At 42.6% G+C, this 114,265-nt stretch overlaps 2 protein-coding genes across 2 annotated transcripts; one reads left to right on the top strand and one right to left on the bottom strand.

Annotated features, from left to right (window-relative positions):
• Positions 1 to 1,241: 1,241 nt before the first annotated feature.
• POLB (DNA polymerase beta) lies at positions 1,242 to 48,258 on the bottom strand. The gene is made up of 14 exons (XM_089670248.1): positions 48,050 to 48,258; positions 44,457 to 44,514; positions 42,236 to 42,302; positions 39,947 to 40,021; positions 34,359 to 34,417; positions 32,252 to 32,301; positions 20,374 to 20,425; positions 18,374 to 18,428; positions 16,531 to 16,603; positions 15,355 to 15,425; positions 9,844 to 9,930; positions 8,912 to 8,973; positions 5,710 to 5,849; positions 1,242 to 3,426 (listed from the first exon to the last, which is right to left on the bottom strand). The coding sequence occupies exons 1-14, from the start codon at positions 48,108 to 48,110 to the stop codon at positions 3,332 to 3,334; spliced, it is 1,005 nt and encodes a 334-aa protein (XP_089526374.1). The 5' UTR covers positions 48,111 to 48,258; the 3' UTR covers positions 1,242 to 3,331.
• A 12,371-nt stretch (positions 48,259 to 60,629) lies between these two features.
• On the top strand, positions 60,630 to 85,986 carry LOC149468367 (uncharacterized). Its single transcript, XM_089670247.1, has 5 exons — positions 60,630 to 60,674; positions 74,626 to 74,744; positions 77,063 to 77,162; positions 78,889 to 79,821; positions 83,342 to 85,986. Exons 2-5 carry the CDS (start codon positions 74,673 to 74,675, stop codon positions 84,958 to 84,960), a joined length of 2,724 nt encoding a protein of 907 aa, XP_089526373.1. The 5' UTR covers positions 60,630 to 60,674; positions 74,626 to 74,672; the 3' UTR covers positions 84,961 to 85,986.
• Positions 85,987 to 114,265: the final 28,279 nt, after the last annotated feature.

Raw genomic sequence — 114,265 nt, 5'->3', positions numbered from 1 at the left:
TTAGCGCTGCCTATCAGTGCTGCCTCATCAAAGCACATCAGTGAAGGAGAAAAATTACCTGTTTGAAAAATTTTATAATAGAAACAAAGAAACTTTTTTTTTTTCAAAATTTTTTGCACTTTTTGTTTATAGCGCAAAAAGTAAAGCGCCCAGCGGCGATTAAATACCACCAAAAGAAAGCTCTATTTGTGAGAAAAAATGATAAAAATTTCATATGGGTACAATCTTGCATGACCGCGCAATTGTCAAAGTGTGACAGCGCTGAAAGCTGAAAATTGGCCTGGTATAGAAGGGGGTATAAGTGCCCGATAGGCAAGTGGTTAAATAAGGGCGATAATTGCCACCTATTTTTCAAAGAATGAATGACCTCACTAATAGAACTCCACACTGCTATTATTTTGAACATGCCCCTTTCAATTAGTGATTCAATTACACAGAATCAGCAGCATGCATGTCATGACTGTTGGGTCTGTTGGATTTCTATTACTCTACTACACCTGCTAGTAAATTATTTGCCGTGTAGAAATATAATTTCTACCAAAAACAGTGATTGATCAGGTTACTGATGTCTGACTGCTATTATTTTGAACGCAACTGTATGTGTGTGTGTGTGTATATATATATATATATATACCTGCACTTAAGGATTGTGTTCCACTCTTTTCCAGCAAGGTGCACTCTACTAGATTTGTGAGGGCTTTTTTTGGCATCAAGCAACTACTTCCAAGATTTGCACTGCTGCCACCATGGTTTTCTGTTCACACGTTCTACCAGGTAGCCGGTTTGTCCTCATCTGATGCCAGGTTTGAGTGTAAAGTCCTTTAGACATCTCCATGAGCTACAGACAGTCCCTAGGCCTATTGTGTGTTTTTGTTTTTTCCCCTAGGTCCTGTTAGCACTTGTTTTCTGTGTTGCTCTGTACCCATCATGTAATTGGGATATGCAAACACAGACATCTTGAATTGCAGCCTATGAGATAACCTCAATTTGATCCAGTGGACTAAGTAAACATAGGCTCTCAGGTACAGAAGTCTGTTATTGACAGGATTACCTACTGAAAATGAGATAATTTAAACAATGCAGCCACTACATCCAGCTGGTATGCTGTAATATATTACATTTAGATATGTTTTAACATATCAAGAAAAAAATGAGACAGGCCTGCTGCTATGCAGTTGTGTTTGTATAACAGGACATATTTTCTTTAAAGACACATTGGCAGATCATTGAGTAACTACAGATTTTCTTTTTTTTTTTCACTAACGTTTATTGTATGTTTGGTGTCACGTAACATTCTAGACCTTCTTTAGAGGTATGCATTTAGCTGCATATAGTCCAGATATTTTACAACCACACAAGTAGTGTCAGGGTAGCCACATCATTATAAACATAATTTTATTTTCCTGTTCTCATGCTTGTTTCTGATGCTACAGTATAAAATATGCCTTGAAAAACACTGGAAGAACTGTACTCTATAGAACCCAATGGAAAGCATTCCCTTATGATATAACCTTTAAAAGAATTATGTAGGCTTCTATGCCTGACATCTTTCTGTAAATACTAGTTACCTGTCAAGTAACTAGCAGTTTCAGTAAAAGATTTGCCATGGAATACTAATTAAAAAAAAAAAAGTATAAATATTAAAAATGCATCACACAGGATGTTGATACTGACCTTTAAGGATTATCTCTATGTTAAAGCACAAAGCCAGCTACAGCTGGCTTGGTCTTCCTCCAGTCAACCCCCCTCCCCCAAGGAGGTTATTACACTGTTAACTCCTCCTGTTGCTAAATTGTCTTTCAGAGCTCATTCACACTTGTGCGACTTTGGGTTCCAAAGCCCATGTTTCCCAATGAGTGCCATTCATATCTGTGCGCCTTCAAGTAGTTCCTGCACTACTTTGGTCTAACTTTTATGTAACTTGAGGGCCATAAACTTCAATATAAACCCTCCAAAGTCACACGTGCGACTGTGTACGGCACAAACAAATATCCTTCGCCAAAGCCACACGCATATCGCAATGAAAATCGGATGATTTTGAAGTCCAAATTCAAGTGTGAATGGAGCCTTATTTACTCATTCTACCTTATAAAGTATCACCAAGGACACAATCACTTGGCTGAAGTTCTGGCACAGAATGGTAACTGAGGGGGATAAACATGCCTGTGGAGCTCCATAGATATAAGAACCAAATATGAGATTCAACTTTCCAGCAAACACACAACACTAATTTTGCGTAGAGCTGGACTTAAAGCAGAAGTCTAAGCACAGGTCTGCAGGATTGTGGCTTTATGCTTGAATTTGTATTTACACCAGGGACAGTACAGCTCTCGTTTTACATCCAGCCATTGTAGCTTTCATGCACAGAAGTGCTAGTGTTGCTTATATACACCTCTTCCCTTGGTAATTCACAAAGCGCTTTGAATAAAACAGCAATTTATCCATGGGATAGAGGCAACCAATGTTTACATATCCAAAAAAAAAAGCCTATGCCTCCAGTTCTGCTTTAACACCAATGCTCCTTATCCAAGTTTGGGTCAGTGGTGCTGTTACTCTGACCAACTTTGTATCATCTGCCACTCCAATAGCTGTGGTTTTTAAAATAAAAACAAAAAATGCAGCCAGCCATATCCTCTGGGAGCATGAACAAATGTACGGCAAGCAAGATGGCTCTGGTTGCTATGCACATTGCCATGAACACCTGAATGTTGCTGTCTGCATCCGAGATGTTCATCTTCAAGTAATTATTTTTTGTTTTCTAAAGCTAAAACTGCACCTATCCTTTAAAGAGACTCATTTTTGCTATACAAGCCCCAGATCCACTTACAAATTTCACACTTCTCCACCATAGCCACTGTAAATACCGAGTGCATCCAGGTATGAGAATGTGACTTCCTACTGTGATGCAGTGCTCAGGCCTAGCAGTCAATCACCAAAGACTGTGACATAGCAGTGATGGAGGAACAAATGCCAAGAAACACCCTAATGGGCAAGGTTAAAGAGTCTCCTAAAATGAAATCTTCCTTTGCCAAAAAATGTTTTCCCAGTTAAGACCAAAACACCCATGCTGAGAGATTTCAAAATAAAAATGACCTTTAAATATAATAATTCATATGTAAACAGTTTTTGCTACATCTTAATTATCAAAGTTTCTACTACATTACTATTTAACTAGAACACTCACAACCCACACACCAGTATGATCTCATTAACAAACACAACCGCACAAACTGTACACAGCATCTCTTATATTATGTAGATTATCCAGGAATGGTGATGTTCCCTTGGATGGATAACACTGGAGCTTGTAATAAAAACTGGCCATCCCTTTTCACTCACTCCTGTCTTTTGGCTCACGATATTTATACTGGATGTAGTCAAAGATGTCCTTCTCGCTGTCTATTGGGAGGGGTTCACCCGCAACTCCTGTGAGGAAAAATAAAAGGTTAGATGCACATCTATGTTCCTGCAACAAAAAGAATTTCCTATATCCAAGGCAACAGAGGCCACAACAAGAATCACTATATACCAAACATAATGCTAAGGGAAGAAAAAAAAAAAAAAAAAGCAGAGGCACTCCACAAAAGAATACTTACCTGAACTGTGAGGGACAACTCTGACCTTTTAGCTCTTGCAAAGCTATGGCAGGAGCTGGCATTCAACATGTCTGAGTGTCAAATGTCATGTCTCACTGCTGGGAACTGGTGCCACCTGACAGTAGTTACAGGACAAAGAATAGTCCAGTACCAGCTAAAGTTGGAATTCTTCAAGGTCCCATTTAAATTATGCGATTGAGTAATTTCTGCAAACTGAAATTCCACATTTAAAGCAGAACTCCGAGCAAAATTTGTTTCTCTGTACAGTGGGACTGAGCCTGCACTGCATGGGTTAACTGCTCATTTTGTTCTAGGGCAGGGGTGGGCAGCTGTGTCCCTCCAGCTGTTGATGAACTACAAGTCCCATCATGCCTCTGCCTTTGGGAGTCATGCTTGTAACTGTCAGTTTTGCAATGCCTCATGGGACTTGTAGTTCTACAACAGCTGGAGGGCCACAGTTGTCCAACCCTGTTCTAGGGGGAAAGGACAGCCCAGATATACTTACCTGACCCACCAATCCTCCCCGCACAAGACCAGTCCCTTTGGCTCCTGCCTCCCCCAATTCAGCTGTCTACAAAATGGACTTCCTGATGTCAGCGTGCTCCATAGATAGGAACAGTCCACCACTGGACCATGGGGGAGCACAGTTTTCTGGAGGATCGGTAGATCAGGAGATTGTGAACTTTGTGCAAACCCCCCCCTAAAAATGAGCAGTTGACCCAAAAAAGTAAAAAAAATTGTGCCCAGAGTTGAGCTTTACTTAAGCTCTGGAGGTGATTCCCTTGAAATCTGAACAGCCTATTTGCATTTAATAAATCAACACCAGTGTGTGTAGAGAACTGCCCATGGGAGGTCATGTACTGGCCAAGTCTAGGGGTTGAGATGGCAAAGACTTTAAACTTCTTCATGATAATAGGTATTTTTGTTCCTTTGAGTAAGCAATGATTCAAGTCACAAAGTATTACAACTTTTTTTTCCTTAGATGCTTACAAAGTGCTCAGGCAATGTAGAAGGTTCTCATTCTCTGTTGTACCTGTAGAGCTATCCACTGACAGGAGATGACAGCTGGCTCCATTCACACTGATCTGAGTGTTTTCAGGCGTTTGTTCAAGCATCTTTGAGCCTTTTTTAAGCAGATTTGCAATTATTATAGGCATTTTTTCAGGCCTTTTTCATTTAGGCGTTTTTGCTGTGGCCAATAGAAATAGCTGCTGTTTGAGCTGGAAACACCTGAAAAAAACTCTTGAAAAAAACAGCTCATTTCCACTGTTCAGGCAATTTCCATTCAAGTCTATGGGGACAAATTCCCAGATCTGCCTGAAAAGTAGTGCAAGTACTTCTTTGAGTGACAGGCGTTTTGCTATAGGTGACTAAACGCTCATATGTGAACAAGGGCCATAGAAATGTCTTGGATTTTGCTTGTTGAGCATTTCTGATCGTCAGGCGTCGAGTTGAACAACGACCTAGTGGGAATAGAGCCTTACAGCACAATAATCTCATTTCTATGAAATCCCTCACTGACCGTGAGACAAACAACTGAGCAGGTTGGAAAGTGTACTGTTACTCTCCTTGGTCTGCGGTCTTTCTTGCCTGGGGTGGTCAGTGCAACAAACTGACTTCTGCAGACTATGGAAAGCTCAGCAGACCTAGCAGAGACATTTGTGACAAATCAGCATTTAGGCTTGTTGAGATTTAATTTATTTTACTCCTTTCTTTTCACCATTATAATAGCTATTAGTCACTACTAGTAAACCTTTTTTCTTAAGTGCAACTAACCAGTATTCAGCATATAGACCAGGGGCGGACTGACAACTCATGGGGCCCCCGGGCAATAGGGGATCATGGGGCCTCGGTGTCCTTGCCCAAACTCAAAAAAGCCTATGAAAAAGGTACCAGGGGCATTTCATGGGGCCCCCTACTAACCCCAGGCCCTCAGGCAGTGCCTGAGTTTCCAAATGGTCAGTCCACCCCTGATATAGACTGAATCTAGTACAAGCTGATAGATTGGCCACTTTAGTAGCTTCTGCACTAAATATTTAGCACTGAAAATTAAATAAGGCTATGTATGTCATATGGTGAACAAGGGACATGTGAGCCAGAAAACGTGGCTGACCTGTGATTCCCAGAGGTCTCAGTGTGTACTCATTCAAGGTAAATCCTTTTTCCAAAGCATGGGCCCGCATGTTCTTATTGAAGATATCACTGCCAGTGAAGTACAGAACTCCGCAGTAATACTGGTCCTTGGGGATTAGCCTGGAGTGAGAAAGAGTTCAGAACTCAGAATAATCATGCATTAGATACGATACATTTAGGGGTTGATTTACTAAAATGTAAAATGCTAAATCTGGTGCAGCTGTGCACGGTAGCCAATCAGCTTCTAACATCAGCTTGTTCAATTAAGCTTTGACAAAAAAAAAAACCTGGAAGATGATTGGCTTCTATGCAGAGCTGCACCAGATTTTGCACTCTGCAGTTTTAGTAAATCAAACCCTTAGTCTTTTATCCCAACATGCAACTGTAGCCCTCTCAGGAAAACTCTAAGTAATTAAATGCCAGACATTCACAAGCCATTAAAAATGAAGCAGACCGTGTGTTACAATCTGGCTATATAACCTTCTTTAGATCCAAAGTGCTAGATTTTACCCTAGATTTTACACAGCATCCCACTTTTTTGGAACTGGGGTTGTAGTAGTTCGATAGATGCAAAAAATACCTGTTGATCATATCAACATCAAATCCAGAGCAGTGTGCTGTATGCTCACAGCAGGTAATTAGGAGTTGCCTGGTGTTGTGGCAGATCAGCAAGTGTATTTCTGTACTGGTAGGGTCTTTAACCCCTTGGTACCGAGCATACACATATATGCGGCCCCACTAGACTAGGCTTTTTTCCTTGGGGCTGAATATCCCAGCACAGAGACCTCCACAGAGGTCTCACAGGGAGCCCCGTACGAACAATCTGGACCCGGAAGTCCGGGTTCTGAGTCACCTGATTGCTGTAATAGCCTCTGATTGGCTATCACGGTGATCAGTCACTGTGAAGCCCACCCCTGTGTTTCTCTCTCTGTGAATGGAGAGGAAAGATACATTGTATTTCTCTCTCTCCTTGAAGAGAGAAAAATAAACCGTGCGTAAAATATATAAATTAAAGAAAGTAAAAATTAAAGAAAAAATATCTAGACCAAGGACAGATCTAGATCAGTGCCAGGGTTAGTGTTTGGGTCAAGAGGTCAGGATTAGTACATTTTTGGCAGAATTTTTTAAATTAGTATCAGTGTGTTTTAGGTAGGATTAAAGAAAAGCAAAATGCGCAATATTGTTTCTGGGCTGTACTACGGGTACATACAACAGATCATCGGGGGCAGGAAAATTTATTTTGGTTTGTTCTTTGGTGGTAGAAAATATGGAAGAAGTATACAGCTAAAGTTCACATATACTTCCTGCATAGCCCCCTGAACTAATTAACCCACCTTTCCCTGCCCTAGATGTATTCTTATCCGAATCTCACATGATCTGCCTGCCACAAACGTTATATCCTGTAAACCTTTGCACTACCCGAGCCTGCACAGCTGAACCCTACAGTATTCCACAGAGCCATCTCTTCAGGCATAAAACAACAGGATGTGAGAATTGCAGCCATGGGATTCAAGTAAGTATATATCTTGGGCAGCAGAGGTCAGATGGCACTAGGCAGCAACGATAAGTGAACTTTGTTAAAGGGCACTAATCCTTTAAATGGGTACAGTCATGGCCAAAAATATTGGCACCCCTGCATTTCTGTTAGATAATGCACCACTTAGCCCAGAAAATTGTTGCAATTACAAATATTTAGGCATTCTCATGTGTATTTCTTTTGTTTGTATTGGTATGACCGAAAAAAGTGGACAAACAAAAAGCCAAATCTGACACATTCCACACAAAACTCTAAAAATGGACTGGACAAAATTATTGGCACCTTCTCAAAATGGTAAGAAATAATTGGTTAAAATGGTGAAAAATTGACTCAACCTTCCTTTTGTGCATCTCTGTGTGCCACGTGGAGCTTGGAGAAGAGAAAGAGCAGCAAAGAATAATGATTTGAGAACAAACATTGTGGAAAAGCACAGACAATCTCAAGGCTACAAGTCCAACTCCAGAGATCTTAATGTTCCTGTGTCCACTGATTGTCAAGAAGTTTAGATCCCACGGCACTGTAGCTAATCTCCCTGGACGTGAACGAAAGAGAAAAATTGATTAAAGAGTGCAATGAAGGATTGTTTAAATAGTGGCTAAAGAAACTCGATCAACTTCCAGACAAATTCAAGCTGACCTTCAGGTACAGGGTACAACTGTGTCAACTCGCACTATATGTTGCCATCCGAATGAAAAGGGATGCTATGATAGGAAACCCAGGAGAACCTCACTACTGACACACAAACATAAAAAAGCCAGATTGGACTTGCCAAAAGAATTCTGGGGTGCGATGTAGGGACCAGTGTCAGAAAGTTGGGACTCTGCCAGAGGTCATGATGGTTACAACAGGACAATGACCCACAGCACGCATGAAAAAGCACCCAGAAATGGTTTCAGACAAAGTGCTGGATAGTACTGAACTGGCCAGCAATGAATTCAGATCTCAATCCCATAGAGCACCTGTGGAGATCTCAAAACAGCAGTTGGGAAAAAGAACCCTTCCAATCTGAGAGACCTGGAGCAGGAGAGAAAGAAGAGCAGTCCAAAATTCCAGTAGAGAGGTGTAAGAAACTCACTTATGGTTACAGGAAGCCATTGATTTCAGTTATTTCTTCCAAGGGGTGTGTTACCAAATATTAAATGTAGGGTGCCAATAATTTTGTCCAGTCCATTTTTGGATTTTGGAATGTGGAATGTGTCAGATTTAGTTTTTGTTTCTCCACTTTCGTGTCATACCAATACAAACAAAATAATTAAACCCGAGAATGCCTAAATATCTGTATTTGCAATAATTGGGTGAAATCGTGCATTATATGACAGAAATGCAGGGGTGCCAATATTTTTGGCCATGACTGTAGTTGTAAGGATGGTCAAGACTCCCAGTGAAGGCTGCCACTGTCCAGAGGTGGTGCCAGAACACTTTTCAGAATCAAGGAACAAGCAGGGATTCCAAGAATTGATCAGCAGCAACCTTCAGCACCCTGCCCCTTACAAAGTCCGGCTCATTCCTGTATTGGAGTGTCTGGTTTCTAAATTCTGTAGGAATCAGTCTGAAGACTTACATAATATACAAGATATATATGAGATTTAGAGGAAGGAAGCAGAACTCCCTAGTCAGGTTTATCACTGAATTTCCAACACATTACCTTATATCAATTCTCCGAAAGGGGAACTGTTTGCCTCCGTCAGATGGTAGCTGGCACACGCCCTGCGAAAGGACAGAACATGAGCTCCACAGCAAAAGTATACAGGCAAACAGAATTCTCTAGATAATGAAGGTGGGACACTAGCAGAAAATGAAAATTGGATGATTTTAAATCAACATGAACCTCTCAGATGAAAAAGGCAAATACAGCTATCACTACATAGGCACACATCTACGGTCAGCTGACTTCTGTTTGCACTCTGAATTGAGTCAGTATTCCCAGAGCCAATGATGCCCCCCCAGCCAGTGTAAGAGCCTCTGCTGGCTGCTCAGAAAAGGACTCTTCAAAGGCTTAGTCCACCATTGTTGCCATGTTTCAAGGTACACACTTACCTGAACTGTGGGGTGCATCTCCCTGCAGCCAGCTGATTTTTCAATTTAGTGTGACCATGCATGGCTCTGCTCCTACAACGGCATCATCCATTCACAGGTATCTGATACCGAGATGGAGAGACTCACAGATCCTAATTGAACACAACTGTGGTGACATCACTGCACCAATAATCCCGATTACTCCCCTCAGCCCCATCACGGTAGGTCCGTACCTTTGTATGGAGCTGGGATGTATAGCATGCAGAAACCTGTACATTGCATCCATGACACACTGATCATATTTCAATGCTCTGCAGGCTTCAATACAATTAGATGTAATTGATAAACATTTTTTACTTTAATTAATGGTGCTTTTATTACATTTTTGCAAAATGTGGACTATGCCTTTAAATAATAGGGCTCCCTGGGAATACAGGAAGGTATTAAGGATTAATAAAAATGCCCACAGCTAAAAAGGTGCCTCTCCTCTAGGTTTATTATTTGAAAAAAGGCTCTATACATCATAATTCAGAAAATATCCTTAGTGATCAGATATCTTACCATGAATTTAGTGTCTCCCTTCACTAGTGTGTCAGTGATAAATTTGCAGTCTTCCAGACACTGCACTACCTGATGTAAGAGGTGCGGCTGTGAATATAATCAGCACAAAACATAGTTAGAGGCCAATACTGACAAATCAGGAAACAGAAATGACAAGTACAACATGTATTAAAGAATCTCTGCTAACAATACTAAATAAATTCTCTGCTGAAAATGGATACTACAGTTTTTTATTCATCTTACTTCTTTCTATACAATCCTTGGCATAAGTAATTACTCCCTTGGATTTTGTAAGCTAGCATTACAACATGAAATCATTTTGGATAATGGATTTAATTGAAATTTACACAGCATACGTGCTACTTTAAAAGTGGAACTTTAGTCAGAACATAACGTCTTGCTAGATCACTTCAGGTTGGCTTCTTTTGCAGTTATTGCTATGTAAAACATTAAAAATAAATGCCTATACTGTTTAAAATCCAGTAATACACTATCTCACCCTACTCTGCACATGCTCAGTTGCTCTCCATTTTTAGGCACTGTGCCAAATTTGTAGAGGCCGATCTGCTGACAGTCTAAAGATTAAAGCAGAACTAAACTTATCAATTTAACAGTTTCGAAAAACAGTTACTTTCCCAGCATGCAAGGAATGCTAACTCACATTTGCTTGTGTTCTTAACCAAACAACTGGTGCTATAACTGGTCACATGTAAAGCACCATGGCAGTTGCAGATCAAACAGATGGAAGCTTCCTTGGCTGTAAAGGATAGGAGGGTTTAGTTCTGCTTTAACTGCTTCTCAGAGCTCTGGGCTTCAATAAAATGACAGCCTCCAGTAATAAGGAACAGGAACAATGCTGGAGGCAATTTACAGCACACACTAAATTTGGTATGAAATTAAGGTGGAATATATATTCCTTGCTAAAGAACATTATTTTTTATCAATTGTTATAGTAAAGTTCCAATTTAAGGACTTGGGTACACATGGATTGCTGTCAAACACAGGAGTTAAGTTTAAATGCAGCACAGCAGTTCAAGCCCTTGTATTTGTACACAAAAAGCTGCATCTGACCTGCTTTGTCTGTAATGCAAAAGCATCTGCAATAGAATATGCTGTGTTTAGAACAGGGGTGTCCATCCTTTTGACTTTTCTGGAAGAAGAGTAATGGTCTTTGTGAGCCACACATAAAATAAACTAATAAGGATAGCTGATGAGTAGCTTGTCCCATCTCAGTTGAAGATCTCTGCAGTTCATTCAGCTACCACTGCTTATTGCTGCTTCTCTGATTAACCCGTTCACTGCCACAGCAGTTTTTGCACACATTTAAACAATCATTTTAGGCCTGAAGATTACAAAAACCCCAAAACATGATATATTTTCTGAAAGTAGACACCTTAGAAAATAAAACAGTGGTACTTCCAATTTTTCTGAAATGTGGTATTACTGCAAAGGTCTAGAACGCAAAATTTCAGTAAAAAAAAAAAAAAAAAAACACACTAAAGTTAATTTTAAGCTACACAAACACAACAAATTACCCAATTGTTTTGTAAAATATAAAAGATGAGGTTGCACCGAGTAAATAGATAACCAACAAGTCAAACTTTAAATTTGTGTGCCCCTGTGAAATGGCAACAAACCTAAAAATATTTTCTATAGGCAATACTTTAAAAGCCCCCTGTAGGTCATCAGTTTAGCGGTACGGAGGAGGTCTAGTGCTAGAATTATTGCATGTGTAACGCAATCGACGTTTCCAAGTGTGGGCGTCCCAGTACGTGCTTTTACGTTTGTGGGTGCATATATATGTGGGGGGGGATTATATACTTGGCGTACGTGGCACTATGTAACATGTGTACTGCAATTGACATTTACATGCATAGTCACCCCTGATGTGTGCTTATGTTTGTACGCGCCTGAATGCTTCCACCTGACAGGCAGGAGTCTGTCTTGTCAGATTTACACACAATCCCGGTGGCTGCAGCCATTGGGAATGTGTGTAAAACCCCCGCTGTCAGGTCCGTATGAACCTGGCAGCAAAAGGGTTTAAGCACTCTTCATATAATCACTGAGTTTTGGTGAATGGCTTTCTTTTTGAGTAACAGCTATGGGGGTGCTCAGATTTTGGAATAAAATTTTTACATCTCAGACTTCTGATAGCTTGGATGTAAAAGATACATACTTTAACAAACCCTGGGGTCGTCAAGAAAAGGTGTATTTTGGGATTGTGTGAATTTAATGGCAGAAGAGGTGGTTAATATTTATGCACTCCAAGCGTCTACAACTTGCACCCCCCATTTTTCTGTTTCCCTCCCCCCCAACTTGCTGCAACCTGCTGAAGACACAACTTCTCTCACGCTCTTGCATATCTGGCACATTCCCCACCCTCAGTTCTCCTGTTTGAATATAACTGCACATTCTGATTTTTATGCCCCAAACTTGTGTAAATTGTGGGTTCTGTGCTGCCTGACACTATTTTCCTCCCTCACCCCCCCCCCCAATGTGTTTCTAGCAGCTTGGACATCCATGGACATCCTCCCAGAACTAGACAACCGCGCTGTAGCCAGCTTTTGGCTATAACACGGTAGGGAATCGGTTATATTCAATCAGCCAGGACACCTACAGCTGTCTGAATACCTAACAGTGATCACATCTGATGAGATGCAATCACTGACTGGCCAATAATTTTCCTCCCAGCTCCTTCAATTTGTGGCTTTTGTGGAGCTGGGTGGTACTAAGGCATGTATGGCAGGCTTTAGGTTAAGGCTACATTCACACTATAGTGTTTCCTGAATGCGTGTAAAATCGCTGTCTTTCTACATGCATAGAGTAGTCCATTCAATTCAATGGGCTGTCTTACATGCAACAAGGTAGCTCATGCACTTATTTGAGCTTCAAGTATTGCGCATTTTGTTGCGCATAAAGCACGGTTTAGAGTGTTTGGGGTGCAATTAGCAATAAATGTCAACACAAGCGTGACACGTATTTATGTACACTATAGTTTAAATGCAGCCAAATTGTTTCTGGTTAAAAATATAAACACAATGTAATTACACCTAAAATGCACTATTTGAAGTGCAATCTTGTCGTTTGCCCCAAGCGGCATATTTCCATTAACATCCCTATTCCAAATAACCATTTAAGGAAGGGAAAACGGATGGCATTCAGTATATGTATATACACACAGTATAAAGTGGCATATTTTTAAACCAGTCAAGTTGACATTCACTGCAGTTAATTCTTCCAGTTGCATATGTTTTAAAGTGACAGTGATTAATTCACCACCAGCGAATGTTTTATGGAAGAAAAAAAAAAAATCACATTCCCTGTTTCACAACTATACCCCGAATGTGGTTGATAATACTCGTGAGCCAAAATGTGATACTCCCCTTAACGTGATAAGTGAATAACTAGAATCATAAATAGTTAATGGTGCATCAGCACTTTACACAATACTCATAATCTGTGCCAAAACATAAACATAAAACATAGTATGTATCTACATATACGTGCCGCGCTCCATAATAAAGTGAACAACTCATATACTAGTGATAATTCAAGTAATAACGTGAACAAAATAAATGTGCTTCAAGCAAGTGCAACATATAGTGCATGTCAAAATAATGTTCATCCAATCTGTAAACCGGTAATATAAACAGTCCTCTTTATACTTCTATAATATTTCAGTGACAAGTGGGTGTATTGTGCCACACTCCCCGTGCTCTGTGGATAGGTGTGCGCTCACCTCCTTGTTAGCCAGACAAGCTGGCTAAACACACTTTTTTGTCCTCATATAATAATCTGCTCAGTAAAATGACAGCTCAGTCACAGAGCCCTACCATGTCCTCGATCCCCTACAGTCCGGCTTCCGTCCCCTACACTCCACCGAAACTGCCTTACTCAAACTCTCCAACGACCTGCTAACCGCCAAAGTTAATGGCCACTATTCAGTGCTCCTACTCCTTGACCTCTCTGCGGCCTTCGACACAGTCGACCACCCCCTCCTCCTCAAAAAACTACACTCCCTCGGCCTCAGAGATTCTGCTCTCTCCTGGCTCTCATCCTACCTATCACAACGCTCCTTCAGCGTTACCTATAATGCTACCACCTCCCCCTCACTCCCCCTCTCTGTTGGGGTCCCTCAAGGCTCTGTCATCGGGCCCCTTCTCTTCTCCATCTATACCTCCTCCCTTGGCCAACTCATACACTCTCACGGCTTCAACTACCACCTCTATGCCAACGACACACAAATCTATCTCTCAACCCCCCACCTCACCCCCTTGGTCTCAGCCCGAATCACACACCTACTGAGCGACATATCAGACTGGATGTCACTACACTTCCTTAAATTGAACCTCTCCAAAACCGAGTTTCTTGTCTTCCCCCCAGCCCGGACACCACCCCCCATTGATTTCTCCGTCACATCCAACAACGCTACCATCAAACCCGCCCTGCAGGCCAGAGTACTGGGTGTCATTCTGGACTCCAACCTATCCTTCCAGCCCCAAGTCCAATCTTTAACAAACTCGTGCAGACTCCACCTCCGCAACATCGCCAAAATCCACACGTTCCTAACCCCAGAAACCACTAAACAGCTCATCCACTCCCTCATCATATCACGACTCGACTACTGCAACTCCCTCCTCACTGTCCTGCCTCGCCGCTGGCTATCCCCGCTTCAGTCGATCCTGAATACGGCTGCCAGACTCATTCACCTTTCCAACCGCTCTGTCTCCGCCACCCCTCTCTGCCAATCCCTCCACTGGCTTCCGATTGCGCAACGGATCAAATTCAAAATCCTAACGCTGACGTACAAAGCTTTCCACCATACTGCCCCGTACTACATCTCTGACCTAATATCCAAGTACCGCCCAGCACGCACACTCCGCTCCTCACAAGACCTCCCTCTCTCTAGTTCCCTGGTCTCCTCCTCCCATGCCCGCCTCCAGGACTTCTCCAGGGTGTCACCCATCCTCTGGAACTCCCTGCCCCAACCCATCAGATTATCACCTACTCTCCTCTCCTTTAGGCGCACCCTGAAAACCCATCTCTTCAGGGAAGCCTACCCCACCCCCTGCTAACTTGCCGACCTCCTCCACTCTTCCTACCGCTCCATTCCCCACAGCCATCTCCTCCTGTGCCACCACCCCCTCCCTCCTAGATTGTAAGCTCGAAAGAGCAGGGCCCTTGATCCCCTCATGTTTTGCATTGTATTGGTATTGTTCTGTCACATGTTCTGTCCCCCTTTGTAATGTACAGCGCTGAGCGAACTATTGTCGCTTTATAAATACTGTATAATAATAATAATAATAATGTCCATTAAAATGAACAATGTAAACAACTAAAAGCAGGAAATTGATCAGCAGTATATATGCAGTCAGGATACTAATTAGATGTAAGTGTTGTAGTGGTATATTATTTGAATGTATTTGCAGTAAACAAGAATTAATCACACATAGATTACTTTGTGATTCACTGCTAAAAAAGCAACCCTAGTGTACTCACAGAATTACTCACCTGTTTTGGAGACTCTGAGGTGAAGTCAGGATGAGTGAGAAGAATATCCATATCCCCACTAGAGTCTGCACCTAAAGGAAACAAAATAAGCAAGTTTTCAGGAAATGTAAATTGAGATGAATACAAATGACAAGGTACCGGAAAGCTTCTTGGGCAAGCTTTAATCTACCAAGAAGTGCCAGGGTTTAAAAGATCAGAATGGCCTGGGATCTGGTCATAGCAGCATGGACTATAGGCTGCTGCCACTGCTGCCTACACTGGATACAATTAATAAAAATGTGGCTCACAGATCCGCATCAATGTAAACCTAGCCTCAGCGCTACTCTCAAGTGCCCTCAGTGCTGATGCCTTGACAGTAGGGTATTGGTCTGGAAGAGTCAGAATTTCAAGGCAGGCTGCTTTTGCATGCATGCATTTGAGAGACAATGTGCAGTGAAATCAGAGTAAGCAATATCAGGAGAGAAGAAGAGCCTGTACACTTAACTGTGCAAGACTGAAGTAGGGAGCCTGCAATGGGCAAGTTTAGGAATAGCTCTTATGTATTACAAACTGATAAGGAAAGAGCATTTCAAATTTGAAGGATGATCAAAAAGGGAACAGGTGACCTGGTTAACGGCAGTAAAGGAATATGTAAATCCAGTACTCTAGCTATGCTGGGAACTCAGCCTGTTTTCCTCCAATGATCAGACTTGTGCTGACACGTTTCCCCCCCCCCCTGCACATCCATTTATTGGGAAGATCAGTGTGTTGCAATTGCTCTTCCCCTAGCTTATATGCAGCTGAGAACAGAGGGTATGTGATCACTTATAAAGAAAGGGGGGGTATCTAAAATGTTTTTTTATATGTATACAAAAATGTTGTGCTTTCATTCCTATTTTAAACAGAATGGGTTGTTTTGGTGATGTTCAAATATACTTTAATAATTGAGGAAAAATTGAAGAACTTAGCTGCCATGTTACCTGTACATATTTTTTTTGATTCTGACTGGAGTGTGTCCTTAAAGCCATGAGCTGCACTGAGCTATGATAGTGCCTCAATATTGATTTGTTAATTGACTTCCACCAACATATAGCCCTGCTGTATGTATAACTGTTGTAAGGACATTAGACTGCATGCTCCATCAGGGGCAGGGACTGATCTATATGTCCAATGATAAAAAAAAAAATTGATGGATACCTCTTCTGAAGCTACCACATACTGTGGCGATGTACTCTGAATCCAGATTGTTTACTTTTTCAAGAACAATTTCCTAAAAAGAAAAAAATGTATATAATTTTTGTGACCATAAAGAGGACAGAAAATGGCACTTGATAAGGCCATATTGTGTACTGGATTAGCCTCTGTGGTAAGCAACTATGACAGGATGTCTGAGGATGCTATTCTCCTCTAAACCCACTACACGTTACAATCTCCTTTAGATCCACTAACTATGTAGTACGAAGGCTTCCCGATTGTATACAATTTCACTGTATAGTATAGGTAGATCCTCACATTACATAGTTACAATAAATTTAAATAAAGATTGTACAAAAACTGTACGGTCAGATTGTAATGTGTATGGTGCGCTTGGGGGAATCAATCCCATTGCCACTCCTAGAAATCAGCAGGAAAACCCCACTGTTACTCTTAACCTCTCTGGCGGTATTCCCAGTGTAGCTCGGGGTAGAGTTTCAGTACCAAAAGCGGTATACCCGAGCTACACTCGGGCTTACCATGCGGCGTTGCTCAGGGATTCCCTGCAGCGCTTACCTTGTCCTTCGCTCCTGCGATTACCTCCTGCAGCGTCCCCGGCCATCCCCTCTGGGCCGATGCCGGCATCCGGCTTCCGTGTTCTGGTCCCTGTGACGTCGGGACGTACGGGGGCCAGAACTGGCGGCAAATTTAAAAATTTTAAAAACTGTCATTTTTTTTGTAAACGAATATTACATAGCAAAACATTGCTGTTTCAAAGCATTTCACATACATTTTGTCCCTAGTGCTTTGTCCTGTGCCCTGCCTGCATTTTGACTGTTCTTTCTGCCTTCAAACTTAGAAAAGTCCATGGCGTCCAAAAAGCGTCCTTTTAGGTCAAAAGCGGTTTTAGACTGGCTAGAGAACAGCGATAGTAAATCAGAACCACTTGCAGAATTGAGTGATAATGATTCGTGGGGAAATTTGTCATCAGACACTGAAAAAGATTTTGCGACTTTTGTCAGTGATGTGCGAACTTGGCGCTATATTTCAAATTTCAGTGTTTTTGGTTTGATTATATTATTGAATTAAATTTATATTATTTTTTATGATTATTTATTAAATTATAATTTATGATTTTGTGTTTCAAGTTTTATCATACCCGGGATGTTTACTAGACTCTTGCTCGGACAGATTTCAGTGAGTTATTCCTAAAAATTACAGGCCTACAATATAAAAACGACATATTTCCATGCAAAGTAATGGTACCGCTTTCAGCACCAAAATTCTGAAATAATCATACCGCCAGGGAGGTTAAAGAAGAACCAAAGTCACCAATTTAACCATTTCACAAAAGAAAGCTCAAGTTAGAAATGTTGAATAAAGGTTATAAATCAGTAATCAAACATACCAATGTTACTTTCTGCATTTACATTCAGATGACCTGCACATGCACAGTGTATGCTACATAGAAAGCAAAGCAAGCAACAAAGCATGCCTCTCATGATAACTATCAGTTGCCAGTGTGCTTATGTCAGCTCTCAATAGATCTTTCAAGCTCAGAATTAGCTGGTGACATAGCTGGTCATGTGTGCAGCATCACGGCAACAGCAGATCTAAACAGGGGCCAAGATGGCACCTTCCTTGGTGGGTTAGAGTGTTTAGTTTTGTTTTAAATGATGGGTTACTTTCCTAACAGAGATCCCTTGTGTACGGGCATACCACAAAAAATCTTTTATTTGCTGGTGATTTTTGTCCGTATAAAGACCTAGTCAGGTCAAAAATGTGATGTGGTCATAAACAATGCTTGCACACATGTATTATATTCACTGAATGGACACGACATTACCTGCATCTTAAGAATTTCTTCTCTGGGAATCCGCATCTCAAAATCCTCAAAGTATCTGAACAAAAAGAAGAGGGAGCCTGAATTCTTCATCTATTCACGCAGACACAATTACTAATTGGTTGTAAAGGCTGGACGTTTTTTACCTTAATGCTTTGCCTTAACTGTGTCCTTTCTTGATCAAGTGCTATGCCCCTCTGCAGTAGCTCTCTCCCCTCTCTGCTCATAAAGGCAGCAGCAGAAATCATTGGCTTCTGCTGCTGTCGAATTCTGTGAGCAGAGAGCAGGGGGTGATTGGCCACAGCTATCACATTGTACAGGGTCACGGAAATTGGCCCTGTACCATGTGATCACTGTGACCAATCACATAGATCACAATAATAAACAATGCTATCATGAATGGATACCATTCATGACAGGTGTTTACTAATGGACGTGTTCGCTGTGATTGGTCACAGCGATCACATAGTACCTGGGCCAATGACAGCAGCCTGGTACTGACAACTGTTATCTGCTGTGTCTCGTGGACATCCTCCCGGAACTAGAGAGCACCCACCCAGTCATTTATGTACATTGACTGGGTGGGAAATGGTTAAAATGTATCTAAACCCAAAATCAAATGTGTAATATACTGACGTTTACTCTCTATTTCTTTTTATATGGGGTCGGCAATTGGTAGATTACAGAAGATAGTTTAGAAAGTGATGGGACACTGCATTTCTGGTAAGTTGAACAGGTTTTTTTTGCTGCACTGACTTGGCTTTAAAAAAAGAAAAGGAAACTAAGGCAGTCGGTTCAATATATTACAGGTTTGTTCTTGGGTTTAGGAATCGTTTAACTATTATATGATCATTATGCAACATCATCACTATTTATGAAGGTGGACAGCTTGACTACAGTGATTAATCATTGTATTTTCTATACTGAGGAAAAATGAAAAGAAGCTTGCTGGTCATCATTGCTATTTTATTTGGAAGTTTCTTTTCTACAGCTAAACAGGCCAGTTATATGTGTATTCCTCCTTCAGCATTGTAGACTTCAGCTGGCCTTCTGCCTCCATAATGTGCACACCAGCCTAGTCTTCAGCTGCACTACAAAACACCTAAAGCCAGGCCTCACTCAGTTTTACTGTACACAGTTTATGCTACTGCTACCATACTATATACTGCAGTCTGGCCTCCCATCTACCTAATGTAAACGTCCAGGATCTACCTCCTCCATGCTGTATTCTGCGGCCTGGCCACCGATACTATACAATGTGCCTTGTCTCACACCTCTGTACTTTACACTGACCCTAGTCTTCAACCTCTGTACTACACACTAAGCCTGGTCACATACCTCTATTTCATACAGAGAGCCTTGTCTCCTATTTCTATAGTATACACTGAACCTAGTCTCCAATCTCCATACTATACACTTGGCCTGGCCTACCACTTCAATCATATACAGCTGCTTTCCATCTCCATACTATATATTGAATCTTGTCTCCTACCTTCATACTATTGATTGAGCCTTGTCTCCTACCCTAGAACTATCCATTGAGCTTGTCCTCCGCCCTGTATACTGTACACTGAGCATGTCCTCCTGCCTTTATACTATACACTGAGCGTATCCCTCCACCTCTATACAGTACACTAAGCTGGGTCTCCATTCCATACACATTAAGCTTGGGCTCTCACCTCCATGCTATGCACTAAGCTTGGCCTATCACTTCCATAGTATAAACAACAGCCTGTCCTCCTATCTCCAATCTATACATTGTGCCTGGCCTTCTACTTCCACAGCATACACAATGGCCTGGCCTCCCATTCCCTTACTATATGGAGTCTGGTATCCCACGTTTATACTTTATATTGCATTTGGCCTCCCACTTTCCTAGTATGAACAGCAACATGTCCTCCTATCTCCATACATGAGATGCATTCTATACAACCATTATGTACAGTCCAGAGCATCATACCCAACTTTAGGGATCTACGACAATGTTATTCAATGTTACTCACTTTAAACCAATCCGTTGATGATGGTTTAATTTATTTTCATTGTTTCTTAGATCTGCAGAGATTTAAAAAAAAAAAAAAAAAGGTGATGCATTCCCTAGACAACCAGAACTTAAATACTGTATATGGACTTCAGGCAGGCCTGCACTAACTTCTAACTACTGTTAGGGCCTGCCTGGAAAGATAAATGCAGCGTGCTTTAACCACTTGCCTACAGGGCACTTATACCCCCTTCCTGGCAGGCCAGTTTTCAGCGTTGTCGCACTTTGAATGACAATTGCGCGGTCATGCAACACTGTACCCATATGAAATTTTTAGCATTTATTTTAGACAGAGCTTTCTTTTGGTGGCATTTAATCACCTCTGGGGTTTTTTTTTGCTAAACAAACCAAAAACAACTGAAAATTAAAAAACAAACAAAACACATTTTTTCTTAGTTTTTGTTATAAAATTTTGTAAATAAGTGATTTTTCTCCTTCACTGATGTGTGCTAATGAGGCTGCAGTGATGGGCACTGATAGGCTGCACTGATAGGTGGCAATGATGAGGCACTAGTAGGTGGCACTGATGGGCATTGACAGGCATCACTGATGGACACTGAAAGGTAGCACTCATATATGGCATTGACTGGCACTGATAGGCACTGTTAGGCGGCACTGACACGCACTGATAGGCGGCACTGAAAGGCAGCTCAGATGGGTACTGATATGTGGCAATGATGTGCACTGGTAGACATTGATATGTGGCATTGATGGGCACTGGAAGATGGCATTGATGAGCACTGACAGCTGGCATTGATGGGCACTGACAGGTGGCACTGCTGGGGTTACACTGATTATCAGGGCACACTGATCATCAGTGCCCTGATGATCAGTGTACATGTCCCCTCCGAGGAATGCCGATTACCGGCTCTCCTCTCAAGCTGTCAGCGCGACAGCTCGTGAGGAGAGAAATGCCGATAACCGGCATTTCCCTATTTACATGCGATCATCTGTGATTGGACACAGCTGATCACATGACCATGTTCCTCATGGTAGGATACCCTAGTATTGTAGAGGGACCTAAAAAATGCACAAAAGACTGAAGAGATCTCCGGAGTGGCAGTTACCACAACATCTGGAGGTCTCCGCAGCTCAGAAATGTAAGTCCGAGGATTCTGTGCCCTCACTATAGTAGTCAACAAATGACCCGTACTTTCCCTCTCCTCAAAGTATGGCTGCTGGAGAAAAAAAAATGCTTCTGTTCTGCCTTCTTGAGGGAAATAGAAGCATAATCCTGTTGCAATTGTTCTCAGTCGTGTAGGTTAACCATCGTGGGATCAGCGAGATATCTGGTCTCAGCCTGTAGAACTTGAGTATTTAGGTCACGTTCCCATTGCTTAGAATGCTGCTTCATACCAGCAATCTGTGCTATAAGGACACCTCTTAAATAAGCCTTCAATGAATCCCAATATGTTGAGGAGGATACAGACAATTTGTTAGCAACACTGTATTCCTGAAGATCAATCCGTATACTTCCGGGGGAGAGAAGAGTTAACTAATAAGGATTCACCTTCCAAAAGGTATGATTGGGACTTGACCTCAAAAACAATTTCAGGACTAAAAGGGGAATGGTCAGAGAGACCTCTAGCAGCATAGGCAATAAAAAAAAATGAAAGTTAATATACCAGTTGTTCCCAAGGCTAAATCTATTCTCGACAAGGATTTATGGGTACGTGAGAAGCATGAAAAGTGTCTCTCAGTAGGGTGTTGCATTCTCCAAATATCTACCAATCCAAGCTCCTGAATATATTTAGCAAAAGGCTGTGGTTTGTGAGGGCCCTGGTCCCGCGGTAGAGCTATACTTATCCAAGGATGGGTCACCATAATTATTAAAATCCCCCAACAACAACCACGGGACATCTGGCTTGTCTAAGGCAAACTTTATGAGGTCCCTAAGGACATCAGGTGAATAGGGAGGAGGAATATAAATATTAGCCACCAAGTATGGTTTCCTAAACAAGGTACAATACAGAAATATATATCTCCCTTTCACATCCCTTTGGACCTGGCTGCAGGAGAAGTCCACCACATTGGATATTAAGATAGAGAACCCTCTAGAGTAAGAGGTATAAGTAGAGTGATATTGAGTACTAAAAGTAGTGCGTTTTAAATATTTTAGAGTATCTAAGCGAAGGTGGGTCTCCTGCAAACAGATCACAGAAGAAGAATGACATTTCAGAGCAGCAAACACAGCCTGTCGCTTGCTAGGATCACAGAGTCCTCTCACATTCCAGGATATCAAAGTGTCAGTCAGAGTACCCATAATAGGCCAGCCAAAATAGAGTATAGCAAAATGTCCCGCTCCAACTAGCGGAGCCAAAAAAGAAAGAAGAAAAAAAAAAGGGGGGGGGGAGGTGCATTGGGGGCCTCACGGCATGGAGTAGAATGAGGGGCTTCAGGGCAAATAAAATCAGTACCTTGAAAAGACCAACTCTCACTGTGTTTGAGAACATCTGACATGCAGACCTCCGAAAATTGCACTGACCTCCGGCCCATATCATCAAATGTTCCACCCGATCAGGAAAAATCACAGGCCAAAAAAACCTCCAAAAAAAAAAAAAAGAAAATAACTGAAAACCATAAATAGAAAAATTACAAATGGACTATAAAGAAACTTGCTTCTCGCAGGAGCCACTACCTAGGGGGCCAGGTGACCAGGGAAAAAAAAAAAAAAACTTGTGCTGAATGCGCCTGTACTAGGCACTATAGAAAAAGGAACACTATTCGCAATGGGTCTATATATCTGCCTAAGCCGAGCTTCTCAAATCTTCCAAAATAAACAAACAAAAAAAATGTCTTTCTTCATCGGGGTTCAAGGTGGATTAAAAGAGCAATCGGGATGCTAATATGTATCCAACCACTGGGTAGCAGCAGCTGGGGTATCAAAAAAATAGGTAGTATTATGAGCAACCACCCGAAGCCTAGCCAGATATAGCGTGGAGTAATTGAGATCCAATTGGCGCAGCCTTCTCTTCGCATCAGAATATTTCACACGTTGGTGCTGAACTTCAGCTAAGAAATCAGGAAAGAAAATTTGTGAGCCATCTTCAGAAATGGACCCCTTCTGCCTTGCTTTCTGTAGAATAAATTCACGGCCTTGATAATTAAGCATTCGTATGAAGAAAGTTCTAGGAGGGGCTCCCAACGTTGACGGTCTAACCGGAACCCTATGTTTCCACTCCAAATGTAGCTATGAGCCAGCTTTCCACAAAGTCCACCAGATTCTTACCGTCCTACCATTCAGGGAGACCCACAATTCTGACATTATTACGGCGTAAGCAATTTTCCAAATCCTCCAAACGGTAGTCATGGCTAGCTAACTTCTGAGTAGTAGACTTAGTAGATTGTAGCATGGGGTGAACAGAGTCCTCCAGCGCACTAATTCTATCTTCCACAGCAGTAACCCTTTCTTTAAAGTTACGTAAATCATGTCTGATTAAAGAGATATCTTCCCGTAGGCACTCAAAACCCTGGGTTAAAGTAGCAAGAGTGCTATTACAGGAGGCAATTGCCGACATAATATCTTTCAATGTCGGTTCAGCATCGCTGACAGGGATGGAGTTAGGATCCGTATCAGGGTTACTCACTGCACCCTCAGGGGAAGGCCACGTGGCCGCGTCTTCCTCCCAGGTCGGGGAATGAGAGGCTGAGGAAGGAGCAGTCCCCGCCAGGGGTGCCGATGCACTGGGGCGGTGGCATCACAAAGCTTCTCCTTTATGGAGTGCTGTGGCTGGGGCCCGGCGCCATCTTGAGCAGAGCAGTTGGCCACCACTCCCTCCTCTCTGTTCTTCTTGGTCATGTGTCTGGAGTAGGAATGACTAGCCCCAAGCTTTCCGGGTGAGTCAGGACAAGGGTGAGTAGTCTAGCCCGACAAGACAGGATGAGTCCCAATGTAGAAGGAGAAAGTCAGGATGGGAATGGAGAGCTCTAGCCCGCATATACGCTCACATCGTTGGCCAAGCCACGCCCCCCTTTCATCATTTTTTTAAGATGATTCATATTAAACGTCAGCATTTAGATGCATCCTTTGGTTTATTTGTCAAATACAGAATAAGTGTTGCAGAACCTCTTTTGCTCAGGACTATACAGCAAATAAAGCTGTTTGTGAATGTAAGAGCCTGCCTTTCACATTCACCAACCTCTGTTCTCTTATGCAGAATTAATATTTATCTACGACAAGCTGCAGATTGCTCTCCCTTTCCTAAATATACATTTTGAAATGTGCAATTGACCGTAATAAAACTTAACTATTTTGTGACCAGCTCCTAGGTCACTTCAGGATGAAACCACAGCACATGGCAGGGTCGCACGCATCCGACATACACAGAAGGGTGTCAGATGTGAAAATTCTGCTGGTAGCATAGCTCTGCCTGTGCCATCACCAATATCAAAAGGTTCCACAAACTGCTGGTGCGACAGTGGGCTATAAAGTATCTTACTCTGCATTTTTTTTTCTTAGAAAGGTGTTAGTCACATGAAAGTGACTAAAGTTGAAAATCTCACCATAGGAAGGACACTGCAATATACTGCAGCTTACCAGTCCTTAGATGTGGTAGCTGCATTTGTTTGTGTTTTTCAAGGCTCCCTCCCCCCCCACATTATTTTGACCTGGTAATTCTGCTAGTAACACACCACCTTCCCTAGGGTGACAATGCTCACTCACTCTACTTTTTTTGCACTTATTGAACAGATCCTTTTGAATGGTATATTTAACAGACCAAGAGGGAGTAAGTTTACATCAGGGGTTTTCCAAACTTTCTAAACAAAAGGGCCAGTTTATTGTCCATCAGACTTTAGGGGGGACGGACCAGGTCCAGTGGGAGTAAATAATATGAAATATAAAAGATGCGGCGCAATATCACAAGTATTTAAGTGAAAAAACATCCAAGATATCAATATAGTGGTTTTAAGTGACTAATGTGATCCTAAACATTATGTCACAAGCAGAGTAACATGCAGTGCAAAAACAGTCTTTGTGATAATTTCTCTCCTTCAAAGTGCTGCTTCCATGCGGTGAACGTGAGAAGGATAAGGCTGTGCACTCACCAGATGCACAGTGTAACTGCGCATTTAGAGATAAGTTATCTCTACAAGATCCACTGATAGCTCTTAAAGGTCAGGTCAAGCCAGATATTCCTCCACCCGCTGGATGTTGCTGATAATCCACGGTCTCTCTCTTAGGTGGCTCTATAGGTGATATGTGACTCACCAAGGGCCATGTTTTAATTCACCTCATGGTCAGTGTTTGTTTGTTTATCCTCACCTATGTTATACTGCATAGAATAAAATCTTTTAAACGGTATCACGCTATTGGTCTCCTTTCTTTGTGGCCCTTGGTGAGTCACATATCACCTATAGAGCCACCTAAGAGAGAGACCGTGGATTATCAGCAACATCCAGCGGGTGGAGGAATATCTGGCTTGACCTGACCTTTAAGAGCTACCAGTGGATCTTGTAGAGATAACTTATCTCTAAATGCGCAGTTACACTGTGCATCTGGTGAGTGCACAGCCTTATCCTTCTCACGTTCACCGCATGGAAGCAGCACTTTGAAGGAGAGAAATTATCACAAAGACTGTTTTTGCACTGCATGTTACTCTGCATGTGACATAATGTTTAGGATCACATTAGTCACTTAAAACCACTATATTGATATCTTGGATGTTTTTTCACTTAAATACTTGTGATATAGCGCCGCATCTTTTATATTTCAGTTTTTGTAAGGTTTATTGGTATCCTTTTTGATGCTGTGGCTGCTTTATTTTTCATAGCGCTCACAACTTCTTTTATACTTGTTTAGGATCTATACCATTTATATTGTTGAGCAGCTTGAATTATTCTGTTTATCTCTAACCTATATTATGGCATATATCTTTGAGATTCGGTCTATGAGAAAAGACATACCTGATGATGTGTTTGTTATTGATCATGATACAGAAGACCTTAGGGGTCTGTTTATGCATTTACACAATTTAACGTCAGCAGAAATTAGGACACTTTGGGACATCTCTTTCCTTGAAAGATATATTAAGGAAGAGATGGTCCCACGTTCACTTAGATGGGAAGTGTCCCCAGAAACTGACGATATAAATGGTACCAATTTTTTAATTCAACTGGGTTGGATTTACTCAAATTTTTAATTTTAAGCAAAAAGAAAAAACTGACCCATCTTGATATAGAGATCAATAAAGTGCGAGAAAAATTGTTACCTTATAAAGATAAGGAGGAATATAAGACCGAATCTAATAAACTAAAAGTATTTATGGATAATTTAGATAAAGAACAAAAAATTAAGAAACGCAAAAAATATGCAAGGGATCATAAAGACTATTCTGAGAACCAAGTTTTCAAATGGCAAACTAGAAAAGAGGAAGTGTCTAATGCTTCACAATATAGCCACACTGCTCCTCCACAAACTCCAAAACCATATAGAACCAACCAATCTCTTCCACAACAGGGGCAACATAGAACACCTAAAAGGCCTTATAACAACCAAGGGTATAATATACTTATTGATAATAGATATACACCCCTTTACTCTCTGCCTGATGAGAATGTCGGGTATAGGGACTATGGGGGATACCCTAAACAAGGATATGGGAGTAGAAATCATAAGGGTTCTACTAAGTACACACGTGATTCTCAGAATAGACCATACCAGAATCACACAAACAACCATCATAGACCCAATACCCAGCATTTCCAACCAAGGAATAATGGTAGGACACCACAGAGATCCAATAATAACGGGAGGAACCCTGGTTATAGACCCCATGGTCAACAGTATGAAAATACCAACTACATGCAACCTCCCCCAAATGATCCCAACTACCATCATACTGGATGGAGAGATAACAACTATACACCAGTCCATTTTTTAGAAGAGGACAGGGTCCGCAAAAGAAGTATCCAACCAGAGGAAAGAGAGGAGGCAAGAGGGTCAACAAACCCAAAAAAACGGAAAATGTAAAAGGGAAAGGGATCTTTAATTTGAGTGATACTACATTATCACCCCAAGAATTGAATTTACTGGACAGGGGTTTGAAATTTGCACCTGAGAATAGACTTAATAAATTTCAAACCTATATCGATGTGTAAAAATTTGTGAGGCAGGTATCTCTTAAAAAATATTTTATGAATAATCCCGTAGAATGTAACTGTTCTAAGGGGACATTTAATTCAAATCTTAGGAATGCTTCATTATATAATCCCCCTCCACAGTCCCAAAATCATGTGAATATATTTAAAGATATGGTATTGAAGGATCTTGCTGCAATTAAAATTAAGGATAATTATAAATATGATAATACAAGAATGGCTATAAACTCCCTTTTGAAGAAAAAGGATTTAGTCATACGTCCGGCTGATAAGGGTGGAGGCGTAGTAGTATTGAACAAAAAGGATTATATACAAGAGGTATACAACATATTGGGTGATAATAATACATATCATCTGCTACAGAATGACCCTTTAAAACAGTATAAGAAATCTCTTAAATCTCTCATTAAACAGGGTTATGATGACCATATTTTGAATAAAAAAGAGAGATTTTCTATGCCCCACCAGTCCAAGATTGCCTATTATGTATATACTTCCCAAGATACATAAAAATCTTACTCATCCTCTGGGGAGACCAATCATTAGTGGGATAGGCTCTTTATGTTCAAAGGTAGGACAATATATAGACCATTTTTTACAGCCTTTAGTTATTAAAACTCCCTCCTACCTTAGGGACACTAAGCAGGTCCTCCAAGACATTAAGAATTTAACCACAGAACCTTCTACAATTTTGGTGACGGCGGATGTAGCATCATTATATACGAATATTAAACATGATGACGGTATGCAAGCGGTTGAATTTTATCTGAATGATCTTAACGAAATGCCTGCCTCACAGAAAGTTTTTATTTTGGATCTTTTACAATTCGCAATGACCAAAAATTACTTTTGGTTTGACGGTAAATTTTATCTGCAGACCACTGGTGTCGCGATGGGAGCGAAGTTCGCTCCCAGCCTGGCTAATCTGTTTATGGCCAGGTGGGAGGAGGACATTATTTATTCTCGTGACTGGCCTGAATTGTATTTTTATAAAAGGTATATCGATGACATTTTATTGATTTGGAAAGGGGACGAGCAGGCACTTATTAACTTTTTTATTACTTTAAACAATAACACACAAAATATCAAATTGACATATGAATACAGCACAGTGAGTATTAACTTTTTAGATCTAACATTAATAAATCATGAAGGGACCATTATTACTAAATCCTTTTTCAAGCAAACGGACCGTAACGGCTATATTCCGGTTAATAGCTGCCATCATCCGGCATGGCTTTCAAACATTCCTAAAGGCCAGTTCTTGAGGATCCGTCGCAATTGCACAAATCTTGAAACGTATTTTGCCCAAGCAGATATACTAAAGGAGAGATTCATTGAAAAAGGGTATGATGAATCCTCACTCACATGCACTTTAACATCGGTTGCTAATATGGATAGGGATTTGATGCTCAGTAACAATACGGGACAGAAATCTGCTAATATTTGTCCGTTTGTTACAACCTTTTCGTCCCAATATAAAAGTGTTACAAAGATTATTAGGAATAATTGGAAAATTCTTATGGCAGATCCAACGCTCACTAAAATTCTACCACATAGACCCGAAATCACATTTAGAAGAGCCATTCCTTTAAGAAATAGAATAGCGCCTAATGTAATTAACCCTCCTCCCAGGATTCAGTTTTTAATAGCTTAGTGGGTTTCTTTCCATGTAACAAATGCGTCATCTGTACTTGTAGTGACCATAAAAAAAGGAGAATTGATCAATTTGTCTCTACTTCTACCAATAAGCAATATGACATTAAGAGTTTTATATCATGTAATACTAGATATGTGGTATATCTACTCCAATGTCCGTGTTCTAAACAGTATATAGGCCGCACTACAAGGAGATTGCGAGACCGTTTAAGAGAACACATATACAATATAAAACGTGGATTTAAAGAACATTCTCTTTCAAAGCATTATAGGCTTTGTCATAACAGAGATCCATCATCACTTAAATTTACAGCTATAGATGTTGTACATCACCATTGGAGGGGCATTAATAAGAAAAAGGCTGTTTCTCAACTGGAGACAAAGTGGATATTTGAGATGGGATCTATGTATCCCAGAGGTTTAAACGTTGACATAGATATCAACTGCTTTATAGATAATAGTTGAAACTTCGAATTATGCTTTTTATCTCCGGTTTTATCTCCACTTTTTATTCCTTCTTATATGTAATTCATATGGACTTTACAGGCCTTTACGTTCCATCTGTGTACCTTTTATAATTCGTCCCTAGTTTTTTATACATATATATGTATTAATGCTTTTTGGTCATTGCAATTTTTAATATATCTTTTAATATATTTTAAAATAATAATTTAAAAAAAAAAAAAATAATAATTATAGAGTATTCTCATGATATTTGATATATTTTGGCTGCACCTTTTATTAAAGATTTATATCTAATATGTATATATTATGATATGTATTATGTATGAACATCTATTTTGATATGCGTTTTTATAGGCATCATTGATTTTATTTATATTCATATTTATAGCTGTTTTATTATTATGTGCATGTCATTGTTATCACCAGACTTATCATTAATGAGTTTATATTATAACTCCATGTTTTGATGAGGAGTTATTAGCGCTATATATATCTTAAATTGATCCCGCACATGCGCAGTGGTTTGTCTGCGACGATATTCATCAATTCCAATTCCAATTTATATTTATGGGTTTTATGGTTCATGGTGTCCTGGCACCGCTCATTTAGATTTTATGTAAATCTTCGGGGTCTTTCCTTTATATTCACATTGAGTTTCCCTGGTGATTCAGTGACACTCACCGATGATTGTAAAAATGGCGCCCGCGCATATGAGATTAAGTTGGTCTCCGACAAAATGGCGCCTGATATGGAGACATATCTCTCAAGAAAAATGGCGCGTTCGTAATGCGCATGCGCCATTTACGATTTTTAATGGACGCTGTCAGACACGGACGCTGAAGCTTATCCCCTTTGATGATGTGCGGTTAGCACGAAACGCGTCAGTGTAGGAGCTACAGCGTCATTATCTCTCTGCCGCCGGCACCATGGAGGTCCCGGCGGCCATCTTTTAATTCACCTCATAGTCAGTGTTTGTTTATCCTCACCTATGTTATACTGCATAGAATTAAATCTTTTAAAACGGTATCACGCTATTGGTCTCCTTTCTTTGTGGCCCTTGGTGAGTCACATATCACCTATAGAGCCACCTAAGAGAGAGACCGTGGATTATCAGCAACATCCAGCGGGTGGAGGAATATCTGGCTTGACCTGACCTTTAAGAGCTATCAGTGGATCTTGTAGAGATAACTTATCTCTAAATGCGCAGTTACACTGTGCATCTGGTGAGTGCACAGCCTTATCCTTCTCACGTTCACCGCATGGAAGCAGCACTTTGAAGGAGAGAAATTATCACAAAGACTGTTTTTGCACTGCATGTTACTCTGCTTGTGACATAATGTTTAGGATCACATTAGTCACTTAAAACCACTATATTGATATCTTGGATGTTTTTTCACTTAAATACTTGTGATACAGCACCGCATCTTTTTTATTTCATGTTTTTGTAAGGTTTATTGGTATCCTTTTTGATGCTGTGGCTGCTTTATTTTTCATAGCGCTCACAACTTCTTTTATACTTGTTTGGGAGTAAATAATACCCTATATTTGGTGTCAGTAGAGGAAGTTTCCCATCATTGTTGTCAATGGAAGGAATTGTGCCCCAAGGTTGGTGTCAGTAGGAGGAATTGTGTCCAATTGTTGGTGTTAGTGGATGGAACAGTACTCCAAGGGCCAGATAAAGGCAAGCAAAAGGCTGCATCCGGCCCACAGGCTGCAGTTTGAAGGCCGCTGGTTTACATAAAGTGTAAAAGGAGAGTTAGTGTTAAGGTTGCATAGAAGGTTGGTGTTTTTGTTAGGGAAGATTAACATAAAGGGGGGCCTTAAGGTAGGGCCCTGCCTGTTCTATGCCCCAGGAGCTTTAGCAAACTATTAGCAATGTCCCTGTGCAGGAAACCAATGTACCATCATTTAAGAGACTTTCACTTTTCCCATTCAGTGAAAAGAGATAGTGTGATTCTAATGATTTCCCCAACTAAAAATGTTACTAAACCCAGGACCTTGCATTCACTGTATCTAGTCTCCCATGGTACACAGAACATGGAAATGCAATTATTTTAGTAAATATAAACTGCTAAATACCTTTTCTCATCAGCAGTATATAGCAGTCTTGCAACTTCTATTAGTGTCCAGCCAAGCACTGGTTAAAGCTTGTAGGAGTTTTCATTCTGCTCTAGGATGATGCATGACCACTGACCTCTGAACAGTGCTGATAGGCCCTGTGCTCATCATGTGCACTCTCCCAAGAAAAAAAAAATCCTCTACACCAAACTGAGTATGTGCAGAGTGACTCCACATGATATATCTTATCAGGAGAAGAGAGGGAGGCACTAGAAGAAGGAGAGGATTAGAGAAGTCAGGATCAAACAGTATTTTTATCAGTGCCCATCAGCGCTGAATATCCGTGCCACCTCATCAGTGCCCATCAGTACTGCCCATCAGTGCAGCCTCATCAATGCACATCAGTGAAGGAGAAAAATTACCTGTGTGCGACAGCACTGAAAGCTGAACATTGGCCTGGGCAGGAAGGGGGTATAAGTGCCCGGTAGGCAAGTGGCTAAGCTGATGGTTGTTTACTTGTGTTAGTATTTAAAAAAAAAAAAAAACTCAACGAGACTCACCATCTAAAGTCTTTATTCCTTCTTCTACAAATTTGCGAGCAGCTGCTGGCCTGTAACAGAATTCATGCTAGGTCAAAGAAAACCATCTGTGACGACATTACATACGATTTGTTTGTACACAATGCTTTAGAGACCGCTTACAGCACAGGTGACACAGGTCCATGTATATTTGGACACAGGCACAATTTTCATACTTTTGGCTCTGTATGCCACCAGAATAAATTAAAATGAAACAATCCAAATGAATTTTCAGCTTTAATTCAAGAGTTTGAACATAAATATCAAGTACAAATTTTAGGAACTGCAACCATTTTTATACACAGTCCCTCCATTTTCAGGGGCTCAAAAGTAATTGGACAAATAAATATAATCATAAATAAAATGTTCATCTTTAATATTTTGTTGAGAATCCTTTACTGGCAATGACTGCCTGAAGTCTGGAACCCATGGACATTGTCAAAGACTGGGTGTCCTCCTTTCTGATGCTTTGCCAGGCTCTAACTGCAGCTGTCTTCAGTTGTTCTTTGTTTGTGGGTCTTTCTGCCTTTAGTTTTGCCATCAGCAAATTAAATGCATGTTCAATTGGATTGAGATCAGGTGACTAACTCGGCCATTGCAGAATATTCCACTTATTTTCCTTCAAAACCTCCTGGGTTGCTTTTGTAGTGTGTTTTGGATCATTGTTCCTATGTACTGTGAAGCACTGTCCAATCAACTTTTCTGCATTTGGCTGAATCTGGGCTGACAGTATATCTCTAAACACTGCGGAATTCATCTGGCTGCTTCTCTCTTCTGTCACATCATCAATAAACACCAATGACCCAGTGCCACTGGAAGCCATGCAGGCCATGCCATCACACTACCTCCACCATGTTTTACAGATGACTGTGTGCTTTGGATCATAAGCTGTTCCAAGCCTTCTCCACAATTTTTTCTTCCTGTCATTCTGGCACAGATGAATCTTAGTTTCATCCATCTAAAGAATGCTTTTCCAGAACTGGTCTGGCTTTTTTAGATGTTTTTTGGCAAAGTCTAATCTGGCATTTCTATTCTGCAGGCTTATGAATGGTTTGCACCTTGTGGTGAACCCTCTGTATTTGCTCTAGTGAAGTATACTCTTAATTGTAGACTTTAACAATGATACATCCACCTCCTGGAGAGTGTCCTTCACTTCTGGATGTTGTGAATGAGTCTGGATGTTGTGAATGAGTTTTTCTTTACCATAGCGGGGATCCTGCGATCATTCTTCACTGTTGTCTTCCATGGGAGTCCATGCCTTTTTATGTTGCTGAGCTCGCCAGTGCGTTCTTCTTTCCTCAGAATGTACCAAACTGTTGATTTGGCCACTCCTAATGTTATTGCCATCTCTCTGATGGATTTGTTTAGTTTTTGAAGCCTTACAATGGTCTATTTCACTTGCATGGACAGCTCCTTTGAACGCATGATGTAGGTTCATAGCAATAGATTCCAAATGCAAATACCACACTCAGAATCAACTCCAGACCTTTTACCTGCTTAATTGATGAAGAAATAACAAAGGAGTAGCCCACACCTGGCCATGAAACAGCTTTTGATTCAATTGTCCAATTACTTTTGGCCCCTTGAAAAAGGGGGGATGGCTACTCTTAAGAGCTATAATTCCAAAGCCTCTCCTCCAATTTGGATGTACATACCCTCAAATTAAACCTGAGAGTGTTCACTTTCAGCCCAAATCCAATATATAACTATAGCTTGAATATGTTTTGGTAAATACCTGAAAAAACTAAAATTGTGCATGTGTCCAAATATATATGGACCTAACTGTATCAGCCTGTACATGATCAGGAGGTATTGTGTGCCTTTAACTAAAATATTTGTGGTGTGTAGGTTTTAGGCTTTTTTTTTTTTTTTAATTTGACTGAAAGAAAGTACTTTGCACAGTAAAGCAAATGGGCTCTCTATGAAGAGGAATTGACCCCTTGTTTTTAGGACATGTATTAGAAGAGATAACATGCCAATATATTTCCTTTTAGGAAGGCATACTGTACTTCTGTTCCTTTGGCCCACTTTGCCAATGGCTGAATAAAAGCAAAACCATATTATGTTAGAAACTTTATAACAAACTCACCCGATTCCACTAACCCTTGTGAGGAAATTGATAGAAGAGCTTGTATCATCTTGTCGAATCTATGAAGCATTCACAGAACAATTTTAGTCCGGCACTTTAACTGTCATATTAAAAAATGATACACATGATTACAGTTGTTCAAAAAAAAGATACATGACTTAGGATTCTCTAGAACAGGGCATAAAGCAGCGGTTCTCAACCTGGGGGTCGCGACCCCTTTGGGGGTCGAACGGCCATTTCCCAGGGGTCGCCTAAGACCATCGGAAAACACATATTTCCGATGGTCTTAGGAACCGAGACACCGCTGCTCTGTCTCGCGATCTGTGGGCGGGATGATATGCTGCCCCTGTAACCTGGCCACACCTCCGGGATCACTCAACAGCTCCGCCTCCTCGCCGCTGATTGGCCACCGGAACTGTAGCTCAGGAGAGGCACACAGGCGGCCAATCACCGGCGAGGAGGTGGAGCTTGGAGAGGAGGAGCCGAGCGGCAGAGCGCGCAGATCGAAGAAGATCGAGGGAGCTGCAGGACCGAGTGAAGAGGAGAGAGGCCAGAGAAGGAAGACAGCTGACAGGTAAGTGGAAATTTTGCTTCTGCAGGCTGTAGATGGGAGAGGGAGAGAGCGAGCCCAGGCTGGAGCAGGGGTCAGCAAGGTAAGTATCATTGGTGTCAGTGGGAGGAATAGTGCCCCATCATTTGTGTCACTAATATCAACGATGGGGCACTATTCCTCCCCCCACTGACACCAACGATGGGGCACTATTCCTCCCCCCACTGACACCAACGATAGGGCACTATTCCTCCCCCCACTGACACCAACGATGGGGCACTATTCCTCCCACTGACACCAACGATGGGGCACTATTCCTCCCCCCACTGACACCAACGATGGGGCACTATTCCTCCCCCCACTGACACCAACGATGGGGCACTATTCCTCCCCCCACTGACACCAACGATGGGGCACTATTCCTCCCCCCACTGACACCAACGATGGGGCACTATTCCTCCCCCCACTGACACCAATGATAGGCACTATTCCTCCCCCCACTGACACCAACGATGGGGCACTATTCCTCCCACTGACACCAACGATGGGGCACTATTCCTCCCCCCACTGACACCAACGATGGGGCACTATTCCTCCCCCCACTGACACCAACGATGGGGCACTATTCCTCCCCCCACTGACACCAACGATGGGGCACTATTCCTCCCCCCTCTGACACCAACGATGGGGCACTATTCCTCCCCCCACTGACACCAACGATGGGGCACTATTCCTCCCCCCACTGACACCAACGATGGGGCACTATTCCTCCCCCCACTGACACCAACGATGGGGCACTATTCCTCCCCCCACTGACACCAATGATAGGCACTATTCCTCCCCCCACTGACACCAACGATGCGGCACTATTCCTCCCACTGACACCAACGATGGGGCACTATTCCTCCCACTGGCACCAATGATAGGCACTATTCCTCCCCCTACTGACACCAATGATAGGCACTATTCCTCCCCCCACTGACACCAACGATAGGCACTATTCCTCCCCCCACTGACACCAATGATGGGGCACTATTCCTCCCCCCACTGACACCAACGATGGGGCACTATTCCTCCCCCCACTGACACCAACGATGGGGCACTATTCCTCCCCCCACTGACACCAACGATGGGGCACTATTCCTCCCCCCACTGACACCAACGATGGGGCACTATTCCTCCCCCCACTGACACCAACGATGGGGCACTATTCCTCCCCCCACTGACACCAACGATGGGGCACTATTCCTCCCCCCACTGACACCAACGATGGGGCACTATTCCTCCCCCCACTGACACCAATGATAGGCACTATTCCTCCCCCCACTGACACCAACGATGGGGCACTATTCCTCCCCCCACTGACACCAATGATAGGCACTATTCCTCCCACTGACACCAATGATGGGGCACTATTCCTCCCACTGATACCAATGATGGGGCACTATTCCTCCCACTGACACCAATGATGGGGCACTATTCCTCCCACTGACACCAATGATGGGGCGCTATTCCTCCCACTGACACCAATGATGGGGCGCTATTCCTCCCACTGACACCAGTGATGGGGCGCTAGTCCTCCCACTGATACCAATGATGGGGCACTATTCCTCCCACTGATACCAATGATGGGGCACTATTCCTCCCACTGACACCAATGATGGGGCACTATTCCTCCCACTGACATCAGTGATGGGGCACTATTCCTCCCACTGACACCAATGATGGGGTGTTATTCCTCCCACTGACACCAATAATGGGGCACTATTCCTCCCACTGATACCAACGATGGGGCACTATTCCTCCCACTGACATCAGTGATGGGGCACTATTCCTCCCACTGACACCAACGATGGGACACTATTCCTCCCACTGACATCAGTGATGGGGCACTATTCCTCCCACTGACACCAACGATGGGACACTATTCCTCCCACTGACACCAACGATGGGACACTATTCCTCCCACTGATACCAATGATGGGGCACTATTCCTCCCACTGATACCAACGATGGGACACTATTCCTCCCCCCACTGACACCAACGATGGGACACTATTCCTCCCCCCACTGACACCAACGATGGGGCACTATTCCTCCCACTGACACCAACGATGGGGCACTATTCCTCCCCCCACTGACACCAACGATGGGGCACTATTCCTCCCCCCACTGACACCAACGATGGGGCACTATTCCTCCCCCCACTGACACCAACGATGGGGCACTATTCCTCCCACTGACACCAACGATGGGGCACTATTCCTCCCCCCACTGACACCAACGATGGGGCACTATTCCTCCCCCCACTGACACCAAAGATGGGGCACTATTCCTCCCCCCACTGACACCAACGATGGGGCACTATTCCTCCCCCCACTGACACCAATGATAGGCACTATTCCTCCCCCCACTGACACCAACGATGGGGCACTATTCCTCCCACTGACACCAACGATGGGGCACTATTCCTCCCCCCACTGACACCAACGATGGGGCACTATTCCTCCCCCCACTGACACCAACGATGGGGCACTATTCCTCCCCCCACTGACACCAACGATGGGGCACTATTCCTCCCCCCACTGACACCAACGATGGGGCACTATTCCTCCCCCCACTGACACCAACGATGGGGCACTATTCCTCCCCCCACTGACACCAACGATGGGGCACTATTCCTCCCCCCACTGACACCAACGATGGGGCACTATTCCTCCCCCCACTGACACCAACGATGGGGCACTATTCCTCCCCCCACTGACACCAACGATGGGGCACTATTCCTCCCCCCACTGACACCAACGATGGGGCACTATTCCTCCCCCCACTGACACCAACGATGGGGCACTATTCCTCCTCCCACTGACACCAATGATGGGGCACTATTCCTCCCACTGATACCAATGATGGGACACTATTCCTCCCACTGACACCAACGATGGGACACTATTCCTCCCACTGATACCAACGATGGGACACTATTCCTCCCACTGACATCAGTGATGGGGCACTATTCCTCCCACTGACACCAACGATGGGACACTATTCCTCCCACTGATACCAACGATGGGGCACTATTCCTCCCACTGATACCAATGATGGGACACTATTCCTCCCACTGATACCAATGATGGGGCACTATTCCTCCCACTGATACCAATGATGGGGCACTATTCCTCCCACTGATACCAACGATGGGACACTATTCCTCCCACTGACACCAACGATGGGACACTATTCCTCCCACTGATACCAACGATGGGACACTATTCCTCCCACTGATACCAATGATGGGACACTATTCCTCCCACTGACACCAACGATGGGACACTATTCTTCCCACTGATACCAACGATGGGACACTATTCCTCCCACTGATACCAATGATGGGGCACTATTCCTCCCACTGATACCAATGATGGGACACTATTCCTCCCACTGACACCAACGATGGGACACTATTCCTCCCACTGATACCAATGATGGGACACTATTCCTCCCACTGACACCAACGATGGGACACTATTCCTCCCACTGATACCAATGATGGGATACTATTCCTCCCACTGATACCAATGATGGGGCGCTAGTCCTCCCACTGATACCAATGATGGGGCACTATTCCTCCCACTGCAAAATTACAGTTCTGAAGTAGCAACGAAAATAATTTTATGGTTGGGGGTCACCACAACATGAGGAACTGTATTAAGGGGTCGCGGCGTTAGAAAGGTTGAGAACCACTGGCATAAAGGATGGTCACATAACTTCTGTACAGCTTTCCACAGTAGACAAAGCAAATAATTTAGTGTTGTTCCTTCCTTCAGCACATATGTGAATTAAGCAGAAGTCGGAATAAAGGAAAAAACTAAACAAAAACAAAAAACAGCCTCTGCTTTCTTCCTTCCAAGGGGCCCTCTCAGAGTGGGTTAAATGATACTGGCCACTGGGGAAATCTAGTAGGGGAAAAGAATTACTACAGGGCAAAGCTTTGGATAAAAAAGAAAATGAATGCAGAAAAACGCTCTTTTCTCTTTTTTTACTATTATTGGGCTACTCATTTTATGTATGTTTATGGCGTTCAACGTTAAAGGGTAAGTTCACCTTTCTGAAAATGTTACACACATATTTAAGGTATAATATGTTTAGCCTCAGACCCCTCTCTCTTACCCTTGTGGCAGTGAGCCAGGGATCTTCTCCCCATACTTGCTGCCACAATTCAAAGACAGTGCAGCTGTGCAGGACTCTGTCCACACGGCCACGTAATTGATTCACAGATCCCTGCAAATAAATGAACTACAAGTCCCGACAGCCTTTGCGGCTGTCGGCCTGTAGTTCTCAATGAACTACCACAGCACTGTTGAGTGCTGTGGTAGTTCAATCATTCTTCCTGTCTGTGTACAACCTTCTGCTCGCACGAGGTACAAGCAGACTGATTACACTGACCAGTCTGCAGGAGACTGATTACACTGACCAGTCTGCAGGAGACTGATTACACTGACAGTCTGCAGGAGACCGGCATAGCACCAGCGGTGCAATGCTTTATGGGCTCCTAAAACAAAAAGAAAAAAAAAAAAAGTAAATGCACATTTTTTTACCTGCAAAACAAAGTGCATTTATGATTTTTGTAAAAACGTGAACTTATCCTTTAAGGCTGAAGTTTAATCTACTTTGCATTTCCTGGTTCCTCCTTCCCTGCTTATCAAGATGCATATAACATTTTTAAATAAATAACAGGAGAGATGGATTGGTGGCATCACGATCTCCACATTGTCCCATTAGACCACTCCTTTAATTCAATGAAAAAAGATACAAAGCACTCTGTAAATTCTGGCCATGCTGTTTGAATGAACCCTTGTGTTCATTATGCAGAAGGGCAGCCGCTTGGTACAGGACCCGTAAGTCCACACTGACTGCTGTAGTAGCACTTCCACAGCATACATATACATATGGAATATGTATACTTACATTGCTCCAAGCTGTACCAATGTGACTATACAATAAAAAAAAAACCCTACCTGGATTCCAGGATTTTTACCTTTTCAAGTTTGCGCAATTTTCCTGTAGCCAAAAACTCATCTATCTTCTCTGCTATTTTGGCTCCGACACCATCCTTAAAAAGAATTCAAATAAAAATTATTGCATAAACTAGTCAATAAAACTGGAGACTGTCATGTCTACCGATATACACTGCTCAAAAAAATTAAATGAAACACTTATTAATCTGAGTATAGCATCAAGTCAATTTAATTCCTGGGACATTGGTCTGGTCAGTAAGGTAGCAGAGGGGGTTGTTAATCAATTTCAGCTGCTTTGGTGTTAGTGAAATTAACTACAGGTGCACTAGATGGGCAACAATGAGACGACCCCCAAAACAGGAATGGTTTTAAAAGGTGGAGGCCACTGGCATTTTTTTCCCTACTCATCTTTACTGACTGTTTTTCACTAGTTTTGCATTTAGCAAGGGTCAGTGTTACTACTGGTAAAATGAGGCAATACCTGGACCCTACAGAGGTTGCACAGGCAGTCCAACTCCTCCAGGATGGCACATCAATAAGTGCCATTGCCAGAAGGTTTGCTGTGTCTCACAGCAGTCTCAAGAGCATGGAGGAGGTTCCAGGAGACAGGCAGTTACTCTAGGAGAGCAGGACAGGGCCGTAGAAGGCAGCAGGACCAGCATCTGCATGAGCACTACCAGAGCCCTACAAAATGACCTCCAGAAGGCCATTTGTGTGAATGTCTCTGATCAAACAATCACAAAAAGACTTTATGAGGGTGGCCTGAGGGCCCGACGTCCTCTAGTGGGCTCTGTGGTCACTGCCCACCACCACAGAGCTTGATTGGCATTTGCCATTAAGCACCAGAATTGGCAGGTCCGCCACTGGTGCCCTGTGGTTTTCACAGATGAGAGAAGGTTCACCCTGAGCTCACGTGACAGCCGTGAAAAAGTCTGGAGAAGCCGGGGAGAACATAATGCTGCTTGTAACATCGTTCAGCATGACCGTTTTGGTGGTGGGTGAGTGATGGTCTGGGGAAGCATACCCATGGAGGGACGCACAGACCTCTACAGGCTAGAAAATGGCACCGTGACTGCTATTAGGTATCGGGATGAAATCCTTGGACCCATTGTCAGACCCTAAGTTGATTCTGGGTCGTGGGTTCCTCCTGGTGCACATCAATGCCCGGCCTCATGTGGCGAGAGTATGCAGGCAGTTCCTGGAGGAGAAAGGAATTGGTACCATTGAATAGCCCTCATGCTCGCCTGACCTACATCCAATAGAACACCTCTGGGATATCATGTTTCGGTCCATCCGATGCCGCCAGGTTGCAACTCAGACTTTCCAGGAGCTCAGTACTGTCCTGGTCCAGATCTGGGAGGAAATACCCCAGGGCACCATCCGTCGTCTCATTAGGAGCATGCCCCGATGTTGTCAGGCATGCATACAAGCACGTGCGGGCCACACAGACTACTACCATTTTGAGTTGCTGCAATGAAATTTCAGCAAAATTAACTAGCCTGCTGCATCATTTTTTCACTTTGATTTTCGGGGTGTCTTTGAATTCAGTCCTCAGTAGGTTGATAATTTTCATTACCATCAAACGATGGAGCATCCTTATGTTTCTAACACATTACCCATTCCATATCAGTATAGATATCCAGCATGATATTTTTCCCCATTGAGATCTGATGTGTTTTCAAATTGTTCCTTTAATTTTCTGCGCAGTGTATAAACAGACTGAGAAAAAAATCATTTCCAATATGAGCAAAGCTTTCCAAGACCCAACAGATATAAATACAACCATTTTCTTTTCATTGCTGTAAGCTCAACAGGAGGGGGAGGGGGAGGGGGAGGGGGCGGTCAAATATATTTTTGCATCTGTTAAGATGCTGTCCTTGAAAAGTTCCCTGAAATCACTGTGCTTAAGAAATGCTTAATCTTGACATGGACAGAAGTCACAACCCCATGGAGAGCTTGTGCTTAGGATTCAAGGATCTTCAAATGGATGTAGGGATCAATTTAATGACTAACACAGGTATTTTCCCTTAGAAAAGCCAGTACAGGTTCACTTTAATGCTGCACAACAGGCAAGCCACAAAATATACAGTTGCAATATGCACATATGAACAGCCCTACCGGATTAAAAATTTGTAAAGGATTTACCTCCCCCCCAGCCTACTGACATTTGACATTTTTTTTATTTTAATGTTTACATACACTTTGATTACTAAAATGGGTTTTCCTTTTTTAAATATCTACCTAAAGTGCAGTTTTAATGATCCACAATCTCCCTATGCAATTTACACACACACACACTTAGTGCTCACCAATTTTTTTGCTTCTGCTCCACTCTTGATTTTTGTGGGATACTTTGCAATCACCGAGGCGGCTTTCCTGCAAGGGTGAGGGTGAGGTTACAAAGTAGTTCTTGAATGGTATACAGCTCATTCCATTCTTGTAATAATATGGCAGCATACAAGAATATAATATGCTAAAATCATCACTTTTTCCATCAGACCTTTTAATAGGCCCCACATAGGATTGTCTGTGGTTTCTTTCAAGGTTCTAAATTATGGAGGTTGAAACACATGCCAAACAACTCTCTAGTACAAGCAATCTTTCAATGACTAAGGAAATCTACCCAACTAGTTGAGGACACTAGATGTGCTCCCCCCAAAACATCACTAAAGTATACAGGTTTGTATAGCACATATGGTCCTTCTGCCTTCTAGCATGTACACCCCCCCCTCTTCTCAATTGCCATTAGGCCTCATTCACATGGCTGATTACTTGCGTGCCCCATGCAGGGCCATTTTTTGCCTGCACGGGGATGCACAGGTATTGCGTGATCCCCGTGTCGGCAGTCCCACAGATGTCTACTGGGACACACAACAGCACAGAATCACTGTGTCAGTTTTGACCTGGCGGCCCCAAGGGATTTCCTTAAAGCAATAGTAAACTCTGGTTACATTACGCTGCAAGGTAATGTCATAATGTGCTAGCATACACTTATTTTAAACCGAAGTCCTCTAGCAGCGTGTTCTCAGCGATGCCAGGGCTTCCATCTTCACACAGGCTTCCTTCCAAGTTTGTAGGATCCGGCCATTTGAATGGTCGAGCCGCAATGATGTCATTCCTGTGCATGCACACGGGAGTCATGGTTGCTTCACAGCACTCTCAATGGACGGCACACTCGAATATGCTGTCTATTCAGAGTGCAGTGCGCATGCCCTGGTGACTTCAAGCTTCTAAAAAAGAATACCTGTAAGTAACATTAATATCTCCCAAACAAGAACTGTCTCCAGCCAGCCCACGGATGCACCAGAAGGTAGCTTGGCTCTCTCGGTGGAACATCCCATCCCACTGCATGTAACATCGATCAAGCAACTTGTTAGCCACGGCAATCATTGCTATGTGAAAGCTGACTGCTGGCTCTACCGGTTCAAACCCCAGAGAGACGTATCAGACGTCGCTGGGGCTGAAGTGGTTATAAAGGTAAAAGGTTTTTTTTCCCCACCTTAAAACTGCTATCCCCAGCATCACCTTGAACCCCTTTTTGAGTCTGATCTCAATCCAGTGCTGTGCCCGTCTCCACTTTAAGTAATGATAGTTACTGTCAAAAAAAGAGATCCATAGCAGAAATGCAAACACTGTTCTAGGCCACAGGCTGTGCACGTGTGAGAGGAGAAGTGATTAAAGGGTTAGTGCACCTTTTCAGAAAAAATGAAAATGGGAACCAACACCCTGACCACCCCCCCTGGTCCACTGTACTTACCTCTGTGGCTGATGAGCTATCAGTGCCTATGCAGCTGGTGTAGCAATCCAGGATTTAAAATCCCTGCTCTTCTTCCCTCTTTCTGTAGGGTTTCTGGGACGGATCAGAGTGATTCCAATTAGTCAAACGGGTTATATGCCAGAGCCGACCAATCAGAAGTTCTCTGATCTGTCCCAGAAGACCTACAGAAAAAAAGGGAAGAAAGAGCGAGTATTTCAAATCCCTGACTGCTGCAACAGCTGTGGGAGTACTGACAGCTCATCACCCACAGAAGTAAATGAAGCAGGACAATGGCATGGAGAGGGTGTAGGATGTTAAAGTCTCTTGCCTCTTCCTGCCTGCTTGTTGTCTTCTCCAGCGCTGTAAACTGAGCTACACATGCGCAACTCAGCTTACAGCACCAGGCTGATCTCTAAGTGCAGGTATGATGGCCTTCTCCAAGAGTGACATCATCCCCAATGGCCAATGAAGAGGCCTAAAGACCGGCACTCAGAAGAAGACACTAGTGCAGGAGCATTGGACAGGTAATATTATTAAGCCTTTAGGTCTGCTTTAACCTTTCCTTTTTTCTAAAAAAGGTGACCTTACAATTTAAGGAACAAGCTCTATTTCTACTCAGGTTTTCATCAGACAGGCCTTTAAATATCTGATTATGTGGCATCTAAGTTAAGAAAAGCATTCAGGTACTGGTAAACCTGGTCAGCAATCCCAGCTATATTAAACACACTTCAAAATAATTACCCAAACAGCAGGAGTTCAGTGAATGACCTTACCTGTAGGCATTGTATTTATGGATGGCTCTATTGACATTCCGTTCATAATTGGCAAGTTCTAAAATATAAACACAAGCATATGATAATTACATTTCTTGTCATTACTAAAAAGTTTGCAATAGTTCCAGCATAAACTGATATTACCAGATGTATCAATTTAGACCAACTTTATCTAAAAGAGTTATTTAAAGTGATACTAAAGTTTAATTAAAAACAAAAAAACAAAAACATGTCATACTTATCTGCTCTGTGCGATAGTTTTGCTGAGGTCCCCCAATGGCGCTCCTGGTTTCTCCTATTCGGCGAGTGCCCCCATAGAAAGCAGCTTTCTATGGGGGTACTCGTGCAGATTTGCTCCCGAGACACCTTGGCTGCATCTATTGGCACAGACATGGTGCCTAAGCCCCACCTCCTCATCAAAGGATTTGATTGGCGGGAGCCAATGGTTCCCACTACTCTCAATCTGCCCTGTGAGGAGGGAGAGAACAGAGAAAGACACTGCTCTCATCCACAGCGCTGGATTGAGAATGGGCTCAGGTAAGTATAAGGGGGGTGAGGGGGGATTCTGTGGCCTAGAAGGTTTTTTTACCTTAATGCACTAAGGTAAAAAAAAAAACGTTAGACTTTAGAACCACTTTAAAAGGTGGTTCTAATGGAGATCAGGCAATGTAATTATTTGAATCAATGAGTAAGTTTGATACATATCTATATAAATCACACATTTTTTTGTGTGTCTTATTGGTGACATCTCTCTTTAATTCTTTACACAAAACGAAGCACAAGCAATTCTACCCAAACTGAAGATCCTTATAGTAGCTGTTACCAGAACAGGTGGCCATTGAAAGAATTTAACTTTATTCCTGTTAAAGTAACAACTGTAAAAACTTTGAAAACTATTAGTGTGTTGCGTTGACAAAAAAAAAAAAAGACATAGGTCCCTTAACACTTGCATTTTGGTGCAATAAAATGAATGGGCTGCCTTACCAAAATGCATGTGAAAGCTGCAGTTACTATTATATTATTATACAGGATTTATATAGTGCCAACAGTTTGCTCAGCGCTGTACAATATAACGGGAGACAATACAGCAACAATACAGTTCAATACAAGAGGGAAAGGAGGGCCCTGCTCCTTGGAGCTTACAATCTGCAGTTTAACCCCTTGATGCTGACGTCACACAAATATGCGGCCTCGCAGAACTGGGCTTTTTTCCGTGGGCCTACATATTTGCGCACCTGTCTTTGTGCCGGGAGCGTGCCCCCAGCACAAAGACCAGGGTGTCACTGAGAGCCCCGGGTCCCGTTCTAACCATCAGGACCAGGGGCTCCCAATTCTGGGTCACGTGATCGCTGTGATAGCCTCTGATTGGCTATCACAGTGATCAGTCACTGTACTGCTCGGCCCACTTGTTTTTTTTTCCTCTCTATAAATGGAGGAGATATATATATATATATATATATATATATAGTATCTCTCTAACTCCTGGCATAGAGGGGGAAAAAAGTTTGTAAAAAAGAAAATATATATAAATAAATATTAAAAAATAATAGAAACAAAGAAAAAATACCTAGATCAAGGTTTAATCATGTTCAGTACCAGAGTAAGTGTTTGGGTCAAGGTCAGGATTTTTTTTTAAATTGGTATTAGTGTCAGTGTGTTTTAGGCAAAAAAAAAAAAAAAAGTGCACTATTCCTGGGCTGTACTACGGGTACAAACAACAAATAACATACACATATATGGTATCGCTGCGATCGTCAAGAGCTGGAACATTTATTTTGAGTTGTTTGGTGGTAGGTTATGGTAGTAACAAAAAACACACAACTAAATTTAAAAAAATGTGTTTTTTTTTTTTACTATTCTGGGACAGTTTTCTTTTGATAATAAAAAAAAAATCAAGAGCTATCCATTACCATTTACCACCAAATTAAAGCCCAATTTGTCCTGAAAAAAAAAACAGGTATGATTCACCAGGATGTACAAAGTAGTTGTGATGATATGTATAGTTTTACTAACACGTCAACATTGCAAAATTGTGCTTAGGTATTAAGATTTGTTTTACCCTTAGGCGTGAAGGGGTTAATCTGCTTGTATATTTTGCTTTCTCTGTTCCTCCCTCCCCCTCATCAACATGCTAATGATGTTTTTAAATCAAGCCTATTCTGATTATATACCTTATTTAGACCCAGTGATGTCATAACTAAGGCTCTGCGCTTCTCTATGCAATGCAGGCAAAGCATGGTTGGATTAAGGGGACCTGCTGGGTGCTGTACGTAACTTCCTGAAAACATCACAGCACCCTGCTTCAGTACTTCTCTCAAGAGCCCTCAGCTCTGATGTGGCAGTGGGCTGGCACTTTGGTGGAGTTATGCAAATATCAAAACGTCTTCATGGGCAGTGGCATGTATGGATTAGCAGACATTCCTAGGCAAACTATAAGATGAGCTGCGCATACACAGTCCAGTTTACATGCTACTGATAGCAAGCAGTCAGGTAGGTGCATTTTATCGCAGAAGGTGCAACGCATGTCTCTTCTGGATAGTACCTTGCCTGTTCGCAGCACGTCTGCTGTTTTCCACAGTGTACTGGATAGCACTGCATGTCAACACATTGCACTACTGTGCAGGGAAGTAAAAGTGGACCTTCACTTATGAACACAACTATTTACATCTGGCTCCATCCCTCTCCCACAATTAGAGAACATTGAAAGTGCAAGAGTTTGTGCTCACTGGTATTCCTTTACCATTCTTCCTTACCTCTGCACCTGATTTCCTACTTATGTCTCTTTTTTATACTTTGTATTCCCAGTGTTTTCTGACCTTAGGTCCTCCATCTTTCTTTCTTCCGCCCCCCCTTGCATAATTACGATACTGTATTTGTTCTCTAAGGCCGCCCAGGCTTGGAATGGTCTGATTTCTGGTATGCTGTCCTGCAATAGAGAACCATACTAACAATATGTACAAACATTTATGTCTCCTGTACCTTCTTCACAGCTGGGTTACTCTGTTATTTTACTTTTTTCCAAAAAGATTCATGAAAAAAAATAAAATAAAAAGTGTTTCTGTGTTTGTTATTTGCTAAAACTAAAGCGTGCAAAATCCAGTGCAGCTCTGCAGAGAAACCAATCAGCGTCCGGGTTTTATTACCAAAGCATAATTAAACAAACAAGTTAGAAGCTGATTGGCTACCATGCACAGCGGCACCAGATTCTGAGTGCTCCAGTTTTAGTCAATGTCCCCCATTGTGTCCATAAAGCTGCCACCTCATCCCTTTAAACACGCACACATATGAATGACACAGGTTCTGGGGCTGATTTATGCACAGAAGGCACTAAGTGAATTTGATTAGCACCTTAATCAGCCCCAGAACCTGTGTAATAAATGTGTTCATGTTTAAAGGGATGAGGTGGCAACGCACAGGGTGTCCAGCCATGGTTCTGTATTCTTCAATCTCCCTTCCAGGCTGAGCCTTGGAGTCTGTCAGCAGCCCTGAGAAAGGCCCAGGCTGCTCACCCCATGTGACCCCACACACACAGTCTGCCTGCCCAGCTTTGTTATCTCTATACAGATATATAGATAGTCATTCCGTCCTCTCACCTACGAGGAAGTCGGTTATCCCCTCATTCAGGCTCTCCTGGGGTGCCTTCCTCTTGCTCATTTTTAAGCCGCTTTGTGAAGCCCTGATACCGGTAGTAATATTCACGACAGGCCGCGGATCATACTCTCCATTCAGGCCGCAGGACGTACCGCAAGACGTAATTCCGCACCACTAGTGAGGACGTAAAGCGTGGGACGCGTCGGACATGTTTGACCTGGGCAAAGCCACAGTGGTGGCGTGTTGTGATGCCTGGATCGTTACTGCCATCTAGCGGCAGCAGCGAGTAGAGCCATGCAGATAGCGAGAGGCAGTGTGAACCTAGTACAAGATGTTGAAATAATATATGATGATATGCTATGAACAGGGGCGGACTAACCATTTGGAAACTCGGGCCCTGCCCGAGGGCCCGGGGTAAGTAGGGGGCCCCATGAGATGCCCCTGGTACCTTTTTCATAGGCTTTTTTGAGTTTGGGCAAGGACACAGGGGCCCCATGATCACCTATAGCCCGGGGGCCCAATGAGTTGTCAGTCCGCTCCTAGCTATGAATCTATAAACTGGGTGGAATCGTATTCATTTCTAAAATAAATAGCTAAATCATTAAGGGCTCATTTCCACTTTTCGCACCCTTTGAAGATCGATCTGTGTTGGATTGGTAAAGAGGAATTTTGTTGCCTCCTCACCGCTTGTGTTAACCACTTCAGCTCTGGAAGATTTACCCTCCTTCTTGACCAGGCCCATTTTTTGCGATACAGTGATGCTTTCCTTTAACTGACAATTGCATGGTCATGCAACACTGTACCCAAATGTAGTTTATGTCTTTTTTCCCCATAAATAGATCTTTCTTTTGGTGGTATTTGACTACCGCTGCAGTTTTTACTTTTTGCTCTATAAACAAAAAAAGACCTACAATTTAAAAAAAAACAAAACTATTTTTTATTTTCTGCTATAAAACATATCCAATAAAAAAAAAATGTAAAAATCAAATTCCTTCATAAATTTAGGTCAAAATGTATTCTGCTACACTTTTTTGGTAAAAAAAATCCCAATAAGCGTATATTGATTAGTTTGCGCAAAAGTTATAGCATCTACAACTAGGAGACATATACTGGAGTTTTTTTCATTTTTACTTATTTATACTAGTAATGGCGATGATCAGCGACTTATTATTATTATACAGTATTTATATAGCGCCAATAGTTTGCTCAGCGCTGTACATTATAATGGGAGACAGTACACGAGACAGCACAGTAACAATACAATACAATACAGAAGGGGTTCGAGGGCCCTGCACCTTGGAGCTTACAATCTAGGAGGGAGGGGATAGTGGTACAGGAGGAAATGGCTTTGGGGGATGGAATGGTAGGAAGAGTGGAGGAGATAGGCAATTAGGTGAGGGTGGGGTAGGCTTCCCTGAAGAGATGGGTTTTCAGGGTGCGCCTAAAGGTGAGGAGGGTAGGTGACAGTCTGATGGATTGGGGTAGTGAGTTCCAGAGGATGGGTCACGCCCTGGAGAAGTCCTGGAGACAGGCATGGGAAGAGGAGACCAGGGAACTAGAGAGTAGGAGGTCTTGTGAGGAGCGGAGAGTACGTTTTGGGTGGTATTTGGATATCAGATCGGTGATATAGTTAGGAGCAGTATTATGAACAGCTTTGTACGTCAATGTTAGCAATTTGAATGCGTTGGGCAATCGGAAGCCAGTGGAGGGATTGGCAGAGGGGGGTGGCGGATACGGAGCGGTTAGTAAGGTGGATGAGTCTGGCTGCAGAATTCAGGATAGACTGAAGCAAGGATAACCTGCGGTGAGGTAAGCCGGTGAGGAGGGAGTTACAGTAGTCAAGTCGTGAAATAATAAGGGAGTGAATGAGTTGCTTAGTAGTTTCTGGGATTAGGAACGGACGTATTTTGGAGATGTTGCGGAGGTGGAGTCTACATGAATATGTCAGCGATTGGACTTGGGGCTGGAAAGACAGAATGGAGTCTAGAATGACACATATATATGACACCTTATAGCGGGACTGCAATATTGCGGCGGACATTTTTACACTAACTGCCACTTTATGGGAACCAGTGACAGTAATAAAATGATCAGTGTTAAAAATGTACACTGATCACTGTACTAATGACACTGGTTGGGAAGGGGTTGACATCTACGGTGATCAAAGGATTGTGTGTGCCTAGCTATGTGCTTTGTGTACACTAGATGGTGCTGGTACAAGGGGATGTGATGGATTCTGTTCCCAGCTCTGCTCTGACACATGATCCATCACTTTCCCCTGTCACACCAGAACTGTGCCTATGTAAACATAGGCACAGCTCTGTTCTTCCTCCCTGCCCAACAATCTGCAAATGCTGGTGAAGATCCGTTCATCAAGACTCACAGATCGGCTTCTGCTGTGACAGTTCACAGCAGAAGCGATCTGCCAGTGGTGCGCATGCACTATCCATAAGGCGGAAGTGCAAAATCCATATAGTGGTTAAAATTTAACTAAAGGCAAAACTTTTTTTTGTCATTTTGGATAGAGCGGAGATTAGTACCCCTGTCAGTTTTTATTGCTGTCTCTGCCCCTGTTATGGAGATTCATCCTCTCTATGTCCTGATTATCATTATCATCAAAAGTGAAAGTAAAAGAAAATCCCAAATTTTGGGTTGTCCTCAGAAAAGTAATAGAGAACAAATCTTCCAATGGGAACACTGGTTCTAGTGACTAGGGGGTTCCCATGGGATTCCCGTAATTTGGAAGGATTTCTTCTCACTTCCTGTTTGGCTATGGGACAGGAAGTGAAGGAAAATCTCCAAAAAGGGACACAAATGGTGAAAACAAAATCTGACATGGGTTATAACCCTACTTTGCTCTATCTAAAATGAAAAAAAAAGTTATGACTATAGTTCCACTTTAACCTCTAAAAAGTTGCTCTGCTGCTACAACCCAACCATGTGAAAGTGGCGCTGTTTTGCAGCGCAGCCCCAATTTAGTTGAATGCATCATTTTCAGTGAGTGGTACTGCTTGCCGAGCACAACAGTGAGGATACATTTTACTATGCCAAGACGCATACGACATAAGTACACCCCAGACTGCTGCCTTTGCAACTTAAGGGGGAGTGGTTGTGGTTGGTAAAAAATGTGGCTCAGCTACATGATTTTACCATTCCCAAACCGCAAAAGTAAACAAGACCAAAAAAAAAAATCAAACTTAGAGTAGGTCTAACCCAGTCACTACTTCCAAAAATCCATTTTCAATATGTTTAAATGAGCAAGTTTCTTTAAAATAGTGCCTGATGACCAGGGGTGGACTGACAACTCATGGGGCAATAGGGGATCATGGGGCCCGGAGTCCTTGCCCAAACTCAAAAAAGCCTGTGAAAAAGGTACCAGGGGCATCTCATGGGGCCCCCTACTGACCCCGGGCCCTCGGGCAGTGCCCGAGTTTCTAAATGGTTAGTCCACCCCTGACTGTGCATATGCAGTTCAGGAGCCAGCTGATTAGAACACCCCTGAGCTCTGCCTTAGCTTGGGCAGTGGGACCCGATGTGCAATGACATCATGAATCTTCTTTTAGAGCGTGAAAAACAACTATATAGATCAGACCAAAATGAGGGACAAATAAGGAGGAAGGAGGGACAGAGGGACATTGTTCGGAATGAGGGACAGTCCCTCCAAATCAGGGGCAGTTAGGAGCTATGGTTACTGTGTTGGGCAGTCCCCCTTTCAGTTAATCTGTGGGGCAGTCACTCTGTCAGTTATCCCACGGAGCAGTCACTCTGACAGTTATCCTGTGGGGCAGTCACTCTGTCAGTTATCCCATGGAGCAGTCACTCTGACAGTTATCCCGTGGGGCAGTCACTCTGTCAGTTCCTCTGTGGGACAGTCACTCTGTCAGTTCCTCTGTGGGGCACTCACTCTGTCAGTTACCTTTGTGGGACAGTCACTCTGTCAGTTATTTCATGGGGAAGTCAGTCTGTCAATTACTCTGAGGGGTAGTCACTCTGTCAATTACTCTGAGGAGCAGTCAGTCTGTCAATTACTCTGAGGGGCAGTCACTCTGTCAGTTACCCTGTGGGGCAGTTACCCAATTGCCATAAATGTACTGTGGACGGACAGCACAGGCAGGCTGGATCACATACATGTATGTGATCCAGCCTGTTCCTGCTCCACCCATGACTGCTGTAGCCACCGGACACAGCAGATTGCGACTCCTGGTACAGGGCCACTTTGAGTGGTATAGGGATCATTTGATCACATTGTATATCATCATTGTGTTGAGTAGGGAGCCATCTATTGGGCATTCACTGCAAATTCACCTGTGTTTATTATTCCGTTCAACAAAAATAGGGAGTGTGTTGATAAAGATTTGCCATAAATTACTGCAGCCATTTTAGCTTCCTAAAGAACACCAGTGAAGGTCTTATCTATTCTCCCTTAGATACACATATGCCTGTAAGTTTATTCGTTGTGTTTGTTAAAGTCACATACTGTATGTGACAGACCCAAACGAGACAGGTGCTTTTGGAAGGGACTGCAGGCTTGCCTCTTGCCTATGACCATGGTCTTGGCATCTGAGGGAGCTCTATTCTTTGTTGTGTGCCTGGGAAGACCTTTGGAGCAGTTGACTTTGGATTCAAGTCCATGTCTCCCCAAAACACACAGACTTTGAGAACCGAAGGACCAGGATATAGATTTGGGGTCTCTGTGCCCAATCCAGCTTTGACTGCTTCAACCCCCCCCTTCCTTCCTAGTCTCAGAGACTCTAAACAAATGTTAATATAATCATCTCAAAATAAACCTGATGCTGAGGACTCTTGATGTAATCTGTTTATTAACCACTTGCCGACCAGCCACAGTACATTTGCATCGGCAGTTCGGCACCGCTGCACAAAATCATGTATACATACGTGATTTTGCATTTCGGATAGGGGGCGCGCGCGAGGCGCGTGACTGCCCTACCCGCGCCGCCGCTCACGGCCGCGGGTATCAATCACCAGGTCCTGGCCGATGATTACCCGCCGGACCCCGGCGATTACCAGCAAACACTGACAGGCAGCACGGCTGCTTTGTTTACACTGCAGCTCTCCTCCCTGTCAGTTTGAGCACACTGGTCTGGATCGCTGAGCACAGCCTTCCAGATCAGTGTGTTACAGTGAAGCACCCCCCCGACCCCTAGTGAAACAATCCCCTCACACAGTTAACCCTTTGATTGCCTCCAAATGTTAACCCCTTCCTCCACAGTGCCATTAGTACAGCGTCAGTGTTTTTTTTTGTTGCTCTGATCACTGTATTGGTGTCACTGGGGATGTCAGTGACCCCAAGTCAGTTCCCCCCAGTGTCTGAATGTGCGCCGCAGTCCCGCCATAAGTCGCTGATTGCCGCCATAAGTCTCTGATCGCCGCCATAAGTCGTTGATCACCAACATTATTAGTATATGAAAAAAATCCCAGTATCTATACCGCCATTTGTAGACGCTATAACGTTCGCGTAAACCAATTAATTTACACGTATTGGGATTTTTTTTAGCAAAGACATGTTGCAGAATACATTTTGGCTGAAATTTATGACGAAAATTGATTTTTAAATTTTTTTACTGGACATGTTTTATAGCAAAAAGTTGAAAATATTGTTTTTTTTCTCAAAATTGTCGGCCTTTTTTTTATAGTGCAAAAAATAAAAAATGCACAGGCGATCAAATACCACCGAAATAAAGATCAATTCGTGGGGGAAAAAAATCATTTTGGAGCAGCATTGCATGACCGTGCAATTGTTAGTTAAAGTAACACAGCGCCTTAACACAAACCGCTTCTGTAACCGCTTCCTGACTACCCTATAGCAGAAATACTGCTACAGGGCGGAACGGGTGTACAAAATCACATATAAATATGTGATTTGTGCTCCCGTGGTTTTCATGCCCTTCACAGATAGCGTCAGATTGCCCGTCAATACACCAGTTCAGGAGTGCACGGCATACAGAGTGCAGCGTTCAGGAGTGCCCTATGCAGAGAAAGCAGATTTCAGGAGTGTACTGTGTACATAATGCAGAGTTCAAGAATGTGCTATGTACAGAGTCCAGAGTTCAGGAGTGAGTTACGTACAGAGTGCAGAGGTCAGGAATGCATATCTCACAGGTCAGTTTACAACCCCCATTCCAGTACAGAGCTCTCTTCCCAATCCAATATCTCCCACCTACAGAGTATCAGAGAGAGGGGTTGCTTCAGAAGAGCTACTACAACTTACAGTAGAAGCGCAATGTTAAGTGGGGAGAGGGGTCATTAGCGCTAAGAGGGGGGAAAGGGGGTGGCATGGCATTGGTGCAAAGTGAGGGGAGAGGGCAGCCACTGGTGTCAGGTGAGGGGAGAGGGGGGAGCCATTGGTGCTAGGTGAGGGGAGAGGGGGGACGTTGGTACTAGGTGGGGGGAGAGGGGGTGCATTGGTGCTAGGTGGGGGGAGAGGGGAGCCACTGGTGCTAGGTGGGGGGAGAGGGAGCACATTGGTGCCATGTGGGCAGGGGCGGACTGACCATTTGGAAACTCGGGCAGTGCCCGAGGGCCTGGAGTCAGTAGGGGGCCCCATGAGATGCCCCTGGTACCTTTTTCATAGGCTTTTTTGAGTTTGGGCAAGGACACAGGGGCCCCATGATCCCCTATTGCCCGGGGGCCCCATGAGTTGTCAGTCCGCCCCTGCATGTGGGATTAAAGAGGGGACGTTGGTGCTAGGTGGAGGCAGAAGGGGGACATTGGTGCTAAGTGGGGAATAGTGGGGCATTGGAGTTAAGTGGGGGAGAGTGGGGGCATTGGTGCTAAGTGGGGGGGGGGGAGGGACATTGGGGATCAGTGTGGAGAGAGGGGGGCTAAGTGGTAGGGGGTTATGCTCTGTGTATGTGTGCAGTGTACACTGTGTGAGTGTAGTGTGCCCTATGCAACTGTACTGTGCATGCTGAATGTCACATACCACAGTGCAATTGGTGTACCCGGAGTACTTGGTCAAGTTGGGAAGATTCCTGGAGATGTCCATTACAGGTGGGGTACAGCAGCACACTTGTCCCTGGGACAGCGAAGGAGCAGAGCTTTGAGCATCATGCTGCACGGACTGGAAGCAACTCGGTGTCCAGGGGGTGACAGCCGATAGGAAACCAGGAAAGTGTGTCTGCACTTACTTTTTCTATCAAATCAAAGGGGTGTTGACAGAGAACATCTGCCCAAATACCCGGTTTAAGGGGTAGTGGTTGGGAGGTCACCACGTTTATGACTGTATCATAGTCCTCCCTTACACACAGTTTTACACTAATATTATCATCTTCCACTATGTACAGGATGCATTCTGGAAACTGGTAGATTATTGTTCAGTATTATATTTCGTGTCCGGGTTACCAAACACACTGTAATTCAGATGGGTCTGTCACCCAGGAGGGAGGAGATTGCTTACTCCCCTTTTGTATGTGCCAACTTAGCCATGTATGACCTTGATTTGTTCAGTATTCCCCATTTAAATATACTGAATACTTAATGTAGCATTACCACATCAGGGCCCACTGAATATTTTCAGGTTCCCTGTCTTTCTTGACCCCGCTCTGGAAGCCCAACCCCTGCTGACACCACCTAAGACCTCTGACCAGAAGAACCCTCTGGTTGCAACCATAAAATAGACTCACACACAGTTTAGAGTGAACTGATATTTTGGTTGTATTAAGGTCAAGTGTAAGCACAGTGAAGCAACAGAGAAACATGTGCATGAAATAACAGCTATCACTCTTAGTAACTTTAGGCAAGGGTCATAACACAGCACAATCTCAATCAGTTCTAGATGTCCTGCAATTCAGAATTTAAACGGTAACTCCAGTCCTGAGATGTTTCTTCCCCAGTGAGCCAAAAAAAAAAACTACCGAACAGAGAGGCCAACTCACTCTGGGCCCTCAGGGGCTGGTGACTGGGTTTAATTCCGAGGAAAGAAAAGCTCTTCAATTAAAAAGGTCAATGTCCCTTTAAACGGCAGTATTTGATCTTCTGTGCGCTTGATGGGGCCCTAGTTGGTGCACATGAGAATTCAAATCTTCCTTGAGGCAAAGACAGAAGTTCCTTAATAGGGGGTGAACACAAAGAAAAGGAGCTGCCCCCTTAACTGGTATTTAATTTGGACAGTACCCATTTAACACCCATAAGGTGGTGTGTAGAATTAGGCAGCGATTAAAGAATGTGCAAAACATACTTCTGTAGGGATTAGTTCCTCTTTGGACCACAGTAGCAATTGCTGCAATAAAGGAGCTCCTTGACAAATGGGGCCAACTGTGATGGAAGCAATAATACAGTCTGTGTAACTGGGCTGCAGGACACTGCCATCTTGTGTCCATTTAACATCCTGCAACCAGTATTACAGTAGGGTGTTACATTAATATTAATGTGTCTTGGTCCTGTTGGATTTTATGAATTGCTTGTGAATTTTGTTAAGTTGTGAATTGTGCAGAGGCTTTCTGTGTAGACATTTTATGGCACACTATGTGTTCCTAGTGCTTTAATTGCCCTATACATCATATGTGACAGAACTAATGGATTTTGTTATTGTTTTACAATAGCTCAGAGGGAAGTGTTAATCTGTAGAGTTTTTTATGGTCCGTAGAAACAGACATCCTGCCAGGCCTCAATTAGCTGTTTACAACTCTGACCAAGACCTGTGTGCTGGTGTCTGCTGTTCCTAAATTGAGATAACAGGCTAACAGATACACGTTTCGTGAGGACGTCGTATTGACGAAACACGTAGGATGGGGCTTAATGGATGTGACATCAGGACGCTTCCTGTGACTGCCGGCTGTTCGTCCACGGTGAGAGGGGCTCGTCCATTCATACCATTCATTTACTTATGTGGATTATGCTAGTGTCGACTGGGACACCTTGTTTGTGAGTGCTATTTTGTTTTTAATAAATGTAATTGGTTTTAAACGTACTGCACCATCACGTCCTCTCTTTATTCCTGAGTGTGGTTCCAATATTCATGGAGAAAACAACGATCATATAAAAGGTTTCCATGCATGCTGGATGGTTGGCTGCAAAGTATCGCTCCTTGAGTCTGGATATTTTCCACAGCTGCAGATTATTGATTCTAGAGTCGGGATATTCCCTACAATCATCGCTCCCAGAGCAACTGCGCTTATGCTGATTTATAATTTGATCAGCATATAACTCTGGTGAGTTTATTCATTTCGTTTTGTGGTGGAGTTTGATCACGGTGTTATTGTTTCTACAATATTTTCCAGAGTTATATGGTGTATGGACTTCACATGGGAACATATGGACACTATTTATTTGATTGTTTAGTATGATTAATGTGATTTTTTAAGCATTTTAGAAATGCCTGAATTTGGTGTATGAGTCGCTGTCAGAACCAAAAGTGTTGCAAATGCTTCATGAACTTGGCACAATACAGAAACAAGAGGGATTAACACCAGAGAAGTGGTGTAGCAGCTTTATTGAATTGTCATTGAATAGTTGTTATTGCAACTCTTGTGAACGGTTTGTGTTTCCAATGAAACATATGGTGGCAGTTTGGTGTTTAACAGGTTAAAGTGGTATTAAACCCAAAAACAAATATGTAGTATATTGCAGCTTACCAATCATTAGATGAAGTGTCTGCATTAGTTTTCTTTTTGGTATGCTTTTTACCCCTCTGCTTTCACCGTGTGATCTGCCCAGTAACACACCTGTCACACACCTGTATTAGAGTGTCTGCATTCTGGATGATGTAGTAAAGCAGACTCCTTTGGACAGCAGCAATGTCAGTATGGGGGGAAGGTATTGTTAAGCCAGACATAGATGGATTGCATCTCATCTGGTTCAGCAGGGACTGGCTGAGATTTGATCCATCTATGGACAGACTGGTTGTACTGAAGTCGATCCATCGATCGACTTCAGTACAACCAGCCTGTTGGATTTTGTGCTTGCGATTACTGCCAGCGGCTATAGTCGCCTGCAGTGATCATCATGTTCTGCTTGCAGGGACGGCTTCCCACCAGCAGAGCACAATATCACTGCTGAAGAGATTTCCCCATCAACACTGACTGTGTTGATAGGGGAATTGCACGATTTTCTTTCCTGAAACCCCTGGCTGCAAGAAAGAACATTGCATCATCTATAGCTTGCTTTAGACTCACAGATTTGGATGGCCTTGACTAACAAATTGAAGCTGAACTCCACCTAACACTTTATAAGCAGTTCCAACAGTTTTTTTTCCTTTTGGAATAAAGGTTTTACATAAATAAATAAAAGCTGATTATTGTAAGCACCCTTGTCAGTGGTAAGTGGTTTGTCTCAACCCTCTAACTGCTACATTGTCTGGACAGTTCTCCTTTTGGGTGGAGCTCCGCTTTAAATTTGTTTTCAAATATTTTTATTTATTTTGTCTTCGATTTATTTTCAAATTCAAATTTGTTTTCGGATTGAATTTCGGCCAAATTTCGTTTAGTTATTTTGGATTCGTTTAACCACTTGCCTACCGGGCACTTATACCCCCTTCCTGCCCAGGCCAATTTTCATCTTTCAGCACTGTCACACTTTGACAATTGCGCGGTCATGCAACATTTTACCCAAATAAAATTTTTATCATTTTTTTTCACACAAATAGAGCTTTCTTTTTATGGTATTTAATCACCACTGAGTGTTTTATTTTTTGCACTATAAACAAAAAAAGAGCAAAAAATTTGAAAAAAAAAAAGCTTTTCTTTGTTTCTATTAAAAAATTTTGCAAACAGATAATTTTTCTCCTTCATTGATGCACTGATAGGCAGCACTAATGGGCTTTGATAGGCGGCACTGATGAGGCTGTACTGGTGGGCATTGATAAGGAGGCACTGATGATGCTGCACTGATAGTCACTGATAGGCAGCACTGATGGGCGATACTGACTGACAGCCCTGACTGACGGCACTGACTGACAGCCCTGACTGACAGTACTGACTGATGGCACTAACTGACAGCCCTGACTGACAGCACTGACTGATGGCACTGACTGGCGGCATTGCTGGGCACTGATAGGTGGCACTGATGGGCAGCACTACTGAGCACTGATGGCCGCAACTGCTGGGCGGCACTGATGGGTAGCACTGAGGGGAAGCACTGATGGGCGGCACTGTAGGGCACTGATAATCGGGGCACTGGTCATCAGTGCCAATCTCCTTGTGACAGCTTCCGATTATCGGCAGTACACTCCTCACGCTGTGACAGCGTGAGGAAAGTGCTGCCGTTAACTGGCAACTGTATTTACTCCGTGATCTGCTGTGTCATTGGACACAGCTGGTCACGTGGGAAAAGGCTGCTGTGATTGGCCTTTTACATCATCACATGATCAGCTGTGTCCGCAGGACACAGCAATCACAGAAATTGCCGGGTGCCCGTGGGAGAGTGAGTTCTGGGAGGATGTCATAGACGCCCTCCCAGAACTGGGTAACAGTGCTGTAGTCGTTATTCGGCTATAGCACAGTTACCAAGTGGTTAAATTAGTTATTTTTGTAATTCGTTATTCGGATATATCCAAATCTCAGAATAACGAAAAAATTTGTCCAACATGCGATTTGGAACGAAATGAACCGCACATGTCTATATGTCAATGGTGATTGCACCACGCATGACACACCATACATCACATATTGTAAAGCGCTGAGCAAACTGTTGGCGCTATATAAATCCTGTATAATAATATTAACATGTAATGTATCACTGCAAACATTATGACAAGAGCAATCATTTTAACACCTGACCTCCTGTGGAACTGTAAACTGGGAACCTGTAAAGGTTTTAAAAGAGTTGCTTATACAGATTTATAAGTACTGTAGTCTATTGCCGTTCCAGGGACGTGTAAAATTTTAATATCTTTTAATTTTTTTCCAAATAATTGGCTGCTATACTGTGCTTTTGCGCATTTTTATTAAATATGCACAAAATCTGTGTGACATAAACTATTGCAACACCCACCATGTTATTCTCTAGGGCCTTGGCTTAAAATAATATATGTTTGGCGCTTCTAAGTAACTTTCTAGCAAACAAATGTTGATATTTACACTTCTGAGAGAAGGGTCAGAATTGGCCGGGTATCTTAGTGGTTAAATGCACATGAAAGCACTGCAGCGGTGTAAACTAGACGTACTGGAGTACATTTATATTTCTTGCATATGGGTTTGTACTGCATTTATGATGCTTTTGAAAACGCCCCTGGTATAAACTAGCCCTAAGCACCATTCTGCATGCCCCCCCATCTGCCTGGTACCATCTCCTGCCTGTCAACCCTGGTCACTACACAGCCCTGGCAGATCCAGCAGCAATGGATTCTGGGACTTGCAGTCCATCCCTCTGCCTACCTCTCTGTGTTCGACTATTGAAAAACTACAATACCCATGAATCATAGTCTTCCGGATGCGACCTGCCACAGCTGCTCACGGCATTGCCTGCTGGGAGTTGAAGTCCTATAGAGTGTCCCAGGACGCGTTCCAACCAAAGAGAAGCGAGAATTCAAGATTGGCAACCCTTCTTAGAACTACAGCTCCCCAGAGAGGAGCCAGCTGGATGACGTGTTTCAGGTGGCAGCCAATGAGAGCGCACGTTTGCCGCCCCGCCTCTTCCCCCTCTGCACACAAAGGCTGCGGGCTGGGTAAGGTAAGGGGATAATAGAGCGGATTATTGGGGGGACGCGGACTGCTTATGCTCGGTATTACTAGGGGAGAGCTGGCCGTGATCTTTCCACTCTCTCCGGCCTGACTCGCTGCTTGGACTTTTGTCACTCACCACCTTCCCATTGATGTGTGCAGATCCATGTAAATACATTGGGGGAGTTTACTAAAACTGGAACAGGCTCAGTGTGGAGCAGCTGTGCATGGCAGCCAATCAGCTTCTAGCCTCAGCTTGTTAGTCAAGCTTTGAAAATGAAACCTAGACGCTGATTGGCTGCCATATACAGCTGCCCCCAGGCTTCATAGCATATAAATGGATGTAGAGGACATGTATGGAGACCTTGATTTCATAGCAGATTTGGAAGATTTGTTCCCGACTCTGCCTATATGTTAGAGTGTATCTAAAAATGTAATGTTGCAGCTTACCGATCCTTCTATGTGGTGACTGCATTTGAATTTTTTTAGGCTTTTTTCTTTATTTCACCTGGTGATCTGGCATCCTCCTGTATTGGGGTGTCTCCACTCTGGAGGGCAGAGCAGTGGAGACACCTTCAGACCGCTGCATTGCCAATCTGGGGAGAGTTAGATGTACTAGCAGAAGAAGGACTTGGCTAACAAAGTCAAACTCCAACTCACACTTCATAATCAGTTACAGCAAACTGTTTTTTGCTTTTGGGATGAAAGGCTTACATTAATAAAGAAGAGCTGACCATTGTAAACATTCCTGTCACTGATAAATGGTTTGTCTCAACCCTCTAACTGCTACATCTGCAGGACAGCTTGTTTTGTTGAAAAACAACTAGGGCTGCAACTAATGATTATTTTTACAATCTATTAGCTGACTGATTATTGTTTCAATTAATTGGTTAAAAACCTTAAATTTAAGTTTTTGGTTTATTTCAGGTACTTATATAGCGCCGTCAATTTACGCAGCGCTTTACATATATATTGTACATTCACATCAGTCCCTAACCCTCAAGGGGCGTACAATCTAAGGTCCCTAACTCACATTCATACATACACATATTAGGGCCAATTTAGACAGGATCCAATTAACCTACTAGCATGTCTTTGGAGAGTGGGAGGAAACTGGAGTACCCGGAGGAAACCCACGCAGGCACAGGGAGAACTCCAGGCACGTGTTGCCGTGGTTGGGATTTGAACCAGCGACCCTAGTACTGCCAGACAGAAGTGCTAACCATTTAGCCACTGTGCTGCCCTATATAATTTATATAATACCCCAATCCATCAGACTGTCACCTACCCTCCTCACCTTCAGGCGCACCCTGAAAACCCACCTCTTCAGGGAAGTCTACCCCACCCTCACCTAACAACTGACCTCCTCCACTCCTCCCACCACTCCATCCCCCACAGCCATTTCCTCCTGTACCACTATCCCCTCCCTCCTAGATTGTAAGCTCAAAGGAGCAGGGCCCTCGAACCCCTCGTGTATTGTATTGTTTCTGTCTTGTCTCATGTTCTGTCCCCCTTGCTATTGTACAGCGCTGAGCAAACCCTTTGGCGCTATATAAATACTGTATAATAATAATAAATGGTATATAATTTTAGTTGATCTGTAAAGTTTAACCACGTCCCCACTGTGCTAATGCAAAAAGACAGCTACAGCGCGGTTGGCTAGTTCTGGGAGGGCTTCCATGGACGTCCTCCCATAACCACACCTCTGGGGCACGCACTGCACGTGATCTGTGATTGTGGTCTCCTTCGGACACAGCTGATCACATGACTAAGGAACGAGCCAGTCACAACCGCTTTTACCATGCGACTAGCTTTGTCCAATCACATGCTAAATAGGAAATGCTGGTTATCAGCAGTCCTCTCCTCACGTTAACAGCGTGAGAGGAGAGCAGGTAAGCGGCATTTCGCAGGGGGACATCTACACTGGTCATCAGTGTAGCCCCATCAGTGCAGCCAGTAGTGCCCATCAGTTGAATCAGTGCTGTCAATCAGTGACTCTTCATCAGTGAAAAAGGAAAATTACTTATTTACAAAACTTTATAACAGAAACTAAGAAAAGCTTTTTTTTTTTTTTTTTGGTCTTTTTTTGTTTGTTTAGCAACAAATAAAACCCCCCAGTTCTGATTAAATACCACCAAAAGAAAGCTCTATTTGTTTAAAAAAAAAACAGATAAATTTAGTTTGGGTGCAGTGTTGCATGACCGCCCAATAGTCATTCAAAGTGTGAGAGCACTGAAAGCTGAAAATTAGTCTGGGCAGGAAGGGGGTAAAAGTGCCCGGTAGGCAAGTGGTTAAAAAAAGTGAATTTATTCTTGACTATCTATATGCAGTGGTAAATACAAATAAGCAGCTGTATGGTTGGGTAACACAATATCTAATCTACTCTGAGAATAATAGACAGAAGAGAAAACAATACTATTAGAGGTTGAATCTGGTACATATCCTCAGGCTCAAAGATCAACATTTTTATTGAAAGAAAAAATGTTTTTAAAAGACCTAAAATGCTATTTTACAGATTTTCAGACAGCACTGTAGTATAATATTATGCAAGACAGACTCCCTTGTCATAGGCAGGTAGGTTGATACAACCTGCGCCTGCTGTCACTTAAGTCTGGTATACACATTCAGTTTTTTTTTTTTCGTTCAACCCAGTGGGCTGAATGAAGAAGAAAAAAAAAAAAAGATTGCTGTCCCAAGTGATATTAGTGTGACGATCTCTCCCACTGTGTCTTTTGTGTTCTAACAGAAGTAGGATATACAGGGTATTTGAACTGGGAGTCAGACATGAAGCTATAAGAAGGGTGGGGAGGGTGATATAAATCTTTTATATTAAAGCGATTCTAAAGGTTAATTTCTTTTTTTTTTTTTTGCAAAATAACAAACATGTCTACACTTACCTGCTGTGTGCAGTGGTTTTGCACAGAGCAGCCTGGATCTTTCTCCTCTTGGGTCCCCCGCAGACTCTACTGGCTCCTCCAGTCTGTTGGGTGCCCCCATGGCAAGCAGCTTGCTAAAGGGGCACCCACTGTTCTGTGTGTTCATTCACACATGGAGCCGTGGCTTGACCCTGCTCTCTCTCATTGTCTGACTGGCTGTGATGGCCAATGGCCCCCGCTTGCTGTCTCAGCCAGTGAGGAGGCAGAGACCCGGGACAGCCGAGGCTGTCATTCACATCACTGGATTGCGATGAGGCTCAGGTAAGTATTGAGGGGGTTGGGGTGATGCTGCACACAGAAAGTATTTTGCTTTCATGCATAGAATACATGATGGTAAAAAAACCTTCAGCTTTTACAACCATTTTAAAGTAGTGCTAAAGGCTGATACTTTTTTGCATGAATATAATAATTTTTAAAGAAAAAGTTTACCATATTGTGACATGTTGGGTATCTATTTACTCGCTCTTACATACTCTTTCATATATATTGTTTGGTTTTTTTTTTAAATCAAAGTGTATGTTTTTTTTCAAAAAATATATATTCATTTTTAAAAACTGCGCAATTCGGTTTTCGGCCAAGTGCATTTTGGATTTTCGATTTGGGCACCAGAATTTTCATTTTGCTGCACCACTAATATATAATAATTGGTGAGCTTCTATATATTTCAGTTCTGATTCTAGATTTAATACCATTTCAGTTCTCCTTGATTTCAAAGGACAAACCAATAACTGAATAGGTATGATCACTAATTGCTGTTGCCACAGATCTTGCTTGTCACAAACATATCCAGTATTTCCCTTTTGTATGTTATGCTGGTTATCAGGGGCAATCTGTTATAAACTAATCTGTAGCTGCAAGAACCATTGAAGGTACTGAGTGTATATATCAAAGAACCCATAGGAAAGAATAAAAACTGTGATAGAGAGATATATTATTTTTTTTTTTAATCCATTGTAAGGATTTGCCATATGGTTGTGCGGCATCCTTTCCTTAGAAAAAAAATATTTCAAGGAAAGGAATGCTTTACAGGCTGCAGAGTAAAAAAAAAAATAAAAAATAAATATATATATATATATATATATATATATATATATATATATATATATACAGTTTCAAGAAAAAGTATGTGAACCCCTTGGGATTACAAGGAGTTTTGCATGAATTGGGCATAAAATGTGCTCTGAACGTCATCTAAGTCACAACAATAGAAGAACACAGTCTGCTGAACATAATACTACACAAACATTAGATGTTGCCATGGTTTAATTGCACATAACATGTAAACATTCACAGTGCAGGGAGGAAAAAGTATGTGAGGCCCTCGCTTAATGACTTCTCCCAGAGCTAATTGGAGCCAGGAGTGAGCCAACCTTGACTCCAATCAGTGTGATGATATTGGATGTGTTGCTGACAGCTGTCCTGCCCTTAAAAAACACACACCTGTTTTGGGTTTACTGGTTTCAAGAAGCACTGTCTGATGTGAACCATGCCTCGCAGAAAAGAGCTCTCAGAAGACCTAAGATCAAGAGTTGTTGACTTGCATGAAGCTGGAAAGGGTTACAAAAGTATCTTCAAAAGCCTTGATGTTCATGTGTCCACGGTAAGACAGACTGTCTACAAATGGAGAAAGTTTAGCACTGTTGCTACTATCCCTAGGCGTGGTCGTCCTGTAAAAATGACTGCAAGAGCACAGCGCAGAATGCTGCATGAGGTAAAGAAGAATCCCAGAGTGTCAGCTAAAGACCTACAGAAATCTCTGGCACATGCTAACATTTTTGTTGACACATCTACAATAAGGAAAACATTAAACAAGAATGGAGTACATGGGAGGATACCACGGAGGAAGCCATTGCTGTCCAAAAAGAATATTGCAGCACGTTTGAAGTTTGCAAAAGAGCACCTGGATGTTCCACAGCACTACTGGCAAAATATACTGTGGACAGATGAAACCAAGATTGAGTTGTTTGGGAAGAACACACAACACTATGTGTGGAGAAAAAAAGGCACAGCACACCAACATCAAACCTCATCCCCACTGTAAAACATGGCGGAGGGAGCATCATGGTTTGGGGCTGCTTTGCTGCCTCAGGGCCTGGACGGATTGTTGCCATTGATGGGAAAATGAATTCCAGAGTTTATCAAGACATTTTGCAGGAAAACGTACGACCATCTGTCCGCCAACTGAAGCTCCGCAGAGGATGGGTGATGCAACAGGACAATGACCCAAAGCATACAAGTAATTCAACAAAACAATGGCTGCAACAGCACAGAATACGCCTTCTGGAGTGGCCCAGTCAGAGTCCTGGCCTCAACCCGACTGAAATGCTGTGGCATGACCTTAAGATAGCGATTCACACCAGACATCCCAAGAATATTGCTACACTGAAACAGTTTTGTGAAGAGGAGTGGTCCAAAATTACTCCAGATCGTTGTGCAGGTCTGATCTGCAACTACAGGAAACGTTTGGTTGAGGTTATTGCTGCCAAAGGAGGGTCAACCAGTTATTAAGTCCAAAGGTTCACATACTTTTTCCGCCCTGCACTGTGAATGTTTACATGTTATGTGCAATTAAACCATGGCAACATCTAATGTTTGTGTAGTATTATGTTCAGCAGACTGTGTTCTTCTATTGTTGTGACTTAGATGACGTTCAGAGCACATTTTATGCCCAATTCATGCAAAACTCCACATAATCCCAAGGGGTTCACATACTTTTTCTTGCAACTGTATATATATATATATTTTTTTTTATCTGTAAAAATATGTGCATTTATTATTTTTGGCAAAAGGTGAACTTATACTTTGCACCTACTGCACACCTATTACTGTATGGGTAGCACAGTGGTTAGCACTTTGCCTTGCTAACCACTGGGAATCCCGACAATATTTATTATTATACAGGATTTATATAGTGCCAACAGTTTGCTCAGTGCTTTACAATATAAAGGGAAACAATACAGCAACAATACAGTTCAATACAAGAGGGATAGGAGGGCCCTGCTCCTTGGAGCTTACAATCTAGGAGACAAAAACACGTTCACTCATGGAGGCACGGTAGGGGGTGGCACTGAGGCTGGAGTGTCTATAAAAGACATTCCATCCTCCGTGGAGCTCAGTAATTCTGATCCTGATAAAATCATAGTCTGTGTTACGGAGCACAGCGCTGCGAGCCACTGCATCTGCCTGTGTGATGGGCATAGCGGCCAGCAGGAAACACTATCATTGACGCTGAACCTGCATGTTTAACAGGCCTGGCATCACTGAGTTGACTGCACACATGGGTAGCACATCTGGCACGACCCTGCGTATATATTTATATGAGCACTGCCAGAATCCTAAAAAATGACCTCCAACAGGCCACTGGTGTGAATGTCTCTGACCAAACAATCAGAAACAGACTTCATGAGGGTGGCCTGCCTGACGTTCTCTAGTGGGCCCTGTGCTCTCTGCCCGGCACCATGGAGCTTGATTAGCATTTGCCATTGAACACCAGAATCGGCAGGTCCCCCACTGGTGCCCTTTGCTTTTCACAGATGAGAGCAGGTTCACCCTGAGCACATGATGTGAAAGGGTCTGGTGGGTCAGTGATGGCCTTGGGAAGCATATCCATAGAGGGACGCACAGATCTCTACAGGCTAGAAAATGGCACCCTGACTGCCATTTAGATATTGGGATGAAATCCTTGGACCCATTGTCAGACCCTTTGCTGGTGCAGTCGGTCCTGGGTTCCTCCTGGTGCATGACAATGCCCGGCCTCGTGTGGCGAGAGTATGCAGGCAGTTCCTGGAGGATGAAGGAATTGATACCATTGAATGGCCCCCATGCTCGCCTGGCCTAAATACAATGGAACACCTCTGGGATATCATGTTTCGGTCCATCCAGTGTCGCCAGGTTGCACCTCAGACTGTCCAGGATCTCAGTGATGCCCTGGTCCAGATCTGGGAAGAAATACCCCAAGACACCATCCATCATCTCATTAGGAGCATGCCTCGATGTTGTCAGGCATGCATACAAGCACATGGGGTCATACATACCAGGGTTTCAGGGTTTCTTTGAATTCAGTCGTCTGTAGGTTTAGAATTTTCATTTCCATCAAACAATAGGGCATCTTTACGTTGCTAACACATTACCCAGTCCATATCATATAGATATCCAGCATGATATTTTTCTCCATTGAGATCTGATGTGTTTTCAAAGTGTTCCTTTAATTTTTTTGAGCATTGTATATATGAGGGGCGTTCAAGTCAAACTGGGACTTTTGAGGGTTTTTTTTTTTTTTATAATAAAATAATACATTTCAAGCAGTGGAAACTGCATTTATTTTTCAGCATACTCCCCTGCTACATTTTATATACTTATCCCAGCGTTCAATGCCTGGAAAGCTTCGACATAGAAAGATTTGTCAGTACGCCTGAACTATCCTAAGATATACCCAGGCTTCGTCACATGCAATGTGATCCAGAACATCCTGGCCTTCCCTGTCAAAATACTCCTTCAACGCAGTGCAGACTTCAACCCTTCTATGCCGGTCAAAAACGGAAATCTGTCTTGGTACCTAGCGTGTGCTAACATTTCAAAAAGAGAACTGGAAAAAAAGGCGCTGTGGAAAATGCTCTCAGACAAGCACCTTAGTGAAGGTGCATCTTTATTGGGTGAGACAAAGTAGCAATTATAATAAAATTGACCAGCCTGAAGTGGACAGTGTGACTCCAATGGACGGCCTGTCCGCTCTGAGGGGAGCTGAGATCAGGGAATGCTCCTGTCGGCTTCAAATCACGTGGTGTCAGCGTACCAGCGTCCTGGGTGGTGTCACCATGGCAAGCGAAGGCAGTGTCCGGTGTTGGCTTCAGCTGGGAGCATATGTAGGGTTACCAAGACGACATGTTTCGCGCAGTTGCGCTTTGTCAAGTCTCTGGTAACCTTGGCCGGCGGCCATTGTATAGAAGACCATTAAAGGGAAGGCTGGCTGAGTGTAATTAGCAGGGGATGGGGTGTCAATCAGAGCGGACGGCTCGTCCTGAAGCAATGCTGAATACAAATTTAAAGGTACAAATTGCAAATTATAAAAAGTGATATGTATAAAAACAATATTGGAAAGCATGATATACTTTTATCTTTAGTAGAATAAAGGTAATACAATAACAAAAAAAACTGTAAGTTAAAAATGACATCGCTGGTTCATGGAAGCTATGTCAAAAATTGCGTTTATAGTGAGGTAATTATGGGTATATGGACAAAGAAGGGAGTAGGGAGAAGTGAATGCTTGGCATATGAAAATGACTGTATAAAAGGTATGACTAAAAGGAATATAATAAAATCAATACAGGTATCAAATTAGGTAGCTCATATGTTCGTAATTAAATAAATGTAATAGATGCTTAATAACATCTATTCGTAATTGAGTAAACAGAATATATACATGGTAACAGTGCAAATTAAAAAACAAGTATTAAAAAAAGACAATACTGTAACATTTCAAAAATGCAAATGTTTGTAAATGATTGTGTTCACAGTTCCCACAGAAAGATTAGTCTCTTGTGCAGTTTCATGAATGGTTGTGTCGATTATCCAGGATCAGGCATTCCATGCGCTGAATGTTCACAGGAAAGACATCTGGGATCATCCCTGATGGACATACGGCTACCTTTGAAATGTTTACACCATTAAAATGTCTTACTGGAGCTGAGCATCTTATCACTGTATTGTGCTTGAAGTCTTCTGTAGATGGGTTTTATGCCTTCGTTCACAAGAAAATTAATCACCACACGCTGTTCCATGCACGCACTAACACTGTTGTCTGCCATCTTCATTAACTCTGTCTGTACTGGCTCGCGTCGTGTGCTGCCTATCAGTAGTAGGACACACTTGCCACTTACTACTGCATTTAGTACCGCCTTGCTACCATCCCTTTTTTATACCTGTAAAATTAGTTGTCGCAGTTTGACTTGAACACCCCTTTTGTATATATATATATATATATATATATATATATAGATGCACTCCTTCATTGGGCTTCCTATTAGATCTATCAAATTGAGACAGCTCAGTGTCTGAGGAGCTCATGTGGCCAATAGCAGCACTTTGGTGGCAGATTGATAATGCTGAAGCTTAGTGTGGTCAGCTTGCAACAAGAATTGCTGTTACTGGAAGGATCTCCAATCAAAAAAAACTTTACAACAGTTTCACAAATAACAGATTGCTTAATAAAAGTGTATGCAGCAATGTATGATGTCCTGCATAATGAAGAATAGATTGAGTTTGCATACACTCTAGCCTCCCTACCGGTCTGATTATGTCCGTATTTCTGTGCTCAAAGCGGTACTTTTTTTTTTTGCATGGAAATGTTTTTTTTTGTTGTTTTTTTTTAATATGTTAGCCTGTAATTTTTAGGAATAACTCACTGAAATCTGTCCAAGCAAGAGTCTAGTAGACATCCCGGGTATGATAAAATTTGAAACACGAAATCATAAATTATAATATAATAAATCATAAAAAATATAATTTAATTCAATAATGTAATCAAACCAAAAACACTGAAAATTTAAAATATTGCACCAAGTTCACACATCACTGAGCAAAGTTGCAAAATCATTTTCAGTGTCTGATGATGAATTTCCCCACGAATCATTATCACTCAATTCTGCAAGTGGTTCTAATTTACTATCGCTGTTCTCTAGCTGGTCTAAAACCGCTTTTGACCTAAAGGGACGCTTTTTGGACGCCATGGACGTTTCTCAGTTTCCAGGCAGAAAGAACAGTAAAAATGCAGGCAGGGCACAGGACAAAGCACTAGGGACAAAATGTATGTGAAATGGTTTGATACAGTAATGTTTTACTATGTGATTTTAGTGAATGTCACTTTTTGACATTTTCAAATTTCCCGCTGGTTACGTCACGACGTCGCAGGGGACGGAACCCAAAAGACAAATGCCGGCATCGGCCGGAGGACATTGCGGGTGACACTGCAGGGGGGACATCGCAGGAGCTCAGGACAAGATAAGTGAAGAAGAGATCCCGGAGCAGCGCTGCAGGGTATTCCCGAGTGTAGCTCGGGGTTACCGCTTGTGGTGCTGAAACTTTACCCCGAGCTACACTCGGGAATACCGCCAGGGGGATTAATATTTAATAGAGGCATAGTGATGAGAAATTTTTTTTTTTTTTTGAGCCTTGGAGAATGAGGACCCCCTGTTGGATTTTTGTTACATTCTCTATCCCCGTTGGGGATATTCCTATTACTTCCAGTTCAGTTAACAGGTGTCAAACTGCAAAGGAAATGAAGTCTCATGATGCTGCTCCTTCCTCTATGCAGGGGGTTACAGGTAGCGGATATCAAGAAATGTTTTGATATTTATGCTAGCTGTACAACAAAATACATTTAGGGTTACATTTATAAAGCCGCACGATGGCCCTCCTGTGGATGTAGCACTGCTTTGAAACAGGCCAAGCATTACACATTCTTTTGGACTTCCAAGGCAACTGAAGCCCCATTAATATAGATGAATTGAAGAATATGTGCTGGAAGGGGGAGATCTTGGTCACATGACCTGCCGGTCACATAAACAGTCTCACTTCTATTGACTGTTTTTACTTTGCATGCAGAGAACACTCCGCTGGACATCCTAGGCTCAATATCATGGCTTGCATTTTGTAAATTACTTGTAAAATGCAGGCATATTGTGGAGTAAATACTGTGCCATTCAACAAAAACTGAAATCAATATTTGTTCTCCAAGATGAGTGGGCCCATTTAGTGATTTTATTTTGATGTCTCGGCAGAACACTGCAATTAAAGGGGAACTTCACTCAAAAGGGGGAGTTCTGCTTTTCCTCCTCTCTCATGCTTCTTTTTTTTTTTTTTCCTTTTTGTTTCTGTTCTAAAAGTTTTCAAATAAGTAATTCTTCATAAATTTAAGTCAATGTATTATGCTACATTTCTTTGGTGAAAAAAAAACTAATTTAGTGTATATTACTTTGTAGGAAAATTAAACTCTGGTATGTATCTGAAAATCGATCAATCCTGACGTACTGATGGCACTGATCTCATTTCTTGAGGCCCAAAAATGTCAGCACAGTACAGATATCCCCCCAAATGACTCCTTTTTGGAAAGTAGACAGTCTGCGGTATTTATTAAGAGGCATGGCGAGTTTTTATAAGTTGTAATTTTTTGTCATACTCTTTTGGAAAATGAAGAAATTAAAATAAACCCCAAATGTCCACAAATTTTCACGTCTGTGATCAGGGACACTTGACTGGTGACCGTGCGGAGAAAAACCCCCCAACATTTTATTTATTTATATCACACACACACTTTGGGGGAAATAATTATTTGATCCCCTGCAGATTTTGTAAGTTTGCCTACTTACAAAGAAATGATAGGATATCAATCAAAAATCCAGAAAAAACACATGATAAAAATGTTATAAATTGAGTTGCAGTTCAGTGAGTAATATAAGTATTTGATCCCCTACCAACCAACAATAATTCTGGCTTCCACAGACTGGCTATGTGCTCATGTGGTACACAGATTAGTCCTGTCAATTTAAGAAGGTGCTCCTAATGACAGCTCGTTATGTGTAACTAGTTATGTGTTCACAGAATCTTTCTTCCATTCAAACCTCACCATCATGGGAAAATGACCAAAGAGCTGTCAAAATATGTCAGGGACAAGATTGTAGACCAGCACAAGGCTGGAATGGGCTACAAGACCATCAGCAATAAGCTTGGTGAAAAAGGGACAGCTGTTGGAGCAATTATTCACAAATGGCAGAAATACAAAATAACCACTAATTGCCCTTGGTCTGGAGCTCCATGCAAGATTTCACCATATGGGGGTAAGGATGATTATGAGAAAAGTTAAGAATCAGCCCAGAACTACATGTGAGGAGCTTGTGAATGATCCCAAGAGAGTTGGGACCATAGTCACCAAAAAACCATTGGTAACACAATACGCTGCCACAATCCCAAAATGGTGTGAATGTAGCTACTCTGGTTCACACATATATGCGATTCTGGATGTGTTTTCACATGACAGGCTAGATATTACGTGTTCCTCTTTGACGTAGTTCACACAGATGTGATCCACATGCATTGTATTTTGAGTGCCATTACGAAAAGGGTCCTGTGCGAGTTTGTAGCAGTACATTCCAGACTCACAAGTGATAGAGTAAAGTGGCAGGCAGAGATAAGTGTTCACATAGTATTTCTATTTGCAGGAATTTTGGCACGAAAGTCAGTGGGTGGCGTTTTTTGCATTAAAGTCACCAGATCACCATTTCTAGTCGCCCTGATGACTTGGCGCCTGGGATTTTTTTCAAGCCTTGGCCTATAACCTCCATAGCTGTATATCCGCAGTTTAAAATCTTAGGCACTTCTGCCTTTGACTGTTAGGGGTTCTGCACGCCGGATGTTTTTTTAGCTGCTCCTTGGGGCATCTGGCTTTTTTTTTTGTCTCTAAATGCCCCTGCATGTTAGCCTATGTGTTCATGCACACATGGGCTTTTAGAGGCAGCAGTGTTGTTGTAGTTCATTGGCCAGAATAAATTTATTGTCGCCAATAAAATGAATTCACATCTAATCGCGTTAAGCACTCTCACAAGCATTTTTTTATGCCAAAATTCCACTGCCAGGAGGAAGGACACTTAGGAGAGAGTGTGAAATGTCCAGTGTGCATAAGCCCTTTTTAGCTGAATGTGATTTGATGGTCAAAAAATGCAGTTTGCCAATTAAATATGAAAAAAAAAAAGAAGCAAAAACAGGAGATAGGAGGCATCAGTAGTGCCTTCTGAATTCCTGCAGTTGCTGTTATACCACCCTCTGAAAAACAGTGAACCGCAGATTTAAGAGGGTGGTAAGCATTACCGCCTGTCTGAAAGAGCCCTAACAGTCCTAAATGGATGTACTGGTTGGATTAAAGAGAAATCTTTCTGTATTTTCTGATTATCGTACAGCAGTGTCCCAGGTGGATGAGCTCCTTTAGTTATGAAATAGCCAGATTATTGCAAAATAAAATGGAGACAAGAATTTTACCAAGGGTTTTTTTTAACCACCTCCCGCCCGCCATATGGTAATATGACGGACGCAAGGTGGTTCTCTCGTTCTGGGAGGACGTCATATGACGTTCTCCCATTCTAACCGCGCATGCGCGGCTCCCGGAGTGTGCAGTGCAGCGATCGGCAGTGTGCTGTGTCCCTCGAACACAGAGGATCACTGATCATAGAAGGAGCCGAAGATGTCAGCTCAGTCATGTGATCAGCTGTGTCCAATCACATGTAAACAGGGAAATGTCGTTTATCGGCATTTCTCTCCTCTCAAGCTGTCACGCTGACAGCTCGAGACGAGAGCCGGTAATCTGCATTCTGGGGAGGGGACATGTACACTGATCATCAGAGCACTGATGATCAGTGTAACCCCGTCAGTGTCCATCAGTGCCAGCTGTCAATGCCACATATCAGTGCCAACCAGTGCACATCAGTGCCACATATCAGTGCCCATCTGCGCTGCCTGTCAGTGCCCATCAGTGATGCCTGTCAATGCCCATCAGTGCCACCTACCAGTGCCTCCTCATCAGTGCCACCTATCCGTGTCCATCAGTGCATCCTATCAGTGCCCATCACTGCAGCCTCATTAGCGCACATCAGTGAAGGAGAAAAATCACTTATTTACAAAATGTTATAACAAAAACTAAGAAAAAAAGTGTTTTTTTTTTTAAATTTTCAGTGGTTTTTGGTTTGTTTAAAAAAAAAGAAAAAAAAATAACCCAGAGGTGATTAAATACCACCAAAATAAAGCTCTATCCGTCCCCAAAAAATGATAAAAATTTCATATGGGTACAGTGTTGCATGACCGCGCAATTGTCATTCAAAGTGCAACAGCGCTGAAAGCTGGAAATTGGCCTGGGCAGGAAGGGGGTATAAGTGCCCTGTAGGCTAGTGGTTAATGTGCAAATCTAGTATATGAAATCTTCCCTTTTTTTTTTTTTTTTTTTTTTAACAAATATATTGAATTAAACTGTTTTTCTTTCTGCAGCCCCGTTATACTCCCTCTGCTCCGTGGTAAGATTTGACATATTAAACATGTCAGACAGTGAACCCAGTCCTGCAGCAGAGCCAGCATCTGATAATGAACGCGGCCAGGACAGTGATAAGGTAAGCAAATCTAAATACCTGATAGAGCCCACAGACAAGAACCAAGGCCCATGGCCAAGGTCTACTGAGTATACTGGGAGGAGAACAGGGGAAGTTTCTTGTGCTTGGGCATCTATAGACATTACTGCACTAAAAACTGCAGCTCAAAAACGCTGCAGTTTTTTTTTTCTTTGCCTGGAAATTCAGCTGCATGTTAGCCGATGTTTTCATGCACACGCTAGGCATTTTTAGGGGTTTAGTGGCAGGGGGGAAAAAACATGAATGAAGCTTTTGAGTATAAATCTAAAAGAAAAAAATAAAAAAGGTTCAAAAGCCTGTTAATGTGCATTCCTGCGCTAATGAATTCTAATGGCCAGAATTGTAGCCTATAGAAGGCATTAACGCCGGATGCTCATGCAAAAATGCATCTTTTTACCATGTTTTTAATGCTGCAAACTCCTGTAGGGGGAAAAAAATGTTTTTAAGCTAACAGTGTACATAAGGCTTTAAATTTATATAAACCCAAAGACAAACATGTATTGTATTGCAGTTTACCAATCCCCAAATGTGATGGTGGTGGCATTTTCTTTTTTCCTTTATTTTCACCTTGTGTTCCTGCCGGTAGCACATCTTCCTGTCCTACGGTGACAAAAATCTGTGTACTGTATTTATGGAAGATCAGCTTCATCAAAGTAGGATAGGACTAAAGCTGGCCATACGTGTATCTAACAGATTTATCCATACACATTAAATGGTGCAGATGGACAAATCTACTGACAGCTTTGATAATGTCACCGCCGGCTGTTATAATACCCGAACAATGTCTTCATCTGATTGGATGCATGCACTGTTCAGCTGACAATTTTTCTGTCGGTCCTCTTCATTTTTCCAAAGGATGTTGGATGGGAGGTTCCGGCAGGGCCCCTCCACTTTTGAATTTTGTCTGGTTCATTAGGAACTGGCTGAAATTCACTCAAGCATGGGCAGTTTATGAACGCTGCCCTCCCTTCTCCATTATGCAGTGAGGAGGTGTTCTTTAGGCCATTGATAAGAATGCAGCAGAGGCAGATTGTGTGGTTTGATATTAATACTGTTGTCAGAGGTCTAACTTAAGATCTTTACAGGGGAATCGGGACCTCCTTCCTCCTACTGTTGATCCCTCTAGTGATAACTAAAGATCTGTACTGTAGAAGGGAATCCGGACCTCCTTCCTCCTGCTGGTGATCCCTCTAGTGATAACTAAAGACCTATACTGTAAAGGGGAATCGGGACCTCCTTCCTCCTACTGGTGATCCCTATAGTGATAACTAAAGACCTATACTGTAGAAGAGAATCGGGACCTCCTTCCTCCTGCTGGTGATCCCTCTTGTGATAACTAAAGATCTATACTGTAGAAGGGAATCAGGACCTCCTTCCTCCTACTGGTGATCCCTATAGTGATAACTAAAGACCTATACTGTAGAGGGGAATCAGGACCTCCTTCCTCCTGCTGGTGATCCCTCTAGTGATAACTAAAGATCTGTACTGTAGAGGGGAATCAGGACCTCCTTCCTCCTGCTGGTGATCCCTTTAGTGATAACTAAAGGCCTATACTGTAGAAGGGGAATCGGGACCTCCTTCCTCCTGCTGGTGACCTCTCCAATGATACATAAAGATCTGTATAGTTCAATCAGGACTCCCTTTCTCCTGCTGGTGATCCCTTAATAGAAAGAAGGTGGATGTGTATTTTACATTAGTAGAAACTGTCTGTTCTTCTTCCTCTTCTTCCTCTTCCTTTTCTTCTTCCTCTTCCTTTTCTTCTTCCTCTTCCTTTTCTTCTTCCTCCTTCCTTTCTTTTTCCAATTTGGTCTTCTCTGTCTCCATTGAGGAGGTTCACTCATCTTTTGTCTTGATGACTACTGTCTCTTTCAAAAACATAAAAACTGTTTTTGTCAGGAGATTCACAGCTTTTGTAGCGGCATCTACTGTATGTATTTATTTCTGGTACTTGTATAGTGCCATCATTTTACGCAGCACTTTACATATATATTGTACATTAACATCAGTCCCTAACCCTCAAGGGGCGTACAATCTAAGGTCCCTAACTCACATTCATACATACACATACTAGGGCCAATTTAGACAGGATCCAATTCACCTACCAGCATGTCTTTGTAGTGTGGGAGGATATGTATGACTCCTGTGGTAAAGGCCTTTTGAATGGAAGGCAAGAAGAGATGGCTATAGTAGCTGATAATAAACAAATACTCCCCCCCCCCCCCCCCCATCCCATTTCTCACAGATGTGCTCCGTTTTTAATAATTGGGTCACTGAGTCATTCTTCTGTGCTTCTGCTTTAGGTCTCTCTTGATATGTATTATGAAGTTGAATCCTCCAATTCCGAATCTGAATATGACAAGCTGAACACTGCTGTGTCTGATGATGATGATTCAACTGAAGGTAAAAAAAGTGGATACGTTTTATTCTGTACACAGACGTGTGCACTTTTGGGTGCATTGTTTTTAAGTGCTTTGACATCAAATGAATGTGCACACTAATATCAGTGTGGTAAGACCTGAATAATGAACCAATCGCACCTTTTTTAAAAACAAGCAAAATAATTGGGGGGGGGGGGGCCCATCAAAACTGCAATACGCTGCAGCACACATTTTTTGTTCATTGTAGTGCATTGCAGTAGGCAGCCTATACATAACTAATAAGCTGCAATGCACCTCAGTGCACAGAAGTAGTGCAGACTACATTTTTTTCACAGTGCAGCACAAAGGACACTGTGGGGTTAATTTACTAAAACTGAAGAGTGCAAAATCTGGTGCAGCTCTGCATAGAAACCAATGAGCTGACCTTTTTTTTTTTTTGGTCAAAGCTTAATTGAACAAGCTAAAATAGGAAGCTGACTGGCTACCATGCACCGCTGCACCAGGTTTGCACTTTCCACTTTAAATACCTCATCCCTCTGTGTTGTAATGCAGGGTGTTGCAACATGTGCATTGTAGAGGTTCGTTTGAATACCATTCAAAATTAATTGTAATGAATGTAAACTGTCTTAGCATGCCATGGGTGCTTTAAATAGGCCCATACTGTTACCATTAATCATAAACCCAAACCCCATGCTACAACCCTTAAAGGGCGACATCATTTATTATTCAGCTTCGTAAATTACACTAAGCTGAACCCCATCTCCAGGTGCTTGGTTATGTCCAATTCAAGTCTGTCCAAGTCTATAGGTTCACCCTGCACTAGATTTTAACAGGTTGGATTGTGAACTACTCAGGAGGCCACCACTGTTGGAAGGGTTCAATTAGTGTTGGTTGGAGGGGGGAGGGATGGGGGTTGGAAGGATTTTTATAATGAATGATTATAAATTTATATGACCAATGAACTTTTCCTTTAGTTACTGGTCCACTTCTTAACCCATGCCCTGAACCTAATATAATCCCTAACCATAACCTTGTTCTAGCCCATACCCTAAACCTGAACATACCCCTTAAAGCAGAACTTCACTCAAAAGGGGAAGTTCCACTTTTCCTCTTCCTCCCAGAGTGTCTTTGAAGGGGGAAGGACAGGGAGCGGTTACCTGATTTTGACACCGCTTTGACCTTCCTCTTTTCCCTGCAGCCTTTTGGGACATGACAGATGTCCCAGGAGACTGCAGGACCTATCATGGGGCAGGTGCAGCAGGCAGCCGGCTGTGGATCCGCAAGCAGTCACAGTTGGCTCCTCACACAGTTAAGATGCTGGAGCCTGGACCAGAAGACGGGATGAAGAGCTTGGTCTAGTGAGCACATCGCTGGATCCTGGCACAGGTAAGTGTGTTTTTTTAAAAGGCAGCAGCTACAGTATTTTTAGCTGCTGACTTTTGCATTTTTGTTTACAGGGTGAAGATTCTCTTTAAGTTACCCCTAAATTTAAATGAGATACCCCTAAATGTAATCCTGAATTCAACCTAACTTTCTTTTTTTTTTTTTTTTTTTTTGTTTGTTATAAAAACAAAAATATCATTGCAGCTGTCCTGATAATACTACTTCCATAATATCTGAACTTCTAAGTTGAATATACCAAAAATTCAAAAACTAGTCCCAACTAACTTTATATGTAAAGGTAGAAACATCCTTCATTGTGAAATATTGTCCTTTTTATATATTGTTGCAATCTTATCTGTGTGCAGATTTTGTGGTGATAAATGAAAAGGGGGAGCCTTGTATGACATCCAGCTCATCTGCAGAAGTGGACAAGATCACAGCGGGAAAGGACATATCCAACAAACAAGATCCTTGTGCCAGGCTGGTGGACAACTGCCACAGCATCTTCAATGCTATTGACCCCAAAACTGGTAAAGTGACGGAAATGACCACCTTTTTGTGCATTGACTGTGGAAAGAGCTTTACAGACAAAGCTAGGTTTGTGAAGCACCAGAAGACGCACTCAGTAGGGAAGCCTCATATTTGTAACGTGTGTGGTAAGGCTTTTTCGTATAACTCACACTTGATCATACACCAGAGAACTCATGGTGGCGAGAGACCCTTTGCATGTTCCTATTGTGAAAAGTGTTTCACTGATCGCCCATCCCTTGTGAAACATGAGAGAATTCACACTGGAGAAAAGCCATTTTCTTGTACGGTCTGCGGAAGAAGCTTCACTGACCATTCAAATTTGCTGAAGCACTATAGTATCCACACACGGGAGAAGTCCTTCACCTGCCTAGAGTGTGGAAAAAGCTTCACGGACCGGTCCAGTATGGAGAAACACCAGACTGTCCATTGCGGGGAGAAGTCCTTCCAGTGTGGTCAATGTGGGCAGAGGTTCACAGAAAACTCTGCTTTGGTTTTCCATCTGCGGAGCCACACTGGTGAAAAATCTTATGCCTGCAAGGAGTGCGGTAAAACCTATTCCTGCAATTCACACCTAATCTTGCATCGGAAAACTCACACTGGTGATAGACCCTTTGTGTGCCACAAATGCGGAGAAAGTTTCATGGACAGCTCCACCTTGGTGATACACCAGCAAATTCACTCTGAGGAGAATCCCTTTGTGTGCCAAATATGTGGGAACAACTACACCAAGAAGTCTGCTTTGGTGAAGCATCAGAGGACCCACACAGGTGAGAAACCAGCTGCACTTAGTGTGACAAAAACTTCATTGACCACTCTTCTCTGGTCAAACACCAGGGCACTTACAGTAGTGAAAAGCTATTCACCCTTGTCCAGTGTGGGACGAACTTTTCCGCTCGGTCCACCTTGGTGAAACACCAGAGGACCTGTAGTGGAAAGAAGCCATACACATAACCTGTGTGTGGGAAGTGCTTCTCCTATAACTCCCACCTGGTGGTTTATAGGTGCTTCCCTACAATGGCAAAGCCGTTCCAATGTAATCAAGGCAGCAAAAGTTTAATCAACAGCTCCACCTTGGTAGAGCATTAACGGATACATACTGAAGAATGTTCACAACTATTGAACTTCATTGATAACGTTACCCTGATCAAACACAAAACCATTCGCACTGGGGAGAAGCTGTACTCCTGAAAAGTGTGACAGCTCTATCCTTGTGAAGCATCAAAGAATCCACACTGGGGAGGAAGCCTATACATAGAAGTATGGCAGGAGATTCATTATTGTTCAACTCCTATTAAACATCATAGAATCCATCAGTGAGGAGAACAGGTGGCTGATATGGTTACAGGGTATCTTGGTCAGCCAGAGTCCATCATAGAGCATGCATAGAGCGTGCAAGCATAAATGAGGGCTGAGGTAACCAAGTGAGAAAGCTATTTTTAATTTTGTTAGCCCAACCTGGCGGATGCTGATGAGTTGAAACCCACACTAAGGTCCATGCAGCAAAACCTGAGTGTGACAAAATCTTCTATACACTCTGTTGCCAGTCCTGGTGCTCCACAGCAAACACATATGGCACTTCACTCCACACACTGTACTAATCCGATTACCAGAGAGCCATGACCATCTTGCACAGATATGTCAGAAAAATGCTTGATTAAAGTAGCAACCTTCTCCAATGAAACTGACCAGCCAAATATGCCTTGCTCTCCAAATATCCCCACGACAAATGGAATACACATTCAGGACAGATTCCCCTCCACCACCTCAGCTGAGTAACTCATATTAATATGTTAGGGTACAAAGCGCACGTCTCATGACGACGTAAAACTATTAAAACAGCTTTTATTTAAAATAATTGCACTTAACAATGGTTCGGAAACATCAAACATGTATACCCTTTGTGTTTTGTACCCTTACGGTACATATTACTAGAAGTTACTCAGCTGAGGTGGCTCAGGAAGATCTGTCTTGAATGCGTTTTCTATTCTTCCTTAGGAGATTTGGGGAAAAAAGTCATTTGTTCAGCTGATCCGTCTCCCTAGAGAAGGTTGCTACTTTAATCAAGCATTTTGTTGGACCTATCTGTGTAAGATGACCTATGACCCTCTAGTAAGCTTATTAGCACACTGTGTATGAAGTAGAAATGTAGAATTTCCAGATATTTTGAAGCCATGGGAATAAGACATATCCCCCCCCCCCTTTCCTTTTTTTTTTTTTTTTCTGGAAGAATGGAAGTTTTGGAATATGTGAAAAAGCATTCCGTGTGGAGTAGTTTTACAAATTGAAAGTTGTTTGGTTACACTGGGAATTTGAAATGTGGTGTATTAAAAAAAAAAAAAAAAAATTATGGTTGAAATAAAAGTACAGCCTATCCAGTAATGGAATGGAATAACAAGGATGGTATATGTTAAGAACTTTTCAACTATACGTGAGAACAGGTAACCACCCCCCTTTCCCTCATAGTGATGTAAAAGTTTCCTGCCAATATGCATTTGCAGTTATTGACAATACTGATCCAGAAGCATATATTGCTCTTGCAAGAGCTTGATCCATGTTCTATGGATTTGCAGGTGTCATTTTAATAACGTGCCGCAACCGCACTGCAAATGCCTGCCAGTGTGTTTGTGGAGTGCCACCATAGACTTGAGTGGGAGGCATTAAAAGGCTTCAGACTCCTCTAGACTCGACATGAGGCTTCCATTTTGAAGCGACGCTAATGCTTTGTTTTGATCATGTGAACAGCACTGTGTGCTGTTCACGTTATCATTTTCATAAGTGTTTAAGGAGCATTAAAAAACGCCCCTCAAAGCCTGCTTTCCATGCCAGTGTGAACTAGGCCTTATGCAAAAAACCTGGTTGATCCTGTTATTCTCTGTCTCCCACTCCTGTCCATGTCCCCACTGCAGTTGGGTATTTTGCAGAGCAGTGTTGGCAGCTAGTGTACATGCTCTGTTTTCAGTATATTTTCTACTGTGATCATTTTCTCCCTATCACATCTGAGCAGCCCATGTGAATATAGGATCACACATGTGGGCGTATATACACTGATTAATGACAACCCACTCCCTCCCTCCTTCTTGTCCACTAACCAGCTAAACATATAAACATATAATGTTATAAGGCAAAGGCTGGAAAGATGTGACACAGCCTGTAACACAATGTTGTTGCCAAAAAATAATAGATTTGATTTCAAATATATATATTTGTATGACAATTTAAAATAATTTGATATTTATTTTACTCTGTAGACCAAGGGCTGTGTGTCCAGTAGCAGAGGACTAGAAGCTCCTCCTGCCACTGTTTCCCTGTAAACAGGCTGGGAAAGAGCTGGGTCATGTGACAGCTATGCATCAATTAGGAAAAAGGTATATGCCATCATCCATATACAGGAAGAGAATGTAAATTAAGCATATGTGTTTAGTATCATTTTAAATTTGTTCTAGACCCAACTTTTAACTGTACAATACTACTGCTACATGGCAGCAGGGGTGCGCAAAACCACGTGTGTATATATACCTGATTTTGTATTTCCAGGTAGGGGGCGCACATGCTCTACCTGCGCCTCCAATCATCGGGTGCAGGCCGGTGATTACCTATCAGCGCCCGGTGATTACCGAGGATCTCCGGGGAGGAGGACTGCTTTGTTTACCAACAGTCCTCCTCCCTGCCAGCTCGGGAACACTGCTCTGGATGGCGATGGCCATCCAGAGCAGTGTGCTTAGAGTGAAGCACCAACACACCGCCCCCCAGTAAAAACACTCCCAGCACCCAGCTAACCCTTTGATCGGCCCTCCTGTTTACCCCTTACTGCCCAGTGCAATTACTACAGTGTCGGTGCTTCTTTCTTTTTTTTTTTTTTTTTTTTTTCTGGACATGTTTAATAGCAAAAAGTAAAAAATATTATTTTTCTTTTTCTCAAAATTGTCAGTCTTTTTTATTTTATTTTTTTGTTATAGCGCAAAAAAATAAACGGACAGGTGATCAAATACCACCGAAAGAAAGCTCAATTAGTGGGAAAAATGGATGTAAATTTCATTTGGGAGCAGCGTTGCATGACTGCGCAATTGTCAGTTAAAGTAACGCAGCGCTCAGGAGGGCAAGTGGTTAATATTTAATATCAACCTAAAATTCTACCATATTATAAAGTGAAAAATGTACTCAGGATAATTATTCAACCATCACTCAATGCTGCTAACCAAACACCTGAGTTTCTAAATAAAAAAAAAAAAATAGTCCTCAGGGCAAAATATTATTCTTATACATTGTTGCAATCTTATTTTCATGCAGATTTGATGAATGAAACGGGGGAGCCCTGTGTGATATCCAGTTCATCAACAGAAGTGGACAAGGTGCCAGTGGGAAAGGACATCTGCAACACACAAAACCACTCTGATGTCTCTCGTACTAAACTGGTGGACAACTGCTATAGCATCTACAATGCAATTGACCCCATAACTGGTAAAGTGATGGAAATGACCACCTATTTGTGCATTGAATGTGGAAAGAGCTTCACTGACAGAGCTCGGTTTGTGAAACACCAGAAGACGCACTCAGTAGGGAAGCCTCATGTTTGTAACGTGTGTGGTAAGGCTTTTTCATATAACTCTCACCTGGTCATACACCAGAGAATCCATGCTGGTGAGAGACCCTTTGCTTGTTCTTACTGTGAGAAGTGTTTCACCGATCGCCCGTCCCTTGTGAAACATGAGAGAATTCACACTGGAGAAAAGCCTTTTAATTGTACAGTCTGCGGAAAAAGCTTCACTGACCGGTCGAACCTGGTGAAACACCACCGTATCCACACCCGGGAGAAGTCCTTCACCTGCTTGGAGTGTGGAAAGAGCTTTACAGACCGATCCAATCTGGTGAAACACCAGAGGATCCATAGTGGGGAGAAATCTTTCCAATGTGGTGAGTGTGGGAAGAGATTTACGGAAAACTCCACTCTTGTTGTCCACCGGCGGAGCCACACTGGTGAGAAACCTTATGCCTGCAAGGAGTGTGGTAAAACCTATTCTTGCAACTCACATCTAATTGTGCACCAGAGAACACACACTGGTGAGAGGCCCTTCATGTGCCGGGAGTGCGGCAAAAGCTTCACGGACAGCTCCACTTTGGTTATACACCAACGGGTTCACACTGGAGAGAAACCCTTTGTGTGCCTAACTTGCGGGAACCGTTACACCAAGAAGTCAGCTATGGTAAAGCATCAGAGGACCCACACAGGTGAGAAACCATTCACCTGTGTTCAGTGTGGCAAGAATTTCATTGACAGCTCATCTCTGGTCAAACATCAGCGCACGCATACTGGTGAGAAGCCATTCACCTGCATCCAGTGTGGAAGGAACTTTGCCGCTCGGTCCACTCTGGTAAAACACCAGAGAACCCATAGTGGAGAAAAGCCATACACGTGCCCTGTGTGTGGGAAGTGCTTCTCCTGTAATTCCCACTTGGTGGTCCATCAGCGCTTCCACACTGGGGAAAAGCCATTTCCATGTACTGAATGTGGCAAAAGTTTCACTGACAGCTCCACCTTGGTGAAGCATCAGCGTATACATACTGGGGAACGGCCCTACATTTGCAACTATTGCGGCAAGAACTTCATTGATAACTCCACCTTGATCAAACACCAAAGAATTCATACTGGGGAGAAGCCATATTCCTGCAAAGTATGTGGGAAATGCTTCACTGACAGCTCTACCCTTGTGAAACACCAAAGAATCCACACTGGGGAGAAACCCTATACATGTAATGAGTGTGGAAGAAGCTTCACTGACTGTTCGACCCTTATTAAACATCAAAGAATCCACCGAAGAGGAGAGCAGATGGCTGATGTGATAACTGTTACAGTGGACCCTGGGAAGACAGAGTCTATCATAAAGAATGAAGTAGAAGTGAATACATAGATGAGGACTAGAGTAACAAAGTGAGAAAATTATTTTTTCATGTTGTCAACCCAGCCAAAACTGGTAGATTCTGATGGGTTCAAAAACCTACTGCCTTCTTATATAGTACTTTATTGGGACTCTAGGCCCTTGATCTTGTCCATCCCAGGGGTTCTCAGTTCTCCCACCACCAACTCTGTGGCCATTGCAAAGCTAAGTGAGAGAATTTTACTGCTTTTTGTGTGTCCGCAACAGGTAAAATAAGTACCTAAAAATCAGAAACTGTGACCTGGCTGTCCACAAGAGTTTTTCAGATATATAAGGAGATGATTATGGATGATTAAATGTACATCTTGGGCATTGACAGATCAGATTACCAAGCTTGGTCACGTTGTCCCCATTTTCTGAATGTTGTGATTTTGGTGAATTCATACCTGCATTGCTCCACTCTTGCCAGATATGATTTCTGTGCCAGGGAAAGATTGCTATGCAGCCACAAACCTATCCTGCATACAGAAAGCCTAGACACAAGGGAGAACAAAACGGTTTTAACCACTTTGTGCACAGAAAAGTACAGATGCCACATCTTGACTAAAAGCATTTGGGTTTAGAGGACAACTTGATAGTCTTGAATCATGTATACTCCTTTCTTTATGTACCTTTTTTTTGATTTTTAAATACTATATTTTTATATAAACTCTGCTATACCTTACATCCAGAAAGGTAGCATGTTGCAACAAGTAGCCAGTAAAGGTTGAATTTTTTTTTTTTTTTTTTAACTTTAGCCTACATTTTTAGGAAACTCCTCCAAAATATTTCACTGACTTGTGGCAGAGGGTCAACTCCAGGTTTCATTACATTTCACACAAGTGGATTAGTGTGCAAGGAAGAAGGCTGCCAGACAGGCTGCATCCAGAAACTGTTTAATCACATTCAGTTAAAGGCAATGTGTTTTGGCTGATCTACCCCCAAAATTCTATGGATGTGTAAGACAAATATGTATAAAATTGCAGAGGTGTAAAGTCAATAAAATATCATCATACAAAAGTTATTAAGAAATTATTAAATAATGGATTAAATAGAAAATAATGCATATTATGTCTATGGGAATTACAGATTATTTTTATATTCAATTTTAGCTTTCAAAATGGATATAATACTAAGCATAAAATTTATATATACAATTACTCTGTGGGGTGTTTTTAGATAGATATATCTATCTGTCTATTTTTTTCTTTTTAAATACTTGTTTCACATTTAGTAGGATGAGCATGAAGATGTGGTGTTTCAAGCCTAACTCCATGTTTAATTTCACTTGGGCTGGCCCACCAAACTATTTTTGATGCACGATGTGTTCCGACCTGGACTGATTGCTTCTTAGCTATTCTAAAGAAGCCTTGTGTTTTTCTCAGTGAATACAAGGTTTCCTCTGATTGGTTGAGGTGGAGATTGTGACATCACCTTCCCACATTTTCACCTAAGACAATCAGAGGAAGGCTTGCATTTATTGATATAAATACAAGGCTTCATGTGAATAGCTAGGCAGCACTTACTCTGACTCAGTTTTGTTCCAGCAACAGACAGTCCCTGTACTGCTGCCGAAACACAGTACTGTATATGTTATGTAGCTGATGCTACATACAGTTTATACAGCTAACACAGCAGCCACATCACTTGGTTAAAAGAAATAATGTTTTGGTTTTTATTTTGTTTTTTTTGGATTAGCTTGCCCTAATGAACTTTTTAAAGTGGCAGTAAATGAGGAGTTAGGCTTTAACTCCTTGCTACCTGTTTATTAATAAACCTTTTTAAAGTCTAAGTTCGCTTTTAGGGGAAAAAAAAAATAAGCACACATATATTTGCATTTTATATATATATATATATATATATATATATATATATATATATATATATATTCCCCCCCCCCCCAAGAGCCTGCAAAATCATGTACCCTCCAGTGGTTGATCGTAGGTGTATCATTAGGCTCCTGCAGACACATGCTGGATGTACATTATACAATTGTCTTGCTCAAATTCCTTTTAAATTTAGGTTCAATTATGTAGTGCAAGGGCCTGCCTAATTGCATACAAATTGAAAGTGTTTTAAGTTTGACCTTTTTTTAGATTTTGTGGTTTTGGTAAATCTGAAGGAAAATTGTATAATGTATGGCCAGTCTGGGACTCTGTACGGGCTTTCTGTGAGAAAGCACCCTCGTAGTATATTAAGTCCTACAAGCTATCTGGTGTAGTGGTGGATGGGACTTGTAGTTTATGCATTCACAGATCCCTGTGTGGGCAGAGTGCAGCAAAGCCGTGACTATTTAAAAATGTGATGGCAACTGTGCTGGAAAGTCATCCCCACCTGCTGTCACCGGGGGGTGGGGGTCCTGTAACATGTTACACCCAGGGGCGGACTGACCATTTGGAACTCGGGCACTGCCAGAGGGCTCGGGGTCAGTAGGGGGCCCCATGAGATGCCCCTGGTACCTTTTTCATATGCTTTTTTGAGTTTTGGCAAGGACACAGGGGTCCCATGATCCCCTATTGCCTGGGGGCCCCATGAGTTGTCAGTCCGCCCCTGGTTACACCCGAAACATGTTCCAAACATGCCTTATTCTTTAATGTGTGTCGATGCATGAACAAGGACTTTTTTTTTGCCACCACACTTTGCACAGATTTGAGATAGCACCTTTTATACCAAAGGCTAACCTGTATACTTAATAATGTGCATTAAAAATGCATAGGTACGGAGTCCATAATGAAACCTGTAGTCAGAAGATTAGATCCTTGGTTGTCTTGGGTATCCAGTAACTTCGGTAAGTTACTAATTTGAAAAAAGTAGGTAGATTGGAGTTCTGGCTTCATTCTGACTTCCAAAATCTGTATGCCTGCACTGGGTCAAAAATGAATCTAGAGACTAACAGGCAACTAGCCTGGTCAGTATGGCCCCTCTGTCTTTGTCAGTGAATATTTCATTTTAGAAGTATGGTGCCAGCAGCAAGTAGATCTGCACAATAGTGTTGTTTTTTTTTTTTTTTCTTTTTTAGTGTTTTCTAAATTTAAAAAAAGCAAGATGGTGTCTTTCCATTGTTTAGAATAGTACAGATGGCCCAGCTACCATCTATTTATGGATTGTGAATAGCAGCGTCTATATAAACTAGTAGGCAACAGGTTTATATAAAAATGAATAACTATAAAGCAGCAAATATGTATTCAAACATTATAAAATGAGATGTTTGTTAAACCCAAGTCACCTTGCATATGTCATTCTGTTGACCTCAAATGTAAACATTTCAATGGTGTTCTCAATTCATGCCTAACTGGCCAAAAAAGCCTGTACCCTTTCAAGCCTTGCAGCAGAACAGTAACTGGCTCCTCCTGCAGCTTGGAGCTTAAAGACTTTGCCAAACACAGAGACTAGCGGTAATCACGTCTTCAGTATGGAGAAGAGAATGAAATGTTTGGATATTCGTACCACAGATCACACATCCTCAATGGATAACTGTAATTCTCTGTGATTTTAGTCTCTTTAATTGCATTTTCTGGCAACAGCTAAGAGATTATTAAGTGAAGTATGAGAAATGTTTCTGGCGAAGTATTTTGTGGATATCAAGTATTATGCAGTTCATTGGTGTTAATGTGTTTTTATATGAACTGATATGCTGCTATATATAGATGGGGTTGTGATTTATTTTTTAACTTAAGCGAGAATTTGCTGAGCAGTTAAAGCCTTACTATAATAAAATAAAAACACTTTAATTTGATGTAGATTTGAAGAGGATAAAGTGGTTGTAAAACCCTTACATATACCCCGTGAAATGACTGGCATCAGGTGATACAGAGAGATGAAACAAATCCTCTTAATTAAGTTGTTCTTTTCTATCTATAGCTGTCTTTCCCCAACATCCATTCAAAGTACAGACACAGGATCTCTCAGCTCTGAAAAGTGGGGGGTGAGGAGCTGAATTTACACTCGGTAAGGAGAGCTCTGAGAGCTGATTGGAGGGAAGCACCACACACCCCGCCTATACAGAAAACAGGTTCAGAAATGAGGCTATCAATTGCAGGTTGTGGGCTCTCCTGTCACCATTTTTCTCTTGATGTCAAGAAAAAAAATCAGTGATTCATGCTTATAGCAGGGGAACAAAGCAGCAGATGCCAATGACACTTGGTGCTCTGGATTGGGGCAAGCACACACTATAGAGGGATATGCTTTGTTCATATTTCATTTCTGAGGTTTACAGCCACTTTAACCTGCTAAATATTCACATTTGGGTAGAGGTTGAAAGGATTGTGTGCCTGGCGGATTCTTATGTTTGGGGACCTTGATGGGAAAATTGCCCCCACAAATTGGGTTCTGGCTTCATTTCCTCACCTTGCTTGGCCTTCCCTTGAACATTGCTGCTCCTTTTAGAGGCCAGGTTGATGTTTAACCAAGCTAATCGGGGGGCCTTTTGGAGGGTTCCCAAACAGTTTGTAAAACCAGCAAGTGCTTAAACCTGCCAGAGGCTATCAGATATAAGTAACCTCGCACTTTAAAGAATGCCACCAAATCTATTTCAAGGATTTATATGCACGCAAAAAAGTCTGGTGGAGTATTCTAAGCTGACAGGTAAAATTAAACTTGCCTCCACAGCCCCTGCTGTGTGGTTGTTTCTTTGTAGAGCCTTTTGTAGCACACACAATCTACTTCACCCTTTTCCTGCACTTCCAGGCTTTTCAAATGTAAGACGTTCTTCCGCAAAACTGGCAAAAGAGTCTGAGGTTAGTGGCAGAACGTTTGTAAATTAGTAGATGTAGTAACATTCATTTGGACTTGTTCTATAATGTTGAAGATATTTTGTCACTCATCCAAGTATCTTTCTTTGTTCAAAAGAACTGAGGAACTCACTAGAATGAGTGGTGGCATGTCTTTGGTATTACTGAATAAGTTCATTTGAATTAGTCACTACCATGTGGGCCTGGATGAATGAGAACCTTCACAAACATAACTTCTTTAAGTTGTATTGAAAAAGTGGTCTAGAAATATTGTTGTCTTTTATTACTTCATTTTGAGTCATTTTAGAGGTCTTCTTTAAAGAATATCTGTTAGGAAAGGAATACTTTGCCTGCTATTGCTGACCTACCTTTGCTGAGGCTAGTTGCCTGATGGCCATGTTGATTTTGTGATTCCAAAATCTTATGAGTCATATGTTCATGCAGATTAGGAGTTCATTTAATGCGCACTTGTTCTTGATTAATGACTTGGATATTGAGCCCAGAGATGGCCAAGCAACTAGGATTTCAAGGCGAAGGTCAGAAGTAACAGCCCATGGATGCATTCCTTTTGCCACCCTGTGAAAATCACATTTATCACTGAACCTCTGTTATTCCCTTTTGCCACTCTGCAGATTCCATCGTGCTTATTAAAGTCTGTTTCTGAATGGTGCATACACCGGTCAGCCATAACATTATGACCACCCACCTAACATTGATTAGGTCCCCCCCCTTTTTTTTTTTTTTTTTGTCTAAACAGCCCTGGCTCATTGAGGCATGGACTCCATTAGAAGGTATGTTGTGGTATGTGGCACCAAGATATCAGCAGAAGGTACTTTTTAAGCCTCTGCTGGCTTGCCTTCTCATAGTGCATCCTGGTGCCATCTCTTACCCAGGTAAACGACTCCCACGCACCTGGCCATCCACATATTTAAAAGAAGACGTGGTCCAGCAGACCAGGCCACCTTCTTCCATTGCTTTGTGGTTCAGTTCTGATTCTCATGTGCCCATTATAGGTGCTTTTGGTTGTGGACACTGGTCAGCATGGGCACACTGACTGGTTTGTGGCTATGCAGCCCCATATGCAACAAACTGCAATGCACTGTGTGTTCTGACACCATTCTGTTGGAACGAACATTTACTCTTCTGTTGGATCAGACTCTTCTATTCTCACTTCTATTGGCCTTTACTCCCAATATGCATCAATAAGCTTTTGCTGCCCATGACCTTGTTGCCAGTTTGCTGGTTTTCCTTCCTTGGACCACTTTTGGTAGGTCCTGACCACTGTAGACTGGGAACATTCCACAATAGCTGCAGTTTGGAGTTTATCTGACCCAGTCATCTAGCCGTGACAATTTGATAATTGTAAAAGTCACTGAAATCGTTATGCGTGCCCTTTTTTTTTTTCTTTTTTTTTTCTGCTTTTAACACAACAGCATTAGGGACAACATGTTCACTTGCTGCCTATATGTCCCAACCAATTTCAGATGGCACTGTAACAAGATAATCAATGTGATTCACTTTACCTGTCTATGGTCATGTTATGGCTGATCAGAAGCATCATTAATACTTTTTTACAGTACACTACTGTTTCTACCTCTTGTCAGAAAAGGTTTGTTGACCGATGTATGCAGGACTACACCTGGCAGTAGCCGTATGAGCCACATGCCAGGATATGTGCAACTATGCACTATCCCTGTGCATGTCAGCCAACAAGACCTTTCCGACAACCTCACAAAAATAGTTATTAGTTTACGTGATGTTTAAAAAAAAAAAAAACATGGGAGCTCTCATTGTGTTTCCTTTGAAAATAAAAGTTGCCTGGTCACTAACCTGGAACAGGCATTTAAATGATATATTCTAACATTACTGTTTGCATGCTTGTTCTGGATTAGTGACTCAAGGTATAAATCAAAGATGACCAGGCAGCTAGCATTTTCCAAAGGTCAGCCACCTCCATATTTTCCTCTCTACAGGTTTTTTCCACAGGTGTAGTCATGATGATTACGATGCATTATATAAATCACATACTGTATGAGTTGCAGAAAAGTGTCTCTTGGTATGAAACTTTATAATTGTAAATTTATAAAATTGCTGCTCATCCTAAAATACAGGTTTAGCCAATAAGACACCATGTACTATTCACAAATATAATTTATTGTTAATAGGCTTGCAGGAGCAGTAATTATCCTCCAAGAGTTATATTGGATCCTCAGGGTGAACTTTGTTTTTTTTCATATATTTGTGAATAATCTTGGCATGTATCTATGTTGGCATTAAGCGGAGGTTAGTATCTCCTAAAGTATGTTTTTTTAAAAAACAAAAATCCCTGCTGGCTCCCCTTATTGTATATGCGTGGCTGTCATTAATCTGGAGTAATGCTTGGAGATTAAAACAACCCTGTAGGCCAACTGTGTACATTGATTTGTTCAAGACTCTTACTTGCTTCTGCTAAGGACATACTGCTGAAGCCTTGTTGATGCGCTTTCTGCAATGAACTGCTTAATGAGAGGGCCTGCCTTTATCCTAATATCATGATGTCTCAGTGAAATATGAATAGCTGAAGGCCTAGCATTCCTTTAGCCTGCCAGATTGTGAGTTCCTCATCCTCATCTGCACTTTCCCTCACAGTTCCGCACTGGATATCAGGCAAAACGGACAGCACTGCTCTGCATGCCTCCCATCTGATAGGAAGTGGGAGGGAGTGCAGCGTGGCGCTCTGAGCTTACAGCTCACCTTCCCTCCATGGTTTCCGTCAGGAATGCTGCTGCTCAGGTAAGTTTCTGGAAGGGTTCTAGCGGGGAAAAGAGTGGAGGTATGCTATGAGGGGGGACACAGGTGCGGCTAACCTAGTGGTGGTATGTGAAGGGCAGAACAGAGTGGCGGTATGTGATCAGGGGACATGGATGGTGGACGAAGATGGTGGGGACATGAATGATGGACAGAGATGGTGGGGACATGAATGGTGGACAGAGATGCGGGTAACAGAATGGCAGACAGAGATGGTAGGAACTGAATGATGACACAGGATGTGAAGTTAGTCTGTGCATAATAGATGTGGATGAAAACTGATGTTCACGTGCATGAAAACTGAAGTAACTGATATCTCTGCAAATGAAATCTGCACAGTTTTCTTATCAGTTTTCATGCACGTATGATGGGAATGAGCCCTTAATGTTTGAGTACAGTCCCTGTACCAACAATTAGGTATAATTGCCCCCACTTACACCAATGAAGGGGGCACAACTCCTTTTCAATGGCACCAATGATGGGGCACAATTCCTGCCAGTGACACAATGGATGGGATCCACTGACACCAAACAATGAAGCATTATTTTTTTTCCACTGACTTCGGGACTTTTTCTACTCCCACTGGCCCCAGTCCGGCTCTCGTAAAGTCTGAAGGACAGTACACTGGCTCTTTGTTTAGAAAGTTTGGAGACCTCCTGGCCTAGGTGATCGCAGCTGAAGTGGAATTGGGTATCTGTCATATCCAGTACCTGCTTCCGCTCCCCAAAGGTGCCAATCCTTAAAGCACTTTTGGGTGGAGCTCCGCTTTAAAAATATAGTAAAAGGCAAAAACGTTTTTTCTTCCTTTCCTTCAATTTGAATAGAGTGGTGAGGTGTCTGGTTTTTATTGCTTTCTGTCCCTGAAATTCTGCAATATTGTCTTAATCGATTTCCTTTCCTTCCACCACGGAAATTCTCTCAACTCCACATCAACAATAACCCACCCAGGAGGATATATCTTATAGTCATCACAATCTGCATAATAACATACACCAATAGTAATGTGAGTATTACAGCATGAAATAAACACATCTTTTGACAGCGTCCCAGCATACAATTAATATATTATCAGAGGGAGTGTCCAAGATGGCGACCGGAGCAGCTCCATAATCCGGAGCTCCGTTGCCCCATCGGCTAATCTGCTGCCATCCTGGTGGCAGCGGACTGAAACTTGGGACCAGAGGTCTTGCTGCCTCTGCCTGCAGCCGGAGGAGGGGAACTGAGCGATTCTGACCCCCCCCTCTCTGGAGCTCTGCGGCTTCGGTGTTTCCTGGGATCAGGGCTGGCCCGGCGCTCCGCATCCCGGAACTAACTTAGCGGCCCGCTGCCGGGGTGGGCTATCGGTGGTCACCTGGCCCCCCCATTTGGGTTTGGCGACTGCAACCAGCTGACATGTACACATAAAAGGCCTGATTGCCCCTCTTAGGGGAAACCAGGCCCAGAGGCCTACTTCATCCGGTGATCACCTGCAGGGGGAATATTCAGGGTTCCTACACCCCCCCACCCCCATAAGATTCTGGTCCTGAGGCCTGGAAGATGAAGTTGCCTGTGCCCCATCTGGCCCTGAGATTGTGGCTGAGATCCTTTTGGGACCCACACTTGAGATGCCTGGGCCTCCAGCCTTTATAAAAAGTTTTATATACCACTATGGCCTATATCTGCCCCTCCCCCCTACTGTGTTAATTTTTTTCTACAATTTAAAGACTGTCGGGACTCATGGACTGTCCCGCAGCTATTGACCCGATGTAAAAGAAGCCCCGTTGGAGGGCTCCAGCGCACAGCCAGGGTAGATGCCATTTGATCACCCTGCTCCACACGCCCGGAACATCCACCTCGGCATATCAGGCTTCTAAGCCCCCACATACCAATACAAAAGGTTGGCAGTGCTTGTGAAACACCCGGGCTATGCCCGAAAATGCATCGCACCCCACGCACTAAGCCCAAACATAGGGCTCGGCAGCAAACTTCCCCGCTTCAGCAGGCCAGCAAGATGACACCCAGCCCTCATTAGCCGGATGACACCACGCGGCTCACAGGGGACCTGGAATCAGATGTGGACAGTCAGCAGCAATTCCCCTTGGTTCTAACCGTTCCCTTTGAGCAAAACCCTGACGCCTTGCTACACAAATTTCGTGCGAGAGGAGATTACAGTTGCCTTCTGATTTGGTAAGAGGCCTATAGGAATTGGGGCATTGGGCCCATCAACTAGAACAGCATATGGATCTGGCGACTATGGTCTTGGAGGGCCATGAACAGGAGGTGGAAGATTGCATGCTGAGCTGGACATTTTAAAGGATAAATTGGAAAATGTTGAGAACAGGTGTTGTACTCACAAACGACAATAAAGTCAAGGCACGTCATAAAAGAACAGCTGGGTCAACACCGCGCTGAGTAACAGTCCGCAATAGGGAGTGTAGACATCCAATAGCCTATTGGATGTCTACACTCCCTATTGCGGACTGTTACTCAGCGCGGTGTTGACCCAGCTGTTCTTTTATGACGTGCCTTGACTTCATTGTTGTTTGTGAGTACAACGCCTACTTTATTTCTTATTAAACATTTTTTATGGTAATGTGCTAGGCCTGTGCGCCCTCTGGTTGTTCTTTCCTCATTTAGTATATTTGGATTTCCCCGGTCTATTGAGGGCAGCAAGGTGTGCATGTTCCAGGACATTCTTAATGTGGTTGTAGCCTGCATCGAGTCCATCCCCAAGCGCAGAAGCATTTGTGTTTGCCGGTTCTATGTTGAGAACAGGGCCTGTAGGGACAACCTCCGCATCCGCAGAGTTCCTGAAGTGATTACCGATTTCCAGGGCACCGTTACTGCCCTTTTTCAAGAACTGGCTCCTGAGATCCCCCTGGAACATTTGGAATTTGACCGTATCCACAGAGCTTTGGCCCCTAAACCCAGAGAGGGCCCTCCCAGGGACATTATTATTAAGTTCCACTTTTATCGCACTAAAGAGCGCCCACTACAGGCGGCTCAGAATCGACCGGCTTTGGGAGTTGTTTGCTGATTTATCTCCAGTCACGATAGCAAAATGTTGTACCCTAAGGCCCTACCTTCAAATTCTACAGTCCAAGGATATCAAATACAGATGGGGTTTCCCGTTCAGGCTCTCTTTCTCCTATCAAGGTCATCAGTTTCAGGCTTCCTCCCCTATAGATCTTCGCCACCATTTTCATGAACTGAAATTGGAATTGCCACACTGCCAGAGGAGGCTACAGTCCCTGTACGTCTGCTGGGCTCCCAGTCTTCACGCAAGTCACCTTCTCAAAGCCAAAGCAGCTCTCAAGCTCTTAAATCCCTACAGGCTCAATGCTTCCAGGAAGTCTTTGTGAGCTGACATTCTGGGGTTTATTTACTAAAGCTGAAGAGTGCAAAATCAGGTGCACTTCTGCATAGAAACCAATCGGCTTCCAGGTTCTATTGCCAAAGCTTAATTCAACAAGCTGAGGTTAGAAGCTGATTGGTTATCATACACAGGTGCACCAGATTCTGAGTCAACCAGCGTTAGTAAATCTCCCCCTCTATGTCCAGTCGGGTATTCATATTTTTCCATTTTTCTTTTTGTTGAGGTGTGGGCGACACTGCCCATAGGTGCTCCTGTGTAGTCATGTGATGCATCACCTTGATTGCTGAGGCCCAAGTGTCAGTAGCTGTGTTCTGTTTAGATGTTCCTATTCATGCTGCTGATGATGGGCGGAACCAGATGTGGATCTCCTGCTGTGGGTGTGACTCTGTTTACTGGGCTGGCCCATGAGCGGATTCGCACCTATGGTTATCTTGGAGTTTCCCCACCTCTGAGTTACCAGATGTCCATAGCTCCTACAGCCTTATTAGCCATTTGTTGATCACTCCATAGTGGAGTTAATTAGCCTAAATTGTTTGCTATTTTTCTGTTTTAGCTAAGCCGAGTGGTTTTGGTGGTGTACTGCATCCCCCTTCGAGCTGCTGTGTGGACTGGACTGTTGTCCTGCCCACTACTCCGCCTTTTTGTGGGTTTATCCCCCACAGTTGGTTGTTATGATAGTCGTACTATTCTTACTGTGTCAAATGTATATTGTTTGTATACCAGATAGTTTATTGTCTTCATTCTCCTTTCTTGCCTTTTTTTTCTTTTCCTGGTCTCTTGTCTTGTGTATCTTGTGTTTTTACCAATTTTTTTTCGGGGCTCCCGGGATTGTGGCGGAGGTGATTTTCTTCCTTTTCGGTTACCATGTCGATGAATTAGTTATCCCTGAATGTTCAGGGAATGAACTCCCCTCAAAAACAGGTGAAGATATTTAAGTTTTTCAGGGCTCGCCATGTGGATATTGCTTGTCTGCAGGAAACTCATTTTTCAACCACCTCTAGCCCAAAATACTTTGATGCAAGCTATCCCCAGGTTTTTCAGGCTACTGGCTCTACTAAACAAAGGGGAGTCCTTATTGCTTTCCACAAGAAATCCCCATTTGTCTGCATGAAGCGTATTGCCAACCCAAATGGTATTTATCTTTTTTGTTACAGGGCATGATTCAGGATGTGGACATAAACATTTTGACCTATTATGCTCCCAATGTCCATCCTGGACCCTTTTTATCACATATCTGCTCCCTTCTGGCAATCCACCAATGGGGTGGGGGATTTTAATTTAGTCTTAAATCCTACCCTCGATAAGTACCCCCCGGAGGACTCCACCCTCGGGGGAAAGACTACACTCATTATTCTCATCCTCATCATTCCCATTCTAGAATTGACCATGTTTTTGTGTTACGTAAACATCCCACTCTTGTGCGTTCCATATCTATTCTCACGGTACCGTGGTCCGATCACGACCCCATTTTGGTGGTTTGTTGATTTCTCCTCTGTAAACCATCCTACTCCTCTTGGATTATGAATGACTGCCTGCTTTCGCTGAAGGAGGTTCAGGCAGAACTTTTGCGCAAATCCCAAGAATATTTTCAACTTAACTTGGGTTCTGTCTCTTCTTCAGTGACACTGTGGGAAGCTTACAAGTCTGTCCTTCGGGGCCATATTATTCAGGTAGCTTCAAGGCGCAAGAGGGAGAGGCAACATAAACAGCGTCAGCTTGAGTCAAAGCTAGCTTCTGCATTAGCTTAATTCAAGCAAGCACCGACCCCTTCTAACCATAAGTTGTTAGGTCAGGCCCGCCTGGAATTGGATCTTTGCTTGACAGATGAGGCCGAGCACTTATTGCGTTGGACACGTCAGAAATGGTACAGTAAAGCAAACAAACCAGATTCCATGTTAGCACGTAGACTGCATTCCTTTACGCACCACCCTAAGCCAATCTCTCTACGCGCTCGTCCTGATGTTTTAACTAGTATTCCTGTAGTGGTGTTGGAGGAATGCTGACATCGCCTAGCTTAACTTTATATGGACCCCACGCAGGCTGATCCCCAGGATATTTCTGATTTCTTGTCCTGCCTGTCTTTTACCTACTTTGACTCAGGCCCATAAAGACCTGATGGACTGCGATATTCAAACATCGGGAGTCTTGCATTGCTGATTTGAAGACGAGCAAACGCCCAGGCCCTGATGGATACACGGCTTTATATTATAAGAAATTAGCTGATGTGCTTGCTCGTCACCTCGCCGCTATGTTCAATGCGGTGAGGGGAGGTTGGGCTTTTTCCCCCGATTCGCTGACTGCTAATGTGGTCATGATCCTGAAACCTGATTGAGATCATTCCTCTTGGGCAAATTACAGGCCAATTTCTCTTATTAACATCGACATGAAAATCCTAAACAAAATCTTAGCCACCTGTTTGAACTCTTTCCTCGTCTGATCAAGAAAGAGCAGGTAGGTTTTGTCCCCCATAGACAAGGGGGGGACGACCATCAGAAGCATTCTGCAGTTACAAAATGTGGCTCATACTCAAAAAAATTGACAAAAATGCTCCTATCCTTGGGCATCAATAAGGCTTTTGACACTTTATCCTGGCTATATCTCATGTCGGTCCTTCGCCATTTTGGTTTCGGTCCCTCGTTCTTGCATTGGATCTTGTTGCTATATACATGCCCCCAAGCAAAACTCAAATATTACGGTTTTGAGTCTCCAATGTTCCAGCTTGGTAGGGTTACTAGACAGGGTTGTCCGCTTTCCCCCATTCTATTTATATTGGCTTTGGAACTCCTGGCGGAAGCTATTTGTATGCACCCTGATATTAAGGGACTGGATGTTGCTGGTTCTCAGCATAAGTTATTCTTATTTGCTGACGATATATTGTCAGTTACGAATCCAGGGGTTACTATGCCAAACCTACTTGCGGTTTTGGATTCCTTCGCTGCTCTTTCAGGCCTTCATGTCAAACCTGCCAAATCTAAGGCCATGTCGGTTACCCTTTCATCGTCTATTGGCGAATCTGAAGTATTCGTTCCCTTTTAAATGGCTCTTGGTCTTGCCATATTTGGAGATTAAGCTCACCCCGACTTACGAAGGACTTTATCAGGCTAACTTCCCCTCCTGTTTTTAAGGATTTGACAGAGATGTTGTCCTCCTGGACTCACTTTCCTCTTTCATGGTTCGGTAGAATCCATGCGATGCATATCACTTATCTCCCTAAATTATTGTACGTGTTTTGAGTTTTACCAGTCCCTGTCCCTTCACATATATTGCACATTCATCAGCGAAAACTTCTGTCTTTTATCTGGGGTTCCACGCGACCCAGAATGAACAAATAGATTTTATTTGCCTGCAAGACTGAGGGAGGGTTGTCTGTCCCGAATCTTCAGGCTTATTATTTAGTGTCTAATATTGCTCCCTTAGCCCATCTTCTCGCATCTTGTAATATCCCCTTGTGGGCTACTGTAGACCTGATGGACTCCCACCCAATACCACTCTCTTCTTTGCCGTGGCTTCCCTCTATTCATCGCCCACCCCTTAGTCCGACGTTTACGCACACACTACGACTTTGGGACTCCATTAAATATTCCGCTGGTCTCATTTTCACTCATTTGCCTTTGCTGAGTTTGCTCCATAATCCACTATTTCCCCGGGGCCGTGACAATCCCGGACAGTTTGCATGGTGGCTAGCCCATGGCTTCCACGATATGCATTCTCTGCTCTCTCCCACCCGGATACTTACCTTTTGAGACTCTGCGTTCCTCTTATGATACCCCGTTGCGGGAGCACTTTGGCTACCTTCAACTCTGCCACGTTATCAATAAGTTAATATAGGCGCATTTGGGACCCTATAGGCTAACTTCTTTTGAAAGTGTTTGCAGACACAGACCCCATGCTCTGGGCTTAATTTCTCTTATTTACTCAGCTATTATTTCTTATAGAACGCTCCCGGTTCATTCTTAACATCGGCATTGGCGGTCGGAACTCGGGGCAGTCCTGATCAGCAAGACTGGCGGATCATGACCCGAGCATTGTCTAAATGTTCAAGGAATGTTATCATTTTAGAAAATGCCCATAAGGTTCTTTTATAGATAGTATTACATGCCTGCCCGTCTAGCTCATTTTATTCCCGCATACTTCCCGACTTGCTTTCGGGGGTTGTCAACAAATAGGCATCATGGCCCATATTTGGTGGACTTGCCCCAAGGTTTGCAGGCTATGGATAAGGGTTTATGCCCTTCTTCATACTATATTTCACACAAATATTAAGCGCAACCCATATGAGGCGCTATGATTTAAATCATTAGAGGGCCTACTTTGTCCTGAGCAGCAGCTGGCATCACATCTATTCTTGGCTACCAAATTAACGATTGCGAGGGCTTGGAAGACTCCCCTCCTCAGCTTCGAAGTAGTCAGAAATTGGATGAATTTTATAATGGTTATTGAGAAACTGACGGCTATGCTGTTAGATACACACACACACACAGTTTCTGCAGATCTGGCAGCCCTGGCTTGATATACCCCAACCGTCTAGATTTGACCAGACCCTTTTGTCGAAATAGGATTTTGTTTCTGTCTTGGTCCCCTGGAGCCCTTTCTACTTCTTTTTTTTGTCTTTGTCTTTTGTCCTTTTTATTGTCCCTCCCTTTCTTTTCTTCGTTCTGTCTGGTTTCATCATATTTGCGCTGATTGTAACCCCCCCCTTTTTTTTTTTTTTTTTTTGAGAACAGTACCAGCAATACTATATTTACCTGCTGGACTTCCTCGGGAGTCCTGGGTGCGAAATACCAATGTGCATCCAGTGAGTATTTGTGTTTTATTTTACCTGCCTTCTGTTTGCGGATTCTGTGATGATCTTTGATTTTTGTTTACTAATTTATTGGTCTCTAATTGTCTGCCATTTTTGCTAATTATTATGTTTTATCTACTCTCTTCATATACTGTGCTTGTGTACTCAGTTTATTTCCTTGCCTATACTTCAGTGCATTTATTGTATTATTCATCAGAAAACTTGTATGCTTTATTTCTGTTGGTCAGTGATTTTGTTTCTGACTGTTTCTCTGATGTTGTCTACTCTACATTAAAATCCATTGTTCAAGAAATGTAATACATTACCAAAGCTATGGGAAGAAAGGAAGGAAAATACCTCATTGTAAACATAGTGCACAGGAGACCGTGGAGAAGCCCAGAGCATGATCGACAGATGAGTCCACACAGCTTTGGCAAAAGTCCCAGCATCAGAGCGTCCCTTTTCGCATTGGAGGGCTTCCTGTTCTCATCGTGTCCAGGCCTCTCTTAAATACCCTGGTTTGGTGTAATCTGGCAACAATCCTAAAATGGGCGGACGCCTGGCCCATTCCAGGAAGAGTATGCCCATTCCAGGAAGAGTCACTCCCAGTCACTTTTCTGGACAAACAACTTCTTATCTTATACCCCCAATCCTAATGAAACATTTCTAACTACACAAACAACTTCTTATCTACTCTTAACTTAAAGTTTTCTAACTTCTCAAACAAGTAAACATTTTTAAATGCACAAACAAGTTCTTAAACTGCACAAACAACTTATATCTATTTTAAGCAGTCCTAATGTCTTGTGGCTCTGTAAGTTTTCCTTTAGCCTTAAGGAATGACATCAAAGTCATTCCCTGTGCTTCTGGCATATGGGCAGTGATGCTTTATTGTGAAAAATCCCAAAAGAAACAAAGGGTACAAGGCCAGCACATTTCATAGACATTGCAGTCCCTTAGCAGTGGTGTCGGCCAGTTTGGCAATTTGAGCAGCTGGGAAATATGCTTGAAGATTAGGAAGGCCAATCCTACCTTGTGGTTTTGAGTCATATAATGTGTTTTGGTTCATCCAAGGTCTTCTATTGTTCCAAACAAAGAAGAGAACCTCAGCTTGTAAATGCTGCAACTCCTGTCTTGGAATTGGTATCAGTAAGGTTCTATAATAATATAGTATTCAGGGCAAAAATGTAATTTTAATTGAGTTGATTCTGCCAGACCAGAATAAAGAGTAATCAGCCCAATGGCGAAGATCATCATTACTTTTTTTAAAGAGGGGTGGGGGGGGGGTTAGTTGGCTTGATAAAGAGTCTCGACAGAAGCAGTTAAGTGGATCTGTAAATAAGGCAAAGTTTTGCATGCCCATTTAAAGTTATAAGTACAGGCATGCCTCAGTTTACGAATTTAATTTGTTCTGCGGGACTTTTCGTATAGCGAAAAATATGTAAAACGAAATACGTTTCCCATAGGAATGTATTGAAAACCAATTCATGCGTTCCTGAGGTCAGAATAAAGTAAACACTACTAAAATACCGCATGAGTTATATTATCAAGTCATGCAGTATTTTAGTAGTGACAACCATGTGTTAATGTTTCAGCTGTCAGCGGGGTTCCCCACTGACAGCTGAATGTAAAAGAATTGGCGGCAATTAAAAAAATAATTTCAAAAACGTCATGGGATCCCCCCTCCCATCCATATTAAGCTCTTCGGGTCTGGTTTGGATTTTGAGGGGAACTCCCGCGCCAAAATTTAAAATCCATGCCAGACCCTTATCCCAGCATGCAGCCCGGCAGGTCAGGAAAGACCTCCTGAACCATGCCAGGCTACATGCCCTCAACATGGGGGGGTGCTGTGGGGCACCCGAGTGACCCCACCCCATGTGACATCACTGAGGTCACATGGGGTGGGGTCACATGCGTGATGTCCCTGCCCCTTACCTATTTAAGAATTGTCAAACCACCGGAGCAGGCAGATGGCGGGAGCTATCCTCAGAAGTGGAGTCTTTTTATTTTTTTAATTTTTTTTTCGGGTCGGTGGCAGGCATCGTGTTTGATGTTGGATCTACTGTGGGGGACATTCTTTTAGTTTTTTCTTTTAATAAAGGACTTGTCAAAGACCATGTCCTGTTTTTTTTCACACTACACTTTTTTTGTTTTTTTGTGAATGAGTATCAGGACCATGTACCCCATACTCATGCACATTGGGGGAGGCGGGATCTGGGGGCCCCCTTGTTAAAGGGGACTTCCATATTCCGAAAAGCCCTTTGCCCGCAGACCCCCACAACCACCGGCCAGGGTTGTGGGGAAGAGGCCCTTGTCCCCATCAACATGCCCCCTGCCCCAAAGCACCCCCCCATGTTGAGGGCATGTGATCTGGTATGGTTCAGGAGGGGGAGGTGGCGCTCGCTCATCCCCCCCCCCTTTCCTGACCTGCCGGGCTGCATGCTGAGATAAGGGTCTGGTATGGATTTTGGGGGAGACCCCCACACCATTTTTTTTTATTTTGGCGTGGGAGTTCCCCTCAAAATCCATACCAGACCCGAAGGGTTTGGTATGGATGGGAGGGAGGATCCCACGCTGTTTTTTTTTTTATTTACTACGGTGCTGGTTTTTTAAATGTGAGCTATGGTGAAGAAAAAAAAGCCGGAATTTGCATTTAAAAATCGGCACCCGACATCCATTTTAGTATTGCAAACAAATTTGTAAAAAATTAGTAAACCGTGGCATTATTTTCAATGGATCATCATTAACTAAAAATTACATTAACTGAGGCGTTTGTAAACCGAGGTACACTAAACTGCTGTTCTACAGAAGAGGGTAAGGAAATGTTAAGGGCTGTCATTTTTTGAGAGTTTAAGGAAAGCCCAGACAGGTCAGAGAAAAAGAGACAGTAGATTAGGTATGGTGATCAAAGGGGAGGTAATATACATAAGAACATTGTTGGCAAATAGGGCACATTTATGTTTCTTTTGTCCACAATGGACACCATGGATTTCGGGATAGGAATGGATCATCATAGCTAAGGGTTCAATCTCCAATGCAAAAAGCAATGGGGAAAGTGGGCAACCCTGTCTAGTGCTGTGTCAAATTGGGAACACAGAAGATCTGTAGCCTCTAATGGAAACTTGAGCCGAGAGAGTATTGTGTAGGGAATGCAATAAAGCAAGAAATGTAGGACCAAATATTCCTAAGGTAAACTATCGAAGGCTTTACGAAGGTCCAAAGAAAGAAGCAAAAGTTCCCTTGTGAGGGGAGCATCCCATTTAGAGCAGACAGTGGATATCAAAGTGATAGACTGACGAATCTGATTCAATGTTTGGCGACCAGATATGAAGCCTGACTGGTCCTTATGAACATACTGCGCCAAAAAGGAATTAAGAAGTTTTGTTTCATAAATTTTTTCAAGTCACAATTAACGAAATGGGGCGAAACTTGAGAATATCAGTAGAGTCTTTATTAGGTTTGGGAATTACACTAATATATGCTTTGTTCTCATTTAAAGGGATCACACCCTCATCTCTTAACGAACTGAAATAAAGAATCATATGGGGTAGAAGGTGTTTGGAAAAGTTTTTATTATATGTATTCGGGAGACCAATAGATAAGTGAAGTGAACTTCTGTGCCTACTGTACAATATAAATAAACAAATAGATGATGCTGCTGACATCAATTGTATTCCCACAATGTCAACTAACTAAATAAATTAATTAAAGGTGATGTAGCACTGCTAATGGACATCAACCAGTACTAATAAACAATACAGGTGAATAAACTGTGCTCATAATTATAATGTGAATAAATGACCAAGAACATAGAGTATAAATATAAATTAATGAATAATGTGAATAAAGATACTAAAGTGCTTTCAATAAATGAGTTCATAAGTTTCCAAATATTACATGATCCAACACCGTGACTGCGATTCCGTGGTGAATGTCAATTTTCATGCTAATACTGTAACAGTGCAATCCATGCTACCAGGACTCTCACCTCCAACGCATGTAAAAACTGTGTGTTATATGACATCTCCACACATCCAGACCTTGAGATATCTCCTTAGTCCGTTCCTCCTCCCACATAATGGATACTTTTAAGATGGTAATAAAATCCTCCATCTCAGCGGATACCAGTTACCTCGAACGCATGTAACATGTGCATGTATTTAATAAGACATCTCCATAAATCCGGACCTCGCAGTATCTTATTTAGCCACTAGAGGGCTATCCACTCCTCCTCCCATATAATGGATAATAATACAGGTGTACCTCGGTTTACGAATTTAATGTGTTTTCCAGGATGTTTCATATTGTGAAAAATTCATGGTTTCCCATAGGAATGCACTGAAAACCAATAAATTCATTCCGGAGGTCAGAAAAAAGTAAAAGAAAAAGTTGCTGTCACTATAGGTCAGTGCCGATTTTTAAATTAATTACTGGCATTTTTTTTTCTTCATTCTAGCTCAGAGAATCAGCTGTCACTTTCCCCCAAGCTAAAAGAAAGAAAGTTTCCTTTTAGTTTATTTCCTAGAGTTAAAAGAAACAATGTTTCCTTTTAGTTTGTTTCCTGAGATAAAAGTAACAAAGTATCCTTTAGCTCCGGGCTAAAGTGACAGCTAATTCTGTGAGCTATAGTGAAGAAAAAAAAAAGTCAGTTATTGCATTTAAAAATCAGCACCGACATACACTTCGTTTTGCGAAACAAATTTGTAAATTAGTATACTGAGGCATTATTTTCAATGGATTGTCATTCGTAAACCAAAAATTACATTAACCGAGGCGTTCGTAAACTGAGGTACACCTGTAGGTAATATCCTCCATTCCACCGGATGCCAGTGCCTCACTCAAATGAAAGAATGCCTCATATAGTGTAGAAATACAGTAAAAAAAACAATATTTATTAAAATCACACATTGTATATTAAAATGACAAGCGCTTTAAAACAACCATGGATCCTCTCACTTCCTCAAAAACTGCCCCCTACTATCCGCTGATGAAGTCACATGACCGTGATGTAACGCGTAGGACGTGGGCTGAGACAGTTTTTAAGAAAGAGAGTTGGAAAAAGAAACCTCTAACAGAGGCTTTGTGGACTTTCCAATTAATAGCAGGAATCATATCTTCTGCTCTATTAATTGTAAAGTAAGATTTCAAGTGCTCCACTACTTCCACACAAAAGGACTCGTTACTAAGAAGGGACTCATTTAATCGCCAGTGTGGCTTGGCCAGGTTGGTTGTCAAATTAGAAAGCGTCAGCATCACAGTGTCATGGTCTGACCAGGGCATCGATACAATTATGGCTGAGCATAATTAGATAGCATTTCCGGGGGGAAAAAATGTGATCTATATGAGAATAAATGATTAGGAGCTGTAGAAAAATGGGAATCTCTTGAGGTAGGATTATCCTCTCCAAGCATCGATTACATTATGTGCAAAGTCGCACCATGGAGTCTATATGAAACATATATTAAAGGCTCCTGAAGCCACAGAACTACTTTACAAAAAATATAAACAATCTAAACCTTTTAGAGAGTTAGAGGATGATACTGCAAGGGTACAAGGTATATAAGAAAAACAATTCAAAAACATATGCAGAGGCCAATGCCCCATAATGGGACCCCTGAGAGGCCACTGCCAAAGGGAAAATCAACTAGCAGCAAACAGAGTCCTCAAGGAACCCGGTGTGGGGTTGCAGGTTTTTTCCTGGGGGAAGAGGAGAGTGGAGGATGCGGTCCATTAGCTTTGGATTGGTTCTGTAAGGAGGGGCTAGGGGAAATAAAGCCCAAGTTCAGCAAGATTTTCTCTCCTTCGAGGAACGTAGAAAAGGAATAGAATTTGCCATCATAGGTGAATTGTAGACGAAAAGGATAGTTCCATTTATAGTGAATATCCCTTTGGATTAGGAGTGAAAGCAACAGATTGAAAGCCCTCCTTTTTTGAATGTTTGCCTGAGAAATGTCTGCAAAGACTTGGATCTTGTAGCATCAACTTCTAAATCTGGATGTTCTCTGACATATCACATCACCGCCTTCTGAATCCTGAAGAAGTGGGGCTTCACAATTGCATCTCAAGGAGAACCATCTGGGTTTAAAGGGACCAGAGCTCTATGGATATGATCTATTCCCATGTGGATTTCGTCAGTAGCCGCCACCACTGATTGCATAAGGCAATGGGCGATGGAGGTGGTAACTTTTACTGATTCAGGAAGACCTCTAATTGTACCGCCTGGCATGATTCTCAAGGTCATCTATTTTATTTTAGGCTTCATCTAGGCGGTCTTGCAGGTCGGCAATCATGTTAGAATTTTGAGACACTCGTTTGGAGATTCAATATTCTCCATGCGATTTCCCAGCTCCCTGAAATCCTGTTTCAGGTCAGAGACCAACTTAGTGGTAACTTTATCTAATTCCCTCTGTAGTAAATCAGCAAAAGAGCAATAAGTATGGAATCCCCTGAGTAGTGTGGGGGCACAGGTGGAAAGGCAGGAGAGTCCACTGGACAATCGTGCTGGATCATGGCTGCAGGTTTGGCTAATAAATATGTCAGAAGCTCCATAGAAAAAACAGCACTGTGGTGGTAGTAATATAAAAACCCCACTAGGAGGAGTACCTTTATTGGAATAAGCAATGGAACATAAAACACTTGAGCCTATGACTTGGAGGAAGTGCCTGGGTCAGGTGGACGGCCCGTCCGCTCAGCGATGATGTGCAGTGGTGATGAATGGAGTTGAGCCTGTCAGATGCAGGGACCACGTGATCGCGGCATCACTGGGATGATGTCACTGCGATAGCCAGGAGACGGAGGGGAAGCTCAGTGTACTGCCGCAAGCAGGGGAGATGTGGCTGGTTACCAGAACGACATGTTTCGCGCACATGTGCTTTCTCAAGTCCTGGAAAGGGAGAGGTAATTGGCCATTTTATAGGAGACCGACCAGCCGAGGGCCGGCCTTAAAGGGGGATGGGATTGAGTGGCAGGGACAGAGTGGACGGCTCGTCCCACCTGTGGGTCATATAACAATTAAAGCAATTAAGACAGGGAAAAGAACTTTTAAATCATGCTCAAAGTTGACAATGGACACGTTGGTGATGATGAAAGCTTTTTAAGCAGACATATGATCACAAAGTGACATAAATTATTGTGACATGATTGTACAGAGAATTATAACCATAGACATGCAATTTGGGAATTAGTGAACCCCCAAGTATGTGACAACCTCTAAAATTCACACCTAAATAATGTTAAAATTAAAAAAAATAAATAAAAAAAAAATATATATATTTATTAGGGGCGGACTGACTATTTGGAAACTCTGGCACTGCCCAAGGGCCCGGGGTCAGTAGGGGGACCCATGAGATGCCCCTGGTAGCTTTTTCATAGGCTTTTTTGAGTTTGGGCAAGGACACGGGCCCCATGATCTCCTATTGCCTGGGGGCCCCATGAGTTGTCAGTCCGCCCCTGATATATATATATATATATATATATATATATATATATAAAATATATAATTAATACAGAATTAATTAAGAAATGTATTTAAAAGATAATAATAAAAAAAAATATAAAATAATATACAGTTGTGTTCAAAATAATAGCAGTCAGACATCACTAACCTGATCAATCACTGTTTTTGGTAGAAATGATATTTCTACATGGCAAATAATTTACTAGCAGGTGTAGTAAAGTAATAGAAATCCAACAGACCCAACAGTCATGACATGCATGCTGCTGATTCTGTGTAATTGAATCACTAATTGAAAGGGGCATGTTCAAAATAAAAGCAGTGTGGAGTTCTATTAGTGAGGTCATTCATTCTTGCCCCCCCCCCTTTCATTACACTGTCATTGGGTATATCAGACCCTATACGAGACCTCCGGCTTGTTGATTCTAGCCTCATAATATTGTATTGTTTCTAGGAGTTTAGTTATCTTATACATTTTATATACAGCATCATACCTGACATTTTAATGTAACATCCTATCTTAATGTTTATGTAATTATGCATGATATATATTTTTTACGATCCGTCCGCAAGTAATGATCCAATATCATTTGCTCTTATAATTCATACTTGATTCATCTACTTCTTTTTATAAGTTTTCAGTTACATATATATACATATATATTATTTTATGTATATACTGTATATATTTTAAATTATCTTTTAAGTAAACTTATTAATTCTGCACTCATACCCAGAAATAGACAGGGATGTAAGGGTATGTCGCTATTCCTAGAGCAGCTGCTCGCCTGCACATTACGGGTGGGCGGGTGGAAAGTAATTTTTTTAAAAAGCCTTAAAAATGTTTTTTTAATTCTCAGAATGGTATTTTATGTTTTTAAAAATTTTTTATTATTATTTTTTAAAATATTTCCATCAGAGTAGTACAATGTTACCATAGTAACATTGTACTACTCTGCGGGGGTGTTGATCAGGGATTTTTTGTTTCTTTTTTAACACTTTGCATTGCAGGAGCAATAAATATTATTGTTTCTGCAATGCAATCCTTGCCTTGAAGTATCATGAATGGGTTAAGATCATGTCCGTTCAAAATACAGTGATCTGTGATTGGCTCCAGCTGGGCACATGGTACAGGGTGCTATGATTGGCCTATGTACCATGTGAAAGCTGTAGGACAATCACAGCTCACCAGGAAGAGAAGCAGAGCTGTTATGAATCAGATTGATTCATAACAGCTTTGTGAACTTGCGGTGGACACAGCAGGATCGGAAATGACCCAGAGGAGGCTTTGTGTTCTATCCAGAGGTCACACTGGACCCATGAAGATAATATTTTGTACCATACTCTCTCAGTAGTTAGAAAACAACATGTGAGGTCAGGCATCTGACAAGACAGCAATTATTAGGGTCGTGCGATGCGCCCGCGGCTCTGGTCACATGGTGGCCGGTAGTGGGCGGTGGTGGTGGCGAGCCAGGTGGGACCAGTGTCAGCTGATGGAGCTGCTTCCTGAAACACAGGAGGTGCAGAGAGAGGGAGACAGAGGAGGTGCCTGAGCAAGGAAGGACTCCAGGAGCTGGCTGGATGACACACTGTAGAAGACCCAGAGGCCAGGAGAGACCCAAAGACACATGACATCAGATTACAGGACATCCTGAGCCCCCACCCAGACCCCCCCTCAGGTGATACTACAAACTGGGACATGCGACCCCGACGGGGGCAGAAAGCGCACAGATACAGATGGACCCAAAACCCTAGGTTCAGAGGGTGATGGTGAGTTGCCATGAACAACGGCAGGAGATTTAAAGTAGTTACTGTCTTCTGTTGCTAAGCAATTGTATACCTGAGTTGTGGGGCTGGGCAGTCAGAAGATTAAGGAGTCAGGGTTTCTCAGGGGCCAAGTATTGTTGCTAATAACGTGTGTGCTATAAATGTTATTCGGGACTGTAAAAGTTACTGGAGACGGGCCCCCCTGGAGGTGTGAGAATATTGTATTTTGAACATTGAGTAGAATATCTGTGACTAAGCAGAGTTATTAGGAAGAGCAGATCCACTAAAGGCTGGAGAGGGAGCAATCCAGTGTAAACACTAGCACTGTAAAGAAATACTTGCCATTACAGGAAAAAAGCCCAGGGATACAATGTCTGGAGAAACAACAGGAAGGAAGTAGAAAATATGATGGGGAGCAGTCTAGATTGTCATTTGGAGTACGGGAAGAGAATCAGACTAATGAATCTATAAATATTGACAGTGCAAATGATAAGAACATCTTGGAACAACAGGGAGTAATACCACAAATCCCCACAAAAATAGAGATGGCGGAAATGTTTGCAAAACTGATACTTTCGATGAAAAATTAAATGGCGGTGATTCATAAAGATCTTGGACGAATGTTAACAAGGGTGGAAGAAGTGGAGGAGAAAATAGAGACACGGGCTCAGCAGATATCTAATCTGGAAACGCAGTTGGAGGAGATGCGAAGGGAGCAGAGGAAGCTGTCATAAATTGGAGGACCAAGAAAACAGAGAGAGAAGAAATAATCTAAGGATTAGGGGCCTCCCAGAAGATTTGTCTGAAGAGGACCTCCCAGAAAAAATAAAGAAAGTGTTAAACCCATTGACAGGTAGATTAGTCACAGATCCTCTGAAAATGGAGAGAATTCATAGATTAAGACGCCCACCAGGAGTAACATCAGACTCCCCCTGAGACGTGATTGTCCGATTCCATCATTATGAGAACAGAGAAAGAATATGGAAAAAATTGCGGGAGATCCCAGAATTAAGATTCGGAGAAACGAAAATTACAAGTTTTTGCAGACATTGCCCCTGAGACTTTAGCTAGATGAAGATTGTTGAAGCCCTTATTGGATCAGATGAGGGAAAAAAAAATTTGATATAATTGGGGATTCAAGGCATGTCTGATTGGGTGGAAAGACAGGAAATCAGCAAGGCTAAGATTCCCAAAAGAACTCAGTAACTTTTGTAAAAAATTAGAACTGCAGAATGTGGGAATTGTGGGGTGGCCGGAGGGGTTAACTGAAAGTAAAAGTGTAAGGTCAAAAAAAGAGAAGATAGACTGAATTGGGGGGGGGGGGGGGGTTGGTAGGAGAGGGATAGGCGGCTCCGGAGGATGAATGTCTCCCTCTTTCCCCCTTTTTTGTTCTACCTCTTCAATCCTCCCCACCTCCCTTGTGTTCCCAGCAGGTCTTCGGGGAAAATAAGTAGAGTTGGCGGGGAGTCGGGAGGCCAAACAGAATATTAAACACTTAAGCCCTATGTTGAGGGAGGGGGGTATCCCACGTCAGATTCCAGGGCAATATACAGGCCAAGAGATTTTTAGTAATTTAGGTAAGGGTTAAGGTGAGTGGGAGGGGGGTGAGGGAAGGGAGGGAGGAGGGAGACTGGTGGGATTGAGGGGACACGGGAGGGACAGGGTTGATGGAAGGTCCATGAGATGGGTAGTCTATACCGCTTTCGTTTTGAACAAGAAAGAGAACAAAAACATTAGACAGCTATGTGCCTGATTAATTTAATGACATATAATGTGAAAGGTTTAAATTCTCCTACCAAAAGACATAAGATACTTAGGGAAGTTCACCAACTCTCCGCAGACATTGTGTTCTTACAGGAGACACATTTATCATATGATACTAAGGTCAAATTACACTCAGGGTACTACTCAACCTTGTATTACGTGGATTCACCGCTAAGGAGAGCTAAAGGAATAGCGATCGGGTTCTCAAAAAATGTGGGTTTTGATGTGGAGGAGAGATTGGTGGACCCGAAGGGATGGTTTCTATGCTTAAGAGGGAAAATGCAGGGACAAAGCTATACCTTGGTTCATATCGCCCGAATCAAAATCCAGATGTATTTCTGTATGGAGGAAAAATTATGGAGTTTAAGAGGGGGATGCTGGACTTGGCAGGAGATTTTAATTTTGGTCTTGATCCATGGATGGATATGCCTTCAAATGCACAGAGAGGAGGAGGTAAAAAACTAAAAATGTTGAAAAAAAGGTTACATCAAAGTCAGCTAATGGACGCATGGGGGGTGAAACACCCCAGAGAAAGAAATTATACCTTCTTCTCTCTAGTGCTTAGATCGTACTCACGGTTGGATTATATTATGATCAAGCATAGACAATTAGATTAATTAGTTAAATCCAATATAGAAGTTATGTCTATCTCAGACCATGCTCCTGTTACGGCAAGATTAAAGGTGGGAGGAGAAGGGAACAAAAGGGCAATGTGGAGACTAAATGAGACGCTTATACAGGATCCTGAAGTAGAGAGGAGGCTAAGGGAGGAAATAGAGCAATTTTTTTTGTTAAATGAAACTGAGAAAGTCTCTGTAGCCACCATTTGGGAAGCACATAAGGCGTATGTGAGAGGAATCCTGATAGCTGCAGAAACTAAAATAAAGTAAGATCGTGAGAGAAAAATAAAGGAGGTGACGGAGGAGTTATACGGATTAGAACAGGCACACAAAAAGAAACAGGATACAGAGGTCCATTCGAAAATTATACTTAAAAAAGAAGAGTTAAAAGACCTATTGGAACAGGAAACAAGGAAGATCTTCAATAGGGTTTCAAAGGAAAGATATCAGTGGGGGAGTAAACCAAGAAATAATTTGATGAAAAGACTTAAGGAGAAGAAATCAAAAAATTATATTGAAAAAATTGAAGATAAAAAAGGAGAAATGGTTTACTCCACCTCTGACATTGCTGAAAAGTTCCAAAAATTTTATAGCAGGCTGTATGATGTGAAACCTAAGAACCCGAAAGCTACAGAAGATGAAAAGAGTGAAAAACAGCAGGAATTTCTAAAGGCAGCAGACCTGCCAAAAATATCAGAAGAAAAATTTGTATCGTTAGAACAAGCGATCTCTCAGGAGGAAATTAATATGGCCCTGAAGAATACAGCAGGAGGGAAGAGCCCAGGACCCATCAGGTATACGGTGGGGTATTATAAGAAATTTGGAGACTTACTGGTCCCTAAATTTTGTACATATATGAATGCCTTAGGAGAGAGAATGGGAATAAGAGCAGAATCGCTGCAAGCGTACATAACAATCATTTTAAAAGAAGAAAAGGATAGTTCACAGTGCGCTAGCTATAGACCTATATCACTACTAAATACAGATACAAAACTGTTTGCGAAGGTGCTAGCTATGAGGTTAAAAGAGCTGATGTTGGAATGGATACATTTCGATCAAGTGGGTTTTGTCCCAGGAAGGGAAGGGAGGGATAATGGTCTAAGAACATTGCTTCTTTTACAGAAGGCAAAGAGAGAAAAGTTACCAACAATTTTATTGTCGATCGGTGCTGAGAAAGCTTTTTGACAGGGTAGTTTGGGGGTTTATGATAAATACCCTAGAGGCCTTGGGAATAGCGATTAAGATGATGGGTTGGATAAAGGAGCTCTACAATGGCCCGTCAGCGTCGGTTAAGGTAAATGGGTCCCTCTCAAGATTTTTTAAGATGTACAATGTTACAAAACAGGGATGCCCCTTATGCCCATTATTATTCGTAATATCGCTGGAACCTTTGCTGGCGATGGTAAGAAAGAGTGTAGATAATAGCGGAAATAAGAAGTGGAAAGTAACTGGGAACAAAAATTAATGAATCACAGAAAAATAAAATGTTTAAAATAACACATGGGGTGATCAACATGAACACGTTTGAGATGAATTATAAATGTTTGATGAGGTGGTATTTGACACCAAGTGTTGCACATAAGCAACAAGCAGACGTCTCTCTGTTATGTTGGACGGGATGTGGAGCCAAGGGAACAATGGCACTTATATGGCTTATAGGGCAGCACAGTGGCTAAATGGCAGCACTAATGTCGTTGGTTCGAATCCCAGCCATGGCACTACCTGCTTTGAGTTTGCATGTTCTCCCTGTGACTGCGTGGGTTTCCTGCGGGTACTCCGGTTTCCTCCCACACTCCAAGGACATGCTGGTAGGTGAATTGGATCCTGTCTAAACTGGCCCTAGTATGTGTATGTATGAATGTGAGTTAGAGATCTTAGATTGTACGCCCCTTGAGGGTTAGGGACTGATGTGAATGTACAATATATATATGTAAAGCGCTGTGTAAATTGACGGCACTATATAAGTACCTGCAATAAATAAATAAAATATGGTGGGACTGTTCAAGAATACAGGGGTTTTGGCAAGATGTAATCCAGTTT

Source organism: Staurois parvus, unplaced genomic scaffold (assembly GCF_062004578.1).
Source record: "Staurois parvus isolate SC_StPar_1 unplaced genomic scaffold, SC_StPar_1.0 ptg000088l, whole genome shotgun sequence".
Classification (NCBI taxonomy): domain Eukaryota; kingdom Metazoa; phylum Chordata; class Amphibia; order Anura; family Ranidae; genus Staurois; species Staurois parvus.
This window is presented reverse-complemented; position numbering and strand designations above follow the sequence as displayed.

Excerpts from the sequence above, each read along its gene's own strand:
- LOC149468367 (XM_089670247.1), top strand. The coding sequence starts at position 74,673 with ATGTCAGACAGTGAACCCAGTCCTGCAGCAGAGCCAGCATCTGATAAT. Across the intron at positions 74,745-77,062 it reads GCGGCCAGGACAGTGATAAG|GTCTCTCTTGATATGTATTA; the intron begins GTAAGCAAATCT and ends CTTCTGCTTTAG. Across the intron at positions 79,822-83,341 it reads GCATCAGAGGACCCACACAG|ATTTGATGAATGAAACGGGG; the intron begins GTGAGAAACCAG and ends ATTTTCATGCAG.
- POLB (XM_089670248.1), bottom strand. The coding sequence starts at position 48,110 with ATGAGCAAGAGGAAGGCACCCCAGGAGAGCCTGAATGAGGGGATAACC. Across the intron at positions 42,303-44,456 it reads CATAAATACAATGCCTACAG|GAAAGCCGCCTCGGTGATTG; the intron begins GTAAGGTCATTC and ends TCACCCTTGCAG. Across the intron at positions 8,974-9,843 it reads AGGGAGACACTAAATTCATG|GGCGTGTGCCAGCTACCATC; the intron begins GTAAGATATCTG and ends GTCCTTTCGCAG.